The 138,750-nt window shown below is 38.7% G+C and overlaps 6 protein-coding genes across 13 annotated transcripts; 3 read left to right on the forward strand and 3 right to left on the reverse strand.

The window, feature by feature from the left end:
* The first annotated feature begins 3,836 nt into the window (after positions 1-3,836).
* Positions 3,837-8,503, forward strand: nmu (neuromedin U). 3 transcript variants are annotated; one of them, XM_085397309.1, is made up of 9 exons: positions 3,837-3,975; positions 5,174-5,229; positions 5,311-5,358; positions 5,537-5,590; positions 6,185-6,214; positions 6,395-6,445; positions 7,555-7,629; positions 8,320-8,373; positions 8,468-8,503. In XM_085397309.1, exons 1-9 carry the CDS (start codon positions 3,837-3,839, stop codon positions 8,501-8,503), a joined length of 543 nt encoding a protein of 180 aa, XP_085253435.1. The 3 variants fall into 3 exon arrangements, with proteins under 3 accessions (XP_085253435.1, XP_085253436.1, XP_085253437.1); XM_085397310.1 differs by lacking the exon at positions 6,395-6,445; XM_085397311.1 differs by lacking the exons at positions 6,395-6,445; positions 7,555-7,629.
* Positions 8,504-16,766: 8,263 nt separating this feature from the next.
* clocka (clock circadian regulator a) lies at positions 16,767-46,378 on the forward strand. Of its 4 annotated transcripts, none has more exons than XM_085397168.1 (23): positions 16,767-16,858; positions 24,376-24,460; positions 34,950-35,177; positions 35,265-35,356; positions 35,637-35,696; positions 35,897-36,045; positions 36,401-36,492; positions 36,577-36,666; positions 36,759-36,879; positions 36,981-37,094; positions 37,183-37,301; positions 37,767-37,849; positions 39,606-39,712; positions 39,822-39,969; positions 40,400-40,475; positions 40,556-40,700; positions 40,805-40,905; positions 41,024-41,158; positions 41,987-42,145; positions 42,320-42,517; positions 42,646-42,833; positions 43,066-43,330; positions 44,193-46,378. In XM_085397168.1, the coding sequence occupies exons 4-23, from the start codon at positions 35,337-35,339 to the stop codon at positions 44,403-44,405; spliced, it is 2,583 nt and encodes an 860-aa protein (XP_085253294.1). In that variant the 5' UTR covers positions 16,767-16,858; positions 24,376-24,460; positions 34,950-35,177; positions 35,265-35,336; the 3' UTR covers positions 44,406-46,378. The 4 variants fall into 4 exon arrangements, with proteins under 4 accessions (XP_085253294.1, XP_085253296.1, XP_085253295.1 ...); XM_085397170.1 differs by having other exon boundaries at positions 41,027-41,158; positions 42,308-42,517; XM_085397169.1 differs by having other exon boundaries at positions 16,768-16,858; positions 42,356-42,517.
* A 4,090-nt stretch (positions 46,379-50,468) lies between these two features.
* On the reverse strand, positions 50,469-56,798 carry tmem165 (transmembrane protein 165). Its single transcript, XM_085397171.1, has 6 exons — positions 56,460-56,798; positions 55,844-56,069; positions 55,517-55,692; positions 54,651-54,833; positions 54,342-54,447; positions 50,469-52,248 (listed from the first exon to the last, which is right to left on the reverse strand). Exons 1-6 carry the CDS (start codon positions 56,610-56,612, stop codon positions 52,172-52,174), a joined length of 921 nt encoding a protein of 306 aa, XP_085253297.1. The 5' UTR covers positions 56,613-56,798; the 3' UTR covers positions 50,469-52,171.
* A 2,345-nt stretch (positions 56,799-59,143) lies between these two features.
* srd5a3 (steroid 5 alpha-reductase 3) lies at positions 59,144-61,604 on the reverse strand. Its single transcript, XM_085398387.1, has 5 exons — positions 61,347-61,604; positions 61,065-61,216; positions 60,806-60,991; positions 60,590-60,715; positions 59,144-59,927 (listed from the first exon to the last, which is right to left on the reverse strand). Exons 1-5 carry the CDS (start codon positions 61,565-61,567, stop codon positions 59,668-59,670), a joined length of 945 nt encoding a protein of 314 aa, XP_085254513.1. The 5' UTR covers positions 61,568-61,604; the 3' UTR covers positions 59,144-59,667.
* Positions 61,605-75,313: 13,709 nt separating this feature from the next.
* kdr (kinase insert domain receptor (a type III receptor tyrosine kinase)) lies at positions 75,314-94,815 on the forward strand. Of its 2 annotated transcripts, none has more exons than XM_085397944.1 (30): positions 75,314-75,620; positions 76,497-76,590; positions 79,738-79,940; positions 80,091-80,212; positions 80,398-80,566; positions 80,812-80,951; positions 81,810-81,993; positions 83,337-83,454; positions 83,563-83,726; positions 83,810-83,984; positions 84,998-85,118; positions 85,246-85,357; positions 85,515-85,859; positions 85,964-86,110; positions 86,197-86,328; positions 87,913-88,019; positions 88,427-88,562; positions 90,042-90,146; positions 90,238-90,351; positions 90,543-90,631; positions 90,865-91,027; positions 91,109-91,200; positions 91,310-91,432; positions 91,981-92,092; positions 92,180-92,279; positions 92,368-92,473; positions 92,845-92,987; positions 93,089-93,173; positions 93,842-93,927; positions 94,035-94,815. In XM_085397944.1, the coding sequence occupies exons 1-30, from the start codon at positions 75,554-75,556 to the stop codon at positions 94,249-94,251; spliced, it is 4,071 nt and encodes a 1,356-aa protein (XP_085254070.1). In that variant the 5' UTR covers positions 75,314-75,553; the 3' UTR covers positions 94,252-94,815. The 2 variants fall into 2 exon arrangements, with proteins under 2 accessions (XP_085254070.1, XP_085254071.1); XM_085397945.1 differs by having other exon boundaries at positions 80,401-80,566.
* A 17,504-nt stretch (positions 94,816-112,319) lies between these two features.
* Positions 112,320-135,317, reverse strand: kita (KIT proto-oncogene, receptor tyrosine kinase a). Of its 2 annotated transcripts, none has more exons than XM_085399190.1 (21): positions 135,014-135,317; positions 131,999-132,250; positions 130,642-130,926; positions 130,408-130,547; positions 129,808-129,979; positions 125,672-125,855; positions 124,588-124,703; positions 124,243-124,357; positions 122,390-122,574; positions 120,943-121,049; positions 120,683-120,797; positions 120,023-120,127; positions 119,543-119,653; positions 119,295-119,436; positions 119,036-119,130; positions 118,799-118,929; positions 117,967-118,089; positions 116,728-116,839; positions 116,535-116,634; positions 116,170-116,275; positions 112,320-115,107 (listed from the first exon to the last, which is right to left on the reverse strand). In XM_085399190.1, exons 1-21 carry the CDS (start codon positions 135,075-135,077, stop codon positions 114,925-114,927), a joined length of 2,943 nt encoding a protein of 980 aa, XP_085255316.1. In that variant the 5' UTR covers positions 135,078-135,317; the 3' UTR covers positions 112,320-114,924. The 2 variants fall into 2 exon arrangements, with proteins under 2 accessions (XP_085255316.1, XP_085255315.1); XM_085399189.1 differs by having other exon boundaries at positions 129,808-130,000.
* Positions 135,318-138,750: the final 3,433 nt, after the last annotated feature.

Below are 138,750 nucleotides of genomic sequence, written 5' to 3' on the forward strand. Positions count from 1 at the left end.
TGAGAACGGTGAGCAAAGATCCCAGAACCACACGGGGGGACCTGGTGAATGACCTGCAGAGAGCTGGGACCAAAGTAACAAAGGTCACCATCAGTAACACACTACAACGGCAGGGAATCAAATCCCGCAGTGCCAGACGTGTTCCGCTGCTGAAGCCAGTGCATGTCCAGGAGTGGCTCCGTAAGAAGCATTTGAAAGTCCTGGAGTGGCCTAGCCAGTCTCCAGACCTCAACCCCATAGAAAATCTGTGGCGGGAGTTGAAAGTCCGTGTTGCTCGGCGACAGCCCCAAAACATCACTGCTCTCGAGAAGATCTGCATGGAGGAATGGGCCAAAATACCAGCTACTGTGTGTGCAAATCTGGTAAAGACCTATAGTAAACGTTTGACCTCTGTTATTGCCAACAAAGGTTATGTTACAAAGTATTGAGTTGTATTTTTGTTATTGACCAAATACTTATTTTCCACCCTGATTTAGGAATAAATTCTTTACAAATCCTACCATGTGGATTCATGGATTTTTTTTTTTTTTCACATTCTGTCTCTCACAGTTGAAGTGTACCTCTGGTGCAAATTACTGACCTCTGTCATCATTTTAGGTGGGGGAACTTGCACAATCGGTGGCTGACTAAATACTTTTTTGCCCCACTGTAAGTGTTTAAGCTACACGTAAAACATTACTAAGTACTTGGTGGAGAAACCCTTGTTGGCAAGGGGGATTTTGCCTCTCTCCTCTTTACAGAAACTCTATAATTCTTTTAGGTTTCTTGGATCGCAAAGCTTCGGTTCCCTCCACAGGTTTTCTATATGATTGAGGTCTGGAAACTACCTACACTACTCCATGACCTTAATGTGTTTCTTCCTTAGCCAGTCCTTTGCTTCCTTATCGGTATGTTTTAGGTCATTGTCATGCTGGAAGACCCATCCACGACCCATCCTCAGTGTTCTAGCTGAGGGAAGGAGGTTCTTATCCAACTTGTTCCAGTACATGCCTCCATCTAAAGTACAGTCTCAAAGCATGATGTTTCCATCTCGGTTTTAAGGGTCGCAATGGTGCTCTTTGGGTTATACTCAGGATTTCTCTTCTTGCAAACATGGTGGATTGAGTTGATGCCAAAGAGCTGCACTTTGGTTTCTTCTGACCACAGCACTTTCCCCCCCAAGGCTTTACTGAATCATTTAGCTGTTCACTGGCAAACAGTTCTGTACATGTGCAGTCTTGAGCAGGGAGACGTTGCAGATGTTGTAAGATTAGTGCTTAGTGTTTTACCAGCGGTGTTCTTCTTGACTATGGTCCCAACTGCTTTCAGATCATTAACAAGCTCCTGTAATGTAGTTTTGGGCTGATCCACTATCTTCCTCATGATCATCCTCATCCCATGAGTCAAGATCTTGCATGGAGCTCAAGACTGATCTATAATTGATTGATTAAGTAACCGGTTGTAATATAATTTGTTTTTTCTGGATTTTTGCATATATTCTGTCTCTTTTCATTAAAATTAATAGCCATTGTTATTTTAGTTATCATTGGGCACAACAGTGTGTTGGATAACTAGCACCAGCACTAAATAATCCATGCTACAATATCATATTGCATTAGTGTTTACCACTGATTATTAGAGCGGGTCTCAAGCGTGAAATAACATTTTCCATCTCACAGGTGAGGTGATGTTTTGCTGATGACCACATAAAATGAAACCAGAACCAATTTCAAGCTTTAGGAACAAGGTGAAAAGTCATAAACAGTAACTGGGATATAGCTCTGCTTATGTCTTCCCAGCAAAGCTATGGTCTACACCAACTCTCAGTCCTTTCAACTTTTTGTTTTGATTATCCTGAGTGTGTGTGTGTTTTTTTTTTTTTTTTTTTTTTTTTTTTTTTTTTTTTTTACCCCTTTAAAACCTCTCTTATATCACTTACCATCTTTCTTGTTTTTTACTGGCACCTGTGTTCAAACACACGATGAAAGTGTGACTTAGCATAAAAATATGATTAAAAATAACTACAATCATGTGAAAAACCAAGTTTTCATAGGACTTAATGGTGCATAGCCCATGTTTTGGTAGTTTATAGAACAATCTTTAACAGCAATAATTTGAAGTTAAAATTTTCAGTATGACCTTATTGGTCTCTCACATCACTGTAAGGGAATTTTTGCTTAAAACATTGCTTCAGTCCATTGACCTCTCTAATGCACCTACCACAGGATTTCGTTTAGGTTGAGATCTGGACACTGAGCCATGACACGCATATTCTTGTATTTTTCAACCATTCTGTTGCAGATTTGCTCTCGTGCTTAGGATCATTGTCCTGTTGCATGACCCAATTTTAGTGAAGTATTGGCCATCTGGTGTTAGCTGTTTAACAATAGTTAGTTTAGAGGTTATAAACTGTGAGCTGAGTGTACAGGTCTGTGTCAAAATGTTTTTTTAGGATTTTCCTTTAAGAACATTTTACTTGTGGAAGAAATACAAACAAGTGCTTTGATGCACATTAATACATGCACAGTGGATATACAGATAACTAAAACAAAAACATGTTTGCTGTTAATATGAAGATCTTTTGTTTACTGGGTTTGACCTTATTGGGTTTGATTTATTTTGATTTCTTTGTGTTTTCTACTTCCTTCTGTCTCCCCTGGCTCCTTCATGGTGTTATGTTTAACTAATACTTTATTTTTCATAACATAGCCTTTGCCATAACGGGATGGGCACCTTACTAGTAATGTAACTACACAATGTGGCGGCATAGACGTCAGCAACCTTGATAAGTCTGTTTGGTGGCAATATGTAGTGTAAACATCATATATTGAATAGCACAAGGACACTACCTCAGTGAAACAAAATGTAAAAGATTGCAGTTAACATGCTCATTATGCTAATAAAATAGATTGTGTTTTGCCAGTGTGGACATGTGCAGTTTTTGTTGCTTGCGTAACTCTGCTCTGAAGTCAAATGATGACCTTGCCCACCATGGATTCAATACAGTACTATAAATCGCCCTTTAGTCTTTATGTGTAAATGTTAATGTTGTGTGTTTCTTGTGCTTTAGGTATATTGTTTCATTTATTTATTTATTTATTTTTGCCAAGGAAGGCTCAAATCTGTTGTTTACTTTAGCTGAACCTGAATCTTGTGACCTCTCTCCAAGACCACACCTGAAAAAGTTTGCATAGCATAAGTGATTTTAAAACGCTAACATGCTAATATTAGATTCCTGAGCTCATGTGATGCAATAACAACAAGCGTGCAAATTGATTATTATTAATGTAAAGACCGAATACTAACTTATTTTGGGAAAAATAAGTTATTAATGATATTAATAACAAAAAATAAATAAATAAAATCCACAGCTAGTGGAGAAAATTTCTCATGATTGTTATGATATAAATACTTTGTATACTTTACAATAATTCATGTGGGGAATTTTTACAATTCTAAAAGAAGATAGGCACCGATCTGAAACTAGATATCAATTCAAAGACATGAGTAATACTGTAGCCTACTTTATCATATTCGTATTTTTCAAGTTCGAAACGAAAAAAAAAACATGTTTATCTTATTTATTGATTTATTTTCTGATGGACGTGATACAACTTTACTCACTTCCTGCTTTACATCCATCCTTCATCAGCCTGCCCGAAGCACCTCGTTCCGCCAACCTGTTGCGGCAATCAAACAACTTTTACGCGCGCCGAGCTCCAGTGACGCAGTCAAGTGTCAGCACGAGAGGCGGGTGTTTGACACGAGCCTTCATATTTCTCTGACGTGAGATACAAGCTGTCAGAAGAGCAAGAAGTCAAAAGACAAAAGACACCAAAGGCCAGCCAAAGAGAGAGATGAGAACCTTTCAGAGCCAAAGTCAGCGCGGAGCCTTCAGTACCCTGCACAGCCTCAGCAGCAGCGCCATGAGTCCACTCCGCACGGCCAGCATCACCTTCGCAGCCCTCCTCATCCTCACCATACCAGTCTGCCAAAGTAAGTCAGTCAGCTTATTTCCTTATAAGCAGGTTTATTCCTAATTAAAAAAGTTAAAGAATAACGTCTAAATCTATCTATCTATCTATCTATCTATCTATCTATCTATCTATCTATCTAAGTAAGCTAAGAAAGAACAAAATAAAAATGATTTGTGATAAAGAAATTTAAATCTTAACTTTAACATGAACTTCTTGTCTATCTTCTGTATCAATATTACCTGGATTTAGTTTCTGATATGATATCAAACTGTACAAGACAGTTTGGTGAAAGGAAAAAAAATCTTAAACCCCTGACTTTTTGCGTTTACTAGCTCACAGAAAGTAACAAATGACTGAGATGTACTTAGATGTAGATTGACAGTCAGTTCTCCAGCTGTCGGAGTAATCTGTGAGTTTGCGTGTAATCTTTTGGAGTCAGTGTCAGTGCTGGAAAATGTTGACTTATTGTCTTCTGCAAAAGTCATTCTCCAAGGTGAAGGAGTTTACAAAAGATTTTATTTTGTAGATCAAAAATAGACTTACATTTATATGTGTTGTGAGGAGTTGGGTTTGTTTTACCTTTATTGTAAGGGCAACATAAGAGGTAAAAAATAAATACAGAAATAATAAGCAAGCACTTACACAGTAAAATAATGCTGAGATAGTAATGAGCATAAAATTTGTCAAGTGAGGAAAAGTCAAATTGATTTTCATCATAAAAACATATTCAATTAATTTATAATTTCTTCAGAATATAGAAAAGTGTTCTCAGCTATTTGCCTAATGTGGTAAAACATTTTAAATGTCTTTTTTTTTTTAAATTAAAATTTTATTTGATGGGGATAATACAGTTTAACATACTTCAGACACTGACTTGCTGTACAGAGAGTTTTTTATTACTCCTAGTTGAACATTTATATACATGTATTTGAATACATTTAAAGATTTTAGTCTCATAAATACAGTCTAAAGGTCTAACACATACATAATACATATCATTATTACTATTGTTAATAATAATAATAATAATAATAATAATAATAATAATAATAATAATAATAATAATAATAATAATAACAGTTCCTGTTCTTCCTTGGTTTTAGCTGACCCCTGAATCATAGAAATGACAAATTGGGCAAGGGAGAAAAACTGTAAATCGGTTGCGTCAGTTTCTGTATTAACTGTATATTGTATGTGTTTCTGTATGAAACAAAAAGGTGCTCCAGCAGATCTTCAGCAGGCAACAGCAGATCAGGGGCAGCTACTCAGAGAGGTAAAGCACACTGATTTATTCTTTTTAATCATTTCTGTTGCTGCACTCCTCCACCATTCTCTGTGTCGCTCTGTGTGGCAGATTGATGCCATGTGCTCATCCTACCTCTCTGAAGACCTGAGGTTTTTGGTGAGTTATATATATCTATATCTATATCTATATATATATATATATATAGATATAGATATATATATCTATGTGTGTGTGTGTGTGTGTGTGTGTGTGTGTGTGTGTGTGTGTGTGTGTGTGTGTGTGTGTGTATTTTAATAACTTGAAACATTTAAACAACTCTCTGGTCTCTTTCCAGGCATCTGATGTCTTAGGAGAACTCTGTGTGTTGATGCTGGTTCAGAAATCAAAGGTACCTCAGAGTTGTTTACTTGAAAAGTAACATGAAGCACTTTTGTTTTGCAGAATTTGGTACACAACATTAAAACATTAATTATGGCATTATGACAGAATTCACAAAGAACGACCAAACCATAACTCAGAGAATTCACAGTATGAAGACTTTGGACTAAGATACCCTGCTTTCCCTATCCAATACAAAACACTATGAAAACTATACGTGGAACTATAAAGACACAAATACTGTGCAACAGTCATAATTTTAAAAGGATCTATTTTGCTCTTTCTCCAGTCTGATGTCTTTAATCTTGGACTCTACAAGAGCAGCTTTGCATAATTCATAATTTAAAAGGATCTTATACTTGGATTTGGTGCCGGCTCACAAGCAGTTTCATATTCCACCGCCTTCCTGTTTATCGAGATCTTTCTGATTGGCTGCTCCTCGTAAGCAACATGTGAACAGCATGTGGGTGGAGCTTCAGTGCTCACAGCTACAAACGCATGAGATGACCCTCCCACTAACATCATACAATGTCAACAGTAAAAAAAAAAGACATGCAAAAGACCAAAGACTAATTTAGTTGTCAATATTTCATTGTGTGTTCAGGAGCTGAATGTGAGAGAAAATAGCAAAAGGGTAAGTAAATGTTTTCTCACACTTTAATGCTTTGCCTTATATGGCTATCATTATAGATTAAACATTGCATGTGTTGTGCTGGTTTTTGAGTGGGTTTGGTTGTTATTTTTGTTATTTTTATATATATATATATATATATATATATATATATATATATATATTCCTGCCCTCTATGTGCAGTTTTTGTTTCATTACTCTAGACCACAAGGTTCTGTCTTGTCAAAGGGAGGGGTAAGTTAAAAGATTGAACTGGATTGCTGCAGAATGCTGCTTGACCTAAAAAAAACACCTCTTTTGTTTTACAACTGAATCTGCACTTCTTGTTGTGACGCCTCTTAATCGGCTGAATTTAGGCCTATCAGAGCTATTAACACCAGCAATTAAAAGTAACTGCACGTCATGCCCCTAACCACAAATGCATGCCAGACCAACACTTGGAAATGTAAACATGCACGGTCCTAATATATCTAAATATGTACATATGTATGATAAAATTTTGCTCTGTGTTTGCTCTGCATGTGAAATACCTATAGATCATAGATTAGTAGGAGGCTGTGCTTCATGATCACACGAGAACCTGGATGTATTAGGGTTAGCGATCCTTCCTGTCTGCCCTTCATACCTGACACCTCACACAAATGTTGTGTCAAAAGCAAAGGGGATTGTGTCTGAAGTTGCAGATGATATTTTAGCGCACAATTTTATACTTAACTATAAGGAAAATATGTCATTATTTATTTGTTTGTATGTTTGTTTTTGATGAAGATGAATCCTTGTTCATGTTGTTTCTGTATGCAAAAGACTTTCTGGCTGTTTACCACATAACAGAACTCAAGCTAGATGATGCAGGGAGCCTTTTTCTACAGCTAATATAAAATAGAATGATACGTTTACATCGTCAAATATTATACGCAGTGTGAAAAACAGATGTCATATTTACAAACATCATATTTTTTTCCTCGGTGTGGATTTATGGTTATTGAAGCCAGCACAGACAGGAAACATCCTTTAATGCACATGCAGCAACTTTTACTGAAATAACACAGCATTTTGCTTCGGTGACATATGATGCTGTTCGCTTTCTCACTCCACCATCTCTGTGATACAGAATGAGACACAGAATGTGATCTATTTATACAGGCAACACACTTTGCTGCAGTGAGGAAGCATTTGTACGTTTGTATTTCTGTGTAGCATGCGTTTATCTGTTGAGAGAAAAAAACTTGTTTTTCTCTTTGCCCTTGTACATTCCATAGTCTGTACTTTCTTTTTTGCTGTTATTCATGTGTGTGTATCTGCCTGTATCTATCTATGTGTCTGTATATGTGTATGTTTGTCAGTCCCCTCAGTTGCACCCTCTTCTGCGTCTAGTTTCCCAACTAAATACTAGAAGACAGAGAGGACTCACAATGCACGTATGTACCACTCACATCTGTTCTCCACAGCCACTGACTGATAAAACAAAGAGAAATACTTTGTTTTTTGAATGCAAAATGCAATCAGTGGCTCAAACTGTCATTAAATCCTGTGTTGTTTAATATCCCCCTACACTGTGGGACAGCTATTATGCAAAGTTACTTCTTAAACGTATATATTTGGATATCTCAAGAGCAACAGGATGGTATAGAAAGAGGTGATGAATAGATGATGATAATTGCAGCAGGCACGATGAAAGCAGCTCCACTTTTGTGCGCTTGCTGCAAATGTTTATAGTGAAATGTGTGTGCTCCATTCTGTAATTGTTTTCAGTGTGTTTATCCACATCCTGAGCGTCCACATCAATCATGCTGTTGCATATCTGAGAGCTCTCCTCACTCTGTGCAAACTCACTCTACATTAGTTGTTCTTTCCCAAGCTGAGAGTTATTATGGTCTATAATTGGTGTGGCAAGCCAGGTGAATTCCTCCCCCACTTACTATCAAAGCACTGACAAACACAAAGTGGACGCCGATAAAACGTGAGCAAGAAACGTGGAGAGTGTGTGTTTTCAAATCCAGATGTGAGTCTTTGAGTGGGTACATGTTGGTGGTGAAGAGGTGCTGTAGACAACACTAAGAGCAATTTTGCAGGTGGCTAAATTGTGTGTTTTTTAAATGTTTTTACAGGCCGACCTCCAGGGACCTGGAGGAATCCAGAGCAGAGGCTACTTTCTCTATCGGGTATGTTTACATTTGTGCCACTAAAAAGGAATTAAAAAGCCTACAAAATAGGCAGAATTTGAAATTAAATTAAAAATTGTGTTTACACTTACAGCCACGGAATGGGAGAAGATCCTTAGAGTATGAATGAACTAAAGGTAAAAATTTGGTTATAGTTTTTTTCCTGCCTTCATGTTATGTTTGAAAGATTAAGTAATTGTACATGAAATTTAGAGTAGAAGAAAAAGCTCTAGGAGTTTATTAATGATTATGTGACTGTGCTAAAATAAGCTAAAATATCAAAAACCCAAAGGCACTTTCATGCACAGTGCGTTTTGGCATATACGTCTTCAACAATTAAAAAACTATATCTATTCCATAAAGGCATTTTAATTTTACATGAAAAGAGAGTGCTTTGGAGTTTTTGTGATATTTATCCACTTTTGTACTAGACTCATAGGACCGCGTTTATATGCCGTTTATATGTCAAATGCATGTATCTGTATCTTCTACTCATACACATCCTGCATGTGTTTTAGAGTCTCCACCTCTGAAGCATAGTGTACAGAGACAAAACAGACCCTGAGACCCAGGCTGCTGTACCGCCACTGAGTGATCCAGACATCAAACACATCCCTCTGCCTCTGCTTTATAGTGATGTTTGAATGTACACAATGGATATTAATTAAAACACTATTAATTTATCCATATTTTGTTTTGTGTTATTAAAACTGCTATCTGTGGCTGGGTGTAGTTGTGTAATTTTGTTTCAGTGTGATTAGTTCTATTTCAGTACATTTGAAAACAGTGTAAAATAGAGTGAAGGAGTGAAGGGGTGAATTAAGTTTTTACATAAAATAGTAAGAGTAATTTAAACATGAAAATGGCTTTGTTTGATGTACAGTTGTATAATGTGTAATTTTAATAATAATAAAGTTACAGATGGTAAAGTAAGTTCCTCCTACTGCAGAAGCCTCAGGTGTTGAGGCTCTGATACTAAACTAGCACTATATCTGCTTGGTTTTCTGGGGGGTTTGGCTGGGATATTTTCTTTGTTGTTCTCCACCTTTTGTGGTGACTTTTCATGTGTGTGACATCAGACAATTTATTAAGTACATCTGGAACTCCACCACCAGCCTGAACCACTGATAACAACGCAGGTTGGAACCATGCTTTCATGTTATTTACACCAAATTCTGACTCTACTCTCTGCATGTTCAGCAGAAATCAAGACTCATCAGACCAGACAATGGCTTTCCAATTTTTATTGTCCAGTTTTTGGCCACCTGTGTGATTGTAGATGACAGCAGTGACACCTGGTGTGGTCTTCTGTCGATATCACATGCTTCAATATTCAACATGTGAATTGAGAGATCTTCTTCTGCATTCCTTGGTTGGAATGAGTAGCCATTTGACTTAGTATTCATCGGGAAGGCGGTCTGGTCATTCTCCTCTAATCTCTGAAATCAATAAGGCATTTCAACCCAGAGAGTTGCTGATCATTGGATATTTTCTCTTTTACAGATAATCCTTGGTTTACAGAGGAAGTTGTGGTTAAAATCCCAGTGGATCAGCTGTTTATGAAATACTCAGTCCAGCCCATTTGGAAATAATAACCGTGCCACATTTAAAGTAACCTGAATTCCCCTTTATTCCCATTCTGATGCGCAACATAAACAAATAACACGACCATGTCTACGTTCCTAAATACATTGAGTTGCAATTGACTGATTAGATATTTGGTTATAAGGTATTAGATAATTACTGGCAGGATTTTATTTTATTACTTATTTGGTCAATTAAAAGTGCAAATTACCAACCACGGAACACGAATGTGTAATTACTACTATCAACAGTAGATGTCGCTATCATCAGCCAGTTAAAGCCTCTTTCTTTGTATTCTGTTTTCGATGCTGGTGTGTCGCTTTAAAGAGGAAGGAAATGTATATAATGATGTTTACGCGCTGTATAGATCTATAAATAAGTACATTCCGATTATTTCACAGAGAGTTACTCACCTTTACCGGTGAGATAAGTGAATGAATTTAAAAGTGTTCAAATTCCTTTAGTTCATCGTGAAATATTATTGTTATGGCCTATCTTTATCCAGGCAAGTCTCACTGAGATGAAAAAAAAACAACAACTCTTTTTCAAGAGTGACCTCACTATAATGATCGAGGGCAAACACTGTAATCAGTCTTTTGGGTATAAACAGTGACAGCACGATAAATAAGAATGTGTTTATCTTTAAGGCGTAATTAGTGTGCGAACCTAAAAAACAGAAAGAGCAGTTGTGTAAAATACCACAGGAGCTCTTGCCAAGTCAATAAAATAAAATCCAACTGCAGCATTTCACACAGGACACCAATCAATAACCTCCAGAAAGGCTATTTCTTCTGTGTACTCAGTGGGTTCCAGCCAGACTGAAGACTATCATCACATAACTGGAAAAACGAAAAACGTTTTTTGACCAAATTGCCCGTCTGCCATCCTTCCTTAGAGATGAGCACATGTGAGCAAGAAATCATATTATAGCCCTTTTAATTGTTTTTGTAGCTTTGAAATTGTAAATAAAGCTCTGTGGTGATTTTTCTTATTGCTGCCTCTGTATGTTTGCTTAAATTTAAGACGCTTGCAGGGGAGGCTTGAAGAAGACGCAGACTGTGATAAGGTGATAATGCTGTAATTTATAGGGTTTATAAATTACAGTATTGTTCTTTGTCCCTGGCTTTTCATAATTAATCTTAAAACCGTTTTAAAGATAATTTACTGTGTAAAATCTGTTTGTTTTATCCCGAATAGTTAAATTTCTAAACCATTAATACTTGTGGTCCAGGCCAAACTGAATGCTCTGTTATAGACTGAGTTTTAAATGTTATAATTTGTTTGGGGTTTGCAGTAGCCTAGGTATGACAAACTTAGGCGAAGTGTAAACTCTTTCTAATAAGTTTTGCAATTATTATTTTTTTCCTATTTAATTTAGAATCGTTTGGTGTACTACTCCATGTTTATTGCGTACAATTTCGGAAAGATTGGTTGTTTCTAATTCCTAAAGATCAGAAAAAACTGTAATATCTCCCTCAAAGTATCGGAAAAGCGCCACACATCCTTAACGTGGCCAAAGGTGGCATTGCAGGGTTTGCTACTTCCTGTTGTCATGGAGATGAGTAGGCTACCCCGGAGTTGGCCGATAAACATAAAGACACACGTCCAAAGGGCAGACAGAGATAATTTATCGACAAATAATCCTGTCTTCAAACAAACTTGACACAAAGAACAACAACGATAAATAAGATATAAAACAATGACATATAAAATTACAACAATAGCTTTTATTTTGTCCCCTGGCTGTGAATTACCGCAAAAGTAACACGTGAGTCTGCTTGAGAAAACTTAGAAAGCGTAGGCCAAATGCAAGCGGAATTTATATTCTTTAAACAAACAAACAAAAAACACTCCTATGCATGCAGATCTTCTTTGGACATCAAACTGAAGAAGGAAAATTATTCAAATGACTAGTTTTGAAGTATGCACAATCTGAGTTATTACTTTTATTAGTTTAGTCACAGTTTTTTTTTTCCAAGTGTGGTCGTTTTAGTTTAGGTTTCATTGTTCCATAATGTGCTTTTTTAAGTTTCAGTTTCAATTTTAGTTTATAGTCTTAGTTGCAGCCAGCCAATGAGGGGTATGTGCAGAGGTGTGGACTCGAGTCACATGACTTGGACTCGAGTCAGACTCGAGTCATTAATTTTATGACTTTAGACTTGACTTGAAAAAATGTTCTAAGACTTGTGACTTGACTTGGACTTTTACACCAATGACTTGGGACTTGAATTGGACTTGAACCGGTTTACTTGAAAAGACTTGATATTTTACCCCAAATATAAAATTTAACATGCATATTATATAGAGATTGAAAATGTGACGTCATTCACGGGTAGAACCGCAAAGGATTCTGGGAACTCGTGGCAAGCGGTACTAGCGCACGCAGGCTTTCAATTAAAATCAGTTATACAGCGATAAAAAGAAACACAAAAATGTCAAGAAGCTGTTGTATTATTAACTGCAATAGCCGGTCGAATGACAGCCACGGGAAGCCGACGAGTAAAGAGATCGGTTGTTATCGGATTATGTCGTTGAAGAGAAATTGTTCGAGCCATGTTTCCGAAGTGACAAAGACACGACTGGATTGCAGCCATTCAAAGACCAAATATAACGTCCCAGAACACTCCAGCTCACAGGTTAGTCTGCTCCAAGCATTTACACAAAGGTCAGTCTGCTGTTGTAGTTAATGCGTCATTTTTCTTAACATAATTGGTGATATAGGTTACAAGCAAGTCTGGCGCTGAACAGAAATTGTCGCGCTATGCTCCTTTATTTATTGCGCATAAATAGTGAATTGTCCTGACACAATATTGCGTTTCGCCTCTGTTATTATGGTACATTGACAAAAACATATACTTTTATTCACAGGATAAAACAGGTTTTTTGTATCACTAATTGCCCAGTACGATTACAGCATACAATATTATTGTCACTGCTACATTTCTGTGATGGGTACCAGAAATTATTTCCACTACTACCCATCCCACTACTACCCACTACTACTACTACCCATCCGTCGGTAAACTGTACCTGGGCTTGTTGCAGTGACCTGAAGTTACTAAACTTCATGATCGTATGCGCTCACTCCAAGAACCGTATAATTATAAATATAAATATGCTAAGATGAGATAGCTGACTTCATCTAACTAGCAAATGTTGTCCAGGCTACGTTGGTGATGCAGTTCTTTTTAATGTGTATGATATTTTTGTCATGCGATTTCAAAGCCGGTCCTACAACCGCATCCAAGAATAACATGCAGCTTATCTCAGAACTGTCGGTGAAAATTATTCTTGGAGCTAGGTTTAATTGAGCTGCATTTTAAAGAGGTGCAATTTCACAATTTGTGTATATTTTCTAAGTTCACTATTTTGTCATGTGTTGAGAAAAACACAGATTTTAAAATTACATGGTCTAATATTTACATTTAGCATAACTGCAACATTATTTTTTCGTGTTTTTTTTTTTTTAAAGACTGGAAAGGACTTGAAATTCAAAGTTTCAGACTTGTGACTTGACTCGGACTTTTACACCAGTGACTTGAGACTCGACTCTGACTTGCCTGACATTACTTGAGACTTGACTTGAGACTTGAGGATAAAGACTTGAGACTTACTTGAGACTTGCAAAACAATGACTTGGTCCCACCTCTGGGTATGTGTCAAGTGCAAGATGTAAAACATTTAGTACTAACATTTTAAGGCCTTTGACTCATAGTAATATAAAGACCTCAGTCTCAGTAAACACACACACACACACACACACACACACACACACACACACACACACACACACACACACACACACACACACACACATGTATATATATATATAACACAATTCATTTTACTACCTATTTAAACTGATTATGTTTGATTAACTTGAACTGATTTGCATATTAAGTAAGCTTCACTTAAAAGTGTAGTTTCCCAGTTCTCATTTTTATTGTTTCAGGTTGAGTGTGAGGCCAACATTGTGATGTGAGTGATGGGAATGCATCAGTGTGAGAAAGGCTGCTAGTTGTTAGCTGAATACTGTGCATTTCTTTCTGTTTCTGTTAAACTGTGTCCACAGGTTTTGTTTTATTACCATCAGTCACGTCATGAATGTTGGCTGGTTGGTGCAGAGAGGAGTGACAAGGTATTGCATGCTTTATGTAAAAATAAAGCCGGATAGACGTCAAGCTCTTGACATTCAAATTTTGCAAAGCAAAAGTAATGCAGAGACCTGGTTTTGATTTTGTATAGGGTCACTCCATCTCAGCTCATCAAAAAAAAAAAGGGGGGGGGGGGAGACAGAAAATTCCCTACAAGTTTCCCTGAAAAATGACAAAAAGAATCCAGGGGAGAGGTTTTAGGGTTAGAGGAGGTGTTTATAGATGTCTTTCTAGCTCTGTGTAATATGGGCTTAGGCTATGTGTAATGAAGGCATATGAAAAATTCACAATGGGAAAATGAGAGTGATCATCAAATGGCAATTAACAGAAATTTGCTCTTCTTTCTAAAAAAGATGATTTGGAAGTGACAGGGTGTCATACCTGGGGAATAACACTGAAGATAGATGAATTTCTTCTGCAAATCAAATAACAATTGTCTACACGCAGAATTACGATTGTCACAGACTTTCAAGTCTGCTGTCAGAGGCTGGACATCTTAAGGACTAATTAGCTTGAGCTAGAGAGTTGAGTCATCATAGTAACATTAAATCATGGTAACATATATTTACCCTAAAGCAATGGACCTATAACTTCATGTTTATTAGATAATGGAATTAAAGTGGCCCTGCTGTAAAAACAAACAAACTAAAAACAAAAATAGGAAGGACCGGAAACCTTGCAGTATTCCAAAGAAGTGTCGCTTACTCCTGGAATTTTTTCCCCGGTAAGTCTTAAAAGTTCAAGGTGGGAGGAATTTGATGGACTGAGAGGGAATAATTGCATAATGATCTAATTTCTTTAATCACATTCCTGCATATAAGCTCACTCCCTTCCAGTTTATGGTAGGCTTAGTTTATTTTCATGTTTAATTAATTACTTACTTATTAGATGTCAAAAAAATCCACTAAAACATTTTTTCTTCTTCTTAAAGGTTTAACAAATTCAGTATTTTACCTATTTTATGGCCAGTCTATTAAATATGCCATAATCAAGTAGACTTCAAAGTTAAAGACGCATTAAAATACTATTGTCAACTCATTATTTACACGTTATTTAAGTTTAAAGCTAGGAGAATGGCGACGGGAAAATAAATCAACGGAAAACATTTGACTTGTCCTTAAAGGCATTTTGAATACACAGTAATCAAAATACAGAGACGTTAATCAAAAATATTTGAAGCATGAAAAAAATTAATCTGCTGAGCTGGAGGATATAGTTACTTTCATTTTTGGGACTTCTCTATTAACTTTTTACGGGTAATGTAATGTAGGTAAATCTGGATTTGGATCAGGCCTCTCCAGCCATGTGTAAACAGTGGATCTGTAGGGAGGTAGGCTCTCTTGGCACCGTTTCCAGCTCCAGTGAGTCTGCCTGAGCGCTGCGCAGTCAACCGTCTGCAGCGCCACTGGCTGCAGGGATATCCCGATGAATAGTGATGGGATTTCCGGCTCTTTTTAGAGACCCGGCTCTTTCGGTTCGACTCACTAAAAAGAGCCGGCTCTTTCGGCTCCGAACCGGCTCTTCAGGTTGTTTTGTTGCTTTAATTAATTTATTATTAACAATAATATAAAATTATGCACAAAAGGAATTACTAACATAAAAACAAGTGGTTTTATTTATATATGTTTATATATAAATATATGCGGTGGCCCCTAGAGACAAAACACGTACAAACTCCAAAACACATTTCTAGCATGAACTGAACTTCCAAAGCAGAGCTACTAGATCACTTAAATTACACAATTGAAAGCATGTGTGTATTGTTTGTGTATTTATACACTGGCACTCATATATATATATATTCAAATAATTTAAAAAAAAGTTCATTTACCTGTTATTACCACACACCAAATCCGGTCGTTGGTACTTGCTGGTTTGTGTAGCCACAAGATAACAAAGGCTCAACACTGCGCCCAGCATCCTGGAGCACTTCTGTTGTCTTTTGTATGTGTTTTGAGTTTTTATGTGCTTCTGAGTTTTTATATGCTTCTGAGTTTTTACGTGCTTCGGAGTTTGTACGTGTTTTTACGTGTTTTGGAGTTTTTACGTGTTTTGGAGTTTGTACGTGTTTTTACGTGTTTTGGAGTTTGTACATGCTTCAGAGTTCATACGTGATTTGAAGTTTGTATGTGCTTTGTCTCTAGGGGCCACCGTAAATATACTTTTATTTATTCACTCCACATAAAATGTAATAAATAAATCATATAATACAAAAATCAACTATTCACATTTCAAGTTTTAACTATTTAAATTTTCAGCTTTTTCCTTTCACAAATTTAAAGTGAAAAGAACACAAAACACTGCAAACCACAACACAATTAAATATAAATTATAATATGAAAACTAAAAGAACATGCATATTCTCTGTCATATGGACCTGCATGAATAAACTTTCTCAATCCTTTATCATCTGCAACTGAAAATAGTTGTGGATGATTACTATACCTTTCTAATGTTGTTGTCCCTGCCTCTCTTTCTCTCTCTCTGGCTCTGTTCCTGTGCTACTGAGTGTAACTACCGCCCCTCCCCCCTCTGCCCAGCGTAAAGCACAAGGCTCGCGTGCAGAGTGAAGCGGAAAAAAAGTGCGAGAGAGAGGCTGAGAGAAAGGAAAAAAAAAAAAACAAAAAACCCACGTGACGGCTCGCGATAAGGAGTCGGCTCGCGTCGTTCACGTCAAAGATCCGGCTCTAAGAGCCATTTCGTTCGCGAACGACCCATCACTACGATGAAAGAGGAGACTGCTCGGGGTAAGTGTCAACTCGCAACCGTTTGGTTACGCTCCGTATTTGTGTCGCTTTTATCCGCAGCTTCTGTGTATACTATCGACAGACGTAAATGTGTAAACGGAACAGTTTTGCTTCGGCTTCTTTGGTGACAGAGACTGGCCAAAGGCCCGGTGACCCACATTCTTATCTAATGCTGCACGTTAGCTAGCTAGCTTCAGCTGAAAGTGGGTTGACACACATACAGTACATTGTTGCCGACGAGTCAAACGCGCTACCTTCTATTATAAAGTCGCGAGCCAGCGACGTACGATACAGACAGGTATGTTGTTTTATCTTCTTCTTCTTCTTTTTAAATCGGGTGTACATATATTCCCAGTGTGTGTCACACGTCTCGGGAAGTGTGTTAAAGTATATAGCTATTGGTTTGTTGCTGTAATTGGCGTTAGCGAAGCAAGCTAGGTGGCGTTAGCCTCCAGGCAATCAGTACCCGGTGTACCGGCCGGCATCACAGGCAGGAGGAGACGGAAGGAAACATGAGCTGTACCTGTGTTTGTCGCGTCAAGGTTCAAGCTCAGTTGATTTTTACAAACGCTACCACCGTGAATACCTCATCGGCACATATTTCTATATTTACGCGTCTTTTTAAAAAATTTTTAATTTAGACGTATGTCTTTTATTCCCCCCTCTGTGTTAATCTTTGTGACTCTTGTCATTTCTCTCAGATTTCGAGCCCTATATCCGCCCCGGGTGCTCCTTATTCACCTGTCCTAAAATCGATCGCGTCTCATCTTCTGTCAGTCTGGTCCAGAAGTGTCTGGACACAGCTGGATCATAGCTTGTAGATGCTAATGAGAAACTGTATAGTCTCATACGGGTGTCAGCAAAGCTTTACTTGCTGCGTTGCTGACACTGCTGCCTGCAAACTGAACACAGTGGAGAGCTGTGGCAGCCCTATGATATAAAAAATAAAGCAAGATTTGTTTTTCTGTAATTAGAAATTGATTTTTACAGTAATTTATTCTGAGCAAGACACCAGTAACCACGCTGTATTTCTGAAATGGTCACTTCAAAGCTAAGGTTCTCTCTCAGACTTTTTGTTTTTCTTCCTTTTTTGTTGTCCCAGAATAAAGAGTATTTCTCCTTTTGACACTAATTGGATACACAGAAGACTTTCACTAATCAAAGTTATTTGATTCTGTTTAGTTAAGTTCAGATTTAATAAAACATGACAGATCTGTTTTTATACAGTACATAAACTGGTGACTAACATGCCAACCTGGCGTCTTTATACAAACGGTATTGAAATGGTTTATACGCTTCACTTTGTGCACTCTGTTCATTTCGAGAACCACAACTGCAAATCAGTATTTATTATTTGTCACTGTCATAGCTTTTTAATTGTGGGCAAATGGCATAGACTTTAACTTAAGCCTGGAAGCTGAAAAATACCTTTAATTACAATGCTGTCTGTTGTGATTAAGAACAACTAGAACCACTCTTAAGGTTGTGTGTGTTTTGTTTTTTGTTTTTTTTTTTTTTTTTTTCTTCCATGCTTACCCTTTATTTTTTTGCCTGTGGTGATGGGCAGTAAACGCAATAGTGAGGATTTGATTTCATTGTTAATCATTAAACTAATTAAACTATCAAGTTGGTATCTTCCTTTTTATCATCTTTCTATAGATATATACAAGTAACAGATATATCTATTTGGCATGATATTCATTGACTGATGAGTAACCGTGACTGTAGAGAAGTACTAACCTGAAGTAATTTGGGAGCAGTTTCCCTCTTCCTTTGTTTCTCTTACAACGGAAAATGTTCTAATAATGGTCGGAAAAAAGATGGATCAAAGGCATCTTAGTGTGTGCCTTTGATTACTTTAAATGTGTCTAAATGACTTGTTGTTTTCAGAATTTTTAAGTTAAAAAAAAGGGTCCAGTGTTGGTCAAGCTGTATTAACTGATAAATCTTTGGCAGCTGTGTTTACAGACGGTACAGTCTCTGTACTCCATTTTTACCCATAAATAGATGTTGAAGCTGTTAGCAGAGCATGGAAAAATACTTTGACACCTTTTTAGTTGCTGGCACTACATTGTGCTGCAGGTAAAAGGAGGAAGCAGAAATTTTCTCTTTCTCCACTTTCTCTCTGCTTTGGTAGATTAGATTTTACTTGTGTTATCTGTTTCTACTTGGCATCTTAATTTAAGCGTCACGTTTTTTCTACTTTATTCTAAAACCTCAACTGCACATTTACATTTACAGGGAATAAGTGTTTTGTGCGTTAGATGCTGTGGCTATTTGGAATAAAAAGCAGCAGTAGAGCATGGCAGATTTTCTTTAAACGGAGGAGGAGGGACTGGCAACACCGTGAGCTATGACGGAGGTAGAGGAACACATACAGATTATATTATTACCTGCTATGCCTAATAATGTAATTACTGAACGCCTGTCATATCAAGTTTTCCTGATAGAGAGGAGCCTGTGTTGATTCAGTGCAATGTTCTCTGGCAGCTTTCAGCTATTCAGAGGACAGATAAAAGGTAATGGCACTACTCGGGCTTTATATCTATAGTTGATACTGTTAGTCAGCAGATTGGAGTGCTGTGCTGAATTTTGGAAGTTGCATTAGTCAGTTCACATTACAGAGTTTGTGTTTTGCTTGAGTAATCATTGATGCCATGAACTTGGTGCATTTGTTTTGAATGTGAACTGCACACTGTGTCAAGGATGACTACTAGAGCATCGTGTCCTCAGGGTCATTTTCCTCTCAAAATCTGTGCTACAGCATCCATCTATAGAATTCAAGCACCAGATTTCCATTCAGAAGTCTTTCGTCCAACCCTGTCTTAGTAATATTATGTTTCTTAAGTTCTTAACCATGTCTTTGCTGCATTTTGTCAGACAAACTAATTGCTTTGTTTTCAATCTCTGCCAGAGGATGACTTCTAAAGCCTTTTTCAGATGAATCTCTTGCTTGTTGCTTTTTTTTTTTTTTTTTTTTTTTTTTTTTTTTTTTCAATTACTACAAATAATTATTGTATGAGAGTTTTGGCTGTTGATGGGTTTTACATCTGAAGTTGTTACTGAAAACAGGAGTTGATAAGTCAGCATTTAACTTGACCTAAAAACCTGAAAAAATTTGACAGGTATTTCCTCTTTTGATGTGAAATGCAATTTCACAATGACTCAGAGGTTTCAATTCTTTTGTAATGAGATAGATCGACTTATCATTACAGCCATTTATTATGCTGATTTCACTAGTAGGGAACCTTACTGCTGTTTTAATAATTTTTGTTGTGTCATTTGGATTGCATTGCCTGTTGAAGTTGTGTAAGATTTTGTTTCTGCTGAAATACAATATCCATCCATTAAGCTATCTATCCATGGATCCATTTTTCTGCAGTTTATCTGCAGAGGTTTCCCTCTTCCCAGCCAACTCCTTCAGCTAATCTGGGGAAACACAAAGTGTTCCCAGGCCAGCCGAGAGATGTAATCTCTCCAACTTGTCCCGGGTCTACCCTTGGCACTCCTTGCAGTACGACATGCCCGGAACACCTCACCCAGGCAGCAAAGTCAGATGCCCAAACCACCTAAACTGGTTTCTTTCTCTGTGAAGGAATAGCAGCTCTACACTGATTCCCTCTTGTAAGAACTCCTTACCCTATCTCCAAGCCACCTTTCAAAGAAGACTCATTTCTTCCACTTGTATCCGCAGTCTCATTCCTTTAGTGACTACCCAAAGCTTATAGGGACATAGACCACTAAATCGATAGCTTCAGTTTTACGCTTAGCTCTCGCTTCACCACGACAAACTGGTGCAATGCCACAGTCAGTCTTTTAATCTCCCGCTTCCCTCACTTTGAATAAGACTCCAGGATATTTGAATTTCTCCACTTGGGGCAACAACTTGTCCATAATCCACAGTAGGTTCCTGCCGAGAATGTTTTGGCCCCTAAGGCCTGGCCACTAGATGCTCTCTCTTGAGCTACCTCTCTTGGCTCCAAGGTTGGGCCCCAGTAACCACAGTAATTTCTTTTCACAGGGTACTCGGAATCGCTCTTCATTTGTCTCCCCACCCAGGGCCAGTTTGCCTTAGGAGACCCAACCAGGGCTAAAGCCCTTGACAGTATAGCCCCTGGGATCACAGGGACACAGAAACCCCTTCCACTAACATAAGAGCGATTTATCTTGGGGTGAAATAAAGTGGTATTTGTTTAAAAACAAACAAACATTTTAACTGCTAACATTTGATGTTTACACTTGATGAAGCCAGTTATTCAAAAGCTCACTAAGAAATCAGCTACTAGATTGTTTATGTTGACTGTAATGAAGTGATATGTCATGCTGTTCTAAAGCAGGCTACACTTTATTTTGTTTTTGATGGTAGTTAAAAAAGACTGGAGGTCAGTGGAATAATAACAGTCCACCTTTAATAAGAAGACCACATTATAAGATCTAAATAAATTTATCACTGTTTTTTTGTAATAATGTATTATAATAAATATGATGTAAATATTCTCAAAATAATTTTCAGACATCAAGATGGTACACTGTTAAACAGTATTTTTTTCTTTTGAAGTTTTATTGAAACCAACATATTAATTACCAAATTAATGAATTATGTGTTGGCTCATAATTAGTTTTTCACACAGAGCAGTGGCAAGTGAAATATTAACAAGCTCGTGAAGATTTCTCTTTGCTGTCCCCAAGCCTTTAGAGGACAATGATCTCTGACAGCAGCATTAGTTGCAGAGAAATCCTTTCACCACACAGGGTTGTTTGTGTCACACTGACCTTTCACTGAGAGCTGAGAGGATTTTTCCTCTTCATTCACAGACTTTGTCAGCAGTTGTTTCTTTGTGTGACCTAAACACTAGTTCCATTTCTTAGTAAACAATTTATCTCTTTGGCTCAGTATGCGCAGTGATATCGGAGTTATGGGAGCTGACGAGGTGCAGGCGGAGGCTTGTTTGATGTTGAACTTTTGAACTTGTAAAAATGTGTAAGGACTGAACTATATACTTATGTTTTTATTATACTCATTGTTTGTGCTTTACCAGAATGGATATTTAGTGAGTAGTAAAAATACAGTGCAGTCTTGCTTATGTTTCACCTTCTTTTTGCTGCTAGTAATCTGTTGGTTTAATTATGATATTATTGTAAGTTAAACATCATAAATTAAATTTAAATGCAGTAAAATCTTTAAATATACAATACAGAGCAAAGGTAACTTTTTTTGACAGCAAGTAATTCTTGTAAAAATAAAGAAGCTGATCTACATGGAGATTAGGTGGAATTGAAAACTGTCTTAGAATGATGCTACTATGATGAAGAAAAAAATAGGTCAAGTCTACTGGGGTTTCCCTTAAAAGTGACGTTAGTATACCAGCAACTTCACTAATGATTTTGTATTTCTGAAAATGACTCGTTATTTTTTTAGTAAAAGACAAAAGCACAGAGAAATGTGACAAAAACCAAATAGATGATTTGTAAAAAGTTTTTTTTTGTGTTGGAAAATGTGGAAGTTGATCAGTTGCGTCTTGTGCCAATGTTGCCTAAGCTGAACCCAAGTTTTTACATTGATGCTTCCAAGTCTGTACTTACACATATTTGTATGCTACTGTTTGTTTGAGGTTATGACTGTTTGCACCCTGTAGGCTGTAAAAGCATCATGATTCTATTTAATGATAAGAAGTCAGTTAAATATAGACGTTAACTAGAACATCCATCCATTATTGCTGAAACAATATTATTACCTGTGGAGTTTTTCCACGTATAAAGTAAATTAACATTTGTAATTACCAGCATTAAGTTGGGCGCCAAGCGAGATATTAAACAACTTTTGGCTGCAGCTTCACATTTTCTAGAATATTCTGTTTTGCTCAGTTTCTTTCTGTTTAATTAATGCATTTAAGATTTTTAATAGTTTTTTTTTTTTACCAAGATATTGATTTAATTTCAGGCAAATGTGACATTTTTGTTGACGCTATTTTCTTTTTTTTCTTAACTAATGAATTGGCAACTGAAAAATAAAAATAGTTAGTGGATACTTTTCTGTGGACGAGTCCGCACAGTTACAAGAAAATAGACATTCAGGCATAATATGTGACAATAATTATTGTAAGTAAGTAAAGTAAGTAAGTAAAATGTATTTATATAGTGCTTTTCACAGATAAAAATCACAAAGTGCTTTACAACACAAGAAATGGAAATATAAAACAATGTAACAGTAAATAAAACAACAATGTAAAACAATAAAAACAACATAAGAGGAAATTAATAAAATGCTTTTGTATTTAAAAGAATCAATGGAGTCCGTGCAGCGTAGAGACAGTGGAAGAGAATTCCACAGCCGTGGTGCCACTGCCTGAAAGTGCGCGGTACCACCAGCAGTCTCTGATATAATGACCTTAAAGCTTGAGAAGACGAATGTGGTTTCAGCAGGTCGATAAATATTGGGGAGCTTGACCATGTAGGGCCCCAAAGGTTAGAACTAAAATTTTAAAATGAAACCTAAAACTTACAGGCAACCAGTGAAGGGAGGCTAAAACTAGAGTAATATGAGATCTTCTCTTGATGCCTGTTAAGAGAGGTGCTGCAGTATTCTGCACAGTCTGAAGACGATTTAAGGCTGATTTGTTAAAACAAGTAAAAAGACCATTACAGTAGTCTAAACGGGAGGAAATCAAATCATAAGGGTCTAGGAAGCTGATATGCTGTCTAATTTCTGAGACCATGTGGCCTGGAGCAATAATTAGAGTTTCAGTTTTATCACAGTTTAGTTGGAACCGTGGTTAAATTGTCATTTAACCATGGCTGATTTCTGTCAGGCAATTACTTAAATTAAACAATTTCTAAAACTCAGAAATCCTGAAGGAACAGTATAGTTGAATGTCATCAGCATAGAGATGATAGGAGATATTTTTATAGCGCTTAATAATTTGGCCTAGGGGGAATATATAAAGTAGAAAGAAAACTGGACCCAGGACAGATCCTTGAGGTACCCCACATGGCAAAATTGTTGATTCTGACGTCACATAATTCATGCAAACAGTAAAAGATCTCTAAGACAAATATGACATAAACCATTTTTAAAACAGTAATCCCAAACAAGTTCTTGAGTCTGTTTATCATGCTACTGTGATCTACAGTATCAAAAGCAGAGCTGAGATCCAACAGAACCAGAACTGTGTACTCTCCAGAGAGTATCTATATAACTAGATACTCTAAGTAAGGCCGTTTCAGTGGAATACAATTTACGAGTGTGGTGCTGAAACACACACGCACACTCGCACACTCCTTCAGCATCACTTTTTCTTACGATTGCACAAACTAACATTCAGGTTAACATATTTTTTTATTTATGTTATCTGTAAAGAGACCCTTTCAAAGCTGGTGAATGAAGTGTGTGTCATCTTATTTCTGCAGTGCTGTGGGAGGCTCGTGATGACCTAGATGTTTTAGCTCTGAGTCAGTGATGACTCTTTTCTCAAAGCCACCAATTTGTAATTTTAGCTTTTTTTGTTTCTGTTCAACAGGTGAATTCGGACAAGTTTTAACTACAAGTTTTAACTATATTGAGGTGGAGGAGTTGGCGAATTAAGCACCACTCAAAGACAAAAGGTAAGACTTTCTTGGAAATTAACCACTGAATTTAGCTCCGGGTTGCAGCAGTGGACTGTTTAGAGCTTGTGCATATTCGCCTGGGTTAATTAGGCTGTTTAAAGTCTAATTCATCAGAAGCTGTTACAGAGCTATTATTCGTCCATGTTTCAGTAGTGCTCTATTTTTGATTTGCAGTCTGTCATGAAAATGATGAATATGGAAATGAGAATGGTGCTGGCTGAGTCACCAGAGAATTTCAAATGAATTTGTCATGCGAAGATGCAAAGTAGTTCAGTTCTTTGACTACATCTTGCTATAACCTTGATTAACTTCAGACAAAAGCTCTATCACTACTGTTGTTATACACATGTTGTGTCTCGTTAAGCTCTCTAAAGGTATATTACAAGAGGCCTAGTCTGGATAAATGTAAATGTATAATCTATTGTATGTATTTATCTTTTCCTGCTTAATAGTTAAAACTAAACTGAATCCCTATTTTTCATATTTTTAATCTGGATTCCCTGTGTTACTCTGTTAAATATTAATTAGATTAGGCTTAAAGTATAGGTTTAAGGTGGCCTTAACCCATAATAATTAGCTTTTGTTAAAGACGGCTATGTCCGTGGCTATAGACATAGCTGATTAGATGCCATACTGTTGGGTAAATCAGACCCAAGATGGGTTGTTTAAATAAAAATATCAAATATCCTTCTAGAAAAATCTAGAAGTCTAGGCATCTTGGAAATGCCTCCAGGCAGTTATTTGAAGCTCTTTTGTGAATCAGTAGGAGAGAGCCTGAGTATAATAATTTTAAAGGTCACTCTGACTTAAAAACTAAAAGTACAGAAACATCACTCAAATGAGATTGAGATTTTTATATTAAAAAACAACAAAAAATTGTTTTGGCCCAAATTAAGGTGCAAGTTATTCTTCTACAAGACGTGTCCATAGTTTTTGACAACATCATGGTTTTATTAACAACTTGATTCAGAGCTCAGTGTCTGTGGATCATCAGACTAGACTGTTATAGAATTGACTAATATATTTTTATTTTTTTGGATTTTGTATTCACCATATCACTTTATGACTCTGGTTATGCCAACGGTGACTGATATAACTTCAAGTACAAATGGGCTAGTAGCCTCTTTCTTTTCTAACTCGCTGTTCTTTTTAGTGTTTGCTGTAATTGTTTCATACATTATACACATTGAAAAAGACTTAATGTGGTGCAGTACATGAGGGAAAAATGTTTTATTTGCACACATCATTGACATTATTTGACTTTGTCCAGTAACGGCAAGTAAAAAATAATGTTTTATAATTATTTATTCAGTGCAGAAAGGCGTTGGATTTGGGGGTCTTTATAACAAGTGTTATTATTAGGGCTGAAATTCATAGAAATATCTAACACTATATGTGCTATCACAAGCCACGGTCATGGGATTATTAACTATTATTGCAATTTCCTCTTTAGTTTGTGTGGAGCGAAATTCTTTTATTTTTAAACTTTAAGTCACAACTGATTCTGCAATTATATGGGGAGACTTAAAATACAACTGCACACAGCTTAATAAAAATATGTATAATCGGTGCAATTCCCATTTCACGTAATGGCGTTAATGGCATATAAGCATTTCCCTTTATTATGGAAGTTTTGCTCAAACAAAAGTGGACAGTAGATGTTTTATAGTTTAGAAGCTGAGGGGTTGTTTAGTTTTAATCAAAATGACAATTTCTTGTTGTTCAAACATTACCTTTTTATGCTAACACTGTTTAATGAAAAATGGTAAAACGTGTAACATCTTCAGAATGATTATTTTCTGCCTGTAGTCAAAAGATAATATGGTTTAAAACTAAGACTGGATTTTTGTACATGCATTGCAGAAATGTCCTGTTACATTCAAAGGCTGAGCTAAAAGCAGATATGGCTATCTTTGGCTATCTCTGAAAAGTTCAGTCAATCAATAAATGTAGTCCAGCGTAGTTAATGCCAAAGAACACTGTAGATAGACATGCCCACTGCATCCGCTTTACTTTATTTCTAATGATTAAACAATAGCTCAACTGACGTGTAAGGATGTTTGCTACATTGCATATCTACACAGGTCTTGTTAGACTTTTAGATCCCATGTCACTTGTTTGTGAGTTCTGCATGATGAATGATGTTTAATTTAAGCTTGTGTAGTGGCAGACAACGGAAGAGTGCACTCTTTATCTGAGATTAACTCCAGTCAATAAAGAGAGATTTTGGCCAGAGCAAAGTTGTTTGGGTGTGCCCTGATATATTAATCTGTGGAAAATAATGTTGCTAAGTCATCTGGAAAAGGACAAGCGCATAATCTCAGACAGAGCAGTCAAGTAATATCATTACTTGTGCAGGTTTTCTACTTGTTCAGTTTGCTCAGAGGGCTACTGCTTGTACGGTGGGAATGCAGTGTTGATTCTTATTTAAGTGGTTGTCTTCTTGTGGTCAAATGTTGGTCATATAGGGCTGCAAGTCCACGTTTAATTTTGATTGCTTTCCTCCTGAACTCCAGTGACCCACTTGGCGTCAGGATTAGGCCCCTGGCTCAGGTCCTGCTCTTCTGGGAGAGGAGGGCAGCAGTAGTCAAGGGGCCCCTGCCAACTACTGCGGCTTGTGTCTCAAAGATTCCTGTCTGTGGATTAAAAATGCAAAACAAAGACTCCTTTTGTGCCGCTGGGCCTGAGGATGTGTGTGCAGTGAGTGGAAACACAGCTGGCTGCCCTGTGTTTAGTTTGGTTGGTATAACTGTGCAGCAGACTGGTGGGCAATGTTGACAAGCTTGTGCTGTGGATTTTATTGCTTACAGGCCAAATGAGTATGACATTATTAAAACCATCGAATCTTCCACTAGCCACAGGAAAGACTGCTCTGCCTGTAAACTGAGAGAATCGCATCATTAATTGCTGTGTGAATGCCACTAGGATGTGCAGACCTTGAAGCTGCCTCTCACAGGATGTGTGACTGAGTAATTTATTCACCAAAGTGTTGTTGTTGATTTGTGTGACCTGCTTGGCAGTGAGGCTGTTGCTGTTGCTGCTTGTTAAAACTGCATAATATTATCCTAGATATTTGCTATCACTTACAGCAGAATGAACACCCTCTCTTCCTTATGGCTTTCTAAACCCTGCATTGTGTCTGTTTTGCTGAAAATTGTGTGAGAATAAAGGGTGAGGCTTATAAGCACCACAGGTTTTTAAGTGGTTGACAGACTTTCAAGAAATCTTGTTAAAGCTGTGGTCTGTGCTCCCACACTTGGGATCAATGAGAGTTCACCCATCCCCTGTTCTCAGGTATCGGGGTTTTGACAGATGATGGGGAAAACGCAAAGGTTGCTATGAAACCAGAGTTCATCTACTCATGTGATATAAGACCTGCTGGACAGTGTTATCTGTAGTTTGGGTTCAAAGTTTCACAAAATGTCCCTTTTTAAACTGTTTTGCCTTAACATTATTTAGGGCACTGCGTCATATTTTAGACTTGAGAAAAGCATCTAGAGCATAGGTGTCAAACTCTGGCCATACCAAATTACTATTAGAGCAGGCCTACTGGTATTATACAGCTAATGTATATATTGTTTAGTATTAAGCTTTGCTGTTCCATATTCAGTTTTTCAGCTAAACTTGTTTGAGTCCATAAGAAAAGATTTATTCTTATATCTAGAGGAAGATTTTTTTTTTTTTCAATAAATATTAATGTTAGCCCGTGACTTTGTTCCATTTTGAATTTTGGCCTACTGTGTATTTGAGTTTGACACCCCTGATCTAGAGAGCCATTAAATTAGGTTTCTAACAGGCTGGAAGAATGTTCAAATGAATTGGACTTAAAGTATGAGGATTGTTTGCAAGACTGTCTGGTTTGGTGCACAGACAACTTCCTGAGTTAAATATTTAGTTATAAACTGACTGGTATGCAGAATCTTTTGAGATGAGATTTTTTGATACTGGGTTTTTTTTCTGGTTTAAATTGATTTGATTTTAATTTTAGTCATAATTAAGGCATCTGTTTTTTTTTTTTTTTAGTCTAGTTTTAGTCAACTAAATATCGTAAGATTATAGCTGAGTTAAATATATAATGTGTAAATTTTGATAATAAAAGTGATTGATAATCAATCTAATAAAACCAGGAAGTCTTGGCCCAAATATTTGGTGTTAAAAGCGTCATATTCACAGGATAAGTCACTGAAAATAAGTGATGGGTTTTCTGATTGTCTTGTCTAGATTACTGATATATTTGTTTTTTATGAATGTAAAAGGCAAAAACTTTTCATTCGCATCTGCAAGCTGCGCATAACTGCAGTCTTCTTGACTTCTTTGAATGCTTCGAAGACAGAATACTGATGAATAACACCATAACAAAAGGTCTTGTTTTAATAACATTGTGAGGGAGAAAACATTTTCATCCTGACATTTTCATTTTAAATAACCATGACAGGCGGAGCTGTCTGGGGCTTTATTGTGCATCTGTATTAGTAGCTGCTGCTCCAGCCTGCATATGAACAAATGGTTCCTGCTCTCATTAGAGTGGAATATAATCATTATACAGTTATTTAATACTGTCCAGTGTAAACTAGGGATATTCCCTGTGACTAATTTACCAGTTGTTTATTGCTATAGTCACATTAGGCATTCGGAAATTGCGGCATAACCAAAATTATTGCAAACAACCACAGAGACATGTCGCAGGCAATTTGTGCTCACCAGTGCAGACTGACTAAGATTGAGTGCAGCATTTTGGCAATGAATTGGATGAGAATTAATAATAAAACTTTCACCAGTCTGTCTGATAGTAATTCTAGTCATTCCATGTCACACTGCAATTGTTGTGATTGAGACAGGTTTCCCTCCACTTAGCGACCTTTGTAGTAGTTTTGTGATTGAAAGCGGGTGCCGAGAGGTTGCTGCACGCTCAGAATCTCTGTGTAGTTGGTGGAAAATATTCAAAGCAATCACCACTGATGATGTTTATTTTATTTATTTAATTTTCTCTCTTGTAGGAGGTTGGTGGACTATTTTTACTCTAGTTTGGTTGAGCCATAAATGAGAGAGAATTATAGAATTTTGGGCTAAAAGCCAAAAAACAAACAAAACAAAATATCCAAACCCGAGGACAGTCAAATTTTTTTAAATCAAACAACATCTGTACAAATCATCAGTGTATTTAAGGACCTTAAGTAACATTCTTCAGTTATAAAATTGTGTGCTTTCCTCACTGTTAACATCAACAGACCAGTGCAGAAAGTTAATACAACCACATTACATGCACATAGGAAGAGGCTGTCAGTGATGTGGGGACCAGTGACTGCAGAATGTTAGTGAAATTCAAAGACTTTCAGCGACAGCAGGAACAGTAACTTTTAATGACTAGAAGCAGCAAGTTAAAATTTTCTCTGCTCTGAGGGGAAGTGATTGATTTGTTATCTTTCGTGACATGACCACGAAAGGTAACAAAGGATACCACTGACTAATGCATAGGTAACCTTGTAAATACATTACTGGGTTACCGACACAGCTGAAGGCATTAATGCATACTTGTGACCTACGGTTAGCATTGTGTTTATTGCTCTATATGTGGACAGGGCTTTAGAATAATTTAACTGAGTATTTCTGGTCAGACAAATTGTAGTAATCTAGCGTTTTGTTAATTTTTTTTTTGTTAATTTCCGAGCTTACTGAGTCATATGTGAAAGCTGCTTTTGCTGTATTCTATCTTCTATCCATTTTTGGATCTTTGGCTCTTTTTCTCTGCTTTCCACGACCCCCTTAACTGAGAAGTAAAAGTGCTCTGCCTCACAAGTAGAATCTGCTTTATTATAAGTTAGGGACAAAAAGTACTGTTTGAATTGGTGCGTAGCCATGTTCACTGCATGAAGACAACAGTGCAGTAATGTTTACAGAACACATGTGTTACTGCACTGCTGCACAGGTGGAACCTGCAGAGTGTTTCACATCCACAGACTCCAGTTCATGACAAAAGGAGTCGCTCGCGGTAGTCTAATAATTCTTAGTGTATGATGGAGAGAGTATCAGCTGCGGAGGAATTCGGCTGAGCTATTTTTACACTGCACGGTGAGGCCGGTTGCTATGGTGTTGCCCATTGGCACAGTTGCTGTGTTGGCATCTCAGCGCCGGGGTGTGGCGGAGTGCGTGACGAGCGGCGCCATAGATCCACTTCAGAGTGACTCATATCCTCAGAGCTCTGGTGCCCTACATCTGAATGCACACACCCACATACAGGCATTCAACAATGTTGTGTGAGCCACATAAAAATTATGATAAATGACTGTCGTCAGTCAGTGCTTTTTGAGATGTTTCGGTGTGAAAAATGCATATGTGAGTGAGGCTGTTTGGTTGATGTTGTTAAAGCCCGATGAAAATGCAGCACATCTTCATTGCTTTCTTCCTTGACGTTGGTCCCCGCTGAGGCTTAGGAAACACCAGGAAGCCTTTTCAAATCATGTGATTAAATGAGGAAACGTGAGATGCAGGCAGTTTGACTCCCTCTTCACACCTTTTGTGAAGTATACACGCTGTGGAATACTAAGGATTTGTGTTGACAGAGTGTAGTGTTATTAGTGAGAAGAGGAAGGTGTTGCTTGTGGAGCTGTGATTAAGTTAGATCGGAGGAGGAGGAAAGTAGGTCACTGGGCCAGCAGGTCAGTGAAGCACAGATGACATCACAGTTATACAACGCCTGTTCTCCCAGTTACACAACGTTCGCTCTGTGCCGAAAGCTACTGCTTCAACTACAATGTTTTCTTTCTGTCTTTCATTGTGCTCTAATATAGCCAATTTATTTATGAAATTGTCTTACATTCGATGGCCTCTGTTGCCTTTTCTTTTTTTCTTTTTTCCTTTTTCCCCCCCAGTCTTAATTTGCAATCCAGTTTAGCTTGCCTGCTTTTAAGATGATGTACAGCCAAAAAGGAAAAGCTCTTTGTGTCTGTTGGTACAAAATCTTTAGACAATGCTCTTTACTACAACTCACCGCTCCCTTTTACAGTGCTGTGCCAATGTGTAGTTGGCCACTTGTGTTGACAAAGGTTTAATCTCAGTTAAGACATCCACTCTCTAATGTATTTGTGTGAAAAGCGTCACATGTAGGGTGCAGTAAAATAACACTGCATAGCTGAAAGTCAGTGGGCCATGACAGAACCTACTCCTCCCTCTTACCTTCATTTTTTCCACTGTCCCAACACTAAGGTGTAAACACTTCCAGTGCCAACTTCCTTCCTTATTTTGATTGACTTGACAGCAAGTTTATTCCAACCAATAGAAATCCTTTTTTTTAAACCAGTATTGTCATTGCTGACTGAAGTTTCCATTACACACGTACTATACCTGCTAGTTCATATCTCAGTTATTTGTGTACTTTAATCAGTTTTAAGTAGACAGTGTTTGCATCTGTTTAAAAATGTTTCAGGCTTCTGAAGTTCTGGCATCACCATATATGATGGTGAAAATTGTTTTTATGTCATTATTTGTAGTCCCCCCCTTTTGACAAAAACCAAAAATCCTGTACATATAAATAAATAAGATCCATCCGCTTCTTCTTTTCAGTGTGGCGGGGGGGGGGCTATCCCAGCTGTCATAGGGCGAGAGGCGGGGTACACCCTGGACAGGTCGCCAGTCTGTCGCAGGGCTAACACACAGAGCCAGACAATCATTCGCACTGACACTCACTCCCGCATTCACACCTATAGGCAATTTAGACTAATCAATTAACCTATCCCCACAAACTACATGTCTTTGGACTGTGGGAGGAAGCCGGAGTACCCAGAGGGAACCCACGCAAACACGGGGAGAACATGCAAACTCCACACAGAAAGACTCTGATGGTGGAATTGATCTCAGGACCTTCTTGCTGTGCAGCAACAGTGCTAACCACTGTGCTGCTAAACAAGATATAAACTTTAAATGAATGGAAAGAACAAATTACTGAATGAAAATGTGCACATTGAAGCTCTAGCTCATGATACTCTTTTTACAATGCATTTTCTGAATTGCAACACTTTGACTAGATTTCAATGGAATATGAAAAGTAAATAAGACAGAAATATTTTAAATCACATTAAAAAGAACTATATTTTAATTATGTGAGGTGGCTGATGTATATTTTTTGAAACGTACCATAAATATGCATATTGGATCCAGAGTTATGTTTATTATTATTGTTGTTTTTTAGCTTTAATTTTCAATACACTTTAGTTTTAGTTGATTTCAAGGGTGGGTTGATTGCTTGATTCAGTTTAAATATGTAATGCTACCTCTGTGGTGACTCCTTGTGAATAAGGCAACTGCTGAAAGTAGCTTTATTTTTATTGGTTTTTTCATTCATTTTCATTTTTTTATTTCAATTAACTGAAGAGCTTTGTTTACTCTAATAATACACCTACACTCACTCATTCTATCGGTGAGTGTAGGTGTAATTCTTCTTTTTGGCTTTACCAAATGTTAACAGGCCTAATTTAAACTCTTTAAATTATGTCTACCAAGATTCATGGGGAAAAACACTGAAGGGATTTTCTCACCAACACAAATAGGCCGTTATGTTGAGAAAGCCTCCCACATAGGTTGTGACGGTAACTGGTTCATGAAGTAAATGGGTCAAATATTTAGGCTAGAGACCCAGCGGGCTTTCTCATTTTAATTTGAAATCTAGTGTACCTGGGCAAAGAGAATAGATAGTAGAGATGGGTGGTAGAAAGAGTATTTCAGTTATTGATGGTTGCATTTGTGGCTTGTTTAAATCAAGACAGATTCTGGTATATCTGACACAGCAGCACACAAGCAGGCAAATATTTGGTACTAAGTACCCTAATTTATTTTTTTTATTTTTTTATCGCTTTTAAAATTACTTCTGTCACCATTTTAATTTTTTTTTGGGATGTTGCACTCGAGCCAAACCCTACTAGCCAAGGTTTTTACAATGGCCTAAAAAAGTATGTTTGTAGTTAAACCATAATGTATTTGATTACAGTTATGACTATGACGATCAAACGTCAATTTAAGTAATTAATTCAAAAATTGTAATCCACAGGATTTTTTTTTCTTTTTTTTTGTAACTGCACATCTATTAATATTTTTTTATTTTACTTTTTGTTTTTGTTGTTTGAGTTTGTTAGTATTTAGAGTCCACTTTTGCCACACTTACTTTAGATTGCTTGGGTGATTTGCAGTTAGCAATGGAGCATATAATCCAGTGTAATTTTATGTAATTGATAACAGCCTCACTGTTTACTGTTCACTCTCTGTGACAGAGCTGTTTGAGGTTACAGCTATTGCAAACCCAACACATTCTGCTGCTGTTTCATTGGCAAAACACACAAAGAATTGCCAAAGAAACTACGCAATGACTATTTGATGTAGTACAAAACTCCACTTGGTTTTATTAAAGTAAAGGGATGTATTACCACATTATACTATACAAAAAGAACAGTCTCATTGATGCTGACCCACTGCAAACACAAAAAAATAAATTGATGAGAACATCGGCACTCATAATTGTTTACTATATGTAATGGTTTTAATATTACATGGCAGCAGAAAGAAACTGACTCATTTCAGCCTTTGGCTTTCCTCGGCGTCTCTGTTGCACATGTAGGATGTGACCCCTATTAATGCACCACCTTAATATAAGCTGTGGTGGATGCAGGTGATTATAGTCATACATTCAACAGCAACAGCAAAATTCACTGTGCTGATGTGAGTGCTGATATTGTGCTGCCACATTAAGAGTGAATAACAATTGCAGGTCGACAGTTCTATTCTTGAATTCAGGTAAAGCAGTTTTGCAGGATTCACAGTTCAAACTTAACTTTATCTTATACTGGACCTTGGTGTTGCCCATTAGTTCATCTGGTTCTGAAATAAGCTGTTTTAGCTCCTTTCCCATTTGAAACTGAGCTTTATCCTCTGTCACTGACATCATACAGAGCCAATAGTAATACAGTAGTATTAAAATAAACTGTAACCAATAACTCTTAACCTATATCTCACTTCCACACCTAGTGTTAAGAGTCAACTCTTAGAACCAGTGTTCTCACACAAACACGCAGTGCTATTAGCTGCCTAACTGCTAGCTCTTTATAGAGTGGAGAGGAGGCAAGGAGGTTAAGGGGTGGCTGTCCAGTCTGTACACAGCAGTTTCTTCAAACCAGCCAATCAGCAGTCTCGCCTGGTCTCAGCAGCAAACACACTCACCTACCTGCCTTGCAGAGAGGAGAGAGAGCTCCACACAGCTGCATATCTAAACAAACATGGGACATGATCGTTGATCATATTAGCATCCACCATTGTTATAATGTATTTATATTTATGAAAGAATAAGGAGTAATTTCAACCCTCAGGCATAAATGTAGGCAGAATTCTTATAAATGCTTGTTTTTTTTATTTTTACTTTTTTAAAATATAAATCAATCTCATATATCATGGTTCTCTAATCTTTCAATAACGGCCTCGGTTGTTGTGTCTTTTTGTCTCATAGACTCAGATGTTGCTGCCATGTGCCAGACTTGCACCCTAAGCAGACGAAAGACACAGCACCCCGAGGAACTTTTAGCTATTTTCTGCAGCCTGGTAAGAGAGACTTTGAGAGAATATCCTCCAAGACTCATAAAAGCACACCCCTATCACAGAGTGTCCACCTGTACTCTACCTTCACCCAGCAGCACCTTCCTCATCCTCTCACAGAACTGGCTGTACTGTCAGTAAGGTGAAATGTCTTTACCATCTTTGCTCGTGTCTGAAGTTTTTTGATTCTTTGACACTCTGCCATTTTATGGGTGTTTTTTCTTCAAAGGTTTATTCACAAATGTCTACCTCACGATTAAAAGACCCCTCACCGACACTGCGACCCTGAACAGGATACAAAATGACCTCGAGCATTGACCAGTGAGTCAAACATTTGGCTAGTTTTTTTTTTTTATTGTTGATTTAAAAAAATAGTGGGACATGAAGAAAATCCAAAACACATTCAGCCCACAGTTCTCATGCATCTAATTAACAGTGATTTCATTTTTTCCTTTTTTTGAAGATTAAGATCAAAGTAATTTAGGGATTTACAGTGCCTGAGTTTGATGTCTTCATGTTTTCTAGGAGAGATTTTCTTATCAAAGAGCTCACTGTAAATGTTAAAGGATCTGATATAACTGTTGGTTTGTCCAATCTGCAGGGATGACAGTAGTATTTTTGATGGGTTAATGGAAGAAGATGAAAAGGACAAAGCAAAACGGTAAGATCTTGGGTTTGTTTTCATATCAAATGCATTCAGTGAAGTTACATCCTCCATAAAACTGCTATTGTAGTTGTTACAAGACTTGATTTTAGATATCGTTTTGAATTATTACAGCTACAGTGAACAAGATTTTGATAAGTGTTCCTAGTTAAGATGTCATCTAACTTTTACTAATATTTGTTCTTCTAAATAACCAGCGTGTCCCGTAACAAGTCTGAGAAGAAGCGCAGAGACCAGTTCAATGTCCTCATCAAGGAGTTGGGTACAATGCTGCCGGGCAACACCCGGAAGATGGACAAGTCCACTATTTTGCAGAAAAGTATCGACTTTCTGCACAAACACAAAGGTGAAAAACTCTAATAACCACTAGAATTAATTATAATGGTAGTGGGTTTATCCCTCAGTTCATCCTTAGTTTAAAATGAAATGTTTTAGCTCTTTCTCTTCAAGCCAACTTGCTTCTGTTTGACTGCCTCTTGCAAACAAATTCTGTGTGGACTCATATTAGGGCCACCATACACAGCCAAAAGTAGAACAAAAATGAGCTGAAACTGATTGCTTTGTGCATTCTGAAACATGAACATTTGGCTTACTGGGATTACATATACTGACCACTTTAATGGTCCATAAGGTAAAGCATAATGGGTGCCTTTTTAAATTCGCAGAGTTATAAGTTACATGCGTTATGTCTACTTTATCAGAAATCGCAGCTCAGTCAGAGTCAACTGAGATCAGACAAGACTGGAAACCTCCTTTTCTTAGTAATGAAGAGTTCACTCAGCTGATGTTGGAGGTAAGGCAGTTTCTTGCACTTATTTTTCTTGTGTTTCTATGCAAAAATATAGATGAAATATTATCTAACCTTTGTTTCTATTAGGCGTTAGATGGATTTTTCCTTGCAATTATGGCTGATGGGAATATAATCTATGTCTCTGAGAGTGTGACTTCCCTACTAGAACATTTACCAGTGAGTATAAGCTTTAAATAATAGATAAAGTCAGTAGTTCACTGATGAAACATTTGGTAATAAACATATTCATTGGTTTTGTTTTTCCCCAGTCTGATCTTGTTGATCAGAACTTGTTAAATTTCTTGCCTGTGGGGGAGCATTCAGAGGTGTACAAGGCTCTGTCCTCTCATGTCATGGAAGGAGAAACATTGACACCTGAGTATCTTAAAAGTAGGTTGGATATGTTATCTGTCTTCAGCTGCTGTTTTTGTTCTTCAATTCTTATGTTTAAGCTATTATTATTATTATTATTATTATTATTATTGTTATAGCAAAAAATCAGCTAGAGTTCTGTTGCCACATGCTCCGAGGGACAATCGACCCCAAAGAGCCCCCCGTGTATGAATATGTAAAGTTTATTGGAAACTTCAAGTCCCTGAATAATGGTAAGTTACAGTACACGGAGTCAGAATGTAGAGCAGAGATGTTGTGTGAAAGGATTAACTTTGCTTTGTTCCCATTCTTTTTTACCAGTGCCTAACTGTACCCGAAATGGTTTCGATGGAGTGATCCAGCGATCACTTCACTCTGCCTTTGAAGACAGAGTGTGTCTCATAGCCACTGTGAGGCTAGCCAAGCCACAGTTTATCAAGGTGAGAATCTTTAACTGCTTCTCCTTTTATCTGGTTGACACACATTCGGTTTCTTGCTTTAGGGCTCTTAAGGTAGCTTTAATTAGGACAGGGCTCAGCAGTAATGGTCACCTGAGGAAAAATGATTTGGGCCCTTGTCATTTATCATGTGTAGTTCCCTCATGCCTCTGCTGGGAATAACTTTTTTACCTCATTTAAAAAATGGGGGAGGGGTTATGTTGACATATCGCTGTCGTAGAAACCTGGGCTGTTTTACTGGAGATGGCAGAACCTAAATGGATAAAATAAGTTGAAAATAAACCAGAACTTGTATTGCTGAACAAACAGGGATGATTGATCATGTAATTTGTCATACTGCACAAGTTTAAAAGGCTCTTTTTAAGACAATATACTGTGTGTAGTTTAGAGTTGTGTATGTGTATTTTTATGTCTTCTAAGTTCTGTTTTCTCCCCTTGCACCAATAGGAGATGTGCACAGTAGAAGAGCCTAATGAGGAATTTACATCCAGACATAGTTTAGAGTGGAAATTTCTCTTCCTGGACCACAGGTAATTCTTTTCCAATTTATCAGTGTAAATGCATAACTTAATTTTCAGTTTGTGCTACAATGGATCAGTATTAAGTGTTTATTCAAACCTAACCTACTTGATTTGGTGTGAAAGTTGCTGACCTATATTTATAAAGAATGACACTTTTTTTTTTTTTTTTTTAACCATGGTTACGGTATGTGACTGCGTGGCTTTTTTGTTAAATCAGAATTGTTGATTTTTGTGAGAGACCAAATCGAAAAAACTCGTGTTTTGTAACACTTCTGTCATTATTTATTACACAGCAGGCTTGCTTTTATGAAGGCTTGTGGTCAGGAAACATAATTATTATTATAAAAGAAGAGTGAGGTCAACCTGGCCCGCTATCGGTCACCAGCATTTTTGCTTTATTTCCCACGGGGCTTCGACGTGGTGCTGATGACTCGGGGTGATATCACTAACACTATCCAAAACCTGTCAGTCACTCTAACTTCAGGATTGATATTTGTTTTTGTTGACTATGTACACAACTACATATTGTACAACATATTGTTTGTAAGCTCATGGATCTGGAATATTTATGTATATATTTTCTTACACAAATAGATGTTTGGGGGGGATAAGAGGATTTGAAAGTAAGCAAGCATTCACTTTTGTATGCCTCTGAAACCATGCACGTTTCAGTTGATATCCTAGGTTATGTTTCAGTGTAGCTAATTCTTTACCTTTATAAAAATAAAATGGAGTAACTTAATAATTTTATTATTTCAAAGATGTTTTTCATAATTAGTGCAGACATTCCTGAGTTTTGGCTGAAATCTCGTTTTGGTAGATCAGAGTGACCTTTGTCCAAAAAAAATGAGTACATTTTAATGAGTTCATCCTTAATTCAAAGTTAATATTTATCCCAGATGTGACGACATTCCCTCCAGGCATTCCTGATATATTACGTGAATGGGATAGACAACCCAAAAGATCCGTTCTGGCCACAGCTGTCTCCAGCATGGAAGAATAATAATAAAAATCCTAATCAGTGTCGAAATAATGCCTGCATAATGATGCAATAAACAGTGTGACGTGCAAATGTCATTCAGTTAAGGTTGAATGATAGAAGTCCAAGGTTAAGGTGTGTAAGATAAGAATAGTAGGTAGTTCAGAAGTCAGATAGCCTGAGGGCTGAAGCTCCTCCTTCAAGCTTACGCCACTTAATATGTTTAAAAAAAAAAAGTGTGAACATGAACTCAGAACAACGGCGTCGCGTGTGTTTTCCTTGGGACAGGCCAAATGAAATGAACTACAGGTATAACTGTAACCAGTAGCTAATTTAGACACAGATGTAGTTGGCTCTCATAGTTACAAAAGCTCAATGATCTTATTCAGGGATTTAAAAAAAAAAAAAAAAAAAAAAGCTTTATCAGCTTTATCAGTCTCATTAAACATTACAACAACAGCTCTTCTGGGCTGGTAGAAAGGTAAACTGTACACCTGAATACAGACATTTCATCCTGGTGAGTGGTGAGAGCTGGGAGTAGCAAATTATCCCAACTCTCATTACTGAAAATGTTTAGGCATGCTACCCTGAACCATTTAGAAAGACACTTATTTTCCTTATGCTGTGAAAGCATCAGGTGAAGCTACATGCATACATACTCCTTTATTGCTTTATGTTGTCATTTAGGGGTAAATATGGCTGGATGTATGACTTAACGTAAGAACAAGACATTTCCTGATTGACTTCCAGTTAATCATTTCAATAACGTTTACTGTGTTTGTCCAGAGCTCCGCCCATCATAGGTTACCTCCCATTTGAGGTCCTGGGTACATCAGGATATGACTACTATCATGTAGATGACCTTGAGACACTAGCCAAGTGTCACGAACACTGTGAGTACACTTCTGTCAGCGATCACTGAAGCATGGTCAACTCCAGTTATCAACTTCCTCTCGAGCTTCCAAAGCAGAGCATTGAAATCTTCTCTTTGCTTCTGTGTAGTAATGCAATATGGGAAAGGAAAGTCCTGCTACTACAGATTCCTCACCAAAGGGCAGCAATGGATTTGGCTTCAGACCCATTACTACATTACTTATCACCAGTGGAACTCCAGGCCAGAGTTCATTGTCTGCACACACACGGTCGTAAGGTGCATGAAGATTTCCCTCTTGACCCTTTGATATGACATTGCTCACGAGCTAAAACATACAGTCCTCTGTAAAACCCTAGAGGTAGTATAATGACATGCTTTGCTTCCAGTGATGTGGTGTTTTTATTACTATGGAGTAGACAAAAGCTACTGGAAATATTTTTACATATTGAAATGTATAAGAGGCAGCCAAATGCAGCAATATATATATTATTATTATTAGTAGTAGTATTACAATTGTATTAAACTTTATATTAAAAAAAGTCATGATTTGTTAATTTTCCATATACTTCTGTTCAAACTTTGAAATCAGAAAGTCTGAACTTGAATTGTTTTAATTCAGGTGTATTCTGGTGATTTCCAGAGCCATAATTATGAAAGTTGTGTCCAACCCTAACTGTGTGTGTCATTAATTGTCTTTGCGCTGCAGTTATGCTGAAGTAAGAGCAGAACAGCGCAGAGAGCTGGGAATTGAAGAATCACCACCTCAAATCACCGCTGAGAAGGTCAGACCAACATGAGGTATGATTTGTAAAAATTAAAGAGTGGACAGCATAGTGACCTTGTGACAATGCATTGTTTGCAGCAATCCCAGGATTCAGGCTCTGAGTCCCAGCTCAACACTTTCAGCTTGAAAGAGGCCTTAGAGCGATTTGACCACAGTCGGACCCCATCGGCCTCGTCTCGCAGCTCACGTAAATCTTCCCACACGGCTGTGTCTGACCCAGCCTGTAAGTACAAGCATCTGTTCACTACTGAGCAAAGCTTGATGTATATTAACTATTTCTTTTTTTATTATTATTATCTGAGCATCATGTTTATATTTGCCCTTCAGCATCACAAATGAAGCTTCAGGGAGATAGGAGTACACCAGGTCGCCAGTCGGTCTCTGCTGTGGAGATGACATCACAACGGAGATCATCTATCAGCAGTCAGGTCAGTGGATGGACAAGCGCACACGCTCTGGTCTTAAATTTCACGATACCTGTATTCTGGGTCATGAGGGATTTCATTAGGACTTAGGACTTTTGTTTGGTGTCTTTAATTCCATCAGCAGTCGATGAGTTCCCAAAATACAGGACAGAACGTGGCGTCATCCATGGTTTCACAACAACAGCCGCAGCAGCCACAACAGCAGCAACAGCAACAACAACAGCAGCAACAGCAACAAGTTCCGACCAACAACCAAGTAAGATATTCACGTCATTTTTTTTTTATTGTCTAATATTGCTGATTCTTAAGTATAACTAGCAGACAATGACTGCAGTGGACAGCGTTTTTTTGTTTGTTTGTTTGTTTTTTTTAATGCTCAGTTTCACTTCACTATAAAGAACTTCTTTATCCATCATGTCTTATGTCTTCTGTGTGGCACTTGATAAACTGAAGGTCCAACAGCACAATTATGAACAAGAGTAGCCTATGTGTCTGTTTGACACTGCCTTATGACATGGGACAGCCAATGAACATGGATCTGCAAAGCTCTGTATAGCTCCCACGCACTGACATGATGGGGCTGTTAACCCAGGAATGCCTATATTTATATATAAAACGTAGACGTAGTCCCTATGATGCCACCTATTGGTTTGTGGACTACTGTAGCCTGTAGTCTGACCGTCAGCATGTTGGATTTTTAAGTCTTTAAAAAATGTAGGTGAGTTAAATAAAAATATAGCCCCTGCACACAGTTGTCATGAACCGTCAGTTGGCTGTAGAGAACAAAGGAAAGTTTGCAGGCTGTAAATATGTTTATTTTTGCTTTAAAGCTGAGAATTTTATGGGTGTTCACAAATTCACTTGCTTTTATTGCCAACGTTAAGCAGATATTCTTGGAGCTGCAGTTTGAATTGGTTACATTTTTAAGCCAGTGGTCACTGTTGGTTAAAATGTGTTCTGTGGTCAGCATGCAAGAAGTTGTTTGTACTCAGAGAATGTGACCTGAGCCTTAACAATTTGTAAAATATACGTATGGAACATTTAAAATAAACTGCCATACTGTTATGTCTTTATTCTTTAACAGTCAATGGTCCAGTTCTCCAGCCAGTTAGAAGCCATGCAGCACCTGAAAGAGCAGCTGGAGCAGAGGACCAGAATGATCGAGGTCAACATTCAGCGGCAGCAGGATGAGCTGCGGCAGATCCAGGACGAGCTACAGAGGGTGCAGGGACAGAGTCTGCAGGTAGGACTGACGAGCTGCGCACAAGTGTTGCAAATGAATGATTACATAGCCTAGTAAATATATGAAAGGTTTTCTTTTTAATTGTTTTATATTCAGCTTACATGATGGATGTGTTGCTGTTATAATTAGAGCTGGAGTTCGAATGTGTGATGTGTATCTCAGATGTTCCTGCAGAAAGGGCCTGGAGGACTAAATGTGAGCTCTGTACAGATGGCCCAGGGGAATGGTGGGCAGCAGGGGGGTACACTCAGCATGCAGGGCCAGGTGGTTTCTGCAGGATCTCTGCAAAACAGCATACAGCAACAACATGCTGTGCAGCCCCCATCCCAGCAGCAAACACTCCTACGGGAACAGAACACAGCACTCTCGCAGGTCAGACAGGCTAAACGGTTCTCATTTTGCCTCTCACTGACCCGCTGAATTCATAGCTTAGCTGTGTTTGTTATAGATTTTTCCATCCAGCATGCTCGTGTCATAGACTCCGGTTCTGTTTATTTCAGCCTCAGAGGTCGTCGCACACAGTGCAGCCTCAACAGAATCCACTGCCTGCATCTCTCTACAACACGATGATGATCCCTCAGCAAAGTCCTGCTAACGTGGTTCAGATTGCCACAAGCCTGGCGCAGAATACTGGACCCAACACTCCTGCTGTGGCAACATTTGCACAGGACCGTTCGGCTCAGATTAGGTGTGAATCTTCACATAAATCTATTTGTTATATTTCTTCATAATGAAAATGTTATTAAGTAGTGCTCGAGTTCATTGATGGCACCCTCTGTGGTGCATAATACTTCAATTTAATGTAGTACTAATTTAGATACAGTGCACTTTTATAGTGAAAAAAGGTCATATATATTGACCTTATGTCAATTTGGGTTAATTAGACTTATCAGACCTGACTAACTTCCTGAACCTTACAGGTTTCCTGCAGGCCCCCAGCTGCTCACCAAGCTAGTGACAGGGCAGATGACATGTGGGGCAGTTATGGTCCCCACAACCATGTTTATGGGTCAAGTGGTGACGGCCTTTGCACCGCAGCAGGGCCAGACGCAGACAATTAGCATTTCCCAACAGGCTCCGCAGCAGCAACAGCAACAGGAGCAACAGATTCAACCGCAGTCTCAGGTCACAGCCATGCAGCAAGGGCAAGCTCCACTGACCCAGCAGCAAACACAGTTCCTACAGGTAACACTGACACAGTAACCACTTATCAGGTGAAGTTTTACTGTATGAAGTTGGCTCGCATACAGGCAGCTTGCTGTTTACGTGATTTAAAATATCCTAATGAATTTTATTTTATATAAATTGAAAATTCTTTGTATGCTCAAAGAACTTGACACAGGAGATGGAGTTGAATGTGAATATTTTTTTTCAGATCTGTTGACAGACGAGGACATTTTCAAAATGTGATTTTGATTAAAATACAATGTTGAAAGATGCAGCTTAGTTTAGATGAATTCCTGTTGACAACAACGATGTTTCAGTTCCATATCACTACTCACTGTTCAATCGGACTCTAACCACAACAAGAGGATGGTGGATGACAAATTAGATCTAGAAATTAAAGTTTAACTTAATGCCACAAGTTACTATTTTTTTTAATATAATTAATATACGAGGAGGAACTGATATGCTTTGACTGATGGCCTCCAAAAGCCTGTTTTTTTTTTTGTTTTTTTTTTTTTTTTGGTCGCACTACAATCATAAGGCTAAGTATGGTGAGACATAGCGGTCCAGATCTTTTGCTTGTTGTAGTCTATTACATTTCAATAATCTGTAATCTCTAAATAATGGTCTGCTTCAGATACTTTTAAATGGTTAGAAATCCTCTGGTTTAGCCAAGGGACCACCCTGAATAGAGCATGAAGAACGCAGCATGCGCACTCATGTCTCAGTGTCTGTGTAATGGCTGAACAATACACAACACTGATTTGCCTGCCTTTCTTGCTTTACAGTGAATCAGCAGAGTCCTAGTTACTGCAGCTTTAAGTTACATCTTGGCTCGTTAGGCTGTGCCGACTAAGCTAATGTAACTTTTTCACTTAAGGCTCCTCGACTCCTTCATGGAAACCAGTCCACCCAGCTGATCCTGCAGGCAGCGTTCCCTTTGCAGCAGCAGGGTACCTTCACTGCAGCAGCCCAACAGCAGCAGCAACAGCATCAAACACAGCAGAAGCAGTTACAACAAAAGCAGCAACAGCAGCTGGCTCCTCACAGAGCAGATAGTTTGTCTGACCGCTCAGCGACACAGCCGCAGTAACTAGCCCAAGCCTATCAGAAGTGCAGTTAACCAAACTCAGGTGTGGTTGATGGGAGTGTAAAGTGCAGTTCTGCTGAAAGTGCACCACTGAAACCTCAGAGGATGAGAAGTGGACACTCTGTTGCTCTGCTTCTCTCACGCGAATCTTGTGCTGTTTGCACTTCACTCCTGAGCCCAGAGAACCCGGGATGGGGCTTGCTGTGGCAGCAGGTTTGGCTGTGGAATGAAGCCTTCCCTCCAAGAAAACAGGGCCATACAAGGCCTGCAAAAGACTCCCCCTTACGCCTCCCCTTGTGTCGTGTGTGTCTGTGTTTGGGTGTGTGTGTGTGTGTGTGCAGGCGCGCATGTGTGCTCTAGTCACCCTCACAGGATTATTTCACAGTTCTCCCGTCAGTGCGGTGGAGAGCTTCACTTCGAGGACGTCCTACAAAACAACCAATTGTTTGTTTTGTATGTTTTTCTTGTAAAACTAATTATGGGTCAGAAAATATTTTTAAGAATGTGGTGTAGATTGAACTTTGACTGTACAGAATATCATGTGTAATATATACTGTAAATATACTGAAGAATAACTAATATTTTATATGATGCATGAAATGAAATGCATAGTCTGTTATTTGCAGCTTTGAATATGCTTTTTTTCTAATACTCAGAAAAAAAGACCTGAAAATGCTTAGTGGCTGATATTTTCACAGACTTCCTTTCTCCTAGGGGATGTTTGTTTGTGTGTCTGCATCAGACAGTGCCGATGCTGTTTGTTGTGTCACAGTTTGTTTAATCCTTGACCCCTATTTTCACACAACTTCACAAAATTATCGACAGAATGATAGAAAAATACTTTAGTTTTTTTAAAGATGTGCTCAAGCACTTAAGACTTGAAATCAATGTGTGAGATTTGTGCATAGAATGGAGGCAACATTAAGCTCTGCTAACATTATCCTTCATATCATCATTTCTTAATTTTTAGAACTTGAGATCCCTCCATTTCACAGCCATCCATATCGCCTGTGTTGGCACCCAAGGATGCTTTATTTCACCTGTAAACATTTATACTTTTAGATGTATGTAAATATAAAATACTAACCCATTAAATACTTTAGTAAGAGACATGATCTAGTTTTAAGGCATCTAACTGTTTTAGCTGGGCATGCAGAACAAAAAGCATCCACTCTCTCTAGGACTTTCTGGGAGACACCAGTCATCCTGTCAACCCGATACAAAGATCCCATCCTATTCCATTATACCCTTCTCTGAGCTCTGTGGATTATCGGGAGAAGCCAGTTGCTCTGCTTTTTGTAGCTGTGCTGAGTGGTCTGAGATTGTCTTGTGAGAACTGCAGTAACGTTATTTGGCCCCTTGATGGCAGTGACATGGATATATTATGGCTTTTTACATTTAGAAAACAAACGTATGAGTTACATTTGGGATTTCATTTGCAACCTCTCTTCCGCAGACGAGGTGCTGAGCCAGTTCTACCATTGTGCCTTTTGAGAACCAGCACACATTTTGGCAGAGAATCTAATATCATGAAGTGTTCCCAGTAGAAGTAGGTGTTGTTTCTGTGGGAGGAAAATTGAGGCTGTATCTGACAGTGTCTTGGTGTAGACACTTATGTCACTTTGGGTCCCAATTTAAGGGGGTCTTTTTTTTTTTTTTTGTAAAACGGTGGAAAAACATGTGAACCCAGCTCTACATCATGCACTGGTACCACCAAACCGTTGCTTTTCAGCTCCTTAACACTTGATGGTATTCAGCAGCTGGATGCTAACATCATCTGCTGATTGATGCTTTGCAGGTAATATTTATTTTTCTAAACTGCAGTTATGGATCGTAAAACATTCAGAGTGAGGACAATGCAAAGCCAGTAATACTCTTTAGGTTCAGAACTGCAAGCACTTAAATATAAGCAGTCATGTGAGCAACTGTCATTGTAATAACACTGATTAAAGCTGCCTTAAGTTTAAAAAAAAAAAGGAGATTTTTCAGGACACACTTATATAATATTAGGCCAAATCCAGCAGTACCGGGAAGACGTTTTAATTACCCATTAAATATTTGACAAAATCTAAAAAGAACCTTGGAGTTCTACAGTCACAATGGAAAGTTGGGGTAAGCCAGACTTTTAGTACACTCACCATAATTTGTATCACTGAGCTAAAGATGGCATTGAGGGGATCAGTGTTACTGTAGACGAAGACCATCACCAGGATCCCCAGCAGACTCAGCCCTACGTGTTCTTGCTTAGTAGGCTTGCTTTGCAGCCTCCTCACCATCTGATCTAATGCACTGCCAGATGGTATGAAGCTGACAGTCCAACCTCCTCTTCATCGGTGTGAAATGATGGGCTGAGCTCAACACATGGCCACAAAGTCAGTCTTTGACATCTGCTACAAGATATCTTGTAAAACCGTGCACTCTTATATCATCTTCCCAGTATTAGAGTGTAGTGTTCACAAAGGGGAAACCCTACCCGATAGCATACGTTTATTTAGAAAGTCAGTTTTGTTCTAGGCCACCTTGAATCCAGCCATTTTCAGAAGACGGAGTCAGTTGTACAGAGTGCTTCAAAGCACTGAAAAGTGAACATTTTATTCCACTGTTCCCAGTTTGTGCAGTACAGCATAGAAAACCCAAGCAAGCATCGAGTGTCAATAGAAAGCGCCTCTACTCTTATTTACTGTTTATTGCTCGAGGATAGAGGAGCCTATCATGATTTGGCACAAGCAGCAGCTTTTCTTAAAGGTTGATGCTGCTCAGGTTGGATTAGGCTGGGAGGAAAATCAACTGTCACATCAACAGCTACAGTTTCTACCACGATAATACCTCTGGGCACTTATGATTCTTCAGTCTAACTAGGCTGTTAATGTCTGAAAGTTCATTATTCAAAACTTCAAATACATTTGGCCTTTTTTCTTTGAATTATTTCTGTGACTTATCATTTATCATTGGCCACATGTAACTACCATTTTCATTAACCTTCATACTGCAGATGGGACCAGATGAAGAATATAGATTTGTATATTTGTCTTGACTTGGAGAAACAATGCTTCAAAGTATCTTCCTTATCTCACAAATCACCTTTTTTTTTTTTAAACTTAAAATGATAACGGAACAATAATTTTACAAGATTTATCTGTATCTGATTTAGTAAGTTCCCTAAATTACTGTCAAGTACAGAAAAGAGTGAAAGCGAACGTACAGAATGCACCTTTATGATCCCAGATCCCACAAATGATGACAGAACCATTCTGAGTTAATTATTCAATCTCTTTCTTCAGGACAACTCTAAATAAATAATAAAATCCAAATCCGGGACATTAAACTATTAGACATTCTCGCTTGCTATCTCACCAGCCTCCTGTCAGTGCAAAAGAAAAAAACAAAGCAAAAAGCGCTTGTATAAACTGCCTCCTTGTTTTTAAAACCCACAAATTACATTTTCATTGAATCTCCAATACCTGCTTGCTCCACTGTGATGATTCTGTGCTGCATAAATTGGATTATAATTGGACCTCGTAGTCCTAATTTTCCACATGGCATTTCTCTCCCTCCTCCTTTAAAATCAGTGATCATACTACAACAGATCAGTGTTTGAGTAAGACAACCGCTATCTCCTGTTACGAATTTCTGTAGAGTGGACCTCGTCCTGTGCTGCATGCAAGCAGCACATGCCTACAAGAATGTATTCAGTGTCATTAACGTGGGGACTTCATTTTTCATGAGGAGGCGTATGCCTGTGGGAGGCTTTGCACATTGTAAGATAGGAAATACAGTAAATAAGAGAACTTAATTATTTTTCTATGTGTGGTATAAACTTTATGGAACACTATATATATATATATATATATATATATATATATATATATATATATATATATATATATATATATATATATATATATATATATATATATATATATATGAGAAATCAAATAATCTAACTTTTAATGTGCAAAAAAGACAATAATAGAGGTTTGATAAACATTTGAAGGATTTAAACTAACTGTGACATAGACACAAAGACCCCAGAAAGTGCTGGTTAACACTTGGAATCAAATTAAAAGTGTGTGTGTGTATATACACACACACACACACTTTTATGTATATTTCTTTTCAGTCTTTATTCAGTGTTTATACTGAGTCTTTCCCTGCCAATTAAGCAATAGTGATTTTTAAAAAAAAAACAAAAAAACCCCCCACAATGACCAATTTATATATATATATATATGTATAAGGGCAACTTGGGCTTTTAAAGTTATCTGTGGGTCACTGGCAAGTCTCAAAAACAAGTGGGGGAAATGTTGTCCAGGGAAACCTCAGGACACAAACCCTAAATCAAAGAACACAGTGAATTATGTTCAGTGTTGTGTAGTTCTGATGAAACTCTGTGTTCTCTCTCTCTCTCTGCTTTCAGTTCATATTTTTGTGGCTTTTTTTTTTGGTGGTTTGGCTCAAGTAATTAACTGCTGCAATGCGCTCAATAGCAAAAAACAACATTAAATCTTTCATGACTACATCCCACACAATGTGGTCACACCCTGATTGATGACGGGAGCAGGACTTTTGAACTCCTGTAATGACATCAGTAGTTCAGGTTTGACCAGAAGATCCAACTTCTGATTTAACTTTGGTAACACATCTGAGTATGAATTGAAATCTTTGGTTACATTTGAGATAAAAAATACACCCTTTGTAAAGAGTTTTAAGTCATGTCTTTTTGAGTTGTTAATTAACCTCTCTCACTACATTATAGGCAAGTCTGATCACGTGGTTCTAGAAAAATGTGCAGATATGAATTAATATATTTAATCGTTATGTGAAGCTGAAAAACACATATGCATGGATTGTTTACTTCAAGCAGAATATTTGAGTTACAAATTGGCAAAACTAATATCTAACTCTAAAACAATCAACTCAATTCAGAGCAGTTAATCTCTTAATCATCAATAAATGCATCTATTACAACTTTATAACCACATAATAGAACCTATTCCAGTTTTCTTTCTAAAAAGCTTTAAGAGTTTGTAGTGAATGCTAAGGCTTCCAGTTTGTTCTTCTATGAAGCACAACTGGGAAATGTTGCACTAAGCATCCACTACTGACACCTGCTGTTTGTTATTAGGTTAAACACCTCAGCTCAACTTTAATTACTGATTATATCCAACATTTAGAAATTGTACACATTAGTATTTTATTGCACTCCAGTGTTATAAAGACACTTAAAGATGACCTATTGTGCTGATTTCCAGCTTCATTGTTTTTTGGTAAATTCTTTAACAACATTACCGTAGCTTTGCATGACTCAAAGTTCAAAATAATCCGTTTACATTTCATACTGGATGTTGGTGCAACCCCTCAGTACATCCACTGTCTGAAACCACTCATTGTAGCGCTCATCCCTCTGCTTTTCTGATTTGCTGCCCTTAGCAAACAAAGTTTGAACAGCGTGAGATGTGACGTGTTAAGAATGATTAATACTTATTCTCACTGACGACATAAAGGCATGAAAACTTGTTTCAACCACTGAAAAAAAAATTTTTTTTTGCCATCCATAAATCATTAAGTTGGTATATGTATGTTTATTTCAAAGGGACAATGCATATTAATTAACATGAGCACTAAAATTAATCTTGTAAATAGCCAGATGGATTAATTTTCATCTGTAGTCCCTGCCAGGTTGATGGCATATTAAATGAATCAACAAAACCAAACCCCAAAGTTTGACTTATGGATGTCATTTTTCCACCCATGCAGTGTCTGAAATAAACTTCCATATACAGAGCAAAGTGGAAAAAATACTCTAAAATGAGCTTTAGTCACTGTATCAGTAAATAGATGACAGTAATATGATGAAAAGTATAATGGGTAGCCTTTAAGGTGACTTGCATTAATTTCTTGAGCCAAATTATTCATGGACCTCAACATAACCCTTATGAGGCAAATATGTCAATCTTTTGCTCCCCTTGGATTCAAAAATAAATCTGTGTGAATCATCTTTGGTGCTGTTCCTATAATTGACTCTGTATTCCTCCTCACCACTCAACTCAAACACGGCACTAAATGTTAGTTTAGAAATCAGACAACACATGAAACTTTTATTGATCTTTTTTTTTTTTTTTTTTAAAGACTTATAGGCATTTCAAAGAACCTGTATTACAAACAGAAGTAGTTCACAGCCTGTCAAATATTGACAACACAGCTTTAGCCTATTCACTTAAAAAAAATATTTCCATTGCTTGTACAGTAATATCATCCACCCTTTGTCAATACATATGCCTAGAAAGGAAAAAGAAAAGGAAGCTAAATAAATACGTACCATTTAAAAATGAAGGGTGAAATTTAGGTCTAAATTAAGTTAGGTCGAGCTGTCACCGCAGATCCAACACACCTAAGAGAAGTGGCTTCTACTGCAAGTCTTGTGTAGGATAAATAATTTTTGTACCTGATGTAGTCCTCTTTACAATCTGTCTCAGTAACTGAGGTTAATGCTGGAAATGGCTTTAATCGCAGAGGAAGACTGAACCTGTCAGGGTGACTCCTGGCCCTTTCTTCAACCTAATCCCACGCCTTGTTCACCGTTACCGTCTGATACCATTATGAGTAAATACGATTATCATTTCTGAAGAGGTTCACGTGAACTGTAGATAAACCCAGGATGCTGACATTCAAATACAGGTAAGTAGAGGTATTCTAGTGGTTCAGGTCTCTGTAAAGGACTGCTCTTATGTGAAACTAGAGGGGAAAAAAAATCTTGTATTTACAAAAGAAAAAAAAAAAAAAAAATAGTGTAAGTCAGATCACAGAAACTGTTGCTATAAATGTGCAGCTGGTTCTGGTTTTGGTGTTTTTCCCTCTGAAGTAAACAAGCTCTGTGACAATCCGCAGAACACCAGACGGGGATATGCTCTACAGCTGTCCCACATCTGACATGTAGCAGCAGTAAATAGTACTCGAGACATGCTCACACCGTTGGAAGTAATCTGTGTGGTAACCACAGGGGAGCTATCTGGATAGTGTGATGTTAGCTGTGCCATTTGCACACTGGTCCAATCTGACAGAATCTGAATGCACTGTCACATGCACCTCTGTAAGGTGTGCGTTTAAAAAAACGAAGAAGCTAATAACAGATAGTGGAAACAACAGTAACACCAGCCTCAACTGCTGTACTTGGGAGGAAACTGGCAGCTCATATTCTGCCAAAAGTCACCTGACAGCAAAGGGGCTCATTCTTAACATTTAAAATAGACATTAAAAACGGAAAAGATTTTTTAAATGGACTAAGTTCCTTTGCTGAGATATTACTATGAGGAAAGTTGGCTTCAGTTTCTGAGCCACCTGTAGAACGTTATAGGGCAGCAATCTGCAACAATCTAGTTTTCTCTCACACACCGTGTGAAAAGAATACAAGTTTTAAAGAGTGTGACAAAGTCCTCCCTCCTTTCTAAGCTCGCACCTGTTAATCAGGCCTCTGTGATTCAGTCTTTCCTTCACTAGACGAGATGAAGATGAAACACACCTTGTAAGCAGTCAACAAACACATTTCCCATGAGGTTTGGATGCCACCTACAGGTTGTTAATTAACCTCTGAGAAATCCAACTGATTCACAGATCACAAAGGAACAGAGACGTTCAAGGAAAGGAAGACAGGACTCCAACTCTTTGTTGAGTCCTTTAGACTAAGAGGGTCGAAACTAAAATGCATCTACAGCAACTTGATCAAATGTTACGAGTATTTACAGAGTGAACCTGAAAGTCTTTTCTCCAATTTAAGGTCCAGTTTCTGGTGTGATGAACAGGGCAGACAAGGCAAATGCCAGAAAAACAATTCCTCCAATGATTGTAACTACAGAAACAAAACAAGAAAACAAATGTCAGTTAAGCAAAGATTTTCAGTTTAAACAAGGCAGATTTATTTGACGCTAAACTGGTTTCTTTATTTTTTTGATCTTTTAAATCTGATATAGCTATATGAACAAACTACTGAATCTTTCTGTGAAGCCCCATCATGGGTCATCTTGAGGTTTTTGTAGCAAATGTGAATTTACCAGTAATTTTCATGATGGTAAAACCAAATGATTACAGCATTGCATCACTAGGAAGGACTCCCAGGAGTCTCAGCATTCCTGCGAGGGAAGTTAGGGGAGGGCAAATGGTCCAATATCGTCACAGACCATGTCAAGAAAATTTTAAATGAATCATATTAGGTGGAGGCAGCAGACTGAAGTCTTAGAAATAGGAGTGTCAATGGTGCAGAATCCAAACTAAAAGTGACTTTGAAATAGGTCTGCAAATAAGGATTCATTTAGTAATTAAGTATTCTATTGATTAGTCCATCGATTAACTGAGCAATCAGATAAGAACTTATTAATGAGCAATAATAAATATTCAAAAGAGGGGGAAACCCCCCCGCAACAGTTCTTTCAAAATATACTGCTCGTGGGTTTCCATTTTATATAACGGCATCTGTCAAAAAACACCTAAACCCTTTAATTAGTAATATTTTATCTTCTGGATGAGGTAGGTTTCATGTGTATGTGTTTGTATGTTTGAGTGTGTTAGTGAATGAATGGGGTTGTATCTGTAAGCCTTTAAAGGACCATGCGTTGGCTGAAGTTTGTCCTATGCTATTATGAAAAATTTTCGTGCTGCTGAAAACAAGACGTTATGATGGTGCAGATGTTAATAATGACATGTTAATAATAAGTCAGTGTCTGACTTAACAGCCACAGGCCAGCAAACTTTTATTTATTTTTTTATATATATATATATATATATATATATATATATATATATATATATATTTTAAAATATTAACATGTGTATTCATATTTAATTTCACTTTAAATCTGAAAGACAAATTTGTGAAAGCCTTGAAATATTGTCTAAACACCCCATGCCCTCCTTTAGACTCCCTCCTGCTTGTTTCAGGAATCATTATGATACAAAATGGGACGGTTTTCGTCAGGCTTCAGCCGGCTGCCTAATTTTAAACATGGTATCAGGCCAAGTTAACAGCTCATTTGGATATTTTAATGCAACTTCTGTAGCTTTACTATAGATTTTCACTGTATAAAACAAAAGCTTGGAGTTCATTGATTGGATGGTTTGATGAAGACTCCCATTAGCTTTTTCCCAGTAAAGGTTTTAATGGTGACCACAAGAACAGCGCTGCTGTTTTGGACACTAGAAAAACGTTTTCTTTCACTCTAACTGAGGTCACCATCTCAGTAACGACTCCCCCTCTTTGCTCTTCACCGTGCGTGTAGACAGACTCCATGTTAAACATCATCACTGCTGCTGTTGTGTTATTATACTCTTGTTGAAAAACATGGGCCTAATACTGACATATTTTATTCACATGCCTGCTCCTAGATACGTTTCTAATGAAAGTGTTAGTGGTGAAACGCTCATGTTTACATGTAGATGACTGAGCGCCACACAGCTGTGTGTTAAACAAAGGAGAAAATTTGTGTCGAAGATTTTCTTTAAATCGTCTGGTTATTTGAATTATTCAATGAGTCATTACAGCTCTACTTTGAAAGTTTTTACTTTACTTTTTATTTTTAGACTGCACTCTACAAATACCTACTTGATTTTTTAAAAATAAAAATGCATTTCAATCATTGTAAAACGTGGGCTGTAAATTGTGTGTGTACCATTTTTGGGCAAAATAACAATTAGTTTAACAGTAGATCGCTGTTTTCTCTCTCTGTTTGTTTTTAAATCTGATCCACCTAATCCATCAAACCTTAACAGGATTGTCTACAAATATTTTGATAATTATTGTGTGTAAACAGAGCTGCCTCCAGAGGAATTCTCCCAGGAGAATAGGAACCCACTTCTCCTACCCGTCTTTTTTTTTTTTTTTTTAAATTAAAAAAAAAAAAAAAAAAAAATTTTTTATTTTATTTTATTACACAATTTAGGCCATCTTACCTGTTCTAACCGATATCTTCTGGGCAATCATTCTCCCTCCTATCACAGCCAGACCTGTGCACAGACAGTGTCCAATGGTGCCGCCCACTGCGACTCCAAATGGATCCTAAGAATAAAAAACAAAAACAGTTTATATACCATATTTTTATTTATTTTTTTACTCTTTTCTTAAATATTACCAGTGTATTAATACAGCAGCAACTAAAAGAAACAAACAGCCAATCAAAGTGAAAATGTATGGCCTCTATTTATTGTAAAATATATTACAAAGCATTAAACAGCAGCTGTCTAACAGTGAAAGTCACAAACCTCCCGGGCAGCTAGAATAATTGTAGTTAGCTGCGATCGGTCCCCCCACTCTGCGAGGAAAGTGAGAGTGAGGGATTGGATGAAGATGGGTGAGATGAAGCTGTGCCACTTTCCCTGAGGAACAGCAGTCCCTGTTCCAGCCTCCACATCTGCAGTCCCATTAGCGAGCTTAGTCCGCTGGAGCTGCACAGACAACAAGGCATGAGGTTTGAAAGACAACCCAATAGAGTACTTTCACGGCTCAGTACCTGCAAGAGGCAGGGTTCACTTACAAGGGTGCTATACTTTGATCAAAATTTTGTCATGAGGTCCTCTGTGGATGGTCCAACTATATTCCTTATAACGGATTTGTTTTGATCAAGAGGATGTAGATTTATGTCCTCTACAAGTACACCTTAGAATGCAGATCTGCACGGGAATATAATTAAGCTTGACTTTGTATGACAAACTGTCACTATTGCTAAGAGGTTCAATCAGCCATCTGTTTTTTTAATTTTTTTTTTATTTAGTCTACAGTACAGCACTTCGATTACAGCTCATAATGGTGCCATTCAATAAGACAGCCTCAGGCAACTTTAAAGTGTCCATGTGCTCATATAGCCTGATGATAAGATCAGAATTTCCACACAACAAAAACTCACATCAGCAGCAGCAAAATGTAACTAGGTCTTCTGGGTGATTAAGTAATATGAGCCATTTGCGAATCGCTAATTACTAAGCAAAATGGTGTCAGCCGTTAGTAACTGGACCCACTCAGGAGGCGTTTCTATTACTGAATATGTAAATTATGTATGTGGACTGGAGTTGTACTACTGGACATTAAAAAATGTTGTTTTTCTAGATAGTTTATAATCAAGTTAACTTGCCTCTTCGTCCTTCTTCTTGATCTCTGCCTGCACCTCCTCCAGCTCCTCCTGACCTTCATCTGGACTCATTTTTAGCCCCTCTCTAAGCATGCGAATACCGAAGATGGCAAACAGAGCAGTGGATACATAGTATGTGTAGATTCTTGGGATGATGGTAGTGGCATAGCCAAACAGTACTATGATGTGGGAAAGAAAAAACAACAACAACACGTATTTGTTATTTCTCAGGATCTGATCGAAGGGTAATGCCAAAAAAAACAAAACAAAACAAAACAAACAAACAAAAAAAAAAAAAACAGTCAAGGCCAAATCCAAAGTTTTACAAACCAGAAAGACAAGTCATGAATCCTAAGGCCAGCATAGCCCCGGCCAGCACGGTGAGGCGGTTGTAGCGCATGGCCATGATAGCAGCGATGAAAAAGGTCTTGTCTCCCAACTCAGAGACAATGATGACAGATAAAGAGGCAGCAAAGGCATGAATGAAGCCCAGGTTCCCTTTGGTGGAGACATCTTCAGAAACCACTGGGCCCGGTGGCTGGGGACTGGAGACTTTCTGCAAAGGAAATGCACACAGTGACTGTCAGCTGAGTTACACACAGTTTGTAATAAAAATCAGTATGAGGTATTCAAGTTTGCCCTTGTTGGCTGTAACACTTCGGCCACAATGTTTAAATAGGTAAACAAAACTGGCGGGGACATGACGACCTTCTCGTCGTGACACCCAAATGACTGTCACCTTAACTTTAAAGCAATTTCTTCACGATTAAAAAATTCAAGTGTAACTTTGTCCACTTCCGCTAACGTTACACCCGGAACTCTGCGAGACGTATCAGTTAGCACGAGCTCGGCTAGCCCGGGGCGCGAGGAAGAAGCGCGTCAAAGACCGCTTCCTATACATGACGATAAAACACTTAATTAGTGACAATGAAGCAAAACCTTTCACCTCTTGTGGGGGCTGTTCCGGGACAGCTTTTTGCTCCTCTTGAATAGCAGTAACACCGACCGACAAAAACAAAAACACGGCGGTGAGCGGAAACAAGACACACATCACATTTCTGCTAGCCCCACCATCTCTTCTGCCAGCCGCGCGAGGCATTATTACTTCTTCCGAAACACCGACACGACTCGATTTGCGCGCTAATTTCTCTCCCTCGTATCACTGCATGTTATCTGCAACAAAACCGTATAACTCCATATTTAGTAACCTATACAATTTGAGGTAACACACGTCACGATCAGAGAAACCGACCGGGCCAACTCAACTCATGGGGGAAGTAGAACCGTGCTGCCGCAAAGAGGAGCAACGCAGACAGATGATTGGACGTTCAAATGAATGACGTGGTTTGTAAGCTGACGCACACAGCGAAGTGCTCAGTGAATGGACAATCTCATTGTCGATCATAATGCTATTTAAATATAGTTTCATTGTTTTCTTTCAATAGTTTTGCATTGAAAAAAAAAAACTTGAAAAAGGACCTTCTGTTTATTAGTTACAAATTTTCTCTTTATATATTTTTATGTAACATTACTATTCTAATCCTAACAATAATGAGTGTTTGCCCCTCTAAATATCAGCCCATTTACTTTAAAAATATATTATTATTAGTAATAATATTATTTACTTTGAGCAGAAAATTTGCTTGGCAAATAATAAATTTGGGATAAGCAGAATAAACATTAAATAAAATTAAAGCGACTTTGAGGTCGCTGAGATTCCAACTCATCTGAGTTTTTAGTAGATGATGCTATGTTATCAATTTGAAAGTCCTATGTCGCCTTAACATTCACAAACTTTGGTGTCCAGCACGCCCGCCTGCCCAGTGGAATGAGGACAGTACTCCATCAGCCTTTTATAGGGATAAAAAGGAAATAAAGAACGTGACCAGAGGTGGCAAAAGCACAGATATTCTTTACTTAAATAGAAGTACTTATTAAAAGTCTTTACTCAAGTTAAAGTAAATACAACTTAACCTTGTTATATTATTGTGATATTAAAATAATATTAGTACATACAAATACAAACTTTATTTCAGTCCAAATTGTAATTCTAATAAAGTTACTCAGCTTTAATCAGTTAAGTAGAACAAGAGCAGAGAAAAAGATATATTTTTTATGTTCTTCTATGTTCTGTTGCCTACATTGTAGAGAGGGACTTTGCCTCAAAAAAGGAAAATGAGTAGGAAGAGGTTAAAATTGAATTTGGCAGGTGGGAGAACTGGAAGGATCCATCACAGCACAGCAAACTAGCCTGTTTATACAACATTAACCTGCAGCTTATTTTCATACAACCATTAGATAAGTTATTCTACCTCAGCTTCTTTTCCAGCAGGTTTCACAATATGAAAAACACAATGTCAAATGTACAGTGCCCAATATCTGATGTAGAAACATAAGAACTTACATTTCCAGTTCATAAATATCCCACTAAGCAGTCCTTGCCTTTACATATAACCTTTCTTTGTCCTCTCGTGTTCTTATGTTTCTCCATCTCTGAGTGAAGTTTGCTCTCTTACTTTTCTCTCCCCGTGAAATACAGCAGCACACAAACAGTTTGTGAGTTTGCTGATGTTTGTTAAGCTGACAGAAATGCTGCATTTGAAATTACCTGCCACAATATTACTCCCTTCATGCTCCTCGCTACTCTTTAGTAGTGCAAGCAATAAGTAATGCAATTTCATCCCCTGACTTTGGCGTAAGGTTTTGCCTCTTTCTTCTCTTTTTACCTGGTGATTAAGACACGAGTATGAATGTTTGAAGGTTAAAATAATAACTCTCCGCTGTGTAAGTAGTAGAAAATAGGGATATTTGTTTAATATTTGTTTTGTATGCGGTACTGAATCCGATACATATCTGATGTTTTAGAAAGCGACTGCTGTTTGAACGGTCATGTCGCATTAAATCCGTCTTTTACGACACTGACACAAGACAGACGCCAATTATTAGCGCCCAAGAAGACATCGCGAACGCTTTCGGGCCATCCAGTGTAGATGTTAGTGAACCTGTTGGGAAGACGGCGCTGGAGAAACGTAAACATTTTATTTGTACTGTATAATCTGCAGATTCTGACAGAAATTTCCAACTATCATTTGAAGAACCGCTCCTCTCTAAAAACAGAAATAAGGATCATTATTAGGCCAGTTGTAAATAACACAATAACGTTACAACTTAAAGCAAAATTGGGAAACGTAAAGTCCGAAACAAGTCTTTATATTAAGGGCCATCAGTCAAACAATACTGTTTGATCTGGGTCTAAACAGAGCGCGTTGTGTGTGACGTCTTCTTTTGTGCATGCGGGCCGCTTTGAGGGTTCACACTAGAGCGCGTTTGCTGTCACATTTTATTTGTAGTGTGAACAAGCAGACAAAACAATCGGATTTGATCAAAAAAATCGGAATTGAGCATTAAGACCTGCAGTGTGAACGTAGTAAGTGGAGTTCTTGTGAATGAATCAGGGGCAATTTGTGGTTCAGTATCTAAAGGATAATGAATACATCATGCAAACTAGTGTACCTGGGGATTGAACCACCACACCCCTGATTGGTTTATGACTTGATTTCCCTCCTGAAAGTAACGTCCCCATGTTTGTGCCTCTTTAAACAACAATAATACTTTTTGTTGAATAAAGTTTCTTTATTCATTACAACATGTCCATGTCATGTTACTTTTCGTTTTAAAGTAAAACTCCTTGTCGTTCCGGTATTAATACAATACATTCTGTTTTGCTATAAAAGAAAAATATTCAACACCACAGTGTTTTGCAGGTTTCTTTTTCACATAAACATTTAGAGATTACAATACCAGTTATAACTCGAGAGGTTGGCATACTGTAAAAGGAAGAAAAAGATTTTTAAGTACTTAATCGTAAGAAAAACAAGTTCTTAATGTAATGAACAAATGAATTCCAGCAATGTTCCTCACAGTGTCTTCACATCAGTCGGAGAAAGTTCTCACCTCTAGAGTCTTCTGCCAGAAATCAAACACAGTGTTGGCCTCTTAGCTGTCAAGCCGATTAGTTAAATTTGGAGGTTTGAAAGAACGTTTAGAAAAAGATGGCTTTTGCTCCTAAGGTTTCTGCTCCTCCGACATCTCTGGCAGTTTTCTTTACAGTTCCCATTTATCACCACAAAAAGACCAATACAGTGTCTGAGTATTCATAGCACAAAGGGTATAAATGCTCTTCTATGCCTTGGGTATGACTTGTATTTGCTAATGTAAAGGTCATGACAAAGCTGTCCTGCCAGTGCTTGGTTGAAGAGCACATACAGTACCACAAGCCACCAGGTGAAAGAGAGGCCTCTGAAAACAAAGCTCAACGAGATGTAGATCAGCAGCTCAGCAAAGTAATGGGGACAAGAAACCAGCTCAAACCAACCTCCCTTTGGCACTCTGTGAGTCAGCGTTTCCACTGTTCCTGCATGACATGACAAAAAACAAGAAAAAGTGACATCAGCAACTTTCAACGTTTACATAGACTGGTTTACCATTTCCAGTGTGTATCAGGTTAAAGCTGTGCTAATTAACAACTGATCAAATTACTGTCTGTTGTGAAATGTCTCACTCACGGCGCCAAACCCACAGAGAATTATCTCGCAGCTCTGCAGTTCCACTCAGCTCTCTGCAGTTTTTTAGCCTCCTTTAGCTAATGTTTTTTTTAAATATTCATGCTTAAACATGGCCTCGGTTTTCAAAGAGCAAAGATAAAAAAATCAAATAAAAAATGCTGAAAGTGGGTCAATTGGCCATTTTTCAAAAATATATGTTTTGAAAAGTATTTGATACATAAATCTAAAATTTAACAAAAATCATTACATGTATCCTAACTTTGGACCATACGTTCTTTAGGAAAATATAAGCTGGTTGAGCTAAAGGCAATTTGGAGATGGGATGACCCATGTGCTTTATGGTTAACACATAAACAGAAAAACAGACAGCAGAGGAAGTTAACTTCAAGCTGTTAGTTCCTTGATCATTAATATGCAAATTCTCAGTGATAGCAATAATGCTGGAGGCAGCAAAGAAAAAACAAAGAAATAAAAAAACAAAACAGAAAGACAGAGAGTTTCCTAGGTTTACCTGACTTTCCAGTGCGAAGTCTGGCCAGCAGGACCATAGACTGATGCTGCAGCCACGAGGCCCAAATGAAGAGTAAAAACCCAGCAACAAGCAGCCAGTCCAGCTGAGAGAGGAGGGAGCTTCTCTCTAAAAGAAATGGTGGAAGCATCAGTACCACAAAGCAGATGAACCAGGGAATTGTGCACATAGAAGCACACAGAAAGCACCAACTCAAACCTTTTTCCATACGATCACAGCAGAGGATCGTCAACCCTAACATGATGTAATACCCCAGGCCGAACATATATTGTACCAAGTGCATCGCCCCATCAGAGAAAACGCTGACAAACAGGCACTCCAGCAGCCTCCTGAGGGAGTGGACCCACAGCAGCAGCTGCACCAGGACGGTGGAAAGCTGTGGGACTACAGCCAACACTAACATCAGACACAAAAATGAATTAAACAGGAAAAACAACCATTTTTTTCTTTAGCTTACCTTGACTGTCACTGCTGTGTGCGCCAGTCAAAATGTCTAAAAAGTCGCTCAACCACAAAGGGTATGACTGATGCTGAAATATAAAGCTGAGGTACAAGACCAGAAGAAGACCATTCCAGCCAACAGAGACTGCATAGAAGTGCCAGAACCACCTGGAAGGCGAAAAGCATGCCACGTTTAAATATTTAAAAAGTAAATAATGATTCAAAACCACCTAAATGTTCGGTTAGATATAGTAGGATATAAAATACATTACAGTAAAGTTCTGTCATTCACTGTCACCTTTTTGGGACGTCAAAAACCCGCAGCCATTCGTCTCGCTTTAAGCTCTGTTTAGTTTTTCCGTAACGAATAAGGTCCTGAAATAAAACGTAAGCGGGACACGTGTCAAATATTCCCGGCAACAGTCGCGACACTTTGTGAGCACAAAAAGCAACGAGGAAGCACAAAGCCAGAGAAGACCACACAACGTTAATCACACTCAACCCTACTGAGCTCCACATCGTTTTGAAGCTGTGCGGGTCCGCAGTTATTGTTTTGTGCAACACGGAAAAGAAGCCGCCGGTAAAACCTATCGTTCCGGAATAGCAACCGGTTATTTCTTTATAGCACAGTAAATGTATGTATTGATTTAATTAATCAATTTAATTATTTAAACATCTATATATTTATTTAATTGCAAAGTATTTTTGCATTTATTTTATTCGGCACGCACGGCTTTGAAGTGAGCATTACGACCCATTTAACGTTCGCACAGCAGAGGGCAGCATTTGAATCTTTCCCCATACACCACCCGAAAATAGAGGTCTAGCCATGTAAACGGAGTCCAAAAATGTTTATGTTTGTGTAAGGGGAAGTTTTATTTTGAACAGGAAATGTTTAGTAATGTGCTAAGCAGGTATTTGGGGCAAAGATTTCATCATTTTATTTTTTTGATTGACTGACTGATAAATAAACATCAACGCTAATACAGAAGTTGTCTATATAAAAATAAAGAACAAACTCAATTAGAAAAAAAGAAAAAGAAAACCCAACCCTGTAAAAATGTGAATAAAAACAGAAAACAATGATTTTCAAATCTTACAAACCCATATTTTATTTACAATAGAACACAGAAAAGATCAAATGTTTGAACTGAGAAAATTTACAATTTCAAGAAAAATGTTGCAACATGTTTGCAACTGATTTTGGTAACTTGCAATATCTCAGTAACATGACTGAGTATAAAAAGAGCACCTCAGAACAGATGGGCAGTGGTTTGCCTTTCTGCAAAAAGCTGAATCTGAAAATTGTGGAATATTTTGAGAATAATCTTTTTCAATATAAAATTGTGAAGACTGTGAATATCTCATCACCTACAGTACATAATATCAAACAATTCCCAGAATTTGAAGAAATGTGTTTGCATAAGAGACAAGGCCAAAAATCAATATTCGATGCCTATGATTTTCAGGCCCACAGAAAAATAACACCACGTCCTCCAGACAAAAGAGGAGATGGACAATCTGGCTTGTTATTAGAGTTCAGTTGAAAAGCCTGCATCTCAGATAATATGGTGGTGCACCAATGCCTGGAACTGGCAGCTTGCACATCCAAAAGGGCATCAAAGCTGAAAGGTATATACAGGTTTTAGAAAAACAAATGCTCCCACCTGAATGTTGTTTTTGTTGCATATTTCAGCAAAACAATACTAAAGAGCTTACTGCATCTATTACAGCAACATAGGTTTGTTGTAAAAAATTCTGGGTGTTGAATTGGCCTGACTGCAATTCTGATTTTTCACCAACCGAGAACATTTGAAATATCATCAAACAAAAAAATCTTAGATGTTGAGCAGCTAGAATCCTGTATCAAGGTATATATAGCAACATGCCTCCTCAGTTCCCAGACAGACTGTTGTTAAGAGAACAAGCATTACACAGCACTAAAAATGATCCTGTCCCAAGTTTTTGAGACATGTTGCTACTCTGAAATTCCAAATGAGCTAAAATTTTCTTAAAATGGTACATTTTCTCCAGTTTAAACACTTGATCTCCTTTTCCGTGTTCTATAGCGAATAATATATGCATTGAAGACGTGTGCATTATGTTCTTTTACTTACATTTTACACAGCACACAACAACTTGGAACTGAATTTGTATAAAATAGATTAAACCTACAAATCTGGCCAAAATAAGTATAGATTGGTTTTGCTGTTTTGTATACTATATTGTACCAGGGAAACAAATACATTGGAATTCTAAAAAACAAACAAACAAAAAAAAAAACAGTTTCAAAGATCTTTATTGCACGATTTATAAACAATCCAAAATTAATTTGACAAAACACATGCACAGCAGCCCCTCCTGATGAATATCAGTATATTTTATCTTATTTGTATATGAATATCAGTTAGGGAGTAGTTTGAATGTCCTATTGCCAAACTAAGTTAGTTTTGTAAACCTGTTGCCATTTGAGAAACCATGAAGCACTTTTTAACTAGTTCTGTGAAACATTTAGTGGATAAGAAGTATTGCATAAAATCTAATGTGTATTAAGCAGAGGTTCCCAAAGTGAGGGGGCGCAGAGCCATTGCAGGGGGTCCTGGTATGAAAAGAAGAAAAAAAAAAGAACACTTGGACACTGCTAACATAATGAACAGGTTTTTGACGGGGCTTCCACACAAAGGCATAGCAGGAGATGAAGCATCGCCAAATATGTTTCCAAAACAGCTTCCTTCCAAGCCAAAGACAAGAAAATCTGGTGAAGCATATCTTCCCTTTGGCTTCACCTGCACAAGTGCCAATGTAGGTCTCTGCGACAGCATTAGTTTCCCCTGCATTGGGAGCACGCGCTGGACTTTCCAAATCAGGGACAAACAGTATCCCACATTCTTGATTTTTAGTTCACAAACACTTCTTGTAATGACTAACTACTCCCGACATTTTGGGGATGTTAAGTCTTTATACAGTAAAGTTACAGCAGGATACAAATAATATCAGGCTGATCCTGCCACAATTTGTTCCCCCTCTCCAAATCACGGACTAACAGTATCCCACAGTTGTTTATGTTTTTGAACCCATTTTGCACAGAGACATTTTTTGAAAAATGTATTGGTAGTAATGTTGAATATTATTACAGAGGAAAAAAACACAACTACACGTAAAATAATCACATCGTGATGCCTCTGCCTTTCTAAATGGAGGGACAGTAACTGCGTGTGTGTATGTAAGCGGGTAAAACCTGAAGATAGTAAGATTAACAGTATTTTGACTCTATCTGCCATTCTGCAATTCATCTCATGTAAACAATAATGTGGCGCACAGCATGACGTGAAAAAAGGCACATACCAGAACATTTTTCTTCTAAAACAAAGGGGGGGCAGCAAAGAAAGTTTGGGAACCACTGGTATAAAGTATTACATTCATGCTTTAGGTGGTAGGAGTTCTCACCCAAAGCAGTTTTTTTCCATAAACTGCACAGTTTCATAACACATGATTTTAAGGGCATGACTGAAGACGTTTAACTGACCTTGCAGCTTCAGTTCTTGATGCAGAGCAGGAAAAGTAAGTGTTTGTATGAAAGACTTGCCGAGGTCTTTGAGGCATTAGATTCCAGGATGCCTCTTAGAGGAGCACAGTATCCTGCCCGAGGAAGTGTGGACAGTTTCCTGCCTCCCTCCCTTCTCTGTCCTCAGTGTCCTTGTCTTTTTTTTTTCCTGTGCCAAGAGCTGGATCTCCATTAGGCCCCAAAAGATTGCATAAATATCTCGCCAAGCTGGGGTTGCTTTCATAAATACCCTGTGAGCACATTTTGAAAGCATTAAAGGAGGAAGAAAAACTGAAATTTTCCGGTTCAGAGACAAAAGTCAGAAATCTTGTAATGACAAAGTTTTTCATGTTGTTCTTATGTCGTTGATCTTCACTAATGATTTAGTAATTTTATTGTCTTGTTACAAATATAAAATGATTAAAATAATAAAAGACTAATTTTCTTTACTGTATCTGGACTGATCAAGTTGTGTCACCCCATTCATAGCCTGGAAAAAAGCCCTCAAAGAAATCCAAAATATCAGACATTGTACAAATGAGCGTGATACAGAAACACATGTTTTTTTTTTTTGTTTTTTTTTCTTTTTAAATGACATCAGAAACAGCAGTATGCGACATTACGTGATGGCAGAGCTTCAGTTCATCCTTTGTCATTTTTTTTTTTTTTTTTTTTTTTTTTAATAAATAGGACAGGGGGAATGAATGAGAGAAAGAGGGGGAGAGAAAGAAAGAAAACCAAAGGGGAGAAGAGACGGTGAGAAGGGGGGGGAAGAGAGAGAGAAAAAAAAAAAGAACTCCTGGGTCACCTGTATGGAGAAAAAAAAAAAAAACAAACAAAAAAAACAAACAGAGGAGACAGCAAACAACAAAGAGCAACATAATAATAGAGAAAACAAAGCACCATCACAATAAACTAGCTAGTCATAGATATCAATATTTACTAAATAATAAACGATATTGTGCAGCACGCAAGATAGACAGCGCACAGTGTGCTTTGAGGCAGCAGCCAAGAAAGCTTTAGTCCGCGTCTGTGAATACCCATGTGTGCATACCTGTGTGGATCAGCATGCTTGCATTCCAAAGGTTTCTCCATGTAATGATCTGCTAGGGAGTGTGGGGGGGCCACAGCCCTGTCCTCCAGGGTGTGAAGCGGGTATGGAGGAGATCAAAACTCCAGACATCCAGAGGCCCCCAGAACACAAGAGACCATGGAAGACCAACAGAGGGGCAGCCGCGCCACTGTTCCAGTAAGAGCTGAGGAGAGCCCCAGATGAGGGCTCGCCCAGCAGCCGCGGAGCAGAAGTCAGGGGGAGTTGCAGTGACGCGCCCGTGAGCTCCGCCGGCCCCCAGCTGTGCCTGAGTGACCGAGCCCCAGGCCGAGAGGCCGGGGGCACCCCACCTCCAAAGGGGCCTGAGCGAGCCCCAGGTCCCAGGCCCCGACAAGCGGCCGCCAAGGAGTGAGCCGGTGTGTACCCGGACGCCCACCCCCAGACACAAAGAACCACCAACACACCGACACCTGAGGGAGTCCGCCACCGGCAGGGGAAGTGGTGGTGGGTGGAGATAGGCCTCCAAACCTTGGAGGGCCTGAGGTGTCCCCAGAGAGGTGGCGTCTGATACCCAACCTGACATATAGACACAGACATACAGGCACACACAGACACAAACATCCATTCCCACCCTCATGCTCTCATATGCACTCACTCCACACTCAACCAACGTGGAGACAGACATAAAGAGACGCTGTACACACAATCACACTCCCCAAGCGTACTCTACAAACCGGGTCTAGGTTTGTAGAGTAGCCTCCTCTGCACCCTGGTGACATACCCCCACTCCAAGGCCCTGCATGTGTGGGTGGTTGTGGAGGAGCGGGAAGAGGGAGGCAGCTGGAGATGGGGAGGGAGGGATACAGAAACACATGTAACTGACTATGCTCTTCTCCTTTCTTTATTCCACTCAAGCATATAAAAGACTATATCGACGTGTGTATGTTAAGTGGTAGGCTTGTACAGGGAATTCTGTCACAGTCTGGCTGCGAAGCAGACTGTGTGGGGTGAGGAGGTGGAACCAAGAGTTTTGTCATGCGAAGAGACAAAATAAAACTTGAGAGTGACAAAAACCAGCTGTTTGTTAAGGCTGGCAAAATAGTACAGAACAAAAGGCAAAGCTGAAACTAAACAATAACCTAAACTGGGTGAACTAAGATTAAAACATGAAAAAACCTGGCACATGGGCACAGCAGACAACCTGACCACAACTGAATGAAAACACACAGACTAAATGCACACAGGAGGTGATCAGGGGAAGTGGAAACACATGGGGAAACAGCTGACACAAATGAACATAATGATGGTACAATGGAAGCGTAAAACTAAACACATTGAACATAGGAACACAAGATCTCTTCAAAATAAAACAGGAAACATAATGAGAGGCAGACATGAAACACGAACTTGACAACATAAGCCACGCAGACATGACACACAAAGGCAGAGGGAGATTTAAACACAGGGGTAGGAGACACAAGGGGAATCTTAAACCATAAACCATAAACATCAAAATAAGCTAAAACTCAAAATGCTGGGTCAAATGACCCAGGATCGTGACAAAGTACATCCTGGCAACAGTTATGAGAAAACTGATCAAAATTTCATTCATCACCAAGTGTGACCATTTCTATAACAAAAAAAAGTTTTTTGATCTGGAGCATCCAGATGTGTCTTAACACAGTGGCACAATCATTCCAGGACTGGACGTCTCCACAAATTCACCCCAATTCCAGACCGTGTGATTCTCGGAGAAACAAAAAACCAAAGGGCCCCATCTCAGACTCTGCGGGCTTCACTTAACATTTTAAAGTCAAAGTTCATGACAGCATTGTTGGAAAAATGCTGAAAAAGTATGGCTTGCTTGGACAGTTTGCAATTGCAGTTCAGGTTAGTTCAGTTACATCTATATAAACCACAAGACTTCTGGAACAGTGTCTTTTGATGAGATGAGACCAACATGAAGACGGACCTGGGCACCTTGCAGTCATTAGGGCAACTGTGAACTCCTGTGTTTACCAAAATATTCTAGAATCAAAATGAAACAGTAAAACATGACCTTAAGAGAGCTGTGCAAAAACGAATGCACACAAACCTGAACTGAAACAACATGTAACAACTGATTTAATCTTTTTTGTGTGTTTATTTTGGTTTAGTGCATAATGTTTGATATATTAATTTAATTAAAATCAAGTAGAATTTCTCCCTTTTTATAGTGAGGTTGGAGAGCAGAGACGGGAGAGTGTGAGACATCTGGGAAGCTGGTGGACATATGTGCCAAACCAGGAGAACAGTATAAGAGTGTGAAATCAATAAAAACCATTAAGCAACACGGGAACAGTGTGTCAGGTCACAGTTCTTTCTACAATTACAATTAGAATGGACAGGACCAGAGGACAGGAAAGAGAAAGACGAAGGAAAGAGAAGTTGGGAAGAGACTTAACAGAAGGAGAGGGAAAGGAAAATAGAGGAGAAGATGGTCACCTGCTGAAATAAAAACAAGCAAAGAAAACAACATTGTAGGGAAACCAGAGCAACGACCAACATAAGCACAAGTAACAGTAAATAATAAATACTGAATGTTACTGAGCAGCATTCAGTACTAATAATGCATGATAGGTTTAGAGCCAGAAGCCAACCAAGATAATGTGTGTCTGTGAGTACCTGTTGTACACTGGTTTGAACATTTGTGTGTGTGAGCGCGTTTGTATTCATAAGGTTTTTCTATGTGAGTGTCTAATAGTGGATGTGATTATTTAAAGTTAATCCTATTATTAATAGCTCTATAAACTGGTGAATCATTTGGTGAACTTGTCATATCACAGGACTCTTGTGAAAACTTTCTTTTGTAACGTCACCGATGTAATTCAAGTCAGTAATGCCATATGGGAAAATTAAGAATTAAACATAGTGATCCGTTAGTAGGACTGAGCAGTGTGATACTGTTACAAAATGTAATCATGTACTTTATTGTTGGTAAGAAAGAATACTTTTACTTATCATGTCAAATTGTCCTTTAATTAACCTAACCCGCTAGATGTTTGTAGTCTCTCCGTGCGTTGCCATTCTCCCTCTTCTTTTTGTCTCGTTTTGTCTGTTAACCATTTTCTATCATCTTCTATATCGGATAAAAAGATTAAAAGTACCTGTTCCAACCACATTTACAACACCTGTAAAACTATGAAAAAAAGTTTTGTTGACAGATGATGTTTTTCAGATTATAAATCTTTGAAAATTAGCATTTACATCACACTGGAAGACCAAAACTGCCCTAGGGAGAATATCTATGTTTTTAGAGCTGCTGAGATACAGCAGTTTAAACTACTTAGAGAACAAAATAACAGGGTATTGTACATGCAGTATAGAAATAGGAAATAATATACAAAAAAGGCCTCATGCCAACAAAAAGTGACTGGTTTGAAAGCCACTTGTTCACAAGTCAACATTTCCTGAAGGTTGGTGCAGTGCGCACACTGAGCGTTGCCTGCTCTTTTATAGATTTTACACATAACCTGTGTGTAATTCTGTCCCTGATGCCATCAGTGTGCAGATTGTTTTCTGCAGCAAGCAACAATGCATAATGAACACACATACGCGCTCGTTCTCTCTCTCTCTCTCTGCACGTTTGTGCTGTGGACATTTTGTTCGGTATTGAATTGTGGGACACTGACCTTTAAAATCCCTGCTGTGCCTTCAGACCACAGGGCAAAAACTCAAATGCTGCCTAAACAATTTAGAGCTTTTCACTAAGAAAAATAAAAGAAAACACAAAACAGCATACGGGATAGAAACAATTACAGCAGTATGTTTTTTGTTCATAGAAGGTTTAAAAAATTTATTTTATTCATTGTTTATTAATGTTGTATTCTATTTTATGAAATTTTAGTGACAGTTTTAGTTGGGATATACATATAATGTGCTATATAAATACATTTGACCTTGACTTTTTTCTTTTTTTAAAAACTGTTTTTTTCCTTCATGTTTTTTTTCTTTGTTTTGATGTTTAATTGTTTGAAAGCTTGCAAATTTTATCCTGTTCATGGCACACACATTATCCTACATACCATACAGTTGAATACCATACATAGGCTTATTTCAAAAGAAAGTATTAGGGCCATATTTATGTTAAATAATCCAAAGGCATATTCCAATGTAAATGTTTAATTTACAGTCATTCATTTAAAATTTTTGCAATGGTTATTTCAGTACATGATTGTTGTGGATGTGTGATATAGTTATATTGTGTGTGAACTTATGGAAGTAAACAAACATGGGGACACGGATGACAGGACATAGAAATGAAACATACATAGATAGACTGGACACAAAGGGGGAACTAACATCATTAAACAAGAAATCAACTATAATCAACTCAAAGGCACAAGAAGATAACATACTTAAGAAATAAAACATCATTTATCTTGTACTTTCAAAGAAATCAACAAAAAATCCAGAACAAAACTCAAAATACTGGGTCAATGGCCCAGAACCATGACAGCCATACAGAAGCAGCCATGCACCTGTGATGTGAGGTTTTGTAATATTTTGTCCAGGAAAGACAAAAACCTGAACACAGGATACAGGTTCAAAGTATAGATTCATTACACCTTACTAGGTGGTCCTCCTTTTACCTTCAGCACTCCCTTTTTTTTGGGATAGATTCAACAAAGTGCTAGAAACATTCCTTAGAGATTTGGGTCCATACTGACATGATAGCATCACATAGTTATTGCAGCTGCCATTTGATGTTGGCAATCTCCTGGTTCAATACATATCAAAGAGCTACTGGAGTTAGATCTGGTGACTGTTGAGGCAGTTTCAGTACACTGTCATTGTCACGTTTACAAAACCAGTTTGATTTCATCTGACTTTTGTGAGATTGTGCTGGAAGCAGCCATCAAGAGCCATCAACAAAATTCTCACGTGTGGGACTAATAAAGGTTATCATATCTTATCTTAAGATAGTTCACTGTGATCATAAGGGAATGGACATTGTTATGGCCCCTGGCCTTGGAAGAAGTGAACCAGCCTTCCTTCAAGCAAATTCAACCGTGACAACACCCACAGACGATTGGCTGTCTGGGAACCCGTGTCAGCCTTCCTGCATGTAAATTTGAATTTGACAATCCTCTCAGACAATTGCCTGCCTGAGGACCTGTGGTTTGCACCTCCAGGGAGAGAGACCAATCTGCAACCAATTGTGCACACCTGTGCCTTCAAATGGGCTGAAGAACTTTCATTCAGGGGCTGCTGCTTTGAACTGAATGTGCAGTTTTCCCCACATGCTTCTGTCTGTGAGCCTAGCTTGTGAAACCCTGTTTAAGGTGTGGAATTTGTTTGAATAGCGTTTATTCGTGTTACTGCCCATGAGGCTAGCTTTAATTTCTACTTGTACGTGAGCAAGTTATATTTGTATTGGTTATTTGCCAAGTAATTTGTAGTAAATGTCGCTATCGGTTTTCAGTTCTGAGTTTCTTTCTGTAAATGAAACTTTGTCTTAACTGATCTCCCTCGTGAGGGTCTCGTTTATGCTATCTTCCCTGTCCCCTAGCAAAACCGGGTCATAACAGACATGTTCAGCAACAATTCTCAGGAAGGTTATGGTGCTTAAATGATGTTCAGTAAGTGCTAAGGAGCTCAGAGTGTTTCATGAAAATATCCCCCATGCCATTACATCACTCCAACCAGCCTGAATCATAAATGCATTTAGATCAAATTCTGACCCTACCGTCAAAATATGGCAGCAGAAATCAACCAGGCAACATTTTTCAAATCTCTTGTTGTCCGATTTTGAGCCCTTGTTAGCCCTTCAGTTTCCCGTTTCCTGTCCTAGCTGACAGGACTGCCACACATTGTGGTCTTCTGCTGTTGTGGTCCATCTCATTCAAAATTCAACATATTGTGCATAAAGATATGCTCTTCTGCATACTGAAATACACAGACCAGCCTCTCTTATTCACAAACAACCAAAGTCACTTAAATCAGCTTTCTGTCACATTCTGATGCTCAGTTTGAACTTCAGTAGGCTGTCTTGAACATGTTTAAATGTCTGAGTACAATGGGCTGCTTCCATGTGATTGATTAGATATTCACTTGAACGAACGGTTGGACAGCTGTGCCTAATTAAGTCACAGCTTACAACAGCTGAAAGTCTTATACCATTAACCTCTTAAGCCCCAATGCCCCCTGATACAGGGGCAAAAGGCAGGAAATCAGGTAGGCTTGAGGCTTAAGAGGTTAAGCTCACATTTTATCCATATATCTCTTTTGTAGATTTTAGTACAACAGTTTAATGGTGGACAAATTAGCAGTCACTACTACTACTACTACTAATAATAATTATTATTATATTGTAATTTTTCAGGAAAATTGCAAAATACAGTAAAATATTTTCTTTCACACAACCACACACACCTCATTCTTTCCTCTCCTTTGCTGAAATGCTTTAAACTATGAAAACATTTCTCTTTGTCTGTGAGTGGGCCAGAGTTCAAAGCAATCACCTCTCTTTGGATTTAGAAAAATAAACAGAGATAGAAAAATGGAAAAATGTTTCTGATTCCAGCTTTTCCAGAAAGGAATTCAGTGTAGACTGTCCTCCAGGAAATGATGGTTACAAGGCAGCTAGGCAGTTTAGTATTCAGAGAGTCCCAGTAGAAGTGACCAGGCCAGGAAACATGTGGATGCAGTGCATAACACACAGCCCTCAATCATCTCCCTCAACCCTCCTGAATCCATGCCAGCATCAAAACACAGCCTCCTCCCTCCTCATCAAATGAAGCACTACATTCATCACACGTTTGAAGTTCTGGAAAAATACAAAAATGGGACACAATCTGATGTTAATCAGTTCCAGGTATTACCTTTATCCCTTTCCTCTTTTCAAGGCAGCAGTCCTAATGTAAATGTCAGTTGGGTTTGGTATAAGCTGCGCCCTGCTTTCCTGACATGTTTTTGGCACTGTCCCAGATTATCTGTTTCTTTTTCCAAACCTTAACAGATATCTTTGGGTAGGTAATGGAACCCGATCCACTGATATATTTGACCCTGTAAAAAGGCCCAGTCTGTGTCACTAAAGCTTAATACTTTGATTATTTTACAGCTGTAATTTATTTCCAATTATTAAGAAGCTACCCGATCAGCATTGGAGGGACATTAGTCATTAGTTAGGTTTAGTCAGTCATACTGCATTTCACCATTAGTGCTCCATTTTCAGCCTGTTCCAGGAACTGTAAACTTACATGAAAAAGCCTAAATATTTTTTTCTTTTTTTTGTGAATAATCATGATGACTAAAATGCCGAATTGTAACACAGTTGTTACATTACTTAATGTCTGTATTCAGTAATCAAGAGATCCTGTAAATTTGCAGGTTATTAAGGTGACATTAATTACAGAATTACATTAATTAATTAACCGGTTAATTAATTGTTCTATGAATATCTTAATATTGTTTTATTTGATTATAAAATATCAAAAATTTTTTTAATGCATCTTCAAATTCATGATATGGTAAAATGGTAAATGGCCTGTATTTATATAGCGCTTTACTTGCCCAAGGACACAACGACCAAGACTGTCCAAGCCTGGGCTCGAACCGGCAACCTTCCGATTACAAGGCGAACTCCCAACTCTTGAGCCACGATCAATGCAGTCTTTTGTCACACAGTTAGACAACACCATACTGTATTTGTAAAGAGGGGGACTTCATATAGAAACTAGAAAAATTTGCATTTCCTGCGAAAATGCTGTGTGGATGCCTTAATGCTGAAGATGTCGGCTGAAAAAAGCTGAAAAAGTTGAAAAAACCCCCCAAAAAAACATTGCCCTGAGCAGAATTCAAACCTGGCCCTTCTGGTCTCAAGGCGGCAACGCATCTCACCTCGCCAAACTCATTCTCACAAAGAAGAGGTGGAGAGACTGACAATTCTGGTGAAATTAGCAGAAGCTGCTTAGAATTGTGTTGATAAGAGGTGAAAAGGCTAAAAATTTTGCAGAAAAGAGGTGAATCAGAAGAATTTCTGCTGAAAAGAGGTAAAGAAGCAAAAAGATGAGCTGAAAAGAGATGAATCAGCAGAATTTCTGCTCAAAAGAGTTTTTTCTGAAAACAGCTGAGATTTGTGCTAATAAGAGGTGAAAAGGCTGAAAAATTTCAGAAGAGGTGAATAAGCAGAATTTGGGCATAAAAGAGGTGAAAATTCTGCTGAAAAGAGTTCAATCAGCAGAATTTCTGCTGAAAAGAGTTCAATCAGCAGAATTTCTGCTGAAAAGAGGTTTTTGCTGAAAACAGCTGAAAAAGCTGGTATTTGTGCTGAAAAGTGGTGAAAAAACTGAAAATTGTGTTGAAAAGAGTTAAAAATGTTTAAGTGTTAACTGAAAGAAATTTTGCCCTCTGAGGGCATCTACACAATTAAATTAAAATCATATTTAACCAACATCCTTGATATCCATTGTCTTTGTTTTAAGTTCACAAGCTGCAGCACACACAAACAACATGTTTAAATATGTTTTTACTCGTCGAAGAATACATTTTTAACTGCGTCTCTAATATAGCAATTTCAGCACATTTATTAATTAAACGTATTGTGCTTTCCACTATTTCTTGTATTTACAATCCTCCCACTGAAAACGCTGCACCCAGATGAAAAGAATCAACTTTCCGGTTATGCACCAAAACTACATGCAGTAAGTTTCTGTCACGTGTTTGGCTGATTGAAGATTTACGTTAAGGAACAATTTAAAAGTTTTCCTTAACAAAGTGGCTGTTAAGCATAAGTAGCCGGTTTGTTTTGTTGATTGAGAATCACGCAAAGCAACTCCAGCAGGATACACGTGAGGAGCACTGTGATTGTATGGAAGTGCGTAGGGTCTGTTCGCTCGGAGATGTACGCCTCTTTACGGCGCTGGAATAAAGTATGATCAACATGAACTTTCATGTGGCGTTGTAACTGTGTGTTCTAGAAGAAGCGTAAAAAAAAAAGTTATTCTCATTCAACCATAGTAACCTGCTTTTTTAAAGTTGGTTGTAGCAATAGTGAATCTACAAGGAAACAAGGATTTAGTTATTATTAGGCCTCATGACTCTGGTTCTGTGACCTACGGCCTACTGTTTTTTTCGTTCTCATCGGTTTCTATTTTGACAGCACTTGGCATTTATTTAAAACTCTTGCGAAAAGGATCCGAAAGCACATTTCCTTCAGCAGATGGCAATCAAGGCAAAAATGGATCTTGGTGTTGGTTTCATATTGGTGAGACCTGAATGCTAATGTTGCTTTAGGTCACATGGAGGAGAGAATAAGCAACTCTTGGGCTTCTTTCTACTTTTATGCAGGAGGGAAAACAGGTCCTTAACCCTAACTTATAAACACACGTTTTCTTAATGCTTTTGGTAATGGGATTTTCCTTTTAATAAATGTATAATTTTTATGATTATCACTCTAGGAGTCAAAGTTATGGTGTAAACAGTTTTACGACTCCTCAGTAGGGGGTTATGCATCCTGGCTGTCACTAGTTCTTAAGTCTCCCAAGTTTCTCTCAAAGTTCAGTAAGTCCTCCCATCAACTGGGCAATAAGCCCAGAAGTTTATTGCAGGCTGCATTCGCCTTGGTAATTTTACAGAGAGTCAGAGAGAGAGACTCCTCCCCTGCAGGCACACTGCTCAGCCGAGGCGCGTCTCTCCATCCTCAACCGCAAAAGCTCCATGGGGACACGCACAGTCACACTTTAGCCACTGCTGATCACCATCCACTGCAGGCTGTTTTTATGACTTTCAAACTTTCTCTGGGGTGGAATATGAAACAGCTTTTTTTTTTTTTTAATGGATTGGTAATGAGGCAGTAGGATTATCATTATTTCTACGGTAACGTTATTAATTGGACTTTGATGAGGACTTTGTCCTTGTCTTTTGTCGGATGATGGCACAGACACTGTCCGTCATTCCACTACTGGGCATTATTCTGGAAATCACTTGTTTTGCTGGTAAGATAATAATATTATGCCCATTTAATCGTCTATCTTAATAACGGATTAAGCTGAGAAACATGAAATATATTAGATTATGATCTCTGTCTGATCTTTTCTTTTTAAAAAAAAAATCTGTCAACTCAAAGTCACCCTCCAGCTCTATAAAAGCTTTTGCCGCTTTTCTAAGACATTTCAAACACTTTGTCCTCAATTGTTCTATAGTTTTTGTCTTTGCTGATATCACTTTAGAACTGCAGTCCAGTTTGAGGAAACATTTAAGGAAAAGCGTTTGAACTGTGGCCTGATTACTTGTTCTTATGTTGTAAAATGTAAATGACAAAAGTACCCAGTTTCTGCTAATGTGCTACGTTGTTCAACAGTTTAAACTTTTTTTTTCTTCTGAGATCATTAAGGTCCACTTCATCAGCTCAGCTCAACACTTAGTTTTTTTTTTTTTTTCCATACAATGTATTATGTCCTTTAGGGCCTCACAGGGAGGTGGTGGGCAGGCTGTATCCTCAGAAACAGGAACCCCACCTAAGGCACACTGTGCTAGACTATTGAGCCTGACCCGGCCCATCTTCTCCTGCTTCCTGTTTTCACACAGCTCCGCCATTTGCTGCAGCAATGGAAAAAGGGCCCTATGTAGCCAGAGACTCAGATACAAAGCACATCTTATAATGGAGACTGTTTTTTTCCTGTGCTCTACTTTCAGTTTTTACCTTGTGCCGTTTGATTTAATCTTAATCTTATGTGCATTTATTTAAAACAGCAGGGCCATGATCTCTGAAACCTTCATTTAATCATTGTTTGTAGAGACTTATGTCATCACCCTGATTGTGTTAAAAGTAAGTCATTGCTGTGACCGATTTGTACTGTTAATCTCTCCAGCAGCGGAACTGCGGTTTATATCTGATCCACCGACACTAAATATCTATGGCATCCATAGGATGAACAAATCTGACAACCTTGAACTAACATGCAGGTATGTAAGGCTATGCATACACCTTACAGACGCTAGTGTTGGGGAAACTGGTTTTACAAACTTTTTACTTCACACCAAAAGATTTGCCAAACAGCAAAACTACCCTAGAACTTATTCATGCCCCCATCACATGCAACAAACGTGTGCGTGTCATTGTCTCTGTTCAAAAGGTGCCTGCACAGTATGTGTTCTCAAGAACTCCTTATATAAACAACATGAACATCTGACTGGCGTAATTGTTTTTTACAGGAAGACCAAGTCAATAAATGAATAACATTTAAGTAAAAACATGGCCATTTGATAACATTTTGTAAAAGTTAGATGTTTTTGGTGTTGGTAGTTTTTGGCAGCTGTTCACTGGCAGGCTTGAAAACGAAGACCTGGTTTTAGGCTTATTATTACAATTAAGGTAAAGTAAGGATTAGACATATACAGATGTGTCCAGGAGTTTACATTCATCCTGGAGATGAAGGTCATGCTACATTTTGGCTATTAATGATTACACAGCATTCGTTTTTAATGATTAAAACAAAACAAGGATAAGGTGCACAATTTTTCCACTTTATTTAGTCTGTTCTTTAATCCACAGTCAAAAGTAAGAACATGGATGCTAAAATATATACATTGAGTTAAATCCTTTAATAAGAGGTGCTGAAGGTTCTACAATGTCTTTTAACTTTACATGTCCAAGGCCTATTAACTTGTAATCATGATTGACTACAACTGGTAGTTTCGCTAGGCTCGCATAAAAGAGATTTATTTGACAACACTCATTGGACTGACCAATACTCAGACCAGTGGGAAAGCCCAAGGAACTTAGGATTTAAGATGGAGAAGTGTAGATTTACACAAGTTTGGAAGGTATCTTGGAGTCATTTTTAAAAATCTGCAGTTTCCAAGATCATCAGTTCCTACAACTGTACATAAACACAAGTTATTAGGATGTGTCACCACTTTGAGAGGAAATTGGTTAGGATTTTCAAGAACAACCCAGGGAAACCACTAAGGCTCAAACCTGCCATAAAATGGGAACTGCTGGAACAACAGTGTCATTGTCTCCAATGAAGTGAGCTGTACATCAGCCTGGTGGTCGGGTGCTGATCAAGAAAGAAGCCCCTGCTCTTAAATCAATACCTTCAAGCTTGACTGAAATTTGCAGCTGCCCACATGAACAAGCAAGAAGCCTTTTGGAGAAAACTTTTATGGTCAGACAAGAGAAAGATTGAGTAATTTGGCCACAATGACAAGAAGTATTGTTGGAACAGTAAATATGAGACTTTCAAATCTAAGGGCGCTGTACCATCTGTCAAGCAAGTTGGTGGTAGCATCATGCTCTGAGGGTGTTTTGCTGCCAGTGGTACTCTTACATTGTACAAAGTGGATGGAATATTGATGAAACACTATCTCTAAATTGTTCAGCATCACTAATAGTGGACAATGATTCTTGGAACGGGTAAAGTAGGCTAACATTAATCTTCTAGAATGGCCCTCCCAAAGCCCCGACCTCAGCCCTATTAAAGATTTATGAACTATTCTTAAAAGCCAGATCTGTGCAAGGAAACCAACCAGGTTAAATAAAATTTACCAATTCTGCCAGGAAGAGTGGTCAAATATTAACCCAGAATTATGCCAGAAGCTTGTTGATGGATACCAAAAACATTTGGTCCAGGTGCAACTTGCTAAGGGACATTTCCCCAAATATTAGTGGAAATGTATGAATATATATGAGCCTCTATGTATAACTTAGACCCTGTGTGGATTATAAAAATCCCAAGTAAATTCAAACTTTTGTACCCAATCTTGTTTTTAAAGTCATTAAAGGTATACAGTTTCAAGAGTTCATTAAAACCCCCCAAATACCATGGCATTCTTGCCTATTTTGAGTGTATATAAACCTTTGACCATAGCCTATGCTATATAGTGTGATCTTCCCAGAACTATAACTACACTTTTCGCCAATAGAAACCTCAGCAACTGTCTATATATAGGAAAATGTGGACTAAACACAGTATTGATCGCACAAGGACAGTACCGTCACTAAACAAAGTGTAATAGGTTATTACCGTATAGTTGACTAATTTTGCTAATGCAGTAACTAGCGTTCTTCCAGTGTAAACATTCAGCTTTTTCTATTGTCATAGCTCTGAAAGTAAGTGTATAGTTTCAGAGTTGTTTATGACATCATCTCTCCTTCCTGTGTTTCAGTAAAAGTAAGTATGACTCAAAGTTTATTAGCTTCATGCCTATATGAACAGCTCCGTTTCACTCTTAATTGTAGAGCAAACTTTCTCCACAATCCTCAATATAGCCCTTTAAGTTCCACTTTACTTTTAATCATAGACTGTGGATATAAAACGGACGCAGTTGTAGATTCTCAAATATGAACGTAATGTGAATGCGCCTTAAACTTGCATTCTCTCTGATGGTCAGCAGGGGGCAGCTACATTAGTTGCAAAAACAACCATGCAACTATATTTAGGAAAATTACAGTCTGCTCACTTGATCTCTCCCCTTAGTAAAAAATCATGAAGAAAATAAAATGGAACTTTTTATAGGCAGATATTACAACACTGGAACAATAATAGTAATTAGTAAATACTATAATTTAATATACTGTACTTTCTTTTGCTTAAAATTTAATGTAGTAATAATAATGGATTGGATTTATATAGCGCTTTTCAAGGCACCCAAAGCGCTTTACAATACCACTATTCATTCACTCTCACATTCATACACTGGTGGAGGCAAGCTACAGCTGTAGCCACAGCTGCCCTGGGGCAGACTGACAGAAGCATCGGCCCCTCTGGCCAACACCAGTAGGCAAGTAGGGTAAAGTGTCTTGCCCAGGGACACAACGACCAGGACAGAGAGGCCGGGGATCGAACCGGCGACCTTCTGGTTACAGATGCGATTCCCAATCCTCTGAACCACGGTTGCCCGCAAGAGTTATACCTACCTAGTAGTGTTAGTAGTTGACTACTTGAGTCAAAATGTAAATAAAAAATTTGCTAAATGGCAAACTACCTCAAAATGCAGATAAACTACTAGATTAGAGAAATGTTGTTTACTGCTCCCCATCACTGGCTAAATTCACCGACTCGGTCATGTAGCATGTGCAGTATAATTCTCTTGTTTCTTCTCCTGCAGAGGTCGGCAGAATTTGAGGTGGACCACACCTGCTATAAGCACTCGTTACTCTATCAGTGACTGCAGCGGATCAGGACTGTTCTGCAAAAGGCTCACAATCATCAATTCAACTGTCAATGAAACTGGACAGTATCAGTGTTTCTACATAGGCCTGAAAGCTGAAGATGGTAAAACCTCAGCAGCAGTTTATGTGTTTGTTCAAGGTATAACTCTTTTTAAGTTTATTCTTGTTTTTTTGTTCTTGTTGTTGTATTTTTTTTTCAAGCATCCATTTATATGAAGGAAAATATGGGATTTATCAACTTCACACACTGAAATACATCTACTATTGTGATTTGTTTGTTAATTTTTAGATTATAAGGTGCCATTTGTGCCATCTGAAAAGGAATATGAGGTGGTGTTTATCCGTGAAGGGGAGCGAGTGGTAATACCATGCCGGGGCTCGGTGGAGAATCTCAATGTCACACTAAACATCGTAAGAAGCTGTTTCTGGTCTTTGCTTCTTGTCAGTAAAGCAGTTTTATGAAGATGTAGGTTGGTAAACAGTTGTGTTTACCAGATGTGGTGTTTTATTTACACGCTGTGCTCATGTGTAAAGCAATTGGTGTGAAATTCTTTAAACATTTCTGTTTGGAATCATGAAATTTGTGTGTTTGTCAGAAGTATCCAGTAAAGGAGTTTCATCCGGATGGGAAGGATTCTGTGTGGGATGCCAGGACGGGCTTCACTGTTCCCACTCATCTGATCAGCTACGCTGGTGTTGTGTCCTGCCAAACTCATATTGGAAACGAGACATTTAAGTCCCCGCTCTACATTGTGGCTGTTGTTGGTAAGATGGAAAAAGATACAAAGAGAAGTTATCAGTTGTCAATGCTATGGCTGTAAAAACACCTATATGTGACTTTTTCGAGCTGAATAACACCGAAACTTACCAGGAATTCTAATTTTGACTTTGTAAGGTGAAAGACTCTCTGCACTAACACTCTGTTGCTCAGAGTGTTGGTGCAGAGAGAGTCTGTAGTCTCAGGAGAACAATAGTGTGTCGATTTACTATCTTCCCTCCTTTTTCCGCAGGATACAAGATTTATGACCTCACCCTGACCCCCAACAATGTAAGGCTGTCTGTGGGGGAGCAGCTCATACTGAGATGCACTGCATTCACAGAGCTGAACGTGGGCATCGAATTCAACTGGACGCACTCTGGTGGGGCTCTGGTCAGTACCCCACACTCTTCTGTTCTCATTATCGTTGTAAACCTGTAATGAACTTATGTAACAGTCTTAAAGAAAAGTTATATTGCTCATGTCAAGAAAGTACTAGCTGTGGATTATTTACAAATACAAACTACAGAAAAATAATTATGAGCACCGGTGAAGCTCCTCAGTTTATCCATTGTCTGAAAAAAGAGACACGTCAGACAACTTTCATAGTTTTGGATCCCCCTGAGAAACAAAAAACTTGAACTTATTTTGGGCCTAAGATGCAAGTATCAAAATTATTAGAGGATATCTGCTCTCAGAGGCATCGTAAAGATCTAAAGAGTACAAAAATGGTCTGAAATTGATTATTTATAGCAGTCTTAAGCCTGAACTTTTGTCTCACAAGAATTGTTTTTGTATATACACTGATCTCATTATTTGGAGCTTATTTGGAACATAAAATTTGAGCATTCTCCATTGTAACAGTATAAACATGACAGAAAATAAGGAAAAGCGTAACAGTCCACCTTTAGGTTGGCCTCTTTGACTTACTGATGAGAAGAGACTGAGATACCAGAAGTGCTGTATCTCTCTTCCTGCTGTCTTTGCACAAATTCATTACTTCCTGCTTTCAGGAATCCATCAGCCTTCATCTTATACCACCAAAGTGCAAAGGTGACCAGATGTGTTTTTGATGTTCTGACTGCTTACATTACTGGGAACAATAAGCTGTCTGGACTGAGGCAACACTTGATCTTTAATTTCTGTAAAACTAGAAAAAAAACCCCTCCCACATTCTGTTATCACAGCCATTATGAGTGTCACGTGAGTTTAAAAACTGTGTGTTTATACATTATGTCTTCCCTCTGTCAGACTTCGGTCAATGGTTCAAGGCCGCCCCACACAATTCCCCACAAGAAGAAGCTGTGGAACTCTCTGGAGCTGTCAAACACGCTGATCGTGGAGAATGTGACGGTAGCTCACGGAGGAGAATTCATCTGCTCTGCTTCGAGTGGGCAGATGGAGAAAAGCGCTTCAGCATTTCTTACAGTTTATGGTGGGTGCTCTGAAAACAAAACACCTGTTATGTTGGCTGAAAACTTTCAAAAAGTTCCAAGTCAAGCAATAATTCAGCATTCACAAAAAATATGTATGTAGTTGTTAAGCTCGAAGACAGCTGAAGATTGTACTGTGTTAAATATTCAGAGTAGGTTTTAACTGAAACAAATTATTTAGTTTATGTTATTTGATTACTGGCGTTTTATGCATTAGAAAAAAAATATCCTACAGTATGCTGTATGCTGACATAACACTTAAGCAATATCAAAGATGCTTCTATATTGTTGCTGCAGAGCCTTCTGGTTGAGCCAAGTTCAGCCTTTACTAGTTTGTGATGTTTCCAGTTAGGATGCTTTCTGTTCCTAGTTGGTAAAACTTAACATTAAGTTATTCATGGGAATTTAACATCATTGGTTTCCTGAGGAACTACAGATGTTACTGAGATGGTGTTGACTGTAGTACTTTGGATTGGGAACCTAAATTGTTAGCTAAGGCAGATGCCACATCTTTAATCTTTGTCTCTGTTAGAGTGGCTTTGCCTGATTTACAGTTCAAAGTATTCCTTATAGACAAGTTGTTTTAGCTCCTCCATCTTTTGACTGCCCTTTGCAAACACAATGTTTGAGCAGCAGGTGGGTTGGGCTTTGTGCTTGGAGAGATGTGTCTGAGATGTCTCTCCTCACTGACATCAAACAGATCCTAATAATTAAAACCCTAATTCAGCCCTCTTTGAAACCCCAGAATTTCTGCTAATATTTTTTTTAACATTAATAATATTTTTCATCTTTATAAACTTGTTTGTGTTATTTTCTCAGATTTTTAAAAAATACTTTTCCTTTCATTTTCTCATCTTTTTTGCACAAATTTAATCTCTCACAACATGCTGTTTATTATTTGTGCATTTATCTTGATGACAGTGATACAGGACAATTAATTTTAAGTATCACACCGATGCAGTTGAATTGTAATATTATTATTAGTAATAATAATACTTGTTCTTGTTCTTATTCCTATTATTGCAATCAGTTATGCTTTTAAGCCATCTAATAAATTTTAATACCACTTTCAAGGATTTGGAAATTGTCTAAATTGAAAATCTCTAACTTCCCTTTCCTAAAATTACATTTGTTCAGCATCAGGAGAAAATTACACGTGAAGTTTGAGATAGATTTTCCTAGAAACAATTGCAAAATCATAGAATCAAATGAATCATTTTGTATGGTTTTGTATGGTCTCAGATAGTTTTGGGGTTTTTGCTTCATTTGAAGCCAAAATAATAATTGTAAGAAAGTCATTAAAAAATTGATCTTTTCTCTGTTTTTGTGATTTTTGTATTTCCAGAAAAACCTTTTATTGATATGGAAGAGCCCTGGACAAAGGTGTGGGAGGTAAATGTGGGAGAACCATCTACATACATCCCCGTGAAGTACTCAGCTTACCCTGAACCCATCATTAAATGGTGTGTTCACAGCAATATTTGCTTTATGCATAGCAGTTTCCATGCATTAAAGCTACAGTTTCAGAACTGGATGGATTTTGTAACTTTACTCTTACTTTGTGTTCCCAGGTTTAAAAATGACCTCCCATTGAATGACTACCGAATAAAACAGAAGAGTGATGCCCTCGTCATACGTGAAGTTAAAGAAACAGACGCTGGCATTTACACAGTTATCCTGACCAATAAAATTACAAAAGAGGAACAGAGGCGCTCTTTCCAGCTGCTGGTCAATGGTGTGTTTTTTTTCCTCTTCTTTTCCTTTTACATTCATTTTCGGCTGCCTGTTGTGGATATGACTCTACTTCTTCCTTTGCAGTTCCTCCTTGTATCATAGAGAAGGAGATGGCAGTGGACATTGATGTGTACCTGTACGGCAGCAGCACGACTCTGAGCTGCACCGCTCGTGGATTTCCCGTACCTACACACATCCAGTGGGAGTGGATGTCCAAAGAGGACTGCCCAGAGGCTTTCATGCAAGTCAACTCTTCAGTGTGAGTGTAAAAGAGAAACAAAGAGGCTATTTTCACACATAAATGTTAAAGTTGGGACTTTTTCACATGTGGCACAGTTAGACAGGTTCAGGGCAGAAAGATACATTTGGTTCGGGACTTTTTTTTGTGTATGCATGGAGTAGTCACATGACTTTGAGTCACTCATTGTCAACAGGTTGTTGATATAGAAGAGGAATAGCTGCTTTCGTGATGTTGACCAAAACAAGAGGGGAGACAATGAGAGCACACTGTGACCTGATGCAAATCAGCGGATGTGATTCATTCTCTTCACAATGTCCATTTTTAGAACCATGTCAGTTATTCAGACTTAGAATGTGCTCACTAATTTTGGACGACTTGTACTGACCTAGTGTTTGTGCTCACTCGATCAGCTGTTTAAGATAACAGCCCTGCCGATGCAATATTCAGCCGGTTACACAACAACCTCACGAAAGACTCCTGTTGTGATTTCACAGTGTTGATAGAAAGGAGGATGGTGTGTGTGTGTGTGTGTGTGAGGGACCAGACAACACCAGCAGCAGATTCCTTATCATCTTTCTACACATCTGAGCACTTCCTCTGTCCTGCACTACGTTTCCTGTTGTTCCTGTCATGTTCTTTTTCAAAAAAGAGGTTCTTCCTGCTAAAGCTAAACCTCTTCTTATTACTTACTTACTTTCTTTCCCTGTTTACTAAATTTTATGGTGTTTCTCGCTGTATTTGGGTGTATTAGCAGTTAAAAATGAGAATAACAATTAAACTAGTAGGATTGGTAAATAGAAAAAAAGTGGAAAAACAAGTACTTAGCCGTCATTCTGAAAGACCTGCCAGCTTCTTTTCATCTTCTTTTTGTGTACCATTTGTCAGTGCTAATTCGGTGTATCAGAGTGAAAGAGGAAACTGCTGTGCAGCTATTTACACAGCTGGTGTTTTTGCATTTAATAAAAATTTAAAAAAAGATCAGAGCTGGATATTTGTGTTTTATGATTCTTCTGTTCACTTTTGTCCATCAGGTCAAGACTTGTTAGGTCTGAATCACAGCTGAAGGAGTGCACAAATTGGAGAGATGTCATCAACAGAACTGGTCACAACCACGTACAACCAATTAGAACTGACACTGATCAAGCTCAAAAGGTAACAAAAAGTCTGTGATTACACCATATTTTCCCTTTTGCTCCAAGAATTTTACGATATCTGAACGATACGGTATTTGGAGTTTAGCTAAATAATAGTAACTAACAGATGAAATGTATTTCTCTAGAAAATCACGAGCTCTTTAAAGATTCAGAAAGCTGAGGCTCACGCCCTCTACAGATGCACGGCTGCGAACAAAGTAGGCAAGGATTCACGTGTCATCTTTTTCCATGTAACACGTAAGTTCCATCCTTTTTTTCTCCTCTTAAAAAGCATCTTGTTGTAATCGTTTTGTGTCTGATGGTGTGACTTCTGTCATCATATAAACAGCCTTTTCAGTATTCTTCTTTTTCTTATATCCTTACTCATTCTTTACCCATGTGTTTCCATCCCTAGGTGGCCTCGAGGTGACTATGTCTCCCTCTAACAGGCCTTTGGAGGAGGATCACGTCATTCTGCGGTGTAAGGCAGACTCGCTGATCTACGGCAACCTCACCTGGTTTCGTGTGACCAACGTTTCCAAGTCAGAGCAGGGAACATTGGCGCAGCCTTGTCGCTCACTGACTCTGCAGCCTACTCCACTGTCGCATGCTGTCCTGACCCCCCAGCCTGGCACCAATGTGACTCTGGAGCTGTCACTTCGCAATGCGTCCCATCAGGACGAGGGCCTGTACGCCTGTCAGGTGGTAAACATCATCACTGGGGAGAAAACCTGCCTGCTACACAGTGTTTCTCTCAGAGGTGAGATGTACTCACAGCATTTTCTTTTTGTAAGGAATAGGTCAGGATTTGTTAAGTGAATCATACATTTGTTTCAAAATAATCTTTATAATTTTGATGTTTAGACCTCGAGGCTCCAAGGATCCTTAATAACTTCACTGACCAAAAGGTTAGAGTAAGTTCGACAGTCACTCTCCGCTGTATGGCTGCTGGGACGCCAAACCCGATTGTTGCCTGGACCAAAAACAACCACACTGTTGTGGAGAGCTCAGGTGAGACATTCGCAGCGTTTCACTGAAAACTGATTTACTTCATGAGTTACAAGAGCTGCAAAACAACACATCTGGTTGCCTTTCAGGTGTTACTCTGAATCAGCAGAACCGTAGTCTGACAATTCAGCGTGTGACGAAGGAGGACAGTGGTCTGTACACCTGCACTGTATGTAACAGCCTTGGGTGTGACACAGCACAGGCCTCTTTGAGTACTGAAGGTCAGTCACTAAGTAAGATGATGCCTTTTATTGTAACTCATGTCTGCTTCTTGCAGATGCTTTTTAATGTGTTTTTTTTTCTCTCATTGGGGTTGTGTTTTGTCTTGTTTTTTGTCCACCTGCAGATGTTTTTTTTTAAAAATCTTTGTGGTTATTTCTTGCAGTTTCTCTGCATGTTGCATGTCATTGTCATTGACTCAGGGTCTCCCTGACCTTCTGGGCCCTTGGGCCTGTCCCGGGTGTCTTGTGTTGTTTGTAATACATTCTCAGCTTAAAATCAGGAATATCTTATTGTCTGTGTGAAAGGTTTTGGCCTAAACCCTTTGGCAATTCCACCAATACTAAAAAGACTGTATGGTTATATCTGGCTTCAAGGTTTCACAAATTCACATCGCACATAGTTTTACTTTTTATATGTCAAAGATCTAAATAAAAATAGCCTTGCTTCCTCATGACAGGAAGCTACCCCAGTTAACGCACATCCTCCTGGGAGTATCTAAATCTAAAACAATTAAGAGACGGCAGGACAAAGGGAAAGGCCAGCCCTGCCTGAGCTCCAGCCTCTGCTCTCTTGTCCACAGTCTTTTTGTACCAAACACAGGGACACAGCAAAAAACAAACAAATGAACTGACTAGACGCAGAGCCTACGTGACCGTCTCCCCGCCAGCAGAATGTGCACCCAGTTACAGTAGCTCACAATTCTGCTCAGGCGCCAGCTCTGTTAAAAGAGGGGGTAGAGGGACAGACCTTCTCACAACAAAAGCCCTGTGTATGATGGTCGGGGGAGGCAAGCAATTGCACGTCACTTTAATAACATTTTTTGATTTTTACATATTACAAAAAAGTAATACTCACACATTTGACCAGCTTTTAACTAAAAAAAGGAATACCTAACCAGTAAAAATGGAGAGCTTCTATTACAAATATACCGTAGCGTAATGATGTAAATGGCCAACAAATAATATAGCCAGAGAGTAAGTGAAACTAGCACAGGTGTCTGTGGGGGTGTGCTGTTAACGAAAAATTTGTGATCAGAAATCTGACTGTCCATCATGTCTGTCATATTCACAAAGGGATGAGAAAGATCCCTGCAAACAACCCTTCAGTGTAACCTTCCCATTTTCTGACCCCATCTGCCCCCCAAATAATTCAAGCTCAATAGCAGTGGAACGAAAGGGCCCATTACAGCACGCAGCGACACACTACAATGGCTCTGATAGACCTTTTCCAAGTTGTCTTTGGCAGTAGTTATTCATTCTGACTCCTGACCATTTGTTATGACTAGATAAAATATCAGTTTGCTTACAGTCCAGATTCCAACAGTCTCCTTTCTCCAACCTAAACACAGACATAGACATGTGAACAGGCCAAAAACAATGATAAACCTGTCTGAACTTTAGGAAATGCTGCCAAGGCACCTCACTGAAATTATAACCAACATTCCACTGCGACTGTTTTTTCCTCAAACACGGGCCTCAAATTTGTCATGCATGTAGTAAAATCTGTTCTGTGATACCATTACACATTTTATGTCATGTACCTTTAAATTCTTATTTTAAAAGTATTCTTTGTGTATATCTAAGGTGCAGAAGAGAAGACTAATGTGGAGCTGATTGTTCCTATTGGGTCAGTGGTCATCGCTATGTTTTTCTGGTTACTGATCGTCTTCGTCATCCGCGGGAGAAAGAGAGTAAGAACTTCCTCATCCTCTTTTTCCTGTACTTTTCCTTCCCCTTTCCCCTCCAGTTACGCACACGGATGATGTCCATTAAAAAAAATTACAAACACGGTAAAACTGACGAGTACAATGACATGCACTGTAAGGCATTTACGGCTGATTGGAAGTGACTGCTCTGGCCCTCAGTAGCTGCTCTCTTTTGTATCCAGGAACAACAGGGAGTCTCTCTGCTCCCCTAAGTCACGTAGGCCCACCACACTGAGTAGGCCCCTTTTATTGAATGGCCACGGGAGTCACTGGCAAACTGTTGTACACTTTGATTGTGGTGAAAGGGAATAACTGAGAGAAATGGCAGCTCATTAATTTACATGTTACATCTCTGTTTGTCTTTAAAATTTGCCACTGCATCACTGTTTCAGCCAAATGGAGTGGATCTGAAGACCGGCTACCTCTCCATGATCCTTGACTCAGAGGATATGCCAATGGATGAGCAGTGTGAGAGGCTCACCTACGATGCTAGCAAATGGGAATTCCCCCGGGACAGGCTGAAACTTGGTGAGACATGATTATCATTCAAACAGTCTTTGAGAAGACTTGTTAAAACAAACATCTGCGCTGCTACCAACCAGTGCCTACCTTATGAAAGAGTTTATAAAACATTACATGAAGTTACAGCCTACATTTGATTTAAACTTTCAGTGTTTTGATCACTGGCCAGCCAGAGGCAAAAATAGGCAATCATGAGATTCTAAATATTGTTTTTAAGCCCATAGACCAACAAGCCAGTCAATCAAGACTTGCACCATATACATCAAATACAACAGAAAGTTCAAGATCAGTGCTGTGATTTGAAACACTTGTTTTTGATACTTCCTGTCACAATGGCTGATAAGATGCTTGAGATGGTCAAAGCAGACACTTTGACATCCCCCCCCCCCCACAAACAAACAAAAAACAAAACAAAACCTGATGAATTTTTGTCTGTTGCCATTTTGGCGTTTTGAAACTGTGCCAATATTTGGATAGGAGAATGATATTAAATGGCTAATGCTAGCACTACCTACTTCTGAGTTCTGAGCTGCTATTTGAACTGGGCTGATAAGTCTAGCTCAGGGGTGCCCAATCCCGGTCCTCGAGAGCTACCGTCCTGCAGCTTTTAGATGCATCCTTGTTCCCACACACCCGAATCAAATGAACGGCTTGTTATCAGGCCTTTGCCAAACATGATGGCATGCTGAAGAGGTAATCAAACCATTTGATTCAGCTGTGTTGGAGTGGGGATGCATCTAAAAGCTGCAGGATAGTAGCTCTCGAGGACTGGGATTGGGCAGCCCTGGTCTAGCTGATTAAAGTGAAGTGGTAATAAGTTCCAAAGAAAAACTGCATCACATCTGAAGGTTCTGGTAGCCATCGTGTTAAGTTTGAAACGAGGAGCAGTCAATAGAGCTGCTGAGTGTAGGGCAGCACAGGGAAAGGGTATAAGGATGAAGGAGGTATGATAGATATGGGGTACCATGTAACTGAAAGCTTTAAAGTGAGAAGCAGAATCTTTATTGGATATGTTAGCAAATGGGGAGCTAATGAAGGTGTGATATTGTCAGTAGACTCTTGCTGTAGAATTCTGTATCATTTGGAGTATCTCAGAGACCTTTACACTTACCTACAAGTGTAGAAAGATCAGGGAACAGCTCAGCTAACATAAATGGCCCTATAGCATAGTGGGTTACACATTTGCCTAACATGTGAAAAGTCCCTTTAGTGTTTTGTCACGAAGGCCATCTGAGCTATCTGCTGTGGTGACCCTTTGTGAATAAGGGAGCAGCTGAAAGAGGCTTCTCCTTCATGTTCAGCATGCTAACAACCATCATACCTGCCAGAAGCTTTTTTTTACCACCTTAGTTTGGCATTTTAAAATTTCTAGCACTGTCCTCACTAGTTGCAATATTTCTATTAAAAACTAGTTGTTTTAAAATCATAAGTACTAAAAGTATTTTTTTTAGGGATTTTGGTCATGACAAACATTTTACTTTAAAGGTGACCCACTGGGACGAGGGGCATTTGGCCAGGTGGTAGAAGCAGCTGCATTCGGCATTGAGAAAGCGACCACATGCACCACAGTTGCAGTCAAGATGCTTAAGGGTTTGTATTTTGTCCTCCTTTTATTACACACAGCGAGCAAACACAATAAAAACCTTCAAACACGCAGAACTAATGTTATCTCTATGTGCAGAGGGAGCCACAGCAAGTGAGTACCGCGCCTTGATGTCAGAGCTGAAAATTCTCATCCACATTGGACATTATCTTAATGTGGTCAACCTGCTGGGAGCCTGCACGAAACCTGGGGGTCAGTCAAACCAAGTGCATTATTTACTTTAGCTGACTAAGCATGTCCTGTATATGCAACTTTTCTTCACATGAATTTGAATCTTATAATCTTTATAAATCAACATCAGTGTGCCATCTGTTGTCCTTTAATGTGTTAATGTTCATTCTTCCTCTGATAATTAAACTTCTTTCTCTTCCTTCTGCTTGCAGGACCGCTGATGGTTATTGTTGAATACTGTAAACATGGAAATCTATCCAGCTACCTTAAGAGCAAGCGCGGAGAGTACAGCCCCTACAAGGTAAATTATGTGTAACCCACATGCACCCAGTAAACCACAGTCAGTCCACTGATGTGGTTTACAATCCAGATGGTTGCACACAATCAAATAGACTGACCGATCATTAAGTAGTAGTGCAGTTCTGTACTGTCCACAGATTGTATCTAACATGAACCATATTGCAGGCAATACAAACAATTCCTGCATGAAATGTTGGGATTTTTTCATTAGTTTAACTGTTCTGTGGTGAACAGAGGAAGCGAGTAAATAGCCAGAGGTGGGTGTCTGCAGAGGAGGATGTGACTGAAGGGGATCTGGGTCTGGGGAAGATTGCCCAGCTGGACATCTGCACAGGAACAGCGGTCTGTTCTACCACTTCAGACAGGGCTTCAGGCAGCAACATGGACATTCAGAAAGGTTCTGAAGACAACTTAGAATAACATTACTGTGGTGCCACTCAGGCTTCGTATTTATTCCTGTGAAATCCCGTTATTACAGAGAGTTCAGATGATGACCATCTAACCATGGAAGACCTGATAAGCTACAGTTTCCAGGTGGCCAAAGGAATGGAGTTTCTGTCTTCTCGCAAGGTGAAATCACAAGTGTCTGAATTTTTTGGTGCACAAATCTGCATTGAAATTGGAGATATTACTTAATTCTTCCATGCTTTGAATATAAATGTCTCTGTTTGGTCGATAGTGCATTCACAGAGATCTGGCGGCCAGAAACATCCTTCTTTCAGAAAACAATGTGGTGAAGATTTGTGACTTTGGTCTCGCTAGAGATGTCTACAAAGACCCGGACTATGTCCGCAAAGGAGACGTGAGTCCTCTTAACCGATACTCCACCAGTGTGTCCCTTCATTAGAAGCACTAATCTAATAGCGCTTGGGCTGCCCTCATGCTGTAAATCAGTTCTGACCCATTGAAGCTGAGACTCAAGTTATCCTATCACACCATTCACCAACACATTACCTGAAGTTCATTTTAGTCAATGTTAGTGCCAAATAGGATCCTGTCTTGCCTTCTTCAAAAAGTTCATCCTGTTGCTTTCTCCTCCCTAGTTAAATGATCCTTGTGCACCCAGGTGTTCATATGATTGAAAAGACAGTGAAAGTCACCAAAGCTATCTGCCATTCTTCCATAGTCAGCTTCTGATGCTCTTGTGCCCATTGTAGGTAGACCTGGGTCAGCATGGGCGTTCTGACCTGTCTGATATCTTTGTATCATGTTCACCTGCTATCCACTATATCCATGCACATTACCAGATACCACTGTATTAGGATAGTAAACGTTATTCACTTTATTACATACTCATTTACACAAATAAAGCATAAGAAGGAATAATTTGCTGTTTTATTGTTACCACAGGCACGTCTCCCTCTAAAGTGGATGGCTCCTGAGACCATATTTGACCGCGTATACACCACGCAAAGTGATGTTTGGTCCTTTGGCGTCCTTCTCTGGGAGATCTTTTCCTTGGGTAAGGGTTAAGTTTAGAAGTAATCACATAACACTGCTTAATGACCACTTTATATCTGCAATGAAACTTCTGTAATGTCTTCTTCAGGGGCTTCTCCTTATCCGGGTGTTTGCATTGATGAATCATTCTGCAGGAGGCTTAAGGAAGGTACCAGGATGAGACCACCCGAATATGCCACCACTGAGATGTAAGTAGACAGTGACGGTTGAACGATTTACAGAAATGTAACTTGAATCATTTGCTCTTATTGCGATCCTCATTGTCCATATTCTCAGATACCAGACCATGTTGGACTGCTGGCTGAATCGTCCCACAGACAGGCCAACATTTACCGAACTGGTTGAACACCTGGGAAACCTGCTACAGGCTAGTGCCCAGCAGGTCAGTTCCGGCCTAAACAAAAAGGCAGCAGTGTCCATAAGTAATAGGATATTTAAAATTCCTTTGTGCTTCAGCAACACTTAAATATTGTCAGCTACAAAGAAGCTTCCTTAGTTTCATCTCTTTCTCTGTGCTATTGTTACATCTGTGCAGCATACCCTGAATGCCTTTTATGGGAGCTTTGGCAAGTTTTTTAGGTGAAACAAAATCAAAAAGCAAATGACAGCAAATATGAAAATATCACATATATTTGAAATGGATTTATAATGTGGCTTATGTATTAGATTTTTAAAGGTTATATCTCTAATTGTTTATGTATAATTATTTAATTCAGTGTGTATTTGAGCCAGTAACGTACTCTGTATCTCCAGGATGGGAAGGACTATATACCTTTGACAGTAGGTGAAGCAGAAGAATGCCAAGCAGCCCCTGACCCCAGGAGACCATATAGCAGGCCTCAAAGTGGCGAAATTCTTGAAGCCCGGCTTAACTATGACAACCCATCATCCCTTGGGTCAGCGTCATGCTCTTACCTCCTTCTGTCCACTGCTTCTCTCATTTTGTTAATGCTAGAGCACTCAGTTGTGGTTTTATTGACACATCCTCTTTGTACAGGTTGTCCCAACAGAATGAGAGGTGCAGTCGTCCCCTCAGTGTGAAGACATTTGAAGATGTCCCTGTGGCGCACAGCAGTGTCATGGTTAGTGTAAAACTACACATTTAACAACCACCTCATTCATAAAACAAGAGCACAGTTAATCTACTTAGTACAAAAAGTCTTCAAAAAGTCTACAAAGAGCAATCAGCACCTTTAGAAGGAACAAGATTTTATGTGTCCTGAGTTGTAGCTCTCCTTTGAAATGTTGAATTGTTGAAACGCTCAGAAGCATTTCCAGTTTTACTGGACTTTACACTTTTGTGTTGTCTTGTGTTTAAAGGTTTTCTTAGAGTTTAGTTAAAACAACAGGATCACTGATATGGGAAATAAAGATTATTTGTTAGCCAGAGAGGACACTTAATGGATGTGACATTTTAGCAAAATCCCTGACTGACATTTTGGAGAATACAAGAATGCAAAAAATCTTTTGAACTAGGACAATAACTTTCAGACGAACAAAAAAAAAAAAATCTAATTTGTATTAAGCAAAACTTTTTGTGCAATAGAGAAAAAAACCCTCAAATATCTATTAATGAATTTTCTTAATTGCTTAATATTTTTTACAAATACAGCTAATTGATAATTAAATAATCATTCAATTCCCATTTCATAAAACAACAAAGTGGGCACTAACAAATGTGATTGAAAGTTAATACCTTCCCGCCATGCAGCAACCACTTAAGTTCATTTAAGTGCTGTCTTCTTGGCAGGAGGGTCACACAGACAGTGGCATGGACTTCTCACCAGAGGAGATGAAGGGTCTGAATCAACATCTACCAACCACACCCAACTTAAGGTGGGGACTAAGCCTTTGCATGCTTTCTTTGAGTGGTTTATTTCATATTGTTTTTTTACCCTGTGAATCTGTTTTAAATGTGTCCTCGTCTTGCTTTGACTCTTTAGCCAACTGTTGCGGTGCAAGAGTAAAGAGTCTCTGGGTTCGGAGTCATCCAATCAGACGAGTGGATATCAGTCAGGGTACCACTCTGACGACGCAGACACCCCAATATATGCCAACGAGGAAATCATCATGAAGCACAAAATGCTGAAGAAGCCTCCTCTTCCCAAGACGCCGGACAAATTCAACATGGAGATCCGCTACAGCACGCCACCAGTCTGACCCCATTTTTTCCCCGCAGTTGTTTCACTGTACAGTATTCATTTACTCTCTGCGGGTATTTCACACAAGGAACGATACAAGTAATAGAACTTCACGTGTTCACTGTGGAGCTGAGATATTTTCACAAGCAATAATGTAATTATTCAGCAGAGAAAAATGAAGGTTGTATGATAAGTTTGTAAGTGCAGCTCTCTTTGGACAGCCGGAGAAATGCTATCGTGTTTACTCAGCGAATAAAAAACCCCAAAATGTCTAAGGTGCCCAAATGTGAAGGAATGCCTACTTCCTGAGGCACAATCCACCCACTTCCTTTACTACAGGAAATGGCATCTGGAATTTTTAGATAATTGAACCAGCAAATATTTTCTTTCACTCTTTTATCCTTTTTTATTGGTGGCACATTGAATGGCTGATAAGGAGGCAGTTCTCTGATATCGATATTTTTAGAGTATTATTTGTACAGTTTCTTTATTCATATTACTTGCATTATTTTATTGAAAAAACATTAGTAAAATGGCATTAAATGTAAGTAGTTTCATAAAATAAAAATAATCATAGATGAAAGCTCTTCTCGTGTGTTGTTATTTGTTTCCTTTAAATCACTTATCACTTATTGTTCATCCCACTATGATAATTCGTGAGTGTGTTTGTCTGTTTCTTTGTGTCATACATGTCATTTCCTTTCTGCGTCAAAGCAAACAATGTTTTCCCAGCCTTGGTCATTTATTGTTCATGTGTGTGGGTGTGCTATCGGAACAATGCCCTTCTGCTGCCTTGGTTATTTTCTTTGGTGTATTCAGGTCTCGGTGCCCATAATAACAACCAAGGTCACTGTGGCCACAAACACATTTAAAGTGCATATTATTAAAGCAGGTTTGCAGGCTAATGGCAACGGTTGTATTCCACACTTTACTCCGAATGTTATCATCTTCCTGGGTTGTTATATGTATTTTTAAATAGCTAATGTTTTTAAGCCTTGTTGCTGCAGTTACTGAGGTGGGGTTTAAAAGCTGAGTGGGTGATGAATGAATGGGATGCATGACAACAAAACATATTTTGTCTACAATCAAGGACAACAAGCCCAGCTAATTATAGCATAGACTGGAGGAAACGATACTGTCTCCATGGAGTTGTTTCCAAACTTTAAAGCGGTTATATTGTAGTTAAATTTAGAATGTCCTCCCAAGTGCTGCCAGAGGAGGCCAGAGGATAGTCCAATGCAGATTTACTGAAAACGACAAATTAGAATTTTTAAACCTAATTTGTGTAATGCATATTCTAACTGAGATCTGATCAAAGGCACCAATAAAGCAAACCTTATTCATATTAAAGAAAAGTATTGACTGTATAGGAATTAAGCACAAGTTGCATTAACCTCATTCTATTAACTATAAGTGAGCAACAGCGCCCTCTGTTGTGGAAATGATATAGCTACACCCCCCCTCTCAAAAAAAATACAGTAGATTAGATACACCACCAATTAATTATATGAAAAAGAACGTTGCTGGAACATTTAAAAGACTGAACAAAATTTATATCTGCAACAAATAAATGACAGCTGTCCACTGCAGGAATTTGGAGCAGTTTCCTCAGGAATGGATAAGCAGGCCAAAGACAGAGCTCTGCACGGGCAGGAAATACCTTGGCATCCACAAACAGACTGCTTGTGAACATCATCTCGTGTTACACCCCCAACAAACCAGACTGCCAGCTCACCAAATGTACCCAGACATAAAAGAAAACACATGCAGACAGACATCCTTCCCCAGCATTAATGCTTGAATTATGCTGTAATAAAGTTACAGGAAGAGTGCAGATGTGAAATGGCTAAAGATGGTATTCTGAAACATAGACAGAGTCTGTAAGGTGTAGCCAATGTGGAAGTGCTGTAAACCTGCATTCTTTTATGGCCAACAGAAAGATGTGGGAAGAATGATCTCTGACTTCTATAAACATTCTTCTAGGGAGTTTATCATTGTAAACACTAGTTTCAAGAGTTCTTTGCAATATGATATTCATTTGATCAAAACAAAAAAAGAAAAACTTAATAAATTTTTTTAAAGTAGCTTGTCTGATGGCCCTCCACTCCTCAGTGGTTCTTTGCGCTTCTCTCATCTGTCCTCTTTTTGCTTTCTCTCTCTCAGTATGTTTGTGTGAGTGTGTTTGAGTGTGTGTATCTAACCACACCCTTTTCTTGCAGGGGCGGAATAGCTTTTGGTTTCCTGCCGTTTTTTCTACACACCTGAGGCTAATAAGCTCTCCTGTTTGTCTCCAGGTGATTGTCTCACCACTATTTTGATTGAGGAACGCCTTCTGTTGTTGACTGAGTTTTAAGCTATGTTAGTAAAACTGGCTCCTCATGTGGTAAGTATGATCTGGTTTTGCACCTTGCCTGCAACTTACCAGTTTTCTCCTCTGCATAGAACACCTGGTTTTGCCCTTGTGAGAGAGAAAATTCTGGTAAAGTATCTGTGGAGGAGATTTCTGACTTGGACCTGAAGCCAAGTGGAGCCTGGACCTTTACTGTTGGAATCACCTCTCAATGTTGTAAATTAAGTTGCTGAAACTGATCTCTCAGAGTCCTGTGTTTGGGTCCAGTCTGCACATTGGTTATGACAGAGTGTGCTTACCATTGGACTGACAAGTTTCTAGGGATGTATGCAGTGTTGCACATCGTGGACACACAGGCATCTTGTTTTAGTGACACAAAACAATAATTTTTTTAATGATTATTTTAGGTGTGTTACGTGTCTGCAGGCTGCATGTTTTCTTTCCCTCTCCTTTTGTTTGCCGTTCCCTTAGGTCGCAGACTGATGTCAATCTGGGGACGTCCAACTAATTAGAGGAGGGAGGCCCTGATTGGACAATCCAGGAGTGCACACCTTGATAAGGAGACTCACCTGTGGCTGGGTGTGGCTCTCTTCCCTCCTTTGAATTATTTGGTACATGTGTGAGCTTTCTCTGCTGTCCTGCTTTTGTTTGATGATTGTGGTGGGAGTAAAGTGGACTAGGTAAGTTTGGGGACCCCATACACTTACTCACGTGGAGTCTTTTTGTTAGAAACACTAGGTAAGTAGGTTGGTAATGTAATTTTGAGCTTGTTTTGAGTTGAGGTTTAGGGTCTTTCCCTCTTGTTTTTGCTATTCTAGGATAATAGCTCAGCTAAGTTTTGGTTTTGTCTTTTTGGTGTGTGTGTGTGTGTGTGTGTGTGTGTGTGTGTGTGTGTGTGTGTGTGGGGTTTTTTTTTTTTTTTTTTTTTGGCACAACCTAACTGTCCCTTTCTCCCCCACATTTGTTGTTTGAATCTGGGTTATTTAATCTGTGAGAGCGCTGCCATTAAACCTTTTTCATAACACCTGTACAGAGTTTCCAGAGTTGTTGTGTTATCCCCTCCTGCCCTCGAGGAGACTTAACAAGGTGGTTTAAAAATGATCTGCTTTAGGTTTCAAAAAATAAACCTTTTCCAATGGTAGACAGCTTGGAAACTATAAAAGTCCAGTTTCTATTTCATTTTAAAAAGGACAAATAGCATTTGTAGAATTAAATTTGATGTAAAGTACATGAAATCTGAGCTCTTGTGCTAGTAGCAGAATTCTTCTCATTTGTCTGTTGGGGTACATCTATTATACTGTTGTGCTATAAATATAGCAAACAAAAGTTATCACCACTTAAACTATAAAACAAGAATTCTCATTCAGGGACTTTGATCTATCATTTACACCACTGAGGGGCAGTAATGTTCTAACATCCAGTCTAAGATCACAAAGAGCCAAAGGGCTCTTGATAGGTGACTGCACCTCAATTTTGGAACCCCAAGGTCCTGATGGTATGCAACATCAAGTACGAGCATGAAAACAAAAGAGGGTAGCAGCACCATTCTGGATCATACAGGCGATCTACCTTGCTCTTTCACTCATCTAATCATATTTGAAAAGATTAGCTGAAACATTTGTGCACACACACAAAGTCTGGAGTTGACAGAATGCCTTGTTAAACTGTCAGACCTGGGTTAGTGCGTCACTCACAGATAACAAACTGTGAGGTCTTATGACCAGGATGTCATTAGTCTGTCAGTGTCTAAATGCCTGCATAGATCGAAAAAAGAGTGAGTCAGAGAACTTTTAACAAAGAGGCTTAGGTGCACGCACCGCCTCACTTGCAACCCCCATCAATCTATCTTTGTCTATATATGTGCATACACACTTATTTACAGTTTCACTCATGCTTGTTTGACTGACACCTTTATCTGAAATGCCTGTCATTTGCCCTAAGCGTTCAGAGGCTGGCTGTCAAGATTGCTTTCCATGATACACAAGTATTTAGCAGCAAATTAACTCCTGTGGCATTTATCAGAAGAGGTAACCTGGAAGCAAAATGTTATGAAAATTTCTAAGAAAAAACATGGGAAATGGATGCCAAGGGAATATGATTGAATTACAACATAATTAACAAATTAAACCAACCACAGCAAAGAAAATATCATGTAGTGTGCAGGGAGACCATGGGATTTAAGCTACACTGTCGACTGTGCCTAGAAGGAGAGCTGAGGTCTGATAGGAGTGGGAGGTGATATGGAGTACTGTTGGAGCCTCTGGGCTTGGATTGGAAGCAATGTTTCTATCAGTCTGTCAGTCTGACCTGCCAGCCTGTGGGATATGCTGCTCAGTCATAAGGAAGATCTCCCTCCAATATGCAATATGTGTAACTGACTGAGACCTGCCAACTAAGCTGCTGATGCAGTGCTGACTTAAGTCATACCTGTGGTTTGCAAACTTTCCAATGTAATCAAATGCATTTCCGTTGCAGGGATAATTATTATTAAATGGTGAAAAAACCGCTTTACTTTTATTCATTCATTGTTGATTTAATGTTTATTTATTTAACTGATGTGCCACCCATCCACTAGTCAAACCCAAGATTCCTCTTTAATGAAAAGGAGACATCAGAATTATGGACAGGTACTAGCACACACACTGACTATAATTTGCCAACACATGTTTGAGCTCAAGTCACAACATAATCCTCAACTGCCAGAAATCCAGACCCACCAGGTATAAATGTAAATGAGCGGTGTGATTGTAAAGACTGATTTTATTCTCGTAAACACTAGTGTTTACGAGAATAAACGCTAGTATAGTGTTTACGAGATTAAATATCATGGGTGATATCAGGAACTGTTTACAAAAGCAGAAACATACTTGTATGGCTTTGATGTGTCAATTATTCACGACACGCCACAACGTTGCAGGAAACTGTCGGACATTTGTGAGCAGAGACCTGTATTAAATGGTGCTTGGAATCATACATATTAACAAGCTGGAAATTGAATCAGATTAATATCCCAGACAGCAATATGAAAAACTGTCATAAATTACATTACAGAAGCTTTCAGAAAGAGATAACATCTATAATTTGAATACAATAAGATTAAAGTATTTTTTTAAGCAAGAGGTTCTTTTGTCTGCGAGAAAACATGGATGTAATAAAGTTGTTTTATCACGTCAGATGGCTTGGGATAACGACATTTCAGAGACACATCACATGAATAATGCATGCTGAAGAAACAGGCAGGACGATATTTGAATGTACGTTTATTTAATGACACCAAGCCTCAGATTTCCCATGGTACTTTTTAGTCACATCGCTTTGTTTTCAAAAGGGAGCATGAATAAAATGGCCCAGCTCCAGCCCAACATTGTTAGTGCAATACTGCTATCTGCAGCTGGTATCAGGTTATAAACTGAATGATTCCTTCACAACTGTGCTGTATATTCACAACAATTGATTGCACAATTATCCATTATGTATTGAGCAGAGCAGGATGTGCTGCCACACTGTTATTGTGTGTCTTCCTACAAGGGGTTTGAAATCTGCAAAGCCAGATAAGAGTGCCGGCCGGACTGTCCATTCACAAATTTCTCATGAGGTCACTCAACTGTTGGATATTAAAAGCCAGTGGGGAGGCTGTGGTAGTGCTGGTAGAGGAGGGGCAGTAAAACAGTAATAACCCAGAGGATGTTTTTCTCACTGTCATGATAACACTGCTAGTTCCTTCCTTAGAAAAAGGAATGTCCAGGTACTGTAAATACACTTCATATCAAGGAAAAGAAGACTATCGGTGTCACAATTACCTCTTTAGGTTTGTGAGTGTGCGCACGTGTCTTTGGTGAGTAATCGCTGAGAAGTGTTTTTGTGCCGGTCAAACACAGCTGTACAGGAAGGAGAACCTCTTAGGTTATCACTGCTCTCACTGGACGCTCACGTCATTGCCCAGCTCCGCTGCAGATGTGTTTTTCTGTGCCCCAGGAGGGAAAACACGGCAGGAAAACTATAGTGGTGACAGGGACATTGCACAGAATGACAGTTGCACAATTCCTAAACACAAAGTGATAGTCAAAAGATCATAATTCATAACTGTTGCATTACATTCCTGTTAAACTGTATGTTCATGTATTTTGTCTTTCGCAAGAGATAAGCAGTACTGTCAAAACACTGTTTGATGTGGGGACCACATGCCTGTAGCTGCTGTATTTATGCTAATTCCAAACCAGCAAAGCATGACTTTGTAAATAAGAATTTTGCAACAAAATTCCTAAATGTGAATGTTCTTGTTTTGCTATTTAAAGTGACTTTTTTATGAAGTGAAACAAGATGAAACTATCAAAATCATTATGGTAACAATTGTGTTTTTTTTTTAAAATGCAAGTGTGTTGTGGGTTACATAGAGGGTGATGATGAGTTTAATAGCCCAATTACTGGAGAAATCCCATAATTGGAGAGCAGATTGTGCTTTTTATGCTGCACTACTTCCCTTCTTCCCTTTCCACATTTTTTTAATCTTCACAAGATTGATTTTGTATCTGGTATTTGCTAATAGTGCGTTTTATCATCTAATCTTGAATACTTTTTAATGCCACACAGATACCTGGCAATGTTAATCTGTTCTTTATTTTGAAATGCACAGCCCCTGCTAACATTTTCTTTCACCAAACGAAAATGAGAAAAATCCTGCACTTGGTTGTTGCAACGACAGATGTTCAAAAGCTAAACAGCAGAGCATGACATTTAACAGGTGATTTGGTGTACTGGGGAAAAGGTGTTGACTTACTTTAGCCTCCCCCCCCCCCCCCCCCCCCCCCCCCACACACACACACACACACATCTCACAAGAAAAAGCAACAAACCCTCAAACATCTTAAATTAGCACCGTAGTCTGAAAATGCAGTGTTGGGTATATTTTTAATTCAAACTGAGTACATTAATGGAGTTAATTTAATCTAAACATAAAATACAGATTTTGTTACCATGCAGGTTATTGGTTGAAGAGTAAGTTCTTTGGTTGACTAATAAGACAGAAAGCTTTACTTTGGTAAGAAACACTTGTATTTGTTTACTTAATTCATGTGAATATACCTCCTGCCTCAATAGACAACACGCATTAGGAGGCAGTCTTATTGTTTCAAAGTAGGCTCTCTCATCCTGAACCTCTGGGGCCAATGTGGTATCCATATGTGCAAATCTATCATGTTTACCAATAACTCATTCCTGCACAGGAATGACATATATAGTCATATGTGAACTGGCCTGTTAGTGCACTGACACTCTGACAGTCTCCACATGTTTTAACTTATTCTGTATTTCTTGAGATTGTGAGGTTTTGATCAGATTCTTCACTGCTTGTCCATCACTTTTCCTGTTTTTCCAGCCTTGGTAAAAGAAATAGGGCAGGTAGCAGGAGCCATGGAAGAGTGGGAGACACTCTGTCAAGGATGGCACAAGATTAATTTCCTAATCTGCTACAAGCATTTTCTTGTCCTCTCTTGTTCGTTTTCCCTTTAAAAAAGGTTCACTTGGCACCAATATTTATGTATGCTGTAAAGTATTCTCCCTTCACTTCTTCGTTGTTATAATTGAATATGATCTTTATCTCTGTGGGACCTAAAATACTGGGAAGTACCTCTATGTTTACGTGTCTGAAAAGACCCGTGTGAAAGAAACATCTCTATGATTATATGTGTCCATTCACTAGTGTAATGGAAAACATGTTGACATACATGCAGTTTAGTTCAAGTATGAATTTTCTATCCAGTAACTTGAACTCCTTTATTTTCTGCAGTTGTGATAGAATGAACATGAAAGAAAGGGACTTGGAGCAAAAGTATATGCAAGAGTCACCTGGCTATGCATTGTTATGAGCATAAATAGGATCGATGAACTACAGCACTTGGACAGAAGATCTCACTCACTAGCAGATCAGAGTTTTAAAAACTTTAAATCAGGAAAAAGAAAAGAAGACAATTGTTAATGTTGTACACCAACCCCAACTTGACTCAAACCAGATGACTCAACAATGTGCTTATTGGCTACGACAGTTTCCTCACATTGTAACAACTTAAAAGTATTCCTGTGGTTGGCTCAGCTGACAATTTGACATGTTTAATCAGGAAAGGCACAGGTGTCAGCAATCATACTGATGATGACTGATCTGCATTTGAGTTCCCTGTGCATTGTGCCAAATTACCCACTAGCTAGCCATATTAAAGCACCTAATAAAGTAGACTGGGTTTTAATTTTGTTAGTTAAGACATGCTTTTATAAGTCCAAGTGTTTGCTTGTATTTGTAAGTTGCTAAGAAGAAGATCTTAATTTAGTTTATTTAGTTAACTTACAGTAGCCAGGTGTCATACAACTACAGTGGTCCACACATTCAGCAGGTCGCTTATGGCACTTACAAGAAAGCGGTCTAAAGTTAATGGAGTAGTTGAACATATTAAGACATGCTTGCTCTCTCTTAGATGGAGCTTGGTTTTAATTGTTCTTTTTTGAACTTGTCTGAGGAGGGTGGAATGACATTAAGTTAAACATCACACACAAACTCATCAATGTAGGATTGGAGGATGCGTGCATGCGTGTGCATGGATATTTATTTAGTCGTAAACAGCTCAGATTGGAGGGGAAGGAAGACCGATATCCTAACACTGAAAATAAAGAAAGCAGAAACAGGATGTTTGGTGTGCACAAGGGGAGATAACGCCATTGTGTCCAGCATGGTCAGTATGACAGCTGCAAATGCTGTGCCTCCAGTCAAGTCATTTAATCCATCTAATTCTATTTGTGATAAAGAATTTTATTGGTAATAATAATATTGATAATAAAAATTGTTATTATTATAATGCAATTCCTCCAATTTTTGAACTGTCAAACAACAGATTAATTTCATCATGTCATCCATGCATCTCTTAACCACTAATCCAGTTAAGGGGCTTTGAGGCGGCTGGCGCCTATCCCAAATATCATGGTCATGGAGTGAGATTTGTTAATCATTACTTTCCATAATCTTATTTTATTGAATTTGTCTTGCATAAACAATGTTTGATTAAAAAAAACATTCAATAAAGTATTTTTTTCTTTTTAGGTCAGTTACCTCCAAACCAATCATGGATTCCTGAAATGACATTGAATGTTATCTGGACAGTCGGCCTTCTAGGAATCCAATAATGTTCAGTTATAATAATTCTATAGATGATCCAAAAACGTTCACTAATGCATTCAAAAACATCACAGTTTAACATGTCTGGCAAAGAGTAAAAGGAGAGACCAGGTCAAATACTGAATATATGATGAGACACAGGTGAGAACAGCTGAAAACAATGAAAATCAGGTGAAAAAATGAGAGAGGGGCAGACAGGAAATAAGACACAGGTGGAAAATATCAGCGGGAGGAAAAAAGACAGGGTGTAAAAGCATAAGAGAAGAACAAAGAAAATAATTTACCTGAATATACCATGGGGGCGACAGCACAAACACATAGACAAGACAGGGGATGGAAAAGACAGAGGACATCTGAAATAACAAAATCAAAACAGGAACCAAAGCTCAATAGCATCATAAAAGCAGAACAATAACAAAGGGAGTCCTTCCCTTCCATTTCCCACAGACAAGGGTTGGAGGGGTGAGGCTGCGGTTAATGTGGTCTCGAGTCACATCCAGGTTTTTCCTTCCCACTGTCGCCAAAGTGCTTCCTCATAGGGAGTCATATGATTGTTGGGCTTTTCTCTGTATCTACTGTACAATATAAAGCACCTTGAGGCGACTTTTGTTGTGATTTAAAGTATGAAAGTGATGTTTTTCATTGAAAAATAAGAGCAATTATAATTAGAAGAATAATTAGAATGATGACCTATCATGCTTATTTCTAGCTCCACATATGTGTTGTTGGACTCTAGATTAGCTTAGAGTCCAAGCTAACCTGTCTGCCCCTCCCTCATTAGCTTAGTATGATTCATATTCAAACAGTTCCTGACAATGAAGGGCAGAGCAGTCTGATGACGGAGCTTTTTGCTGAACCCATTATCTGAAACTTTAGCACTAAGCGTCCACCCTTGTAACTAATACACATGTAACAACTAGTCATTATATATATTGTGTGGAGCAGGGAAATTATTTTACTGCTATTGGTAAATAATCATCATTACCATTGCATTAATAATATAATTTACAGTATTGATATTGTATTCAGAGGTTTAAACAGTGTGTGTGTCTTTCAGAATGACTAAGTTGCAGGAGTTGACAGGAAGTTGCAGAGGCTTTGCAGAACTGAAACCGAAACCATTCAGCTTTTATGCTCCTTATATCTGGAACAAACTCCCAGAAAGCCTCAGATCAGCTGAAACACTCAGTTTATTTAAATCCAGGTTGAAGACTCACCTGCTCTCAGCTGCATTTAAATAAAGCACCAAATCCACACTGTTAAGCTTAAATTTCAAAACTAACATTTTAACTACTGATTTAATCTATTTCTGATTTTATCTGTTTTGATTTTATATACTGTTTTGTTTGTTTGTTTGTTTGTTTGTTTGTTAATTAGTTAGTTTGTTTGTTTGATTGTTTTAATCAATTTTAAATCATGCTTTTTATTTGTTTTTGTTTCTAATGTCTCTGTAAAGCACATTGAATCACCTTGTTGCTGAATTGTGCTATACAAATAAACTTGCCTTGCCTTGCCTATATTTCACCACACTTGCACATCACTTCTATGTAGAAATAAGTCTTCAACAGTGACTATTCATCTTTATTTATTTAGCAGAGCAGTCTTCACATGAATCAAAGCTACAATAAATGACATGTTTATGTCATTCTGGAACGCTAACCTTGTTATTTGTTGTCTGTAGTGCAGAATAGATTGGATTTTAACCTGTCATGACAAAAGTTGGTACTTGTCAGCATCTTCTTAGATACCACTTGAGAATGGAAAACAGCCTCAGGTCTTCTTTTAATCTAAGCAAATATCTAGATATGCCTCACTTAAATGTTCTTCAGAGGTAAAAAAAAAAAAAAAAGATTTGTCATCTTTGACATAAAACAAGCATGACATCACATACACAACATAATTTAAACTGTCGCAAACTACACCGCTTTAAGGTGTCAGTATCATTACTGTGCCAAGTTTTTTCCTCAGGATATTTTTCAGTCAACTACTTGCCTGAGAACTGGAGCCTCTCCCTGTCATTGGGCTAGAGGCAGCACGCATCCTGGACAGTTAGCCATCTAATCACAGGGCTAACACAGAGAGAACGAAAAGAACATTCATACCTACAACCAATTTAAAATCACCACGTAACCTAAAAAGCACGTGCTTGGACTGTGGGAAGAAGCCAGAGCACCTGGAAGGAATGTACACTCCACACAGAAAGTTGTGAGCCCGGTTTCAGACACACACAGCTCTTCTTGCTGTGAGGCGGCAATGCTAACCATTGTACTGTTGCACTATTTGCATAATGTTGCACTGTTGCATAATATTACTAAACTAAAAAGATGATTCTTTGCCCTCATAAAGATGAAACAATAATTTTGAGTAAAATGCAACTGAAATATATAAAATCAAAGGTTTATTTATGCAACTGATTAATCATTACGGTAAAGTACTTGCTATAAACGGAATGTACGCCAATCAAATGAATTTCATTTGATCAGAATCTGTTAAATTTAAACGTTTACAAAAATAACAGAAACACAAACATGAAAATATAAGAACAGCGGTGAACAAATAAATGATAAGGAAACATTTAGGATAATGAAATTAATTAAAGTATTTTTTGAGTGTGGAGAAAAACAAGGTCTCGTTTTAAAAATGCAGTCTGTGTTTGTGTGTTCCTTACTAGGTACTAGTGAAACAGTGAAATACAAATCAGGAAGTGATGTTCAAGTGATTCATGTTTGAAACAGAATATTGTTCAGACATACAAGACACTGCACAGTGGTTTGTGCTGGGGTTTTTCAGCCCTGGAAGGTGTATATTCTGAAGTTAGGATTACAAGGTAACAAATAATAGTCTGTCAACCTTCGACAAATACTTTCAGAAGTTTACTGTACAGCAGAGTCAGGTTTGGGTCAGGGAGCTGCTCACGTCTCATCTAATTGATGGCATTCTCACTCCAGTTTATTTCCTTTGGTCACGCGTGCTCCCACAGCTTTCCTCTCACATTTAGACCATATGTGAAGGGGATTAGAGGCTCTGACAAGCTGGGCCCTGCAACTGTGAAAAGTCATTTCACAGTCCTGTGCGTTCATCACCTGACCTGAGGAACTACATATTACATGCTTTACAATAATTCTCAGTAAACAAGAATATTGCTTCAAAAGTAGAATACATGCTTTACGTAATCAAGTATAAGTATCAGTAACACCAGCTTTTACAGATAGAGTAACCCTAACCCTTTACCCCTGGTTTAGAGATAATTTAAATTATTATTATTTGTAGTAGTACTAATAATACTAAAATAGCTTTGATGAAATGTATTTATTTGCTTGGTCTCTTATTCCCAAACTGTGTTTGGCGTTACTTACAAAGAGAGAGAGAGTATCTGAGCTGCTCTAGAAGAATTTATCTTTAAGCTTCATAGATGAATTTCATGTAATATATCTGCCATCTAATTATAAAATAGGCCATTAAACTTTCTAGGAGAGAGAACAATTAAACATAAAATATTATCACTGTGAGTTTACTGTGACCACAGTGGAATCAAGACAAGTCAATGTTAGACAAAACAGTGGATCGAGCAAAGTTAAAGTTTAAATGGCATGTTTGGCAAACTGAACTCCAGGTGAACGTCATGAGCTGTGTGCAGTTTTCAATGAAACTGGAGATTAAAATGAAATGAACACCTTGCTTTAGTCAGCCTTGAAACACAAACTAAATGTTTAATGAGCAGACAGGTGATACCTGCACATACCAGTGGAATGTTCCAATGAACAAAAAGGCTTAAAAACATGTCACAGAAGAAAACACCGAACATCGAAAATGTATTTCCTGATAAGATAAACTGATAACCTCTATAGGTATAATTATTTCAAATACATGAAACTATGAGGCCTGTTGACAATTTATAGGTTTAATGTGAGGGAACCAGATGTTTCCATGACTCACACTGGAGAGTGAGAACTGTTTTGGAGAAACTTTGGCTCACCTTTATAGAGATGTTGCCTGGGTCCAGGAAAACGATGTTTAACAAAGTGGCAATTCTGTTTGATATCAGGCACAGAAATGTTAGCTAGCATAGTTGCCATGCTGTGCCGTGAGCTGGCACCAACAATGTGGCATCAGGTTAATGAATACCTGAACTGCACAAGGATGTTGACTTCTCTCACTTGACCTTTGAGAAAGATAAACACAATGCAGGAGAGTTTTTCAACTACCCCTCTTTATAATGCTGATTATAAATTTCCAGTTTGCTTTTTGGATTAATTTTAGCCTTTTATAAGTAAACAGAAGTAAAAGGAGGACCTGAACAAAAAAAACCAAACAAACAAACAAAAAGAAAAAACCCATGACAAATACAAATGTTTCCACTCAGGTGCACTGCATACTGCAATATAATGTCCGTAGTTAATTGCTTTTTTGACTCTAACTTAATTTCTATTACATTTTTAAATATATAGATTGTGCTTCAAGTATTGTAGGGTCTTTGAAATATAAAGCACTTTGAGATGATATATATGTAAATAAAATTGGAGTGAAAATTGAATTGAAGTACTTATGTTGAGTTACTGAGTTGTACTATCTGCCCCCATACTGAAGAGTATAGCTGTGCATTCTTCTGCAATGGTAATTGTAAAGATTCATGGTCCTGTTAATGTTCAAATCCTTTATATAGTATTGTTGTCAACTTATGTTATGTTCAGATTTAGATTCTTGTGAATTGCTTTGTGGTTTCCATGGTATGTGTAGTCCAGAACAGTGTAAAGGTTTAGCTGGAAGTGAAGAGCTACAACCACTATGTGGTTATTTTTAATATGTAAGCCTTTACAAATTTTTAATACATTGTCATTTAAAAAGCAGCCTCATTAAATTCAAATTTTTAACATATCAGGACAAAATAATTAAAATATTCTGAAAATGAGGTGAAAACAACCTCAGATGGACTACAACACATGACATATTACACTGTATCATTGTTTATTCCACAAATATTAAGCCAAAATGCAGAAGTACTTTATGAAAAACTAGGTACACTCTTGGTGCTTCCATAGGAAATAAAAGGGTACAGAAGTTAATCAGTTGCATTTGGTTATCATGAGCAAGGTGTGAGCACCTCCATAAAAGCAGAAGTTTTGACTGATCTGGAACATGCAGGTGTGCTTTAACAAAATGCCACAGAGGAAAGATACCCATTAATCTGAGGAAGGTTATAAGGCCATTTCTCAACAATTTGAAGTCCATTATTCTGCAGGGAGAAAGATTATTAAGTGGGGAACATTCAAAACTGCTGCCAATCCTTCTAAGAGTGGATGTCCTCAGCAAATTCAGCCCAAGTTCAAAGAAACAACAACAATCCCAGTGCTACATGCCAGACTGTACAGGCCTCAGTGAGCATGTTAAATGTCAACTAAAAAAAGACTGAACAAGTATGGCTTGCTTGGCAGGGTTCTCTTCTTGTAAATGCTAAACTGCATCTAAACAAACTGCGAGACGTACAGAACAATGGCCTTTAGACAGTTGAGACCAGCATTCATGAAGAAAAGAAAACAATCTAAGTTTTCCACGGACTTTCTGCAGTTTGATTTTCTTTGTGCTAAATAAACAATGACATGATGTAAAAAATTGGCTCAAAGGTTAAAATCTGAAGTTACCATCCACCAAATTCGTGAACTTACTTTACTGTATGCCTGCTAGATATCAGGATTTAACCTCTGTGAGCATGGTAATCTACTGACATATGCTTTTAATTTGTAGAAACACTGAATATAAGTACAGCTTCAGTCCTGTTTAAACCAAGCAATGTCAACAGGTTTTAGTTTTTTTCTGCAGTAGTGATTTATGTTTGTGGTTCTGTTAAAAGCACATCCCATCGTGTCATAAATTAGTGTCATAAATCTCTTATGAAATCCAATGGTAGGATCCAAAGCAGGATGTGAAATTTTGTGAGGTTTGTCAGGTTATATAAGTGAAAACTATACTTTGATTGAATGACACAAAGAAAAAGCAAGTATTTCCTTTTGTAATTAAGTAGAAAGATATGTTCTCGTATATAGTAAACAAGATCTACCATGACCATCACATCATGGCCCCGGGAAGACAACAGTGTGGCATTAAATCTCCTATAAAACCACAAAGTGTATTTTTTGGAAGAATTAAGCAAATAAAGCATAACATGTTCATTAGTTAGGTCTTCTGACTTTATAAGGTAGAATAGATCTCCTCATGTTTACACACTGAATCAATTTAATTAAGTAATTGTATATCTGTTATAAGAAAAACTCTATAAAATACTGCAACTTAAACAAAGTCGGCCTTGAAGTTTGCTCACTGTTTTTGTATTTACAACAGAGTGATGGAAGCCATCTGCTGGGGCCCTGAGCCCTTCTGCCTGAGAGTTGCCTGTTAATGAACTGATACACAGTTATAGGAACAGAAGGTTCACTCTTAACACAAGAGGAAGTGCAGTGTACCTTAGATAAAAATTTTTTTTACCATACCCACACACCCACACACACATGCAATACACACGCTCCTCCTCACCCACCCAAATCTGCCCACTCCCTCTGCGGTCTGTGTATCTCAGAGCTTCTGGCAGGCAGGCCACAGGAGCACCCCTCTTCAGCCCTGACAGGGTGCACAGAGGGGTGCATGTTTCCTGAGCAGCTTGAGCAAATATGGGAAGTGGTGGTGACCCAAAAAATTACCCATATGCTACGCTCCTTTCCATTTTCAACCCGACACATCCGTTAACTGCTAAATATGTGCAATAAAAACAATTTGGAGGCTTCTAGTGTTATTCAATTTGTGCAATTTAGTTTGAGAGGTATCTTTTTCTGAGAAAGACCTTCTTGTCATGTTATTACTAATGAAGTAGTAAGCTCCTGACTCAAGTCATGGGGGTCTTGTGGGTATGGGAATGTGTTTTGGTGTACATCAAGACAACCCTTTTTTTTTCTGAGTAAAGACTCGATGTTATCTCTGTTACATATTCGCTCGCTGGAGAAAGACAGAGCTCGCGCATCACATGGTAATGCATGAAGCATCACATGATGCTGAGTAAAGACACTGTGGTCAAGAAGGTCATTTAATAGAGGCCCTGGAGGGATATTGCTGAATGTTTCTTTCTGGAAATACAATTATGATTAGTCAACTTCACAGATACTGGAGGCAATTGTGTTACCGGGTATTGCAACAATATTTTACTTTCTGGAAATCTGAAAAAGAACAGACTGTTATCATTGTTTATCTCCTGAGAAAAGTCTTTGTAATGGCCACAATCCACTAGTTTTTCTGTTTCCTTCTTACCATGAGCTTAGAAACACACCGGAGGTTTTCGTATTAAACCGCCAGATTTACCATGAACAGCGTCCAAAGGAAAGTGACATGCTTATCAAATTTACAGCCACAGCAAGGAACCGCAATGCGTTGAGCAATTGCAGACACAAAATATTGACAGGGACGTTTTTGCACACAACACATGGGTTACAAAGACATGCTTTGATGTTTTTATTTCTATTTCTTTCTACTTTATGATGAAACATATCATTTGTGACAGTTTTGTCTGAGCAAAACAGAGGATTATTAGAACATTTTTTGATACTGATTTTTGTTTAGGAAGAAAAGCTGCATTCAATGTCATTGTAAGGGATTATTAAAGTATTCCGATTCTGATTGATTCTGATTCTGATTAATAATGGTGTGATATGCTTTGGCAAACGTTTTTGCTGTCGTAGTAATAGTTTTCAAAAGAGTGCAAACCTGTTAATCCTAGAAGAAATGCGTAAGCCTAGAAGTCAGTATATCTATACACTTGCATAAGTTATGCAAAGAGAAAACCAGTTTTGTGACTGTTGTTTCCATTAAAATGCAAAACACTAGCCAATCCTGAGGGTAAGATAAATGTACTGTGGGATTAGTTATATGTGTGAATTTAAAATGTCTTGTTTTATGCTGTGGGAAATCTGCTAAAGATCTATATTTCTACCAGTGTCCTAATTACAGATTCATCTTAACCTTTCTTTCTAAAACTTCCTAAAGTCTGACTAACAAACATCTTTGCCTCAATGATGGGATTTCCTGGCAGTCTCTTATCAGCTAGATCCTGAAACAATGGACTCTGCCCCCGCAACTTTCTGCACCGGGTCTTTCTGAGGGGCTGCTTCAAGTGCTGCTGTCCTCCTCGTGGCTTTCCCCTCATGAACAGATGTCCTTTTCTGGGTTCAAGCCAAAGGATTTAAAATACAGCAGGAAGAATGGCAAAAAAATATCAGATAGTGTATCATCTGTAACTTTATTTGGCAAAACTGAGATCCAGTTAACCTCAATTTTCTGGTAATGTAGAGCTTATCAAAATCACTTGTGACAGCGGCCTGAGGGCAAAAACCTGCAGTGAAGATTCATCCCCATCCAGGTGGCAGAGAAACATATAAGGACATGTGTTCCTCAGCCTAGAAACCTAAGGATTTCCTTTATACTAAGCCATCATGTGTTCTCTTTATTCTAATGACTTAGTATAAAGAGAGTTAAAATTGCCAGAGCTATACAGTAAGTTGAATTGTGGGAGCAAAGATGTAAAATAAGGACCAAAAGGTTTGATTGGGAATTCAATATACACAAATTTTATTTACACTGACACGTGTAATAACAACACATCAAATTTACAGAATAACTCTAAAGCTTTTAATAAATATTCAGCAAAATGCAACCAAAAGCTCTTAAATGAGAGGAGGGAAATGCAGTTACAACTGATCTCTCTATTATTCTGAGACATCTTCTTCCTGGTTGTAGAATTGTATTGACTTTGTGATGATCACACATGACCATAAGGAGCAGTTCAGCTTTGGCAGTTACCAAGTGAACTGGCAAAACTGGCTGAGATAATGAATTAGCTAAAATTAGCCAGAGTGAAAAGTTGCAGTGGCAACACAGACAAAAGCAATTTCTCAAGTTGAATCTACAGTAGGAAGTTTGTGCGCACATAAAACACACCATAATAAAATTCTGTACCATATCCTCAATAAGATAAACATCTTCAAAAGCAATGTTACTTTAAAATATATGCACATTTATATTTACAAAAAGACAGAGCAGTAAGACTGTGGGGTTTTTGAAGCCTAAATAACTTGATGACTCTTTAGTAGTGGCACCTCTTGACAGTAATCATACAGACACATGCAGACACACACACACATGCACGCACACACACACAAACACACATACACACACACAAGCATAGAACAAAGCACACATGTTCATACACTCAAACAGGACACTTTCTGGGTGCTCCTCATAACATCCACCACAAGGAAGAGGGGGTTTCATAAAGGTCTGGACTGATACAGACTACTGGCTGAGAGGTGCTGAAAGTCCCGCTTCTGGTGGAGGAAACAGCTGGATACAAAGAAGAGAGGTACTGCTGGGAAACCAGCTACTGGCCGGAGAACAATGAGATGACCGACACGCTGAATTCTGTACCCAGTGTCAATATCTGAAGTTAGAGCCTGGAAGACCCTGTGTTTTCCTCTTGCTTGTCACCTCAGGGAATACTGCAGTCCACTTAATGGCATTTCATATGACTTTAACCACTGTACTGCAATACAGAAGTACAGCGTTAGCATGGGGTGAAAACAACTGCCTTTCTGTTTCCTTGTCCTTTGTGAAGGGATAGAAGGTGAAATACAGAGAAAACACAGCGCAGAAATGGCAGTACCTGTCTCATGCTTGTAAACAAATATCATACACTGGATGTGGCAGGAGAGGAACTATATCAACCTTAACAGCTATTTACACCCTTAACAGGAGAACTCCAGCAATGCATCTGTCAAAAACGACCTGCTTGTCTAAGAAAACTAAAATGAAGACTTAAAGGCTTCAGGAATCGTCTCTGTTGTAAAGAATGATCTAACATCTCATCGTAAAGCATTATTACCTATACCTATATACAGTTAAGCAGTTAAAAGTCGAATAAATGAAAAGCTAGCGTACCATCTCTCTGAAGACAACTGTGTGTAAAGAATAAGTGCCACCCCAAGTCATGGTAATGTGGTAATATGGTTCAGCAAAGACAGGTGTTTAGTGTCTAGGAAATGACCTCCAGCATACAAAAAAGCAGAAATACGTTCTAACTAACATGAAGCACTTACGGACTCTAAGCATGGCATAACATGCTGTCTAATAGCTTATACACCAGAATCTTATCATCTCATTTTCAATTGGCCCCTGAAAAGTAGCTCCTTCATGTAAAATAGATCTAAACAGATGGGTATAATACTGATGATAACAGAACAGGATATCAAAAAAAAGTAAAAGCTGCATTAGTTAGTATGTGGAATGATGTGAAGTTCAAGTGCCTTGAGTGCTTTTTCCTCCAACAACTGCAACAGCAAACCACAGTAAAAATAAAAATGCTACATACATTTTCATGAAAGGAAACAACAAACAATAACAGAACACATAAATGCAAAAAGTATATATATATGTATATCTTAGTGCTGTCAGTGTTAATCTCGTTAAAATGACATTAACGGCATAACTGCATTAATTAAATCTCCGTTAGCGAGTTAGCGCAGATCGGCCCATGCGTGGGTCTGGACAGCACTAACGCGTTAACAAGCAAACCACGCTAACGAGCTAACTGCGCTAAAGCATTGATGCTGCGCAGCCCCACGCTAACTCGCTAACGGAGATTTGCCACGTTAATGCGGGTTATGCCGTTAATGCAAGATTAATGCTGACAGCACTACTATATATATATATATATATATATATATCGGAGAGAGAAAAGAGACACTCCCCCCACGCCCCGGAAAAAACGCAAGAAACAAAAAGAGGTAAAAAAATAAAAACACCAAAACAACCTGTATGAAATGTGTAAGGAAAAAATTAACTGGAAAAACAAAACAAAACTGATTACAGTGTAATATGGTTTTACATAATGACAGTTTTAGAGTAACGCTTGATGTCCCTCAATTCTCCCTGGTGCCTTAACAGTTCCTTCCTGGAAGCAGGGGAGCATTAGTCCAACTGTTCTCCCCGTAGTCGTCAACAACAGTGGCAAAGATAAATGCCTTCCTTCTGCAACACAGGACAAAAAAATGCTGCTGGTACCAGGTTGAGGAGCAGGTGTAGTGGTTGGGTGTTTTGTGGCGGATCATTACAGGCACTTTATGAGGCAGCCAGACAGGTCGGGTGGGTTCTCACACCCACTCGGCTGAGAGGATTGTTCCCTCCAGGAAGACCTCGTGTTGGACTAGTAAGGGCTGAGTTGGAGTGTTGTTACTGCCGGCTGAGTTGAGATGGTGAGACGCTGGGCTCTGAGAACTCTGCTCCTCCCTTGCTCTAGGCATCATAGGAAGCATGGAGCTGAAGTTCAGATAAATCTAAAGATAAGATGAAAGAGCGAAACAAAAATCTGTGACGGTTGATACTGTTACTGGCGTGTTTAACTTTAAACATATCAGTGATCAGTGTTGTCTCATCTACACAATTACTCTGTCTTTTAGCTGTGTTGTTTTCCTATTCATTCTTTCTTATTTTTCTTTTTTTTTCTCAAGATCAAAACCAGGTTTTAGGCAGAGCCTAAACAACCATCAACAGCATTGTAATAAAATTCTACAGCTCTGTTATCTTGACAATTTTCATACGGGATGCAGAATTACTCATCATATAATGCCTCTGCAGGAGACTTCACAACACATCTCTAACATATTGTGTCCTTTTCAAACATTCTTGCTATTTCTAGGATTGCTGTAGCTCAGGTGGCAGAGCAGGTCAGCCACTAACCAGAAAGTCAGTGGTTTGATCCCAGGCCCTCCCAAATATCTTGGGCAAGATACTAACCCAATGTTTGCCTACTGGTGGTGATCAGAGAGCCCGGTGGCGCCAGTGTCCGGCAGCCTCGCCCCAGGGCAGCTGTGGCTACAATGTAGCTTGCCATCACCAGTGTGTGAATGGGTGGATGACTGAATGTAGTGTAAAGCGCTATACAAATACAGGCCATTTACCATTTCTAACTTGCTCGGTCTCATGTTTTTTGTCAGTGATTGCTGCTTGTGCTGTTACTCTCTCTTAGACATTAAGCTCCACATGTATACATGTGCAAGGCCTGGGTCCATCCAAAATTAAGCCATACTCCCAAATAGAAATTATTTTCAAATGTAATAACAATCCTATTTTGGCTAAAGTGGTCCTGTCACACAAAAGATAATACAGTATGAATCACTGCTTTTATTATATTTAATATGATTCCAAAAATGAAATGATATCTTGTTATTTCTAGGCTTGTCTAACAATAATTTCCTGTCCTTTAATAAACCCTACCAACTGGAACAAAAGTCTATCTAAGCTAAACTCACGGTCTGTGAGGTATTCTGGGTACATTATTTTCCAGGAATGTTGCCTTGGATAATAAAAGAAAACAACACTCAAATGTTGAAACCTACACGCTTAGTGGCATCTGACAGCTGCTGTTCAATCGTTTCCACGACCTTCCTGAACGGGGGTCTGTTGAAGGGGTCAGCATCCCAGCAGCACCTCATAATCTCATACCTGCACAGCAGTAATCAAACATACAATTATTATATCCTGTTTCTTTTGTGTATATTGTTTTCTGTTCTCACTTCCATCTGAAAGTTTTAACACATCCTCATTTTTAGTTTTTCTTGTGAAAAGCCAAGCACAACAGGAAGAAAGAAAGCTGCTATTGATATCCTGCTCATTACACTCTTTCCTAGTCCTAGTCCACCTCCATCTGTCTCACTAAATCTCTCCTTTTGATGATCCACATTTCAATTCAACAAAAACTCACATTTCACTGGGCGCAAACTCTGGGGCATCCATTCTGTATCCTTCTTTTATTAGTTTGTAGAACTTGGCGTCCACCTGCATACCAGGGTACGGACTGTTTCCTATGTTCAGCCAAGATATTTAGTTACATTACACACTTGTGAAAACACACAGATAGCCAGACAAACACACATAAAGTGGATGGAGAGACATACCCAGTGAGAAGATTTCCCAAAGCAAGATGCCATATGACCACACGTCACTCTCGAATGTGTAAACACACTCAAAGATACTTTCTGGAGACATCCATTTCACTGGCAGACGAGCCTGAAAGGTAAAGTGAGTATATGGCAACTTGCAATAAATTACAATGTGACATGAAACCTTTTCCTGGAAATGTTTTTTTTATGTGGCTGGGGACAGAAAATGTGCAACAGAGGGTTGATAAATGAATAGCCTTGACAAAGTATGCAGAAGGTATTTGCCTGGGGTCCCAAAGAACACGCAGAGCTCGGCACAAATTTGTGAGGCTCATACCTCACAAATTTGACAATCAGTTTATTGGCTGTCATGCATAGAGAAATAAATTTGGGATAGAGGTCAGTCAGAAATAAGACTACTTGCATAAGAGATGTAAGTGTTAAAGTTTTTTTCTTTTTAATAAAGTACTGTGTTTGCAGCTGTCTAGCACCTGAGGGATACAGAACAACTGAGGCCACTGTTGAAACAAGGAAAAAATGTAATATGCTAAAAGAAAACTTTATCACAAAGAGATTCTTCTATAAAATGTAAATTAAATACAGTACAGGTTCTCCATAGACAGATAAGATCAGGTACCTACACTGGTTTGGGAAAAATACACGTAAGCTACTGTGTTCACAAAAGCTCGTCTTATAGACAGGTACGTTAGATAACTCCTGAATTTACATATCAGGAAGTGTGGCAAGGCAAATGAACCCCTGGATTTACAATTTGAGAACTACACAAACAAAAGCTTCCAGTTTTCCGGATTTGTCTGTACCATGTTCCTGCGAATCCATTACAAGAGTAGAGTTCATACTAGCAAGAAAGCTAAAATCAACAAACAAACAAACAAAAATCTTGTTCAAATAATCACTTATAAAGTCCAAATCTTTCCTTGTGACACTGTTGATGATTTTGATTCTGGTGAAATCTTAAATTTAGACTTTCCTGCTAGTTATTTTCTAGCACGTGAAAGTTTTGCTAGTGAATTCAAATGAAGCATCATTTAAACTAAATCTCACTTTCTAGTGAACTAGAATAGGTCATAAGGAAGGAATTCATTTTTATAGTAGGTCTGAATGGTGATGAATTAAGCGGATGACCTCCAAACCTATCAAACAGTCTTATCCTACTCCAAACTAGTGATACTAAAGATGTATCACGCCTCTAATATTATATCCCTGTGTGTCCTGCAGCTAGTGCAGACTTACATTGCCTTTGACGACATAATTAGAATCTGTGGTGATGTCTCGGGCAAGGCCAAAATCACAGATTTTGGCCACTCTTCCTTCAGTCAGTAGGATATTTCTGGCAGCCAGGTCTCTGTGAATACACTGAAAAACAAATGCATCATTACTTATACAATCCAGTGATACATGATACATGTTACATACATTAACAGTTAATCACATAGTCATGAATGAGGTGCTTTTTTTGAATGCTCTTTGCTACTGAGCTTCCACACTTGGGTCTGTAACATACAACCACTGACACTGATACATGAGAACACTGGCCTCAGTATCATTGCCTCCACAACCAATGAATTTTTCAGCAGCTTGCTTCAACATCCATTTTGGATCTGTTTACTAGCTGTGGAAACATGATCCATGTGCTGCGTTAAAAAGGTCAGATTATCAGGCATCAGAGTTTTATCCACAAATCTAATTTGGTAGTCCATGTAAAGAAAATGCATTTTATATATGGTAGAAAATAAATAGTGAAACAAATGTGGACTGCCGTTTGTGTCCAGCCTAATATTGTCATGACTGGACATCAAAACCTGCAGCACAGTTATGAGGAAAATGGACAAGAAATACTGATCTTATGCAAGCAATATAACCCTATAGCATTAGCTCAAAAGGACAGAATGTGGGGTGGTAATGATAATGTTAAAGGTGTACAGAAATTTAAGAGTAAAAACCTCCCTAGAATGTTCTGGAAGGACACCAAATTTTTTCACTGTGAGTGAAAAAATCAGAACATATGTATTTTGCTGCTTTATATGGACTGCCATTAAAAAATGACATTCAAGTGGATGCTCACATTTTTCGAGGCTAAGAACTCCATGCCTTTGGCAACTTGATATGAGAAACTGAGGAGATCTTCGGTGTCCAGAGACAAACCGTCATCAGCAAACATCTCATTCTCCGTGTCTGCTTCAACGTAAGGACCACCTGAGAAGACAAACAAAATGAAGATGATTTTTCCAATGTGATGATGTAACCACCTTGGCGTGCTAATAAAGATAGGAGAAATTTGATGAATGGCTGGCCGGCTTGCCTTTGCGTAGCGAGTTTCTCTTCTCAGAGGATGAGCTGACCGGTGCGTTGCCAGCAACAGAAGGCTTCATGGTCATGTAGCTGTTCAAGCTGTCACTGTGAAGAGGAAAGGAGCAGTCTGGTCTCAGCTGAATACAGCCACACATAAGCATGCTGCTGTCCAAATAACTTCCTCCTACGCACGTTCTGGATAGTAAATACTAGTTCTGTCTTTTCCACAGGACAATAAATCACTTTTTAAAGATAAAAAAGAACCTGACCCATCTGTGACTCTCTGCTGCATGACGTTGCGGTTGTAGTAATCGTCCTCAAGCTTAAAGCAGATGCACAAGTCTCTCTTTCTGCGTAGAAAGTTGAGCAGATCTCCGAAACAGCAGTACTCTGTGATCACCAGGGTAGGACCTGCAGTACAGTGAAAATAAATCTCCTCAAAAGTTGCAGCAATTTATGAAGTTTACAACTTTATTCCAGTCATAAACAATAACGCAAGCGAAAATGGTTGCCTCACCTCCAACTGTGCAGGCTCCCAGCAGGTTGACAATATTAATGTGGTTTCCCAAGTAACTGAGGACTTTCAGCTCTGACATTAGTGCTTCTTTCTCTGTGGCATGAGCGCTAGCTGTGGAAAGAAAAATATGCAATGCACTCATTATTCACTGAAATATTAAGGGTACACTGTAGCCAAACTCATGTTAAGCAGTGCTTGCGTATCGTGATCTGGTATTTGCTAGCTTAAAATACATAATTGTTGAGAGCTAAATGAAATAAAAGAGCTCTGTTGAAATGTTTTAATATAGCTATATAGCATAGCGTGCAAACCACCAAAAAATATCCACGTAATGACTCTGTTTACAGGCATCTGCAGGCAAATTATGTTTTCATTAGAATTTCTGGACAGCGTGAAGCTACTGTGCACATTTCTCACATAGTCAAAACAGCTACACAGTGCTTATCCCACTTCATTTGCATGTGTGTTGACAGCACTTACATTTGAGCATTTTCACAGCCACAGTCATGACTGAATCTGCTTTGGAGAGTCCATATGCAGTGGCTTCCACCACTTTTCCAAATGCACCAGATCCCAGAGTCTTCCCTAAAAAATGGAGACAGAAACAAAACTGTTAATCCCCATCCTGTTTTTTCTCCAACAAACAAGTTCCATGGTAGTGTTCCTAGGACAGCAGCAGTTTTAACCCCCAGGCTGTGTACGTAGGCACCAGGACATGCAGGATCCTGTTTAAGGTTTGTTGAAAACACCCAGAATATGTCAACAATATTGTGTTTGCAGTGAGGGAGTGGGGTTTCATCATTAATGAACTGTGGAACTGGTTAGTAAATAAAGACCACAGACATGGCTAAGCCCCTAATGCTGTGTCCATACACAGAAACCAGAGTGGCTGTCAATCAATGGGAACTAGCCTGAGGGTGGCAACGATGATGTCATACCCACTGGACTGTTAGGCTTTATTACAGATACAAGCCCCCATTTATCTTCATATCATCCTGCTCCCTACTTACACCTAAGACATGGCACCCAGAACATAAATTTTAGGGCTGCAGTGTGTCAGAAATTATGGATTAATGTAATTACGGGAGCCTAGATACGGAACACAGTACAGATTTTGGTGAATAGGTTCCGGATGCTCACCAAAGCGCAAGTTGTTTCGCGGAAACTCCCACTGGTCATCGTACGGTAGCTGGGTGGGGTCAATGTCCACATAGTCGTTTCCGATAACTTTCCACTGAATCTGATATTTGGGTTTCTAGTGTGAACAATAAGACACGGAGATATCAAAAGACAATTCATGCATTAATTACACGTGGCATCTCTCTGGTCTTTCTATTCACTTGTTTATAAATGTAATCAAAGAGGGTGGGGCATGCAGGAAAAGTACAGTGCTTTCTTACCTGCATGTACTTGTAGAACAGCATGATAAGGATGAGGCAGAGGATGCCTGCTGCTGAAATGGAGCCAATTAGCAGAGGGGTGAACAGGTCATGTGGAACTCTTTTCTCTGCAGAGAGACAGAAACAGTAATGTTTGATAGAGCCAATCGGGGAATCTTTTCAAGGTTTGTCATGTTTACATTCTAAACGACATTGACACGGAGGCAATAAGGTAAGACAGAGAAGTCTAAGTCACAGTGAAGCCCACTTTGATCAAATAACCACAAACTAATCCAATTATACAAGTATACATACTGTGGAGTTCTGTGCTTTTATTCTTTGTTTAAAAAATTATGCACTTTGTTTTGCTAGTTGCTGAAATTCCCCTTGTTTTTAGTTTGTTTTTTTTTTAAGCCACAATGTTGTCCTTATTTTATACAGCTGTGCTGGGAATAATTAGAAGTAATCAGTGTTCTGTTCCTTTGTGTCTGGCTCATTGTGATGCCTTATTGTTTTGCTCCTCTGTACAGTGGGGTGTAATAAGCTCTTTAGCGATAAGAAGCTTTCTCTCCACTTCAAATCTGAGAATGCAGAGTCTGCAGGAACTAATCCCCTGTAAACCTGTCAGTGGTTTCTAAAGCTCTGCGTGTTCTCTGCTGCAGCTCACTGACACCTCCGAGCCTCCCACAGCCCCACAATGCCCGGCATTGCCAGGACTCCTACTGTGCTCCACAGTCTCAGCGCCTCCGTCTGGTCCGCTGTTACTCTGTAAAGCAGAAAAATCCTGGGCACACACTCCCAAAGGCCTGTCCTGTCTGGCCACAAACACTCGTCTTCCTCATAATGCTCGCCCACATACCCGCTGGAGCCACAGTTAGCCCCTGTGTCTTGCATAAACCCAGTCCTCCAGGCTCATTTGGGGACAACTCAGCTCAGACTCAGACTACTTTGAGGACACTGCAGAGCAGATGGGGAGGCCGTTACAAAAAAGTGGTTTTGGGGTCATGAAGTAAACAATGGACTCACCAAATGCTATCTGAGCCAATCATGTCGGTGGTATCTCTTCACCAATGTTTACCTAACAGATCATAGACGAACAACATCTAGTAGTAGGACTTCATTTATGGGTTAATCCCTGCCAAAGTCATGTTTTCAGTAAATATTTTGCTGAGGAATTATCCTTCCCCTCAGTGGCGTTCACTGAGGGGAAGACCTGCTTAGATAACTTAGTGCATGGAGTCACAGACAGAGTTTGCCAGATCAGTAATTTTTTTGTGTTCCAAAAAGTAAATAAATTCTTACACCTATGTCCTCTGTTGTTGTCCTATAATATTACAAAGAAAGCATGGAGAGGATTGCATCACTTCAGCAGCAAAACATGTGAAGCCTCCTTTAATTCCACAACCCCTATTTAGACTACCTGTGCTGCTTATGTATGACTGGATGTATATCCGTGAATTCAACTCACCACTAATAGAGTAAAGTATGTAGGCTTGCTCTCCCTCCACTGTAGCCACACATTCCAGAGTACTGAACCGTGCTCTGCTGATGTTCACCCGACTCTCCACCTCTGTCTTCCCAAACATGGGACTGAACAGTGTGATGGTGATGACATTGAGCTCCTCCTGGGTGGAATTTACCTGCTGGGAGCACCTGAAGGCAGAAGATTATATACTGTTGACAAAAGAGTTGATGGGATCGTCTAGATTTCAAAACGGTTGTCTGTTGTCTGGAATCTCTTCTGTATGTCTCTGAAAGATTACTTTCCTGAGGCTATAAAACCCTTTCAAATAACCTAACTTTACAATATGCAGAACCACAGAAGCATGCACTTCTATTTTAGTACAACAGCAGCTGTTAGTTTCACCTTTTGTGATGTCTTTTTGTGCTCATGAACCAAAGATGAAATATTTGTAATTAACCTTTGACGGTACTGTACTAATAAGAGTAGCAGTTATTTAAGTGCTCTCTGGTGATAGGCTGACTTAGATCAGGTTACCTTCTACTTGGATATACATGCCTTACATGCCTTTAATGATTGTGCATGTAGTGAGCGTTAAGTGGATTTGACTACAATTTTTTTTTTAAAAATGACTGGCTAAAGTTTGGATTATCAGCAGTGATTCATTGACCCAGCTGCTTTGGATTGGTATTGCTACAGCAACCCAGGGCTCCTCCTTCAGCACACTTTATGTTTGACACAAGATGAACCCTGTTCACTTGTAGCACCAACCAATCACAAATCAATACTTCTCAATCCCCTGTCACATGGGAGGGTCATCTTATCACAGTCAACCAATCACAGGTCAGCCCAGTCAAATCCCTCAATCTCACATTCCACCATCATCATCATTCCTGACTCTTTCCAATGTGTCTTTAGTGTGACCTTTAGGACCCTTGACATGCACTTCATTTCAGCCATGTTAAAGGTTGAATATGGAGATAAAACTCCAAATAAATAAATGGTTAGTGTTGTGTGCAAACACAGTGCTAAAATACGCAGTAAACCAAGAAGAATTCTCCGAAATGCAAAATGAAAATGTTGTATTTAGAAAGATTTTCTGGAAAGTATTTTGTTAAATTCACAGATGCATGCATGCCTCATTGCCTTGCTAAAGCCATGAGACTTTTTTTTGCAGACATAAATCTAATAATTGGATAACATTAGAGAATTTTGTTTGTTGGCTACAAATTACAGAGCTGCTATTGATTTTGGTTTGGCAGGTTTTCCTTTGTTTAGTCAGTTTATGAGACAGATGACCGATCTGGCTAATATGAGTTTCCAACCAGTATAATTACTTTAGGCTGGGGTTCTAAAGTGCAGCACATACCATTGCACTCTGCCTCTGCTAATTATTATTTTACTTTCAGCTGTGTTACAAATTGAGCAAATATTTTGTTTTTATCACAATGAAAATGTGTAGTTTCCCTTGAGGGACCACATCCATTTTTTCATTTTTGCAAACTGAAATGTTTAAAGCCTTACGAAATCACACCAGTCAGCATAATAACTGAAACTCTCTAGCTATATTATTTTTGGGAAAAAAAGTTGCTCAACACTTAATCAGGGGCTTTGAAGGCCATTGTTTGGTCAGATATGTTTGGCAGTGCCCCAGCAGCTGTCATTGCTAAACGTGGTGCAGGAATGTATGACATGACATTTCAAGATGCAGCCCCGTCCACAAAAACATTGAGAAAAGCAAGACAAACAGAAACATCTTATGAGAAGTCACAACCCTTTAAAAAAATATTTTGACATGTTGGTAACAGTAAGTAGTAGTCAGTAAATAGAAAGGATTTTAGAAGCTTTAAAAATCTCACCTGCCATATGGATGCTCACAGTAGTACCAGGTGATCTGGGGAGCAGGGAAACCCTCAGCCACACAGCGCACCTGTCCATTCACTGGGCTGTCAATCGATACAATTTCTGGTTTACCTGATAAACACAAGTTAATGTCACAATGTGTTAGGTATGTGACAATGAACCAGAGGAAAAATATTGGTTTAAGCATTAGCAAGGTATATTTGCAAGGTGTGGTGAGGGTGGAGAGCTGGACTTCATTCCACACAAAGTAAGTGTAAAATACACTATGGGTGGGTCATGAAATTCATCCCATGGCTTAAGGGAATATGAAACCTTTCAAAAAAAATGTGAAAACAACTTACTGATCACAAAGACGGTGAATGTCTGATTTGCTGAAGCATCACCATTGGAGGCTTGAAAGGTGTAAACTCCACCCTCTAACATTTTCAGCCGCACTAGCCTCAGCTCACTGATGTAACTAAGCATAAAATAATTATTTTATTAGTGCATTTGTTGATTTTTAAGATTCAAATATCACAGTATTTCATTCAAGCTCTAATTGTGCCAAAACAGGAAAGAGCTGATTCTCATTTAGCCACCCTGTGAGAAAGAACATAAAATGTTCAGATATTTGCATTTTATATTGTAACCATCTTTTCTTTGTTTTCTGCTCTTTCATGTGCATCTGCAGTATGCATATTAAAAATATTATTAGACAAGTATTAAATATTTTCAGTCTTTATTTGCATCTATTCACTGTTGTGGCCACTGTAGTAATAAACCCCCAAAAGTTGATTCTGTTCATCTGGTGAAGTTTTTTCTAGTTATCGGTATCAATTGTATCAATGGATATTTACGAGTTATATTAAAGTCAGGCTTAAAGGTTGCATCAGGGTTTTATTAGGAACAAGTCTCAGCAAACATCTTGAAACTAGTCTGGGTGTCTTCTTCCTGTTGTAATGAAGCATTACTCAAATGAAGTTCAATTCTAATGATCATTGAGACATAAAAAAGTGTAGCAATAAACACATATCTTCTTTGCCAAAAATAAGTATTTTAAAAGCTGTTCACCCAACAGGATATACTCTTATTATCTTTTTTTCTGTTGCAGAATTTTTCAACATATTTCACAATGCCATATCTCCTGACAGTAATATTGAGGGTGGGAGGCACGCAGGATTACATCAGAATACACATTTCTATCTGCAGCATGTAGGTTACACTCCAGATATATCATGGTTTTATTTCTCAAGACAGTCATTCACAGTCTGACAGCTCCTGTTTCACAATAAACCCCAGGGCACTGTTTCAACTGTATATTTAAAGGGACTATGACCTGCAGCTAAACCAGAGATTCACCTAAAATAAACCTGGCTGAATATGATGTTTCCATCTTTCCAACAATTAAATAAAACAAAGCAAGTGTGTGCTTGTGTGCTGTCACACCTGTATTCATCACTGTGTGTGGTGATCACATGGTCAGTTGTGTTTCTCAGCTCGTGGCCTTTAAAGCTCCAGGAGATGTGTGGCTTTGGATAAGCCACTATTCGAACTTTCAGGGACAAACTCTCGCCGGAGCGGACGTGAAAGATGCTGCTGTTTGTGGGCATTAAGTCGATGAATCCTCTTTCTGAAAAATAAGAAAATTAAATTGTTGTCAAATTTGTAGATTAATGCACCGAAGTCTGAATTATCTAACTAGTGCTGTTCTCATCCAACACATGCACTCCAAAGGGTTAGGATAAATTTAAATACTGAAAATAGTAGGGGTGCAACGATATTCGTATCGATATTGAACCGTTCGATACAGTGCTTTCGGTTCGGTACGCATATGTATCGAACAATACAACATTTGTAATTTATTTTATCAACTTTCCTTCTGACGATGCTGTCTGTGTTGAGCGCTCAGTGAATCTGCGTTCGACTACTCCGCCTAGGCTGCACTGTCGAGCGCAGATCCACTGAGTGCTCAACACAGACAGCATAGTCAGAAGGAAGAGCGCAGGGCAAGCTAGCAAGACAGAAGTTAAGCTCTCCAGATCTGGCGTTTGGAATTATTTTGGTTTTCATGTGACGTATGACCCTGAAGGTAAGCGAGTCATGGACTAAAGTAAAACAGTATGTTGGATGTGCCGTGCAATGCTCAATTACATGGGTGGGAGCTAGTGTGTTAGCGCAGTTAGCTCGTTAACGTGTTGGCCGTCTAGCCCCATGCACGGGGCGATCGGCGGTAGCTCGTTAACGGAGATTTGCCGTGTTGTGGCGTTAAGGTCATTTCAACGAGATTAACCTGAAATCACTAGTGGGAACACAACGAATATGACTGCACATTTACGCCGACATCATCCTAGTGCAAAGACAAAAACAACAAGCATGCTACTAACTTTAGCCGAGTCATTTAGACAGCTGTTAGCACATGATTCTCCTTATGCTGCTGAGAATATAGCCCAGAAGAAGCGGATAGTATAGCTTTTATTTTGGAAAGAGACATTTCTCTGTAATAAACTCTCTTTTCCAAAGATGAGTGATTCCTCAATCAGATACAGGGCTTGCAATATCGCTAGCCCGACGTCCTGGGGCTAGCGATTTTTTTCAGTCGGGCTACCAAAATCTATCTCTTCCCTGCCCGTCGGGCTATTGTAGGAATAGATCTCATCAGGGGTTGGGAGAAAATGTACCACTGTATACTCTGATTGATTTGGTCTGTTATTTGGGGCATGATGTTACTTATGTATTTTATCATTATCACATGCCAGATAATCAGTGACTGTTTCAGGAATATTAACTTATTTTGTTGTCACCATAAAATGGTGAAAATAGATCTCATCAGGGGTTGGGAGAAAATGTACCACTGTATGCTCTGATTGATTTGGTCTGTTATTTGGGGCATGATGTTACTTATGTATTTTATCATTATCACATGCCAGATAATCAGTGACTGTTTCAGGAATATTAACTTATTTTGTTGTCACCATAAAATGTGACTCTAAGTGGTGATGGTCCATGAGAGTTCATGATATACACAATACTAGTGCCAGATGCATTAACGTCTTTAAAGAAAGTGGAAGTGATAGTACAGAATCAATGCTATTTTGCAGAGGTGTGGACTCGAGTCACATGACTTGGACTCGAGTCAGACTCGAGTCATTAATTTTATGACTTTAGACTTGACTTGAAAAAATGTTCTAAGACTTGTGACTTGACTTGGACTTTTACACCAATGACTTGGGACTTGAATTGGACTTGAACCGGTTTACTTGAAAAGACTTGATATTTTACCCCAAATATAAAATTTAGCATGCATATTATATAGAGATTGAAAATGTGACGTCATTCACGGGTAGAACCGCAAAGGATTCTGGGAACTCGTGGCAAGCGGTACTAGCGCACGCAGGCTTTCAATTAAAATCAGTTATACAGCGATAAAAAGAAACACAAAAATGTCAAGAAGCTGTTGTATTATTAACTGCAATAGCCGGTCGCATGACAGCCACGGGAAGCCGACGGGTAAAGAGATCGGTTGTTATCGGATTATGTCGTTGAAGAGAAATTGTTCATGTTTCCGAAGTAACAAAGACGCGACGGATGGCCTGGATTGCAGCCATTCAAAGATCAAATATAACGTCCCAGAACACTCCAGCTCACAGGTTAGTCTGCTCCAAGCATTTACACGAAGGTCAGTGTTTTGTAGTAGTTAATACGTCATTTTCATAACATAATTGGTGATATAGGTTACAAGCAAGTCTGGCGCTGAACAGAAATTGTCGCGCTATGCTCCTTTATTTATTGTGCATAAATAGTGAATTGTCCTGACACAATATTGCGTTTCGCTTCTGTTATTATGGTACATTGACAAAAATATATACTTTTATTCACAGGATAAAACAGTTTTTTTGTATCACTAATTGCCCAGTACGATTACAGCATCCAATATTATTGTCACTGCTACATTTCTGTGATGGGTACCAGAAATTATTTCCACTACTAATTAATTACCGTTGAGCTCAAAGGTCCTATTAATAAACGGTTAAGGAATGTGTATTTATGAAGACGATTTGTGAGACTGGTAAACTTATGATACGTACGATGGTCTTTCGTTCTACACGGTGCATTTCAAGGTCCTGTACCCATCCGTCGGTAAACTGTACCTGGGCTTGTTGCAGTGACCTGAAGTTACTAAACTTCATGAGTGTATGCACTCACTCCAAGAACCGTATGATTATAAATATGCATATAAATATGCTACGATGAGATAGCTGACTTCATCTAACTAGCAAATGTTGTCCAGGCTACGTTGGTGATACAGTTTTTTTTAATATGTATGATATTTTTGTCATGCGATTTTAAAGCTGGTCCTACAACCACATCCAAGAATAACATGCAGCTTATCTCAGAACTGTCGGTGAAAATTATTCTTGGAGCTAGGTTTAATTGAGCTGCATGTTAAAGAGGTGCAATTTCACAATTTGTGTATATTTTCTAAGTTCACTATTTTGTCATGTGTTGAGAAAAACACAGATTTAAAAATTACATGGTCTAATATTTACATTTAGCATAACTGCAACATTATTTTTTCGTTTGTTTTTTTTAAAGACTCGAAAGGACTTGAAATTCAAAGTTTCAGACTTGTGACTTGACTCGGACTTTTACACCAGTGACTTGAGACTCGACTCTGACTTGCCTGACATTACTTGAGACTTGACTTGAGACTTGAGGATAAAGACTTGAGACTTACTTGAGACTTGCAAAACAATGACTTGGTCCCACCTCTGCTATTTTGTTCCCTTAACTTCTTGTACAGTGGGTTACATGTAGTTCAGCCTAATTAATGTCTAATAATCACAGTGAAATATATCTTCTCATTTAACTGTTATGCTCTTCCTTTTTGTTTTAGTCATATCTGTACTGCTGCAATGGTGGATGCTTATATAAAACACTGGTAAAGTTTCAAGCAAGGTATGTTTAAGTATTACCAATGAGCAAAAAGCTCAACATTAGTCAGTTTTGTTCTTATTCTTGACTCTATATGGTAAATGGCCTGTATTTGTTTTTGCTGCCCTGGAGCGCAGTGACAGAGGCAAAGCTGCCAGACACTGGCGCCACCGGGCCCTCTGACCACCACCAGTAGGCAACGGGTGAAGTGTCTTGCCCAAGGACACAACGACAGAGACTGTCGGAGCCGGGGCTCGAACCAGCAACCTTCCGATGACAAGACAAACTGCCAACTCTTGAGCCACGATCGCCCCATGACATTAATGAGAGAGAACATGCTTAATATGGTCATATAAGGTGTTCAGCTTTGGATGTGAGTGTAGAAACACCTACCTGATGTTCACATATTTTGTTTGTGAGAGGCAATCAGAAGAAAACGATTTTTTAAAAGCATGAATCATACAAAGCTTCATTAGTGGAATCAAAAAATACTGATACCATTGGAAATCAGTGTATTGGGTTCCCTTTAACTCATTTAAAACACTGAAAACTTAATGATGCAGAAAATTTTTGAGGAGAATAATTCACAAAAACTCTTAAGTTCATGTCCAGCTTTAAATGCAAAAAACAAAATTACATCACTTACTCACCATATACATCGAGCCACACCGACTTGCTGCTGACCCCTTTTCCATTCCTAACTTCACATATGTAACTCCCAGCATCCTGTGGCCGTACTGCATCGATTTGCAGTGTCGTTCTGTGGCTATTGGCAAATTTTTCCATCAGGGATTCTGAAGAACTGCCAACCTTTGCTGGTTGCTGTGGATACCAGACGGCACCCTGTCAACGCCCAGAGATCTCTAGAGATTAACCCTGTCTGCATGTCTATGCTCACCAAGCACAAACTACCACATGCACACAACCACCTGCATGCAAGCACACACACCTACGGTAGCTCACAAGGTACACTGCAAGGCATACCTGAAGCTTAGACATTGTGGACTTTTTAAAGACAGGCAACAGGAAGACGCAAGGACGAGGCTGTGCTACCAGTGAAAGATTCGCCAATATTATAAGGGACTTGAATTAATTTCCTTTGAATTATTTTCATTTTGGAGCACCAAATTGTAGCAGCTCATTTGGAATGGCAACAAATGCAGAATTTTAAGGCAACTCAAAAAGGGAAGCAGTTAAATCTTTCACTGACGGCAAAGCACACAGCAAAGACAAAGGCAGAAGGTTCTCACCGAGCCAGGTGGGGTGACCCACGTGATGTTGATTTCTCTATTGGCATTACTGGTGTTGCAGGTGAGGGAGAATCTCTCACCTCGGGTCAGAATCACTCTTGTGGATGGTTGGAGCTCAACTACAGGAGGCGCAGTGGGTACTGCAATAAAACAAACCTCATGTGATGTCATTCCTTTGGTTGATTTTAGCCAAATCGAAAAATGTACATATGCTGCACACCCACACTAGTTTACCTGGTACAACACTCAGGAAGAATTGGCCTGATCTGACGTCCTTTCCATGGAGTCTTCCTGCACACACATAGCAACCTTCGTAGGCCTTTTGTGTGTTGTGCATGTAAATGCCATGCTCCAGGCTGGCGGAGAACTGGAGACCAGGGGGCAGAGTTTTACTGGAGCATGTTTCCAGGTGCATATTCTCCAGATCTGGATCAGTTGCCAGGCAAGGGAAGGAAGCATTTTCTCCCTCACGAGTAACATATCTAGACACCTTTAGTTTTCTGAAGGGATTTCCAGGATCTGGCAAAAAATAAATAAATAAAAGAAATTGCAAAGGTAGCATGAAAGCAGGGTAACAGTATATGGGTATTTGAACTTTTTATTATAATAATGGGGATGTAATGCTGGCTATCCAATTCCTTTATATACGAGGAACAATGTACTTTGCTGTGACAGTCTTTTCTGTTTCACATTATTATTAAAGCTATGTTGCTAATAATCTCCAAATTCAACCATGAAACAGCTCTGATACAAATAAAACAAGTCCTCTTTTGATCTCAGTGGACCCCCTGAGTACTGTGAGATGCTGACTCGATAGATTGGTTTGCTCTGATAGATTCTGCAGATGCTTTATCAGACTGGGACTGAGGACTTTCTAGGCTGGGTCGATGGCTTTGCATCTCCAACTAATTTCTGCAGTTAATTGTCTTGCTGGGGAAGGCTCATCTCAGATGTTTGAGGTAATTGATAATATAAACTAGAAACTGTTGCTACTTAACTCAGACTTAACTTTGTGCTGTTTGTGCCCTGTGAAATCTGGGATCTGTAGTCTTAAGTCACACTGCTATTACCATGGGAACCATAATTGTTGCCAAAACAACCAACAACCAGGACTAACATGTGAAAGATTATCAATCTGTAGATATTCCTTTTGAATAAGTTCCTTAACGAGAAAACAGGATTATCTTCCAACACGATTTAAATGATTACCAAACAAATTACTTCTCAATATTTCTAAATATCATCTGCTAAGCAGTTCCTGCTTGTTGCCTCAAAGGTAGATGAACGGATTGTGGAGTGAATGATCAGCACATGATAGAAGCCAGCAGTGATGGCTTTGGGCCAAGGGGATATTGGGTCATGTAGAAGAAGAAATACAGTAAAACTCAGTCATACACTCAATAAATAGCTCTGGTAGCTACTGTACCTGTCCAGGGCAAAGTCACAAACACCTTCTTCTGCTAATACACCCACACACATAGATTTTGTCTACTTTTCCCTGCAGCCTGCGTACACGCTCCTTTCTCTTTCTCTCTCACAAAATTACCACACAGTCTCGAAAGGGTTTAATCACCAAGAAACATTTAGGTACCTTTCACATAGACGTAGATGGAGGCATGTTCCTTGGAACCCTCCTCCTGGCAGATATAGCGACCCATGTGAGTAGGCAGAGCCTTCTCAATTGAATATGTCAACATCCCATCGATGTTGTTTGCTGCCAGCAGCTTTGACCTCTCCCGCTTCCACTGTATCCTGTTTTCACCCTGGCAACGTAGTTTGAAGGGTTCGTTGAGCTGGATGACGACGTGGGGTCTGGCAGGGGTGATAGTGGGCTTTGTATCACCTTGAATGGGAAAAAGAATGTATTTAAATGAATGCCACGGGTATGAAAATGCAAGAAAGTGCAAAATCAAGGCATTATTTCTTAAGCCTTCATATGAACTTAAGGCCCTACAGTTTATCCATTTGGAGATTTGTTTTGTTTTTACTTGACCAAAGCTATTGTACAACAGTAAAATGTTTTCAGCACTGTGAAATCAAGATGTTTCCACTTATATGGCCCCACAAGCCTCCCATGCATCATGAAAGCTTAGGGATAAAATCTCTGATGTAAAGTTAAACATAAGGGTAGCCCACATCAGATTTCAAAACAAAAGATTTATACTGGCCATCATTCACAAATTGACCAACAGGGACATGAACTTTATATGTAAAACTTCTTCAGTATATTTATTTGCTCTCAACATTTATGACTTGTGACTTCTTGAAACAACATGAATTGTACTCATGGCTTCTGTACTCAGGATGTAGCTCCACAAAACAAGATGTTTTGCCAAAAAGTTGCTAGTCAATCAATGTCTGATTGTTACTGAAAGATGCTAGGAGACCAAAAAGAAAGATTTTCACGAGAAAAAACGAAATCAATCAATTTATTGATTAACTTAAAAAAACAAAACAAAAAGCAATTATGCACCCCTTAAATTAATAATAGGGTTCTCTGATGGATCCAGACCCTCAAGCTGGAAATGACTTTTCAAAACATTTATCTGCATCAGCGGTGTAAGTAAAACAGCTTCAGAATATGTAAACTGTTCTATGATAGTTAAAAGAAATGCTGGCATTATAAAGCAGACTGGTGGTGAAAAATGTGCCATATGAAAAAACACTCAATAATTAATATGTGCTTTTTACCAGTCATGGTATAAAATAAAACAAATGCCTGTAGCATGGTCTGTATTTAAAGGGGCGGGGGTGTTACCCAGAGTCTTAATCTGCTGCACCAACTGAAAACAGGTGGGGAAAGATTGAGTTGCTCGAGTAATGTTTTTGTTCCCTGAGAAAACATCACTGTCTTTATTGAAGCCACTTGTGATAAACACTATAGGACTGTGGTTGCAGCAGCAGTACAACAGGAATGAACAACAAGGTTTTTATGTGAATAGATGTGCTCTTTCCATCCTTTTAATTCATACTTGGATAAAATATATAAATGAATAAACACTGTTCAGAGAGCCAGTCTGGCACTAACAAGTCATGAAGAAAGACACTATTGTAAGAAGGAAGTGTAGCAAGAAAACATTTATCTTAAATGATGAAATAACACGGAATTTCAGGAATAGCAGGGTATCAGTATACAAATACACCCTGTTAAGAGACTGTAAATAATACCAACATTGCCCTGAGTTAAAACGTGAACATTTGGATATCAGTATAAAAGAAGGAGATTAATTTGCATGCGATGTATATTAAGCCTAACTGAATCTTCATAGCGTTTATTTAGTTGATCTGATTTCTTATATCCACCAAATGCAGAACAAACATGGTAAAACTTAATTAGGTCCACACTGTGCGTAAGCGGGCTAAAGGCAAACTTCATGGCGTGCCGTATTGCGTCATATGCCAGGTAAGCTTGTGCGCGCTCGCTGGAAATGTGGCAGTTAGTCGAAGCCCCTGGTGAAAATGTCGTGAACATCAACCGTCCCCTATGGGCGCATTATATGCTGCCAAGCTGTCGGTCAGATGGAAGTCCACCTGATGCCGCCCTGAGCTGGAAGAAGCTCCGTAGACGCACCATGTGCGCAAAAGAGCGCAAAGTTAAACAGCAACACTCGCGGTTCACCGCTTTTATAAACATGCATGGCCAATGTCGGTTTTTCATAAATTTCCATAGAGATAGCTCTGGGAACATCCAAAACTCTGTTTCCTAACAAGATTAAAAAACAACAACAACCCAAATCTAATTTAAAAAATGACAGGCTGCACATCAACCCACTTAAAGCGACCAAAAAATTGAATCGTGAAATAAAAAAAAACTGACACTGAGTATTTTTAAAAGGCAGTAAAGATATCATTAGCTGTTTATAGACGATTGACCTATTCGGCTGGACTCTGAAGATGATGCCAAAACACAACAGTTGCAATGTGTTTTTGATATTCATCCTCAGATCAAAACACAACCAACCAACCCGGAGCGCAGGCGAAACGTTTTACATTGCTCAGTGTTAAAAGTCACACATGTGACAATATTTATCTAAAAAAAAAGGGAGAAATTACATGTGAATGCAGTCCTGCTTTCGACAGACGTTTTGCATACTTCCTGTGAATCAAGAGACGCCAATAAATTTTCATACTGACGGTTATGTGCAGCTCCAGGAAAAAAAATCAAAAAACGGCTTCATCGTGCACAAAATGATCAAGAAGTCTCTTTGAAGCTCACTCTTGCACATTGTTCAACACTTTATCGTTTTGATTACTTTTTTTTTTTTTAAATAGCGCCCTGTTTTCCCAGTATAACATAAAATATTAAAGTAGCTCCAGCGCCCAGATCGTCCGCATTAGTATCCACTTTCCTCATTAGGTTTCTCTGACTTCGGGTTGTCTTATTCAGCACCCTTCAGATCTGACTACTTCATAGAACAAAGAGAAGTACGGACAAATCGCGATGGGAGGCAAGTGCAGCGGTACGGTTCGCTATACGTAGATTATCTTTATCACACTGGGCTGCAAAATAGCAAGCATTAAAACAGAAACCCTTTCTTTGTTCAAAATTGAAAAGCAACAGTTGTCTGCGTAAACTGGCGCGTCAAGTGTAAAGGCTCAGTCTTACCTGGATGGAAGGTTAGCTGTAAAAACACAGAGAGAAGTATCCAGTGGTATTCCATAGTTATCATTCCATGGGTCTACCTGTGAAGGTGAGCCAATGCCTTTATATGAGTAAGGTAGCTCTTGTCTGCTTGCCTAGCGCGTCGGAGTTGTGGGCAGTTGACCGTGGGCTCTGATAGAGGCGCACTTAGAAGTCTTTAAAGGCACAGATGCTCAGTTCATCTCGCAACAGCAGCAGCCGTCGCCAATCTGCAAACATACTGTTCTCCTGGGGAGCGCCAGAGGGGACGGAGCAGGCCGACCAGGTATCTCTGACTGGCTGTGGCGTCAACAACATGTTTATAGGAGCCAGTGGTGGAGCCTATTACTCACACGATACAGTGAAAGAGGGAGGTGTTTGTGACCTGCAGTGTGCTTCCCAGCACACACACACACACACACACACACACACACACACACACACACACACACACACACACACACACACACACACACACACACTGAACTCAGAGAGAGACTGACAGATCAGGACAAGGATATATGCAAGATGGCATAGATGATGCTATCGCCGATGTAGCCCGCATGCACATGCTTCAGATAATTAACCAAGTGACTGCACACCACTAGCATCCATTTCAGCTTTAATCACACTAGCATTGGTCATTTTTCCCACGACTTTATTATTTTACATGTTTTTTCACAAGACAACTCCCTCCTCCTAAGAACAGATATGACTAGCCCTGTGAAACTCTCTCTCTCCCTCTCTCTATCTCTCTCTCTCTCTCTCTCTCACACACACACACACACACACACACACACACACACACACACACACACACACACACACACACACACACACACACACACACACACACTAATGTAGTCTAGTTTTCCGTTGCCTGTCACATCCATTGCTTTCTGACTGTCCGTATTTGAAAGCACGTGGCAGCGCGATTTTAGCTCAAAGCAACTGTTGCAATAAACCACAATACCGTCCTCATTAAGTTGATTAAGTTTACTCTGTGAGTTAATTATTCATTCATAACGCACCTTATCTGTCATCGTGTTCACGTCAAATAGGCATAGAACATACATTTTGGCCAGTAGGATAAATGGGGTTCTTTTCCTTCCTGCAAAATGTGAAAATAGTATATTCAGTTGAAATTAATGCAAAATTTTCATTTTTCTTCACCTTATTAAACAAAGATTTCAGTTCTTCCCTCTGTCATATTTAGTATTTGAGCATCAGACTAACAGATCTGGCTAAAAATCACATGAAAATTAAAGAAAGCCAATGTTTAGTTTTTAAACTATAATTTCCATAATTAGACTTTGCATTTCCAGTTGCACTGCTTCACAAAAGCAAAATAGGGCTGCAACATTCAAATAACCCCCAACACACACAAACTAAACCTTTGGTTAGATTTATATCAGATCTAGTGAACCTGCACAACCAAGCTCAGGCCATAAATGGCACTGCCAGCTCTTTGAAAATAGTGCCATGAAATCGGATATGTTTGCTAAGCAAGCAGGTAATTACTAATGCCAAAAAAATAGGGATTAAGTTAGCTTTCCGTTGATGAACATATATACTTTGGCTCACTCAGTGCATCATTTAAACAACGTTGGTGTGTAGAATGTATTTATAACTAAACCAGGATGTGTTCATAGTGGTGAAGGACATCTGTAAATATGTATTTGATGCAGTTGCGTGTTTACTTATAGAGTATATGCTTGAACCACAAAATCACCGCATGTCAAAATGACAGGCAAATAAAACCTGCAAATACTCTGCTGCGGCACATTATTTTAACTGATAAGAAGAACTCAACATGCACAAGTGCTCCTGTTTTTCATCTGTGTACAGTGCAGCAACTATCACACAGTTTCGAACAAGCTCTATGTGTCTGAAAAAACATATTTGTCATGTAAATATTTTAACAACATAAAAAAGAAACGAATTTCATCCTGAATCTTCTGACATTTAAAAGCCTCTCCAATCAATTCTTAAAAAAAGAGTATCACAGACCTCGCTCTAAGGCTCAAATAGCTAACACATTGAAACCAAATCTCTAATTTAACTTGCTCGAAACATTAGCTCCTGTGAAAGATCTTTCAGTTACCACACAGCAATTTTTCCATTTTGTATACGTGTTAGGATTACGAAAAATAAAAAACCCAAATTGTCTCATTAGCATGTGAAACACGACAACTTGTTGTCAAATCCACCATATTCTTTGTATGTTTAATTGAAAATTACATCTCATTCATTCACCTTGTGGTCGAGGAAATGACTAGAATGTATCGCAGCTTGGGTATTGAAGATAATGAATTAAAGATTCTTCTGAGAGTCACAGTGCCAATAATGCAGCAAAGAATTAAGATTAATGAGTTAAGTCAATGCAATGAAACACACAAACAACAAGCTTTTTAATATATTTGCAAAAAAAAAAGCAAAAACTTGTTGCCCAATATGTCATAAATATAGAAAATGGAACATGCTCTGAAAGAGTCTATGAACAAACCTTTGTTTTTCTTCTGTAGCCAGAACACAATTTCCACCCACAAAACCATGATTGTAATATTAGAATGTTTTGACTATTTCATGTCCAGGAGGCATCCCCTCTAAACTTCCAGAACAAGGTTTTTACTGTCTCTCTCCCCTAAACATTTCCTGTGATGAACACGGTACAGAAGAGCAGGAGAAAACACTGGGATGGAGAAGGAAGTAGGAACCTGACACTTGTTTTCATGCTGATTAATATTTTGGACTCCCGATCACCCTGGGCCAAGAACACAGTTTTGAGCCAAACCATAATTGCTTCCAACACTTCACTGAGAGTGACTAGTGAAATAAAGATATATGCAGTCACATTTAAACTTGTGGAAATACACAGATGAAAAGATTATGATGGGAGAAGGGTTTTGGTCAGGATACTGAGGCTTGTAAGAACTTGTGCATGTGATTCAGTCAACAACCCCTTAGGAGCCATCAGCTCAGTACCAAAGAATCTGATACCAGAACAAAAGCTCTTTGTTTCTTGTTTATAAGAATAGTGTACAAAATGGGCAGGCAATGTGTACTAGTACAACTAGTACTTTAAATATTAGTAGTAATTCAAGTTCTAGTTCAAGAAAATTTAAATTGCAACATATATAAAACTGAAAAAATGGAAATAGCATGCAAAGCATGTATCTTTCATCACACGCACTTTTTCCATTTTGTTTTTCATCCCCATACATGAGCTGCACCAAGATATGTTGAAGCGCTAAACTAAAATAGGCTGATCTCGCAGAGATACCATATGTCGTGTAAGAACCAGAGCCCATCAAATGAAAGAGCAGATTGAGATGTACGTTTGGGTAACTGGTCCACCTCGTTTCTCTAGTTATTTTCTTACCAGCCCAGTAACTGCTGCCTGTGCTTTTACAGAAATGCTTTCAAGTCCTAAAGTCTCTTTCACAGTTATGCTTGATGTACAACATCTGTGCTTCAGGCCAGGTGTGTCTTCACTACAACCAGCACTGGGAGATGCCAACTTTCTGTCATTTACGTATTTCTAATCTCTTACTCTGTGACCTCTAATTACTGTGTTTTAGTGTTGAAAAAAATTCAGTTGATGAGTTGACATTAGGTGATGTGACATATATATATTGCTTATGCCTATAATTTACTGTCCTTTTTCTTCTTGGAACTATGAGATTATAAAAAAAATGTGAAACACTTTCATGAAGCTGCAG

This window comes from Rhamphochromis longiceps, linkage group LG23 (genome assembly GCF_057381845.1).
Source record: "Rhamphochromis longiceps isolate RC_006_pf linkage group LG23, R_longiceps_female_GT1.1, whole genome shotgun sequence".
Taxonomy (NCBI): Eukaryota; Metazoa; Chordata; class Actinopteri; order Cichliformes; family Cichlidae; genus Rhamphochromis; species Rhamphochromis longiceps.

What these genes read in the sequence shown, in the direction of transcription:
- srd5a3 (XM_085398387.1), bottom strand. Translation starts at nt 61,567, where the DNA reads ATGTGGAGCTCAGTAGGGTTGAGTGTGATTAACGTTGTGTGGTCTTCT. An exon ending in GTTTTTGACGTCCCAAAAAG is followed by an intron (nt 61,217 to 61,346) that starts GTGACAGTGAAT and finishes TTCGCCTTCCAG; the next exon opens with GTGGTTCTGGCACTTCTATG. An exon ending in ACACAGCAGTGACAGTCAAG is followed by an intron (nt 60,992 to 61,064) that starts GTAAGCTAAAGA and finishes TGTTGGCTGTAG; the next exon opens with TCCCACAGCTTTCCACCGTC.
- kita (XM_085399189.1), bottom strand. Translation starts at nt 135,077, where the DNA reads ATGATAACTATGGAATACCACTGGATACTTCTCTCTGTGTTTTTACAG. An exon ending in ACACACAGTGATGAATACAG is followed by an intron (nt 124,704 to 125,671) that starts GTGTGACAGCAC and finishes TTTTATGCTTAG; the next exon opens with TTACATCAGTGAGCTGAGGC. An exon ending in GGGAGCCTGCACAGTTGGAG is followed by an intron (nt 119,437 to 119,542) that starts GTGAGGCAACCA and finishes ACTGTACTGCAG; the next exon opens with GTCCTACCCTGGTGATCACA.
- kdr (XM_085397944.1), top strand. Translation starts at nt 75,554, where the DNA reads ATGATGGCACAGACACTGTCCGTCATTCCACTACTGGGCATTATTCTG. An exon ending in TCATCCGCGGGAGAAAGAGA is followed by an intron (nt 88,020 to 88,426) that starts GTAAGAACTTCC and finishes TCACTGTTTCAG; the next exon opens with CCAAATGGAGTGGATCTGAA. An exon ending in GACAACCCATCATCCCTTGG is followed by an intron (nt 92,988 to 93,088) that starts GTCAGCGTCATG and finishes CTCTTTGTACAG; the next exon opens with GTTGTCCCAACAGAATGAGA.
- clocka (XM_085397167.1), top strand. Translation starts at nt 35,337, where the DNA reads ATGACCTCGAGCATTGACCA. An exon ending in TCACTCAGCTGATGTTGGAG is followed by an intron (nt 36,493 to 36,576) that starts GTAAGGCAGTTT and finishes TGTTTCTATTAG; the next exon opens with GCGTTAGATGGATTTTTCCT. An exon ending in TGCACACACACGGTCGTAAG is followed by an intron (nt 39,970 to 40,399) that starts GTGCATGAAGAT and finishes TTTGCGCTGCAG; the next exon opens with TTATGCTGAAGTAAGAGCAG.
- tmem165 (XM_085397171.1), bottom strand. Translation starts at nt 56,612, where the DNA reads ATGCCTCGCGCGGCTGGCAGAAGAGATGGTGGGGCTAGCAGAAATGTG. An exon ending in CGGAACAGCCCCCACAAGAG is followed by an intron (nt 56,070 to 56,459) that starts GTGAAAGGTTTT and finishes TTTCCTTTGCAG; the next exon opens with AAAGTCTCCAGTCCCCAGCC. An exon ending in TTATTCTAGCTGCCCGGGAG is followed by an intron (nt 54,448 to 54,650) that starts GTTTGTGACTTT and finishes TTTTATTCTTAG; the next exon opens with GATCCATTTGGAGTCGCAGT.
- nmu (XM_085397309.1), top strand. Translation starts at nt 3,837, where the DNA reads ATGAGAACCTTTCAGAGCCAAAGTCAGCGCGGAGCCTTCAGTACCCTG. An exon ending in CTGAAGACCTGAGGTTTTTG is followed by an intron (nt 5,359 to 5,536) that starts GTGAGTTATATA and finishes GTCTCTTTCCAG; the next exon opens with GCATCTGATGTCTTAGGAGA. An exon ending in TGCTGGTTCAGAAATCAAAG is followed by an intron (nt 5,591 to 6,184) that starts GTACCTCAGAGT and finishes TTGTGTGTTCAG; the next exon opens with GAGCTGAATGTGAGAGAAAA.